This window comes from Ranitomeya variabilis, chromosome 1 (assembly GCF_051348905.1).
Source record: "Ranitomeya variabilis isolate aRanVar5 chromosome 1, aRanVar5.hap1, whole genome shotgun sequence".
NCBI lineage: Eukaryota > Metazoa > Chordata > Amphibia > Anura > Dendrobatidae > Ranitomeya > Ranitomeya variabilis.
The window spans coordinates 659493238-659637416 of record NC_135232.1 but is presented as its reverse complement, the minus strand read 5'-3'; the positions used below and the strand labels follow the sequence as shown (position 1 = coordinate 659637416).

The window sequence follows — 144179 nt, the reverse complement described above, 5'->3', positions numbered from 1 at the left end:
GCCACAGGGACAGCTGGCATGGTAAATGACTCCCTTGGACGTGCATGTGATGAATCTTCTGATTTCAAATTTCTTGGACCCATCATGATTCAAAAAGAACTTAGCTTTGACAAAATTAGCGCACGCCTTGCATCTCCCACAAGGGTAAAATCCAACCATTTCTTGGTGCGGAGTGCTGACTGTCTTCTTGGGCTCATAATGGCTATGCATCAGGATATCTCGAAGATTTCTAGATCTTTTGGCCACTATGGACGGAGTTGGTGGTAAAATTTGTTTCAGAATCGGATCGGCAAACAAGATTGGCCAATGTTTCTTCATGATCCGTTTCATTTGGAACCATTTATTGTGAAACCCAGTTATGAATCTCACTTCATTGTTGTTTTTATCCTTGGTGCTCTTTCTAGAGCTGTTATCATACAAGAGCCTGTTCCTTGGTACATCTCTTGCCCGTAAATAGCTTCTCTGTATAATTGTTGGATTGTATCCACGTTCTAGAAATCTCCCGGCCAGTTCTTTTGATTGGACTTCAAAATCTTGTATGTCAGAGCATATACGCCTGACTCTTAAAAACTGACCCACAGGGATGCCATTGATCGTTGTTTTAGGATGTGCTGATTCTGCATGGAGGACAGAGTTGGTTGCCGTCTTTTTTCGAAATACTTTTGTAGAAATGTTCCCCCCGGGAAGGACACGCACCCGCAGATCCAGAAAGTCAACAGACCTGCCATGGGAGAAAGTGAGCTTGATGTTAAGATTGTTTTGATTCAACATATTCATCATTTGATGTAATTCATCAAGTCCCCCTTCCCACACAAACCAGATGTCGTCAATGTATCTCATCCATTCTTGGATGAGATGGCACTGTCGGGTGGGATTGCAGATGAAAATTTCCCTTTCCCATGCCCCCAAAAACAGGTTTGCGTAGGAGGGGGCGCAACAAGCCCCCATGGCAGTCCCCTGCAACTGCAGGTACGTGTCCCGCCCAAAGAGGAACACATTGTGTGTAAGTATGAATTTCAATAACTCCAACAGTAGGGCACATAAGTCTTTGTCAAGACTACTAGAATCTAGGAAACCTGATACAGCCCTGATACCGTCAGCATGTCTGATTGACGTATACAGCGATTCTACGTCGGCTGTAACCATAACACTGTTGGGCCCTAGTACCAAATTATCCAGCCTTCGTAAGGCATCTGTAGTGTCTTTGATATAGGATGGCAATTCCTTGACCAATGGCTTTGCTTAAAATGCGCGCTTTTCCTTCCTTCCGTGACGTCACGGCTTCTGATTGGTCGCGTGCCGCCCATGTGGACGCGACGCGACCAATCACAGCAAGCCGTGACGTAATTTTCAGGTCCTTCTAGGCATTCAGTATTTTAAAATTACCTTCCGGCTTTGTGATTGGTCGCGTCGCGGTCACATGGGCGACGCGACCAATCACAAGCCGTGACGTCACGGGAGGCAGGAGACGCACGCATTGTTGAGGTGAGTATAGCAATATTTTTTATTTTAATTCTTTATTTTACACATTAATATGGTTCCCAGGGCTTGAAGGAGAGTTTCCTCTCCTTCAGACCCTGGGAACCATCAGGAATACCGTCCGATACTTGAGTCCCATTGACTTGTATTGGTATCGGGTATCGGTATCGGATTAGATCCGATACTTTGCCGGTATCGGCCGATACTTTCCGATACCGATACTTTCAAGTATCGGACGGTATCGCTCAACACTAATCGTGACAGCTTGGTGCTGAGGTGACTGTAATCGAGTTTTTCAAAGAGTGAACGGAGCTTCACAGGGAGAAACATTATAGAGCGATGAAACAGAGTCCTTGTAATTTACAACACTGGATCGTAGTGGATTTTTTGAGGACCTCCTTTTAGCAACTCCATTGTAGCTGATTTACTAATTATTTATTACTAGATGGTGGCCCAATTCTAACTCATCGGGTATTCTGGAATAAGTATGTAGTTTATTTATGAAGATTTTAGAATAATACAATGAATACACAGGATTCGGCTGGCCGGGCGCGACCAATTAGCGAACCGTGGTTCAAATCCCACGCCAATTTGCGGCCGGACTGCACGTGTCGCTGATTGTTCGTGGCCGACAACATAGTATATAGCACAGCCACGTAGTATATAACAGCCCACGTAGCATATAACAGCTCACGTAGCATATAACACAGCCCACATAGTATATAGCACAGCCACGTATATAGCACAGCCCACATAGTATATAACAGCCCACGGAGTATATAACAGCCCACATAGCATATGACACAGCCATGTAGTATAAAACAGCCCACGTAGCATATAACACAGCTCACGTAGTATATAACAGCCCACGCAGTATATAATACAGCCCACGTAGTGTATAACACAGCCCACGTAGTATATAGCGCAGCCACATAGTGTATTGCACAGCCACGTAGTATATAAGTCCACACAGTATATAATGCAGCCCACGTAGTGTATAACACAGCCCACGTAGTGTATAACAGCCCAAGTAGTATATAGGGCAGCCACGTAGTATATTGCACAGCCACATAGTATATAACATCCCACGCAGTATATAATACAGCCCATGTAGTGTATAACACAGCCCACGTAGTGTATAACACAGCCCACGTAGTATATAGCGCAGCCACGTAGTATATAGCAATGTGGGCACCATATCACTGTTAAAAAAAAAGAATTAAAATAAAAAATCATTATATACTCACCCTCCAACGGCCCCCGAATACAGCCCAGGCATTCAGCAATGCTCCTCACGACACTCCGGTCCCAAGAATGCATTGCGGTCTCACGAGATGATGGCCTAACGGTCTCGCGAGACCGCTACTTCATCATCTCGCAAAACCGCAATGCATGGACTGGAGCGTCGCGAGGAGCGTGAAAGGCGCTGGAAGGTGAGAATATAATGATTCTTTATTTTTTTTATTATTTTTAACATTAGATCTTTTTACTATTGATGCTGCATAAGCAGCATCAATAGTAAAAAGTTGGTCACACAGGGTTAATAGCAGCGTTAACTGAGTGCGTTACACCGTGGTCCGTTAACACTGCCAATAACCCAGTGTGAGCGCTAACTGGAGGGGAGTATGGAGGGGGCACTGACTGCAGGGGCGTAAGGAGCGGCCATTTCACTGCCGGACTGTGCCAGTCGCTGATTGGTCGTGGCCGTTTGGCCACGACCAATCAGCGACTTGGGATTTCCATGACAGACAGACAGAAAGACGGAAGTGACCCTTAGACAGTTATATAGTAGATTATAATACATTTTTATACCGCCATTTATTCCACGGTGATTTACATGTGAAAGGGGCAGATATAGGCAAGCACAATAAGCATTAGCAAAACAAGGCACACACAAGTACAGAAGGAGGACCCTGCCCGCGAGGGCTCACAGTCCACAGGGGATGAGTGAGGATACAGTAGGAGAGGATAGAGCTGGTCATGCAGCGGTTCAGCAGACTAAGGATCATTGCAGCTTGTAGGCTTGTCAGAAGAGGTGGATCTTCAGGTTCTTTTTGAAGGTTTCCGTGGTAGGCGAGAGTCTGATGTGTTGGGGTAGAGAGTTCCAGAGTATGGGGAGGCATAGGAGAAGTCTTGTATGCAGTTGTGGGAAGAAGAGATAATAGGGGAGTAGAGATCTTGAGAGCTTCGAAGGTTGTGTGTGAGTAAGTACCGGGAGACCATGTCACAGATGTATGGAGGAGACAGGTTGTGGATTGCTTTGTATGTCAGTTAGGGTTTTGAACTGGAGCCTCTGGACAATAGGAAGCCAGTGAAGGGCTTGGCAGACAGGAGAGGCTGGGGAATAATGGGGAGACAGGTGGATTAGTCGGGCAGCAGAGTGTAGGATGGATTGGAAAGGTGCCAGAGTCCTAGAGGGGAGGCCAGAGAGTAGGAGGTTGCAGTAATCAAGGCGGTAGATGATAAGGGCGTGCACTAGCGTTTTTGTGGTTTCATGGTCATTGAATGCACGGATCCGGGAAATATTACTGAGTTTAAGTCAAAAGGAGGAGGCAAGGGCTATGAGGCTTGAAAGAGAGGGCAGAGTCGAGGATCACCCCGAGGCATCGAGCATGCGGGACTGGGGAAAGTGAGCAGCCATTGACATTGATGGATAGGTCTCATGGAGGGGCAGATTGAGATCGGGAAAGATGATGAATTCTGTTTTGTCCATGTTCAGTTTTTGAAAGCAAGCAGAAAAGAAACCTGAAATAGCAGACATTGTGGGATTTTGGTAAGGATATGAGGTCGGGTCCAGATTGGTAGATCTGCGTGTCATCGGCGTAGAGATGATACTGTGGGATTCTATGAGCTGTCCTAGGATGAAGGTGTAGATGGAGAAGAGCAGGGGCCCTAGGACTGAGCCTTGGGAACACTGACAGACAGGGGGCGAGGTGAGGAGGTGGTGTGGGAGAGGGAGACATTGAATGTTCGGTCTGTTAGATATGACGAGATCCAGGATAGAGCCAAGTCTGTGATGCCAAGAGATGAAAGAATCTGTAGCAGGATGGAATGGTCGACAGTATTGAAGGCAGAACATAGGTCCAGGAGAAGGAGGACAGAGTAGTGTCGCTTGCTCTTGGCAGTTAGTAAGTCGTTGGTGACTTTAGTTAGGGCAGTATCAGATGAGTGATGCAGTCAAAAGCCATATTGTAACCGGACAAAGAGGGAGCATGAGAGGAAGGAGGACAGTTCAAGATGGACATGCAGTTCAAGTAGTTTTTAGGCATAAGGGAGAAGAGATATTGGGTGATAGCTAAACACAGAGGATGGGTCAAGGGAGGGCTTTTTGAGGATGGATGTGATCGAGGCATGCTTGAAGGATGAGGGGAATTTGAGTGAGAGATTGAAGGTGTGTTAGGATTGGGATGAAGACTGTGGCGAGGTTAGGGATGAGGTGGGACGGGAGCGGGTCAAGCGTGCAAGTGGTGAGATGCGATCTTGACAGGAGGGTGGAGAGCACGTCTGTGGAGATACGGGGTCAGTGGGTGCTCTCGTCCACTGGCCCGGCTGTCTTTAGCAAGACTGCATGGACCACGGCTCATACCACTGAACGCCCGCTCTATCTCCCAGTGGGCAATACACTACAAAGACAACACAGGGTTACGGTAAAACAGTGTGGCAATACTTTATTGAACCACAACACACAATAGCCAACAGAACACTCCCACCAATTACCCCAAGATGGTGCACATTACAGGGCCTCACCCTTCCGCTGACTCGCCAAGACAATGGTAGATGTTACGTCAGAGCTCCCAGGGTCGCTACTCTATCTGTGGATGCACGCACAGAGAAGGGATAATTACAAGCATAGGGAGATGACCAAGAACTGTCTATAGAGTCCATACAAGGTCCAAAGCCAGTTTACATGATGTCAGAGCTCCCAGGGTCACTACTCCATCTGTGGATGCACGCACAGAGAAGGGGTAACGACAAGCATAGGGAGATGACCAAGAACTGTCTATAGAGTCCATACAAGGTCCAAAGCCAGTTGACACGAGTCACCATCTGGCTTATCTGACCATCTCCATGAAACCAGGTGACCAGCGGGTCCCAAACCTGGCTTTCTCCAAACATATCCATGGTTCAGAGATGGTCACTGGATCAGATCTGTGTCCTTCCAACTGGAGCCGAAAACCCCTAGGTTGTTTCCCATAGAATCCTAGATCAGTGTCCCTCGTGATGGTGCCATGATGAATTGGCTGCAGTCCTTTCTCTTGTCTGTTGGGTGGTTTGCAGAATATCTGGCTGGTAGCTCTGTGTTACTTCCGTCCCCCAGGATGTGTTCTCTGAGTCTTTTTATACCCAAGGCATGCAAGCTATTTTTAGAATTACCCAGGGTCTTTCAGTCCAACATCAAGATAAGGTAAACAATGGTGATGGGATTAAGTAGCAATATTAGCATATAAGCACACATCAATAAACAAAGCTTAACACTCTCAATGTACAGTCACTATTACAGACTAATTTAAGGTACCTTCACACTGAACAACTTAACAACGATAACGATAGCGATCCGTGACGTTGCAGCGTCCTGGATAGCGATATCGTTGTGTTTGACACGCAGCAGCGATCAGGATCCTGCTGTGACATCGTTGGTCGGAGCTAGAAGGCCAGCACCTTATTTCATCGCTGGATCTCCCACAGACATCGCTGAATCGGCATGTGTGACGTGGATTCAGCAATGTCTTCACTGGTAACCAGGGTAAACATCGGGTTACTAAGCACAGGGCTGCGCTTAGTAACCCGATATTTACCCTGGTTACCATTGTAAATGTAAAAAAACCCAAACACTACATACTTAAGGCCCCGTCACACTTAGCGACGCTGAAGCGATACAGACGATGCCGATCGCTGCAGCGTCGCTGTTTAGTCGCTGGGGAGCTGTCACACAGACAGCTCTCCAGCGACCAACGATGCCGAGGTACCCGGGTAACCAGGGTAAACATCGGGTTGCTAAGCGCAGGGCCGTGCTTAGTAACCCGATGTTTACCCTGGTTACCAGTGTAAAATGTAAAAAACAAACAGTACATACTCACCTTCACGTCCCCCGGCGTCCGCTTCCTGCACTGACTGAGCACCGGCCCTATCAGCAGAGCGGTGACGTCACCGCTGTGCTGTGCTTTCACTTTACGGGCGGCAGTCAGTCAGTGCGGGAAGCGGACGGCAAGGGACCTGACGGACACCGGAATGTGAGTATGTAGTGTTTGTTTTTTTTTACATTTACGATGGTAACCAGGGTAAACATTGGGTTACTAAGCGCAGCCCTGCGCTTAGTAACCCGATGTTTACCCTGGTTACCAGTGAAGACATCGCTGAATCCGTGTCACACACACCGATTCAGCGATGTCAGCGGGACCTCAACGACCAAAAAAAGGTCCAGGCCATTCCGACACGACCAGCGATCTCACAGCAGGGGCCTGGTCGCTGGTACGTGTCAAACATAGCGAGATCGCTACTGAGGTCGCTGTTGCGTCACAAAACTTGTGACTCAGCAGCGATCTCGCTAGCGACCTCGCTTAGTGTGACGGGGGCTTTACATTCCGGTGTCTCTCGCGTCCCCCGGCGTCCGCTTCCTGCACTGTGTCAGCACCGGCCGTAAAGCACAGCACTGCGGTGACGTCACCGCTCTGCTTTAGGGCCGGCGCTTACACAGTGCAGGGAAGCGGATGCGACAGACACCGGAATGTAAGTATGTAGTGTTTGTTTTTTTTACATTTACACTGGTAACCAGGGTAAACATCGGGTTACTAAGCGTGGCCCTGCGCTTAGTAACCCGATGTTTACCCTGGTTACCCGGGGACTTTGGAATCGTTGGTCGCTGGAGAGCTGTCTGTGTGACAGCTCTCCAGCGACCACACAACGACGAAACAGCGACACTGCAGCGATCGGCATCGTTGTCTATATCGCTGCAGCGTCGCTTAATGTGACGGTACCTTTACACAGTATGTTAGATAGTATATCATTTGGCAAGTCTGTCTTCTTGACCCACCAGACATAAACACTTAAATTCACAAGCCAATATACAGATAAAAAGCCAGTTCTTTTGGTTTTGCAAAAACATGGTTGTCTGGGAAATTAAGATACAATCTGGTTTCTTCACAACATCTTCTGTCATGGAGAAGCTGGTTTGGGGGGAACAGTGTTAAGCAGCTAAGAGGAGTATTGGGGGCTGCGGGCCAAAGCTTTCTCTGATCATAACAATCTTCTGCTTAAAGAGGCAAAGTCTTCAGCAGAAATGAGAGGAGAGGGGGAGGTGCTGGGGGACGTAGTAGAGAATTGAAAGTGTTGAAAAGCTGTTTAGGGTTGTGGGACAGGGAGAATATGAGATGAGAAGTTTGCGTGAGCGTTGACTTAAAGCTGGCAAGGGACTGCTTGTATGCGATGTTCTCCGGAGAGGGGGATCGCTTCCATCTCTGCTCAGTGACCCTGGAAGCCCGCCTCAGTTCTGTGGTCAGGCTGGTCAGCCAGGGCTGCCTGTTGATTGTACGAGTTTTGCTATGAGTGTGGGGGCAGCGGAGTCAAGTGTTGCTGTCATTGTGCTGTGATATAAAAAGTGGCAGTAGTATCTGTGTCATGAAGGGAAGCTATGTCTGTTAGAGGGAGAAGGGACTCAGAGTGATTGTAAATTGAGGTGTTAGATTTCTGCGAGGGCGAGTTTGTGGAGTAGGGGTTGCACACTAGGAGAGGAGAGAGAAGAGAATGTCAGTAGGTTGTGGACAGACAGGGGGAGGGGTTAGTGAGATAAGTAAGGGAACAGAGGCGGGTGGAGATAAGGTCCAGCATCTTTGTGAGTGGCCACGGAGGACCATTGAGTGAGGACAAAGGAGGCAGTGAGTGATAGAAGTTTAGAGGCAGCTGGGGTGGAAGCATCAATGGGGATGAAGTAGACCATGATGATAGTGAGGATGTCAGCAGAAAGGAAATTAAATAGCCAGGTGGTGAAGTGGTCGAGAAAGGTGGAGATGGCTAGTTCTGGGGGGTGGCAGATGAAGGCCAGCTGGAGGTTGGAGGGGGAGTCGATGCGGACGGAGTGCACCTCAAACGAGGGAAGAGTAGCTGAGTGTGGTAGTGGAATTGGGGTAAAGGAGCAGGTATCGGACAAAAGCAAGCCAACTCCTCCACCGTGTTTGTTGCTGGGACGAGGGGTGTGAGAGGTGGAATCCGCCATAGGAAAGTGCAGCTGGAGAGGCTGAGTCAGAGGTAGTAAGCCAGGTTTCAGTGATGGCAAGGGAGGAGAGTTTGTTGGTGATAGAGGTCATGGATAAACGGCAGTTTGTTGCAGACAGAGCGTGCGTTCCATAGAGCGCCAGCTAAGGGGACCGGATGAGTGGGTATGAGGTTACCATCATTGAGAAAACATGTAGAGGATCGTGGTAGGGTGTTCGAAATGAGTGTGGGGATGTGTTGAGGGCCAGGATTTGGGGATACGTCGCCAGCAACGAGGAGTAGCAGAAAGAGCATTAGAAGGTGGGAGCAGGATAGGACATGATGAACTGTCTAGACTGGCCTCTATTCTGTAGTTTGGTGCTGAGGTGACTGGAATTGAGTTTTTCAAACAGTAAGCAGAGTTTTTCCTTGTAGCCTCTATTCTGTATAGTTCATTGCTTGACATGACTAGAATGGAGTTGCTGGAGTGATGTCCTCATAGGATCAAATCTAATCTAGACGGCTCATGACTGAAACTTCCAGAATGGAGTTAATTCCAGGAGCTCCTCCTAGATTCCAATCTAGTGGCATACGAATTATAAATGTATGCATGTATGTATTGTCAGTTTTTGTAAAAAGAATAATTACACACAGCATTTATTGTTCAGTTTTGGCCGAATTTAACTTTTACTGTATTCCAACCAGTCCCAGCTCCGACATTCCTGGAGTGGGTGGATCTAGACCGGCTGACAACCTCTGAAGGAGCATGCGACTTGCCATTTGTTGTGTGCCTGATTTTGCCTATCGGGACTTTGTGACGCGTCGGAGCCTTCTGATGAAGATGTGGAGAGGCATCCAGAGGCCGAGATCTGCGGCGGCTCGTATGTGGTGGTATAGGGAGGAATGACTTTTAGAGGGATAGGAGAAATGTTGGCGGGAATTATTGAATGATTGGGAAGGCGTGTGGCATCTACGCTTGCGTCCGCTGTGGCTATGGGGTATGTTGGGGGTAATTGAATCGGCAGCCAGGGGTGGGTTACTGGCCATTATAGGTAACGTTGTGCTGTTTAGCATTGGGGGTGTTATAGTGCTACTGTAATCAACATTGTTGGGATATGAAAGAGCGGGGGTTAATAGAAATTCTTTATTAGCTATTTGGGCTATAGGGAATGATGTAGGATGCCCCAAAATTGCCATAGAAACACAGCTGTGACCTAATAAAATAGTCTGTAGGAGGAAAAAGATCTACATTATTGCAGACCTATTATTGTGGCTATTTGTGTAAATACTTCTGGATTTTTTTTTATAAAGATTTTGCAAGAAAACACGTTTACATACCTTGATAGAGATCAAACAGCCAGTAACCTGTCATTAATGCCCCAACAAGCTTTTCTCAAACTGTTTAATTAACCCCTTAGTGACAGAGCCAATTTGGTACTTAATGACCGAGCCAATTTTTACAATTCTGACCACTGTCCCTTTATGAGGTTATAACTCTGGAACGCTTTAACGGATCCCGCTGATTCTGAGATTGTTTTTTGGTGACATATTGTACTTCATGTTAGTGGTAACATTTATTCAATATTACTTGCCATTATTAATTAAAAAAAACGGAAAAATGGCTAAAAGTTTTAAAATTTTCAAACTTTGAATTTTTATGCCCTTAAATCAGAAAGATATGTCACACAAAAAAGTTAATAAATACATTTTTAGGGACCATCTCACATTTAAAGTCACTTTGAGGTGTGTACATGACAGAAAATACCCAAACTTAACACCCTTCTAAAAACTACACCCCTCAAGGTGCTCAAAACCACATTCAAGACGTTTATTAACCCTTTACGTGCTTGACAGGAACTGAAACAATGTGGAAGGAAAAAAATGAACATTTACCTTTTTTTTTTGCAAATATTTTACTTCAGAACCATTTTTTTTATTTTGACAAGTATAAAAAGAGAAAATGAACCACAAAATGTGTTGTGCAATTTCTCCTGAATACGCCGATACCCCATATGTGGGGGTAAACAACTGTTTGGGCGCACGGCAGGGCTTAGAAGAGAAGGAGCACCATTTGACTTTTTCAATGCAGAATTGCAGAGCTCCTGATGTTCCTAAACAGTAAAAACCCCTCACAAGTGACCCCATTTTGGAAACTAGACCCCCCAAAGAGCTTATCTAGATGTGTGGAGAGCACTAAGAAGCCCAAAGTGTTTCACTACAGTTTATAACGCAGAGCCGTGAAAATACAAAATCATTTTTTTCCCTACAAAAATTTTAGTCCACATTTTTTTATTTTCCCAAGGGTAACAGGAGAAATTAGACCCCCAAAGTGGTTGTGCAATTGTTCCTGAGTACACTTATGCCCCATGTTTGGGTAAACCACTGTTTGGGCGCACGTCGGGACTCGGAAGGAGGGAACACCATTTGACTTTTTGAATGCAAGATTGGCTGGAATCAATGGTGGTGCCATGTCGCGTTTGGAGAGCCCCTGATGTGCCTTAACAGTAGAGACCCCTCAATTCTAACTCCTACACTAACCCCATCACACTCGTAACCCTAATCCCAAACCTAACACACCCCTAACCCTAATACCAACCATAACCCCAACCACAAGCCTAACCCTAACCCCAACACACCCCTAACCACAAGCCTAACCCTAACCTTAACCCTAACTCTAGTTCCAACCCTAACCCTAAGTGCCCACGTTGCGGATTTTTCCGCAGTTTTTGAAAAATCCGCAGGCAAAACGCACTGCATTTTACTTGCAGATTTACAATGTTTTCTGTGCGGATTTCACCTGCGGATTCCTATTGAGGAACAGGTGTAAAACGCTGCGGAATCCACACAAAGAATTGACATGCTGCGGAAAATGCGCGGTATTTTCCGCACCATGGACACAGCGGATTTGGTTTTCCATAGGTTTACATGGTACTGTAAACGTGATGGAAAACTGCTATGAATCCGCAGCGGCCAATCCACACCGTGTGCACAGAGCCTAATTTTAACCCCAACCCTAATTCTAACCCTAATTGCAACCCTAACTGTTGTGAATTCCGTTCTTGGGCTCCATCCTGTGGTCATGAATGGTATTTTTGGGAGTTCTGCTCTTGGGCTCCCTCTGGTGGTTTCGAGTGGAACTTAGCAGCTGCTTTCACTAATCGGTGCCCTGGCCTTGTTATTTAACTGGGCTTTAGCCTGTAGTTGATGCCAGCTGTCAATGTTTCTTCCTGTGGATTCAGTCCTTTCCTGGAAGCTCTCTGTTGGCCAGTCCATTTCAGCTTAAGATAAGTTCAGCTAGTTTTTGGGTGTTTCCCTGCTTATGACCTTCTGTTCAGTTTAAGTTATGTCTCTTTTGTCCAGCTTGTCATTATGAATTATTCCGGCTAGTTGGAAGCTCTGGGGTTGCAGATTTGCTCCTCCACACCGTGAGTCGGTGTGGAGGTTATTTTTGTAAACTCTGCGTGGACATTGTTTTTTATACTGACCGCACAGTAGCCTTTTGTATCTCTGTCTATTTAGATAGTATTGGCCTCCTTTGCTAAATCTAGTTTCATTTCTGAGTTTGTCATTTCCCTCTCCACTCACCGTCAATATTTGTGGGGGGGGCTATCTTTCCTTTGGGGGTTTCTCTGAGGCGAGATAGTTTTCCGTTTCCATCTTCAGGGGTAGCTAGTTCTTAGGCTGTGAAGAGGTGTCTAGGCAGAGATAGGAACGCTCCACGGCTATCTCTAGTGTTGGTGTTAGTAGGGATTGCGGTCAGTAAAGCAACCACCTCCTCAGAGCTAGTACATTATTTGTTTTACCCACCAGGTCATTTCAGTGTTGCTCCGTAATCACTAGGTCATAACAGTGATTACTGTCGGTGGAGCTGCCACCTCCTCTGAGCTTGTCCATGATTGGTTTTACCCACCAGGTCATCTCAGTACTGCTCCGTAATCACCAGGTCATAACACCTAACCCTAATTGCAACCCTACCCCTAGTGGAAAAAAAATATTTTCTTTATTTTATTATTTTGCCTACCTATGGGGGTGATAAAGGGGAGGGGGGTATTTACTATTTTTTTTTTGATCACTGTGATACAACCTATCACGGTGATCAAAATGTACCTTTAATGAATCTGCGGGCCGATTCGGCGGGCGCACTGTGCATGTGCCCGCCATTTTGGAAGATGACGGCACCCATGGAGAAGACGGACGGACACCCGGACTTGGTAAGTATGGGGGGGGTGGGATCGGAAAGCGGGGGGGCGCGGGTGGAGAGAAGACTGATGGCGGCGGATCGCCGCTGTCAGTCAGTGGAGGGGGCAGATCGTGGTCTCCAACCATGGCTGATGATATTGCAGCATCGGCTGGATTGTAATATTTCACCAATTCTCAGTTAACCCTTTCACCCGATCTACAGGAATGCGATCCTGCCATGACGCCACATAGGCGTCACAGGTTGGATTAACTCTCTATGTACCATTTTATTATGTTCATTACTAGGGTTGAGCGAAACGGATCGGACAAATTCAAAAATCACCGACTTTCGTCAAAGTCAGGTTTCATGAAACCCGACCCTAGTGTGGGATCGGCCATGAGGTCGGCAATCTTCGCGCCAAAGTCGCGTTTCATATGACGCGTTCAGCGCCATTTTTTAGCCAATGAAGATGGACGCAGAGTGTGGGCAGTGTGATGACATAGGTCTCGGTCCCCACCATCTTAGAAAAGGGCATGACCGTGATTGGCTTGCTTTCTGCGGCGTCACAGGGGCTATAAAGGGGCATGCACGCCGACCGCCATCTTACTTCTGCTGATCTTAGCATAGGGAGAGGTTGCTGCAGCTTCATCAGAAGGGGTATAGTTAGGGAGGGAAGATTAACCCCCAAACCGCTTGTGCTGTAGCGATTTCCACTGTCCAACACCACCTTTTGTTTGGTGACAGTGGAGGCTATATTTTTGTGCATCAGCTCTGTAGCTTATTAGTCTGCCTTATAAGGCTCCCTGATAGCTGCATTGCTGTTTGCACGCTGTTGTGCAAACCAACTGCTTTTTTAAAAGCAAAAATCCTGTTGCTCCTTTCTGCAGTTATCTTGTTTATTTGTCCACACTTTTGTGTGCAGCAGTCCTTTTTATTGCTGCCATAATTGTCCTGAGATCATTGTAGGGAAATTGAAATTGTACTACAGTCCTTGTATTTTTTCATATATCTTCCAGCCACTTACATTGTGTTGTTATACACTGGGCCTGAGTTTTGGTGCAGTCTCCCCCCAAAAAAAGTGAGATTCAAATTGTCATAAAGTGGATGTACTTCAGTCCTGTTAGTTTGTCGTATATCAGTCAGCCACTTTCAGCCACTTACACAGTGTTGTGTTATACACTGGGCCTGAGTTTTGGTGTAGTCTCCCCCCCAAAAAAAAGGGAGATTTAAATTCTCAACAAGTTTATATACACCTTCTACCTTGTTTTACAGTACCATGTAACGGTTGTTATTTTGGTTAGATTTTCCCAAAAATGAGGAAGTCCGGTGGAAGAGGCCGTGGGCGGTCATTGCCAACTGGTACTGATGGTGGTGGTGGCGGCGCATCTGGTGGTAGTGGGAAAAGCAAAATAGCGCCTAAGGCTGGAGGTGTTGAGCCAGCGTCATCGTCTGGCTACACAAGGCCTCGAAGGCTCATTTATCTGGGAGTAGGAAAATAGGTATTAAGCTTACCGTTAATGATGTTTCCAGGAGTCCATCCTGACAGCACGGGTAATTCCCTCCCTGTTAATTTAGTTATGCTAATGTAATATGAACCTGACATGTCTGTACTAACAGGGAGGGAATTACCCGTGCTGTCAGGATGGACTCCTGGAAACATCATTAACGGTAAGCTTAATACCTATTTTCCATGACATCATCCTGACAGCACTATGGAGAGTACCAAAGCACCTCCTCAGGGTGGGATTACCGCTTGGAGAACTTTTCTCCAGAATGCAGTATGCTGACCAGACAACACATCAAGCTTATAATGTTTGCAAAAGGTATTCGCACTAGCCCGTGTAGCAGCCTTACAAATTTGCTCTAGAGAGGCACCTGCCCTCTCGGCCCAAGAAGTAGCCATCCCTCTAGTAGAGTGTGCATGGAGACCCCTTGGAGGAGGGATGCCCTCCGACTGGTAGGCCTCAGAGATCACGGAAGTGATCCATCGAGCAATGGAGGCCTTTTTTCCCCTATTTTTACCGCCGAACAAAATAAACAGATTTGGGTCGATTCGCCATGGGTTGGTGGCTGACAGGTAGTCGATGACCGCCTGTCTGACATCCAGGGAATGCAGAGCTTCCTCTTTAGAATTGGAAGGGTTACAGCAAAAGGATGGTAACACTATCTCCTGATTCCTATTTTTTAGAGTACCCACTTTTGGAACGAACGAAGGATCTAGTTTAAGGACCACACTATCATCTCTAATCTGGAGGTACGGGTCCTGTGTGCACAGGGCTTGAATTTCCCCCACCCTCTTAGCCGTGGTGATCGCCACTAGGAATGCCGTCTTACGTGTCAGGGCCGAAATGGACATGTTATCTGCCGAAGCGTAATTATTTTTGCAGAGGAATCTCAGGACGAGGTTAAGGTCCCAAGGAGGAGATAATTGTCTGATGGTGGGGCGCAACCTTTGGGTGGCTCTGATAAATCTAACTATCCAAGGGTGTGTTGCCAGGGGATAGTCTAGAAAGGAGCTAAGTGCCGAGATCTGCACCTTCAAGGTACTCGGCCTAAGCCCCTTATCAAACCCAGCTTGCAGAAAATCCAGAATTCTGGGTAAGTTGGGAGTGCCTGCCGCAACCTCGGACCTGCCACCCTCCAGACAGAAACGCCTCCAGATCTTCAGGTAGATTGCTGACGTGACCGGCTTCCTGCTAGCCTTGATAGTGGATATGACCTGGTCAGACAAGCCTCTTGCCTTCAGGATGTTCCTTTCAGGATCCAGGCTGAGAGATGTAGCTTCTCTGGGTCCGGATGGTACACTGGGCCCTGGTGGATTACATCTGGTCTGTGAGGGAGCTCCACTGGACTCTCTATCGCCAGGTCTACCAGCAGGGAGAACCAACTCCTCCTTGGCCAGTATGGAACTATCAAAATCACTCGAGCCTGTTCTTCCTTGATCTTCCTGAGAACAGCCGGGATTAGAGCTAGAGGAGGGAAAGCATATGAGAGGGGCTCCGTCCAACTGTGACTTAGACCATCTATTCCTTCCGGCAGATCTCGAGGGTTCAGCGAGAAGAACCTTGAGACCTTCGAGTTTCTCCTGTTTGCGAAGAGGTCTTTACTGGGAGTGCCCCAACGCCGGCACAGCTCCTGGAAGATGTCCTGGTTGAGTTCCCACTCTGTTGCAAACACTCTTCTTCTGCTCAGGTAATCCGCTATGACATTCTGGGAGCCTTCTAGGTGGATTGCAGAGATGGAAAGGATCGACCTTTCTGCCCAGCGAAATATTCTCCCTGCCAGCTCCTGGAGAAGATGGTGTCTTGGGCCTCCTTGGTGTTTTAGGAAGGAAACAGTTGTCACATTGTCGGACAATACTCTGACGTGACGATTCTCCAGAGTGCGCCGATTCCTTCTCAGGGCTTCCCAGACAGCATACAGCTCTCTGAAGTTGGATGAGTTGCGAGCGACGTCTGGAGGCCACCTTCCCTGGAGGATCCTTCCTTCTAAGTGAGCTCCCCAGCCACAGGCGTCTGTAGTAACTACTACGTAGGGATCGGTAGTCCATAGTACTCCTGTTCTTAGCTTCTCCGGGTCTGTCCACCACAGGAGAGATCTTCGTACTGGATCTGGTAGATGTAAAGTACTGTCTAGAGAAGACTGACGACGGTCCCACTTGGAGAGGATTAGGCTCTGTAGTGGTCTTGAATGGAACTGTGCCCATCTTACGCATGGTATGCATGCCGTCATTAGGCCTAGCACTCTCATGGCCATCCTTATCGAGACTCTGCGTTCTAGTAGGAGTCTGATCTGAATCTGAATTGCCTCCAGCTTGGATTCGGGTAGTAGGGATATTCTGTTTGCAGAATCTAGACAGACACCCAGGAAGACCTTCTTGTGCTCCGGAATTAGATCTGATTTCTGCCAGTTTATGATCCATCCCAAGTGCTCCATTACCGCGATGGTTCGGTTCCTGTGATCCAATAGGATCTCTGGTGTTCTTGCTATCAGGAGAAAGTCGTCGAGATACGGGACTATTATAATCCCCTGGTTTCTTAGAAACGCTACTATCTCCGACACCAGTTTTGTAAATACACGAGGTGCTGAGGCAAGTCCAAACGGCAGGCACTGAAATTGGTAGTGACAGGTCCCGGACGGCAGAACTACCGCGAACCTCAGAAGCCTCTGAGATAGATGGTGGACAGGGACCTGATAATAGGCACTCTTCAAATCGAGAGTGCACATTACCGCGTTCTGATCTATGAGGAGGATTGCAGAACGGATGGACTCCATACGAAACCTCTTGTACCTGACCCAGGCATTCAGAGGTTTCAAATTTACAATTGTGCGTGAGTCGCCGGACGGTTTTGTTATGGAGAACAGGGAAGAGTAGTGTCCCTGGCCTAGCTCTAGCTGTGGTACTGGTATTATGACTCTTGAGGAAAGCATGTCCATTAAGTCTTTTAACATGGGAGAGTCTTGCATAACCACCGTAGGTACGATGTACCTGTCTGGTGGAGGGGAGTAGAACTCTATACTGTAGCCTTCTGACACAGTGCGAAGGACCCATTGATTTTGAGTGACTCTGCTCCAGTTTACCGCAAAATGGCGAAGCCTTCCCCCTATAAGAGTGGCGTGATTTAGATTTAGAGGAGGGGCTGAAGAAGAAACTCCTGTTCTTGCTACCGTGGCCACGGGCGCCCCTATTAAAACCTCTATTGGACCTTCCCCCTCTGAAGTCGGACCTGTAGTCGGACTGTCTTCTAAAGGGAAACCCTCTCCGAAAGGACTGAGGCCTCTTAGGCTTGTCCTCTGGGAACCCTTTTTTCTTGTCTGAAGCCGACTCTAAGATAGTATCGAGGGAAGGACCAAACACCCTTGCACCTGAGAAGGGGATTGAACACAATTTTGTCTTGGACGCATTATCCCCCGACCAAGACCTTAGCCAGACCGCTCTTCTAGCCGCATTAGACAATGATCCGTTTCTGGCTGAAAAGCTGACTGACTCAGCCGTCATGTCAGATAGAAAAGCGGTAGCCGATTTCATTATGGGGAGAGAGCTTAGTATCTCTGACCTTGGGGTCTTATTAGAGAGGTGCTCCTCTAATTGCCCCATCCAAAGGTGCATAGACCGAGCTACCGAGGTGGCAGCAATGTTGGTCTTAATTAGAGCCGCAGAAGACTCCCAAGCTCTCTTTAGTAATATGTCCGCCTTACGATCCATCGGATCGCGCAAGGTCGATGAGTCCTCAAATGGGATAGCTGTCTTTTTGGCGACCTTCGCCACTGGGACGTCCACCTTGGGTATCTCGTCCCATAGCTTAACATCGTCCGGCTCAAAGGGTAGACGCGCCTTAAAGTCTTTAGACAAAGACAGCCGACGTTCCGCCTCTTTCCATTCTTCGAGCACCATGGCCTTGATATGCTCACTAACCGGGAAGACTCTGCCGACGTGACATAAGTCCCCCAAACATCAGGTCCTGCCTGGATTGCGGCTTAGATGTCTCTTCTACCTGCATGGTGCATCGCACCGCTTGCACCAGCTCGTTCGTGTCCTCTGCCTGGAAAAGGTACTTCCTCTGATGGTCCTGGCTTCCAGAAGGAAGCTCACCCTCTTCCTCAGAGACTAGGTCCTCAGAGTCGGACCTGTCATCAGAAGTATATTCCGGCTCCCGCCTGGCCCTTTTGCGACTGGGCATAGGGCTGGGCTTTTCCACCATGGTAGCTAAGGAAGCCTGGACCTCTTCTCTGATTAAGGACCTCATCTCAGATAATAAGGTGGGCTGCTCCTCTCTCATGACCTTAGATGTGCAATCCGCACATAAGGTTTTGCCATGGGTGTCCGGGAGTTTTGCGTTACATAATGGACATCTACTGGACTTCCCCGAGGCCTTTCCGGATCTCTTAACTTGACCAGGGGGGGACGGCTGGGGTTCCCTTATCCTTAAACGACATAAGATAGGGAACGTAACAGGGTGGCTGTCTTTTACCAGGGTGCTTAGGGGAGTTTGCGCACTGCGCACTTACCCCATCCTCAGGTGGCATGCTCTCCATGTTCCACGGTGTCAGGCTCCTTGCCGCTGCAGCGTCTGCAAAGCGCTACGATACCTGAGCTCCACGCTGGAACGCACGCCTCCCCTGTACATCCAGCGTTACCGGAACGGACGGTAACGGATGCCGCAAACCGGAAGTGACGCGGTCCCCGGAACTTCCGCTGGAAGAGTCGGAGCCCAGCGTTCACGCTGATGGATGCTGCTGACCTCGGGAACCGCGTCCGCAGCCGAGAGCCCCCACACCGGTAGGAGCGGCTGCTGGTCTTTGGAGCAGAGGAACCCCCCTCTGGAGGGTTTCTGCCCTGAGCCTCTTGACAGGGGGAAGGATCTGGCAAGCCACACGATCCCGAGCTCCGGTAAGCTGCGCAGCTTCTTCTCGTGCGTCCCTTGCAGGGACAGGAAAAACACTGAGGATTGGGGGTGGGACCAGACCTTTTGAACTCTCGTGTGTTTCCTGTCCCAGCAAGGGGGAGGACGTCCTCCATAGTGCTGTCAGAATGACGTCCTGGAAAACAGCTTTTAAAGCCGGAGCAGCAGGAAAAAGTTTTGGCTTTCCTTGCTGACTCAGCCTCTAGCTCTTTCGCCTCCTCTTCAGAAAGTTCCAACTATAAAAGCAGCGAGTCGTCAGTGGATGCTCCGGGTCAGGAACAAGTCGCTTCCTTGTGTCCTTCACCCAAACCAAAAGTGAAGGATGAGTCAGGCAACACTACAGTTTACTCCATGGAGCTCATTACACATACCGTGCCTGGGTTAGAAAGGGAAATTGTTAACTGCCCATTACAAGACGAATCGGACATGGAGTGCACTGATACATAGCCACAGCTAGATTATTATGCTACTTTTCCTCCCTTATCGATGTTCTCCCTCACAGGTCATTCGCCTTTGATTAATGGACATCTAAAATAGACACCTGGCGTGAATTGGCAGACTATGCATTACAGGAGCTCGCTTGCCCTGCTGCTAGTGTGCTATCCGAAAGTCTTCAGTGCTGCTGGTTCAATACTGACCGAAAAAAAGGACACGTCTGGCTACCCGAAATGTCGATGATCTAACCTTCATTAAAATGAACCAATCATGGATTTAAAATTATTTGGCCCCACCTTCCCCTGCTGACACGTAGCTTGCCTGAAAAATGTCTTGCTTTTGGCCTCCTCTTACTGACTGCTCCAATTCCTCCATTTGCAGCTGCTGAATGTCCACCATAGGCCATTTTTATACCTCTCTAAATGGGCTAACTACCCCCACAGGGCCGTGGTCACCACCTGGCGCAAGCACCCATGCGAGTGCCGTTTGCCTGGACAGGTGGGTGTGCCCACTCTTGGGCGATGGCACAGGGTCCCTCGTAGTACAATGAAGTGTCTCTGAAGGTGGTGGTGCACAACCGTCAGGACACCGTCGTAATATGAGGGGCCCTGTGCCAGTACCGCCGCCCACGAGAGTGCTCCCCCCAGCTCGAACAGTGCTCTACCACTTGCAATACTTACCTCTCCCTGCTCCACTGTGTAAGCTGTGCTGATAAATCCTTCAATGGCACTGCCAATACAAATTTGTTGAAATGATAGATGATAGTTAAAATATACAGGGGCCCTGGCCTCCATTTAGACCAGTTAATACTTTGCGCCTACTACCACTGTCTGCTACTCAGCAGAGGAGCCCACCCCTGTACCTAGCTATGCCACCTGTTTATTTATAAACAATTTTTTGGCAGACATTTAGCCTACTTAATTATTTGGGCCTACTAACTGTGTCAGTCACTCATTACAGTTGTCCTCCACTGAACAAAGCAATGCCGCCTATTTAGTCCTGTTACCACATTTGAACTGCATTTAGCCCACTTTATTATTAGGGCCTACTAACTGTGTCAGCCACTCATTACAGTTATCCTCCACTGAACAAAGCAATGCTGCCTGTTTAGTCCTGTTACCACATTTGAACTGCATTTAGCCCACTTTATTATTTGGGCCTACAAACTGTGTCAGCCACTCATTAGTTTTCCTCCACTGAACAAAGCAATGCCGCCTGTTTAGTCCTGTTACCAATTTTGAACTGCATTTAGCCTACATAATTATTTGGGCCTATATGTTTCCTCCTCATCATGCCCATTAGAGGAGTCTGCTGGTACATTGACCCAGACCACTACATTCCCCTTGCACTCTACACAGCCAGAATCTGACCCTGCTGAAAGTCAGGTTCCCCTTCCCGCATACTATACCACCTTACACGGGGACAAAGAGGAAGGTGCAGATGAAAGTGCAGGTTCCTTCATCAGGTGTGTGTGTGGGGGGGGGCATACTCGTTGGCAACGTCACTGGCACAGGGCCCCTCATAGTATGCAAAAGTGTCTGTCGGTGGGAGGCGCCACCCGTCAAACACACCGCCGTACTATGAGGGGCCCTGTGCCAATGAGTGGGCCCCCACTGCTTGCTCAGGATCAGAGCACTTGCAAAGTTGAAATACTTACCTCTCCCTGCTCCACTGCCATGACGTATTCCGCTTTCCTGGACCCACGAAAATCTTGAGCCAGCCCTACCCCCCAACTTTAGCCAAACGACCACCAGTTTTCAATGCCTATTATAAAGTAAATTAAGATTGACAAGCTTCAGTAATAAGAATTAAAAGTTTTTGGCATTAAAATGGGTACTGTTGGTGTTTTCCTGTCCTCCACTTACTGCCTACTTTGATTCCCCATTGACTTGCATTGGGTTTCGTGTTTCAGTCGGACCCCGACTTTTCGCAATAATCGGCCTATTTCACCCGACCTGACTTTTGACAAAGTCGGGTTTCGCGAAAACCGACTCGATCCAAAAAAAAGTAAAAGTCGCTCAACTCTATTCAATACTAAACATCGGGCTTGGTATTATCTATCTATAGATTCATCTATTATCTATCTATGTGTGTGTAAACATTATTCTTCAATGGAGTATATAAAGGAAAAGGTTGAACAAAAAATTACATCACTTTTTTGGGGGGTTAAATAATAGATCTTTATTTAGCTTACAAAAACGCACACAAAGCCGCATGAAAATCAGCATCAGATCTGCACGGATTTTTCTGCCAAGAGATGCCAAATCTGCACAGAAAATTCCACAGGCAGAACTGCAACGTGTGCACATACCCTAACACACATCCCCCCCCCCCCAAATTGGTGCGAAAACAGGGTGCATCTTATAATCTGAACCTTTAAAAAAAAAAAAAAATTACTGAGGGGGGTTGCGGTGATGCAGCAGTGATGCATGCCCCCTCACACCAGCCCCCTGGATGCCCCTCTACATAACCCATGCCCCCCTCACACTATGCAACACAGCCCCCTGGATGCCCATCTACATACCCCCCCTCACACCAGCCCCCTCTACATACCCCATGCCCCCTCACACCAGCCCCTTGGAAGCCCCTCTACATGCCCCCTCACACCAGCCCCCTGGATGCCCCTCTACATACCCCATGCCCCCTCACAGTCACCAGCCCACTGGATGCCCCTCTACATACCCCCTCACACCGGCCCCTCACACTATGCAACAGAGCCCCCCCCGGATGCCCCTCTACATACCCCATGCCCCCTCACAGCAGCCACAAGGCCCCTTGGATGCCCCCCCATACACCAGCCCCTGGATGCCCCATCACCTACAAACCCCATGCCCCCTCACACCATCCACACAGCACTCTGGATTCCCCATGCCCCCTCTACATACCCCATGCCCACCCCTCACAACAGCCCCCTGGATGCCCCTCTACATACCCCATGCCCCCTCATAACAGCCACAAGGCACCCTGGATGCCCCTCTACATACCCCATGCCCCCTCACAACAGCCACAAGGCACCCTGGATGCCCCTCTATATACCCCATGCCCCCTCACAACAGCCACAAGGCACCCTGGATGCCCCTCTACATACCCCATGCCCCCTCACAACAGCCACAAGCCACCCTGGATGCCCCCTCACAACAGCCACAAGGCACCCTGGATGCCCCTCTACATACCCCATGCCCCCTCACAACAGCCACAAGGCACCCTGGATGCCCCTCTACATACCCCATGCCCCCTCCACAACAGCCACAAGCCACCCTGGATGCCCCTCTACATACCCCATGCCTCCTCAACAGCCACAAGGAACCCGGGATGCCCCCCTCTACATACCCCATGCCTCCTCACAACAGCCACAAGGAACCCTGGATGCCCCCCTCTACATACCCCATGCCCCCTCACAACAGCCACAAGGCACCCTGGATGCCCCTCTACATACCCCATGCCTCCTCAACAGCCACAAGGAACCCTGGATGCCCCCCTCTACATACCCCATGCCTCCTCACAACAGCCACAAGGAACCCTGGATGCCCCCCTCTACATACCCCATGCCTCCTCACAACAGCCACAAGGCACCCTGGATGCCCCTCTACATACCCCATGCACCCTCACAACAGCCACAAGGCACCCTGGATACCCTATGCCCCCTCACAACAGCCACAAGCCACCCTGGATGCCCCTCTACATACCCCATGCCCCCTCACAACAGCCACAAGCCACCCTGGATGCCCCTCTACATACCCCATGCCCCCTCACAACAGCCACAAGCCACCCTGGATGCCCCCTCACAACAGCCACAAGGCACCCTGGATGCCCCTCTACATACCCCATGCCCCCTCACAACAGCCACAAGCCACCCCGGATGCCCCCTCACAACAGCCACAAGGCACCCTGGATGCCCCTCTACATACCCCCATGCCCCCTCACAACAGTCACAAGGCACCCTGGATGCCCCTCTACATACCCCATGCCTCCTCAACAGCCACAAGGAACCCTGGATGCCCCCCTCTACATACCCCATGCCTCATCACAACAGCCACAAGGAACCCTGGATGCCCCCCTCTACATACCCCATGCCTCATCACAACAGCCACAAGGCACCCTGGATGCCCCTCTACATACCCCATGCACCCTCACAACAGCCACAAGGCACCCTGGATACCCCATGCCCCCTTACAACAGCCACAAGCCACCCTGGATGCCCCTCTACATACCCCATGCCCCCTCACAACAGCCACAAGGCACCCTGGATGCCCCTCTACATACCCCATGCCCCCTCACAACAGCCACAAGCCACCCTGGATGCCCCTCTACATACCCCATGCCCCCTCACAACAGCCACAAGCCACCCTGGATGCCCCCTCACAACAGCCACAAGGCACCCTGGATGCCCCTCTACATACCCCATGCACCCTCACAACAGCCACAAGGCACCCTGGATACCCCATGCCCCCTTACAACAGCCACAAGCCACCCTGGATGCCCCTCTACATACCCCATGCCCCCTCACAACAGCCACAAGGCACCCTGGATGCCCCTCTACATACCCCATGCACCCTCACAACAGCCACAAGGCACCCTGGATACCCTATGCCCCCTCACAACAGCCACAAGCCACCCTGGATGCCCCTCTACATACCCCATGCCCCCTCACAACAGCCACAAGCCACCCTGGATGCCCCTCTACATACCCCATGCCCCCTCACAACAGCCACAAGGCACCCTGGATGCCCCTCTACATACCCCATGCCCCCTCACAACAGCCACAAGCTACCCTGGATGCCCCCTCACAACAGCCACAAGGCACCCTGGATGCCCCTCAACATACCCCATGCCCCCTCACAACAGCCACAAGGCACCCTGGATGCCCCTCTACATACCCCATGCCTCATCACAACAGCCACAAGGAACCCTGGATGCCCCCCTCTACATACCCCATGCCTCCTCACAACAGCCACAAGGCACCCTGGATGCCCCTCTACATACCCCATGCACCCTCACAACAGCCACAAGGCACCCTGGATACCCCATGCCCCCTTACAACAGCCACAAGCCACCCTGGATGCCCCTCTACATACCCCATGCCCCCTCACAACAGCCACAAGGCACCCTGGATGCCCCTCTACATACCCCATGCCCCCTCACAACAGCCACAAGCCACCCTGGATGCCCCTCTACATACCCCATGCCCCCTCACAACAGCCACAAGCCACCCTGGATGCCCCCTCACAACAGCCACAAGGCACCCTGGATGCCCCTCTACATACCCCATGCACCCTCACAACAGCCACAAGGCACCCTGGATACCCCATGCCCCCTTACAACAGCCACAAGCCACCCTGGATGCCCCTCTACATACCCCATGCACCCTCACAACAGCCACAAGGCACCCTGGATACCCCATGCCCCCTTACAACAGCCACAAGCCACCCTGGATGCCCCCTCACAACAGCCACAAGGCACCCTGGATGCCCCTCTACATACCCCATGCACCCTCACAACAGCCACAAGGCACCCTGGATACCCCATGCCCCCTCACAACAGCCACAAGGCACCCTGGATGCCCCTCTACATACCCCATGCACCCTCACAACAGCCACAAGGCACCCTGGATACCCTATGCCCCCTCACAACAGCCACAAGCCACCCTGGATGCCCCTCTACATACCCCATGCCCCCTCACAACAGCCACAAGCCACCCTGGATGCCCCTCTACATACCCCATGCCCCCTCACAACAGCCACAAGCCACCCTGGATGCCCCCTCACAACAGCCACAAGGCACCCTGGATGCCCCTCTACATACCCCATGCCCCCTCACAACAGCCACAAGCCACCCTGGATGCCCCCTCACAACAGCCACAAGGCACCCTGGATGCCCCTCTACATACCCCATGCCCCCTCACAACAGCCACAAGGCACCCTGGATGCCCCTCTACATACCCCATGCCTCCTCAACAGCCACAAGGAACCCTGGATGCCCCCCTCTACATACCCCATGCCTCATCACAACAGCCACAAGGAACCCTGGATGCCCCCCTCTACATACCCCATGCCTCCTCACAACAGCCACAAGGCACCCTGGATGCCCCTCTACATACCCCATGCACCCTCACAACAGCCACAAGGCACCCTGGATACCCCATGCCCCCTTACAAAAGCCACAAGCCACCCTGGATGCCCCTCTACATACCCCATGCCCCCTCACAACAGCCACAAGGCACCCTGGATGCCCCTCTACATACCCCATGCCCCCTCACAACAGCCACAAGCCACCCTGGATGCCCCTCTACATACCCCATGCCCCCTCACAACAGCCACAAGCCACCCTGGATGCCCCCTCACAACAGCCACAAGGCACCCTGGATGCCCCTCTACATACCCCATGCACCCTCACAACAGCCACAAGGCACCCTGGATACCCCATGCCCCCTTACAACAGCCACAAGCCACCCTGGATGCCCCTCTACATACCCCATGCACCCTCACAACAGCCACAAGGCACCCTGGATACCCCATGCCCCCTTACAACAGCCACAAGCCACCCTGGATGCCCCCTCACAACAGCCACAAGGCACCCTGGATGCCCCTCTACATACCCCATGCACCATCACAACAGCCACAAGGCACCCTGGATACCCCATGCCCCCTCACAACAGCCACAAGGCACCCTGGATGCCCCTCTACATACCCCATGCACCCTCACAACAGCCACAAGGCACCCTGGATACCCTATGCCCCCTCACAACAGCCACAAGCCACCCTGGATGCCCCTCTACATACCCCATGCCCCCTCACAACAGCCACAAGCCACCCTGGATGCCCCTCTACATACCCCATGCCCCCTCACAACAGCCACAAGCCACCCTGGATGCCCCCTCACAACAGCCACAAGGCACCCTGGATGCCCCTCTACATACCCCATGCCCCCTCACAACAGCCACAAGCCACCCTGGATGCCTCCTCACAACAGCCACAAGGCACCCTGGATGCCCCTCTACATACCCCATGCCCCCTCACAACAGCCACAAGGCACCCTGGATGCCCCTCTACATACCCCATGCCTCCTCAACAGCCACAAGGAACCCTGGATGCCCCCCTCTACATACCCCATGCCTCATCACAACAGCCACAAGGAACCCTGGATGCCCCCCTCTACATACCCCATGCCTCCTCACAACAGCCACAAGGCACCCTGGATGCCCCTCTACATACCCCATGCACCCTCACAACAGCCACAAGGCACCCTGGATACCCCATGCCCCCTTACAACAGCCACAAGCCACCCTGGATGCCCCTCTACATACCCCATGCCCCCTCACAACAGCCACAAGGCACCCTGGATGCCCCTCTACATACCCCATGCCCCCTCACAACAGCCACAAGCCACCCTGGATGCCCCTCTACATACCCCATGCCCCCTCACAACAGCCACAAGCCACCCTGGATGCCCCCTCACAACAGCCACAAGGCACCCTGGATGCCCCTCTACATACCCCATGCACCCTCACAACAGCCACAAGGCACCCTGGATACCCCATGCCCCCTTACAACAGCCACAAGCCACCCTGGATGCCCCTCTACATACCCCATGCACCCTCACAACAGCCACAAGGCACCCTGGATACCCTATGCCCCCTCACAACAGCCACAAGCCACCCTGGATGCCCCTCTACATACCCCATGCCCCCTCACAACAGCCACAAGCCACCCTGGATGCCCCTCTACATACCCCATGCCCCCTCACAACAGCCACAAGCCACCCTGGATGCCCCCTCACAACAGCCACAAGGCACCCTGGATGCCCCTCTACATACCCCATGCCCCCTCACAACAGCCACAAGCCACCCTGGATGCCTCCTCACAACAGCCACAAGGCACCCTGGATGCCCCTCTACATACCCCATGCCCCCTCACAACAGCCACAAGGCACCCTGGATGCCCCTCTACATACCCCATGCCTCCTCAACAGCCACAAGGAACCCTGGATGCCCCCCTCTACATACCCCATGCCTCATCACAACAGCCACAAGGAACCCTGGATGCCCCCCTCTACATACCCCATGCCTCCTCACAACAGCCACAAGGCACCCTGGATGCCCCTCTACATACCCCATGCACCCTCACAACAGCCACAAGGCACCCTGGATACCCCATGCCCCCTTACAACAGCCACAAGCCACCCTGGATGCCCCTCTACATACCCCATGCCCCCTCACAACAGCCACAAGGCACCCTGGATGCCCCTCTACATACCCCATGCCACCTCACAACAGCCACAAGCCACCCTGGATGCCCCTCTACATACCCCATGCCCCCTCACAACAGCCACAAGCCACCCTGGATGCCCCCTCACAACAGCCACAAGGCACCCTGGATGCCCCTCTACATACCCCATGCACCCTCACAACAGCCACAAGGCACCCTGGATACCCCATGCCCCCTTACAACAGCCACAAGCCACCCTGGATGCCCCTCTACATACCCCATGCACCCTCACAACAGCCACAAGGCACCCTGGATACCCCATGCCCCCTTACAACAGCCACAAGCCACCCTGGATGCCCCCTCACAACAGCCACAAGGCACCCTGGATGCCCCTCTACATACCCCATGCACCCTCACAACAGCCACAAGGCACCCTGGATACCCCATCCCCCTCACAACAGCCACAAGGCACCCTGGATGCCCCTCTACATACCCCATGCACCCTCACAACAGCCACAAGGCACCCTGGATACCCTATGCCCCCTCACAACAGCCACAAGCCACCCTGGATGCCCCTCTACATACCCCATGCCCCCTCACAACAGCCACAAGCCACCCTGGATGCCCCTCTACATACCCCATGCCCCCTCACAACAGCCACCAGCCACAAGCGACTCTGGATGCCCCCTCACAACAGCCACAAGGCACCCTGGATGCCCCTCTACATACCCCATGCACCCTCACAACAGCCACAAGCCACCCTGGATGCCCCCTCACAACAGCCACAAGGCACCCTGGATGCCCCTCTACATACCCCATGCCCCCTCACAACAGCCACAAGGCACCCTGGATGCCCCTCTACATACCCCATGCCTCCTCAACAGCCACAAGGAACCCTGGATGCCCCCCTCTACATACCCCATGCCTCATCACAACAGCCACAAGGAACCCTGGATGCCCCCCTCTACATACCCCATGCCTCCTCACAACAGCCACAAGGCACCCTGGATGCCCCTCTACATACCCCATGCACCCTCACAACAGCCACAAGGCACCCTGGATACCCCATGCCCCCTTACAACAGCCACAAGCCACCCTGGATGCCCCTCTACATACCCCATGCCCCCTCACAACAGCCACAAGGCACCCTGGATGCCCCTCTACATACCCCATGCCCCCTCACAACAGCCACAAGCCACCCTGGATGCCCCTCTACATACCCCATGCCCCCTCACAACAGCCACAAGCCACCCTGGATGCCCCCTCACAACAGCCACAAGGCACCCTGGATGCCCCTCTACATACCCCATGCCCCCTCACAACAGCCACAAGGCACCCTGGATGCCCCTCTACATACCCCATGCCTCCTCAACAGCCACAAGGAACCCTGGATGCCCCCCTCTACATACCCCATGCCCCTTCACAACAGACACAAGGCACCCTGTATGCCCCTCTACATACCCCATGCCCCCTCACAACAGCCACAAAGCACCCTGTATGCCCCTCTACATACCCCATGCCCCCTCACAACAGCCACAAGGCACCCTGGATGCCCCCCTCTACATACCCCATGCCTCATCACAACAGCCACAAGGAACCCTGGATGCCCCCCTCTACATACCCCATGCCTCCTCACAACAGCCACAAGGCACCCTGGATGCCCCTCTACATACCCCATGCCCCCTCACAACAGCCACAAGGCACCCTGGATGCCCCTCTACATACCCCATGCCCCCTCACAACAGCCACAAGCCACCCTGGATGCCCCTCTACATACCCCATGCCCCCTCACAACAGCCACAAGCCACCCTGGATGCCCCCTCACAACAGCCACAAGGCACCCTGGATGCCCCTCTACATACCCCATGCCCCCTCACAACAGCCACAAGGCACCCTGGATGCCCCTCTACATACCCCATGCCCCCTCACAACAGCCACAAGCCACCCTGGATGCCCCTCTACATACCCCATGCCCCCTCACAACAGCCACAAGCCACCCTGGATGCCCCTCTACATACCCCATGCCCCCTCACAACAGCCACAAGGCACCCTGGATGCCCCTCTACATACCCCATGCCCCTTCACAACAGACACAAGGCACCCTGTATGCCCCTCTACATACCCCATGCCCCCTCACAACAGCCACAAAGCACCCTGTATGCCCCTCTACATACCCCATGCCCCCTCACAACAGCCACAAGGCACCCTGGATGCCCCTCTACATACCCCATGCCTCCTCACAACAGCCACAAGGCACCCTGGATGCCCCTCTACATACCCCATGCCTCCTCACAACAGCCACAAAGCACCCTGTATGCCCCTCTACATACCCCATGCCCCCTCACAACAGCCACAAGGCACCCTGGATGCCCCTCTACATACCCCATGCACCATCACAACAGCCACAAGGCACCCTGGATACCCCATGCCCCCTCACAACAGCCACAAAGCACCCTGTATGCCCCTCTACATACCCCATGCCCCCTCACAACAGCCACAAGGCACCCTGGATGCCCCTCTACATACCCCATGCCTCCTCACAACAGCCACAAGGCACCCTGGATGCTCCTCTCCTCACATGGCTCCATGCTGCAGCCCCTCGGTCCTCTCCTCACATGGCTCCATGCTGCAGCCCCTCGTTCCTCTTCTCACACGGCTCCATGCTGCAGCCCCTCGGTCCTCTCCTCACACGGCTCCATGCTGCAGCTCCTCGGTCCTCTCCTCACACGGCTCCATGGTGCAGCTCCTCGGTCCTCTCCTCACACGGCTCCATGCTGCAGCTCCTCGGTCCTCTCCTCACACGGCTCCATGCTGCAGCTCCTCGGTCCTCTCCTCACACGGCTCCATGCTGCAGCTCCTCGGTCCTCTCCTCACACGGCTCCATGCTGCAGCTCCTCGGTCCTCTCCTCACACGGCTCCATGCTGCAGCCAGCCTCTCATTTCCCGCGTCTCTTCTCCAGCAGTAACTTCCTTGCTCTCGGCTCGTCATAAAGGAGGCCCCGCCCCTTCCGGTGACATCATGATTTCAAGGAATCACTCCTCCCCCTCAAGAAATCAACTCCAATCTAGCCTCTACCGGCGTGCAGGTACTGCTCCTCCGTGTATGGCGCTGGTTATGGCTGCTGCTGCGGCGGCTCTCTGCGGACGGCTGTGTGTGGGGTTTATCTTTGTGGCCGCCATTACCGGAGACCATTGGATTGTGAGGGATTTCTTTCAGTGTTTAGTGCTGCTTAATCCCCCCTGCTGTGTGTTTGCTCCTTGCATACAAACCATCGGTATGAAATCCAGCTCTGTGACCTGGCCTCCTTATGTAGGCCTGAAAGCTGCCTATGGTCTGCCAAATACAAAGCTACTTCTACTACTACTACTAGCGAGTGCTGGTCTCCTGGGTTGTAATGGTGGAGATGGAGTGATGAGCACATCCAGACTTCCTATCTAGCCCTTTATAATGCTTCAGGTATCGGTGGGAATAAGTAACATGATGGTTTTAGGAGCAATGTTAATGGATTCCAGGTTGCTGTACAGTTCTGTAATAGTGTGGATATAAACTACCTTCTCAGATCCAGATACCCTGTCTTTGACAAACCAAACAAACCCCTTGTCAAGTGTACAGGTTTTGTCCAGTGCTATGGATCCTGCTTAGGAGGGTGGTTGGGAATAGCACAAGGAAGCCATTCATTTACTAGTGTCTCACGGAGTCATGGTTTTTGCACAAGACCTTAGATATATGCATCAAAATCTCTTTTTACCACTCTGTGGGGTTATAAAGAGTCGGCTTATAAATAAGTCTTGTATGAGAGGATTTAACCCCAACTGAAACACGGGGGGGGGGGGGGGGGGGAGAATCCTAGTCAAAAATACATCATGTTAAATGTGCTATCATATGCTGAAGCTCTTTACAGATAATTACAGTCCCCATTGGAGATCCTGGAGGAAACACACTCAAGCACGGGGAGAACATACAAACTCCTTGCAGATGTTGTCCTTGGTGGGATTTGAAACCTGTGCTGCAGAGCTAACCACTGTCACCATGCTGTGATTTTTCAAATATCACAGTTCACCGACTGTGAACATACCTTAAGCCTCAACTTCCTTTCTCTCACCTGTTATTCCTATATGAAGTTTGAAGCACAGGAGAGCAGTAGCTGAGACGAAGGGCAGGTGCAGATGACTATGCTCTCATCTCAGAGAATTGGGTGACACTGATCAGACTGTGATTAGAGTGTGATCTGATTCTTTTGGAGGGCAGCAGGACACCTGCTAGAGTCTGTATATTCTCCTTGTGCTTGTGTGGGTTTTCTCCCACACTCAAAGGACACACTGATAAGGAATGTAAAGAGCTGTGTAGTTAATGGAGCTAAATAAATTATATAAATGAGAAAAACCCTTTCATTCTATGGTTTCCACGGGCCCATTGATTTGCATGGATGAATATGATCCAAATACCGGATCAAATGTTTTGTTTTTTTTCCTTTACACCGCCCCCCATCCCCCGGTTGGACTGGATTTAGATACAACTTTTCAAAAATTGTGATTGGTCTGTACTTAAAAGCAAAATGAGACACTGTTTTCATAATTCTGTCTTGACTCTTTACCAGGTCTTGCAGCAGAATGCCCAGACATGCAGGTATAACCCTTGGTGTCGCCTCTCTGGTGGGTACTACAGTTGGATGTCTTGTTCTGTGGAAGCTTATCAATCGCCGGAGGCAGCAGCTGTGTACTAATGTTGACCACAAAGACTTGTGTACTGCGTTGGCCGCAGAGATCCATGGATCGGATCAGAAAGTGCATCAATCTTTAGAAAGAGAACGATCTGTGTTTTCTGTGGAAAAACTTCTGCAGGCTCCAATAAAAATAGTCTCTAAGGCTGAAGAATGGGAGGCGGTGTGGCCTTCATTACAGCGAGACCTTGACGAATACCCAGTACTTGGGGTGGACTGCGAGTGGGTACGTTTTCAGATGTTTGGGCTCTCCTAGCCATTGTTGCTACCGTACATCTAAAAGTTTTGAAACTTTCGAGTATAAAATATTTATCTTCAATTCCCCAGCACGTGAACTTTGACTTGCTTACAAGTTAATTTCTAATAGTGCCTGCTTTGCCCACTTTATATTAGTCATGCAGTTTTCCCCCACCCCTCTGTAGTAATCTGGCTGCATTTACTGGGCACATGTTATCTAGACAAATTAGGCCAACTTCGTAGTCGGCGTTGTCATCAGCGATGTCCCTTTTCTTGGCATGTCAGTATGCAGTTGGAAAGGTGCATGCGTAGACAAGGCACATTATTCCAGAAAACTGGAAAAACTGATTTGTGGCCAGATCACAACTGAGGGGATACGTGACTGCTGTAAAGTGAGCAGAGAAGGCATGTCTGCAAATGTAAGTTAAGTTAATTGATGTGATGAATGCTGCCCATTTCAAGATGTTACTTTATCCTTTACTATACCTCCTTTTAAAGGTAATCTGTCAGTTTGACAAACCCTCCTAAGCCGTGTGTGTTCTGTTCTTCCCTCCCCAACACTGCCTATGAGATCAGCTGAAGGTATTGGTTGTAATGGTGCCATCAGCTGTGCCTGGAGAACAAAAGTGCTGCTGGAGATGAGACTAAGCTAATTTCTGCTTTACTATGCAGTGAGAGTAGACTGTCAGTCATTACATGTCTCACCCTGGTAACATCGCTTTCATATAAAATGAGCTCTGGAGGCAGATTTTCTGGCGATCTGTGTTCAGTCCATGGATCCCGAACAACTCATCTAAATACTAGGAAGATGTCCTTTTATTCATCTTCTATGACAATATAGACACCTTAACTCTTTCGACCATAGGTATTTTCATTTTTGCATATTCCTCTTCTGCTCCCCTTCCCAGAGCCATAACAATTTTGTATTTTAAATCTTGGTTAGTATGGTCATTTCAGGGCTTTTTTTTTTTTTTTTTACCTTTTGCATGCTTCAATAGCCTCTATGGGAGACTAGAAGCTGCACTACTTCAATTGCCTCTACACACAGGTGATGATCACATCGCCTGTGTAGCAGAAATGCTCACTTGCTATGAGCGCCACCCGGTTCTCATAGCAATCCAGCTATGACAAACCATCGGTGACCCACGATCATGTGACGGGGTCACCCATGGGCAGGATTAGTGATGTGCTTCTGGTAAGCACGTTAAATGACGCTGTCAGAAATTGACAGCAGCATTTAACTAGTTATCAGCCGCAAGTGGAACACTATTCCACCTGAGGCTGTTGCAGGCACATGTCAGCTGACATGAGCCCGGAAAGGTGCAGACTCGGCGCCAGAGCCCACAACAAACAGGGGGAGTCCAACATCGGCATACTGTTACACCCGATGTCGGGTTGATCCTACTGACACTCCCTTTTAAAGGATTATTCCAATCTTCGTAAATGAGTACTGCAAGTGCTTGTAAATGCAAGCAATTTTCTGCTTATTAAAACTTTCAGCCGTTATTGAGATATTGAATGCCGTTCATGCCCAGAAATACTACCTACTTGCAGATATAGGCTTAATTTGATGGTAAAATGCATAAAAGCGAACCTGTCTGCAGGATTTTGACTGTCAGGTTGGCAGTGTTATACTGATTAAAATGATACCTGGCGTGAAGAAATCAGTCTTGTGGTTTTTGTGTTCCTGGGCGGGACTGTAGGCAGTCTGATCTTCCTACTCTAAGCCAGAGAAACCAAGAAGAGACTGCCCACAGGCTGCCCCAAAGCACAGTCTGTGTCTATGATGAGGAACATGTTTGTGCTTCAGGGCGGCCTGTGGGCAGGTCTCTCCATGGTTTCTCTTGTTTAGAGCAGGAAGATCACTCTGCCTACAGTCCTGCCCAGAAGCACAGGCATCTCATTAGCTGAAAACTTCTAACGCTGATTACACAAGAACCACAAGAAGGATTTCTTCACCTCAGTAGTGGCTACAGCGATAAAATTAACCAGTATCCTCCCTGCAGCGGTTCTTTCCCAGTCATATCTGGGTACAGGGAGTTATGGTGACCGTGGCTGTACTCCCTGCACACTACTAGGCAGCCTGTATGTGGAGGGCAGGCTCTCAGTGCTGGCAGTGATTGCAGCGCACTCAGTCTCACAGTATAGAGACTGGAAGAGAGTTTATTTTCTCTGCAGGTAGTGAAATTGGTCATGCCCTAAAACACCCTTAACATTGTTTATGGCTTGGTGCCTTGGATACCGACCTCCCCTGCTAGGCAGCAGAACACGTGCACTATTTACGATCCCTATTGCTTCTGGAGAGTGATAGCAGTAGTGGTCTGTCATATTAATGGCAGTAAATTGCAATAGTGCTTGTTAAAGCGCTCTGACAATATCCATCTATGAAGATGAAACTAAACTTATTTTTAAAGGGGGTTATCCAACTTGGCGATGACTCTTCTGCAGGATTGTATAGCAAAAAAGTCTTAAATGATTCTAGTCTGAAAATTCACATGTAAACTGTGGCAGCTCTCTCAGGGCAGTGTGACCTTCAGCTGGACCTCAAATTCTGGTATTCTTGGTGCCTCTTCTGATTACTAGGCCCCTACGTGTGTGTGTGGTTGTGTTTTTTTGTTAAAGACCTAAATGTGGACACTGCCTCTAGAGATGATTTGCTCAGCTGTAGTAACTGGCTTTGTATGGAAACTCTGTACTACATGAATACGTGGTATGCTTCTTAGAATGAATCTCAAATATTAACTTATGCTAACGGCCCATTGTGACCCTTCATCTTATCTATTTATTTTTCAGGTGTCTGTAGATGGGAGAGCAAACCCGATTTCCCTGCTACAGATGGCCTCCCACAGTGGCTTCTGTGTACTGGTCCGTCTGCCTCGCTTGGTCAGCACTAGCTGCAACATTCCCAACACCTTAGTGGCTCTTCTGGCGTCCAGTAATGTTCTGAAAGTCGGTGTAGGTTGTTGGGAAGATGCCTCCAAATTGATGAATGAGTATGGGCTCTCTGTGAAGGGCATTGTTGACATACGCTATCTTGCAATGAGACATAGGTAGGTGTCTTTGACAGATTTGTATTCACTATTGATCCAAGCAATTGTGTAAATTGGGATTAGCCAGTTACATAACTGGTTATTTACTGTACATGGTATTAGAATAAAACTATATTTCTCATACAGTTCATGATGCCACAGTAATATAAGGGTAACTTAAGTCAAACTGGAGTTAGTATATAACTTTATCAATTTAAATGTGGCAAGTATCTTTTGTTCAGACACAAACTACCAGATTTTTCAGATTGAGACACACTGGACCATAAGACACACTTGGGTTTTAGAGGAGGAAACTACAGGAGAAAAAAAAATGAAATCAAAATGTGGTCAGTTCTGTACTAATATCCCCAATCCTGGTAGGCATGGTCTCCCTCATCCCCATCCTGGCATACATGGCCCCTTTCAGAAAAAAACATAAAAAAACCCACAAACCATTCTGCTTGCCTTCCCTACGCTCCCTCGCAGCGTCCTGTTCTGATGGCAACAGCTGATTTATGCTTCTAAGCATCACATGGCAGTGATGTCATACCCTGCCTACAAGCCAAGGACAGCTGCTGGAATACTTGCTGCTCCCCACGCCTGGAGTGTGTATGGAGAGCAGTGAATATTCACTGAGCTTCAATAGTGGGCACAGTGTTGGCTGCAGCTTCCTGGCATATGTGTGCCAGCTACCAAAGGGGATTAATATAATGAGTATTCATTTCTCTTCAGCAGCAGGTACAGGAGTTGCACCCCCCCCCCCCTCCATTTTCCTCCACTTTTTGTAGGAAGAGTGCCTCTTAGTCTGCAAAATACAGTATATAATGTAACACTGAAAGATCTTAAAGGGGTTTCCAGACTTGCTATGAGTATGTAGTCTGACTGCAGACTTCTGAAGCCTTACAGTTGCCACAGCCTGTCAGGATTTTCTGGTGATAAGCAAGCATGTGATTTTCAGACTTTATGGCCACATTCCTACTAGATGGTCTAGTTGGTATTAGCCTGTATGTACCGTATTCTTCGGACTATGAGACGCACCGGACCATAAGGCGCACCCCAAATTTGGGGTGAAAATTGCAGATTTTTTTTTTTTTTTTATAAGATGGGGTCAGTCTTAGTGTCCGAATTTACAGTATCTTACCTGAGGGCTGGCGGTGGCAGAGCAGGGTCACAGGAGGCATGGTGTCGGCAGAGGTGGGGTGATGCGGTGTGGCGTGCACCTGAGCAGGGTCCCTTCCTGCTTAGGTGGGTGACGCCACGGCCTGGTGTCCATGGGGGGGTTCCAGCAGTGGTGTGGCGGCGGCAGAGGTGCGGTATGGCGTGCGCAGGGTCCCTTACACCGGTGAGGTGACGCAGCTGCCCGGAATGCAATGTGAGCAGCAGAGCCGGGCTGAATATCGGTGGCGGCGGCCATCTTCCCGAGGCCGTGCGTGTGCAGATGGAGATCTCGGCGGCCATTTTCCTGAAGCCGAGATCTAAATCTGCAAACTCAGCTTCAGGAAAATGGCCGCCACGATCTCCATCTGCACACGCACGGCGTCCCGCGGCCATTTTCCTGAAGCCCCGTGAAGCAGAGCACTCCATCTGCGCACGCGTGGCCTCGGGAAGATGGCCGCCACCACCAATAAACCGGTGATCAACCCGGCTCTGCTGCTCACATTGCATTCCGGGCCGCTGCGTCACCTGACCGGTGGAAGGGACCCTGTGCACGCCATACCGCACCTCTGCCGCCGCCACCACACCACTGCTGGTAAGCATGCATTGCGACTATTAGACGCACCCCCCAATTTTCCCCTTTTTTTGGGGGGAAAAAGTGCGTCTTGTAGTCCGAAAAATACGGTAAATCATACTTAGTCAAATGACTGCCCTTCGTCGCCGGAATCCGAGAATGCTGACAGCTTGTGGGTACAGTCACATAGTAACTGGACACTCAAACCAAGCCTGATCCATGCCTCTTAAAAGGGCTCACTCTGTGAGAATAGGTTTTTAAGTAACAGGTGTCACTGGCAATCTTTCTACACTGTGACAAAACAAAGTTCTGTTTGTTTTACCCCTTAAAAAAAAAAATATATATATATATATATATATATATATAATTATTTTATATTTTACCTTTTTATTTTCAGGAGGGACATTTTTCAAAACAGCCTGAGTCTTAAATCGCTTTCTGAAACTATCCTGTGCTATCCTCTGGCCAAATCTTTTCAGCTTCGTTGCAGTAACTGGGACGCCAAGGAATTCACACAGGACCAGGTATGTGTTTATATACCCCTTGCATAATACATCTATCAATTTTATTTATTTATTTTTTTTGTCATCTTGCCTTTGATGTGACTGTCACCAGAATTGCCATCTAATCTTAGAGCTGCATAATGTAGAGGCAGAGACTGATTCATGTCCCTTACTGGGCTGCATAGGGTAATTTTGATTTCCTGCTGGTAAAACTGATGTTTGTCACTAGAGGACTAGTTAACTTGCCGCTGTATAGTTCTCCATATTCATGAGCTCGGTATAACCCCACCACAGATTAGCAGTCTTTTGCCTTTGCACAGTGGCATTCAGAGCACTGCTAGATCTGCAGCAAATAGACCAGTGATTTATTTATTTTTTTTTATGAAAATGACAGCAAGCAGCTCAATGACATTGCTGTTATCGGGGTCTGTACCTCTTACATTATGTTGCTCTAATGGGGTAGCAAAAACCTGGTGACAGATTCCCTTTAAGCTTTTCAACAGTGTGGGTGAGAAACTTTAAGCATCTTAAAACTGCAGCCGAGTTGGTCAACTAGGATCCTCTAACATTTTTTTTTGTTTTGTTTTTCAGGTGTTTTATGCTGCCAGAGATGCCCAGGTTTCTGTAGCACTTTTCCTACAGCTACTTGGCTTCTTCTCCTCTGATAATTCGACCCCATGGGATTTCATTCTGAGCAAATGCCAAGGGCTGATTGATGTTCCGTTTAAAGGAAAAGGTGTAAATGGAGATATAAACATCATTCCCAGACAGAAGAAGGAAGGTCTTCTAGAACAGTCCAGCACAAATTCTCAGGGCGATCCCCGCAAAAATAAGAAGAAACGAGTGGGATATTCTGTGAGGTATTTCAGTTTGACTATCACAGAAGAATTTGATGGTTGATAAGTCCTATACTAACCCTTGTATAAGTTTATGTACATAAAGAAAATCTTGCTTGTCCAGATTTGGTGACCCCTCTCCAATGACAATGTCCATTCCTAGATGCAGACAAGCTCAGTACACCTCTGTTCCTTACTCTGTAACAAGGGGTACTGCTACTGCCATATGACTACTTGTGCATGCACTATTTTGCTGTATGAGAGGCCTCAACACATGGAGTAAGGGCTCATTTCCACTTGCGAGAGAAAAAACGGTCCGTAATCTGGACCGAAAAAAACGGATGTAATGTATGCGATTGTTATGCGAGTGCAAAATATATATAATTTATTTATTTTTTTTAATCAGATTGCACTCGTCCGTTTTCCTCGCAAGTGGAAATGAGCCCTAAAGCTTGAAAACTGTTGCTCACAAACATCCAGATTTTTGCTATAGGCATGTTTTGGAACACTAAAGCCCAGCTACGTATCCATATGTTGGTTTGGTGTCTAGAATCCCTAAAGACATCACAATCCCATGTGGCTGATTATTTCCCCAATCTCACTTGTTTTGTTTTTTCTTTTTCTTTGGCTTCTTTCCTGCCAAGAGATCATCAGGTTTTGCTGCAGAAAAAAATGCTGAGAACACCTGGTGTGAAATTGCCCTAAATGCAGCTCTTTAGGTCAATTCTCCTAGATCTGCACACATTTAACAAAGCGTAAAGTGATGGCCTGTCCTAAAGTTATAATCCCTTTAAAACCAACCAATCTTATTCTTTTAAACAGGTTTTTCCAAAATTGAAAGTGATTTTAAATTAATATATGTATAGGTGCTTCTCACAGAATTAAAATATTATCAAACAATTTATTTCAGTTCTTCAATACAAAAAGTGAAACTCATAGTCATTACAAACAGTGATGTATTTCAAGGGTTTTTCTGTTAATGTTGATTATTATGGCTTACAGCCAATGAAATCCCAAGTCATTATCTCAGTAAATTGGAATAATTACCAAACATCTGCAAAGGTTTCCTAAGCATTTAAAAAGGTTCCTTAATCTGTTTCAGAACCCTCCCCAATCATGGGGAAGACTTCTGACTTGACAGATGTCCAGAAGGCAGTCATTGTCACACTCCACAAGGAGCGTAAGCCATAAGAGTTCATTGTTAAAGAAGCTGGCTGTTCAGAGTGCTGTATCCAAGCATATTAATGGAAAGTTGAGTGGAAGGAAAATATGTGGTAGAAAAAGGCACACAAGCAATTGGGATTACCACTTTCTGGAAAAGGTTAAGAAAAAGCCATTCAAAAATTTGAGGGAGTTTCAAAAGGAGTGGACTGCTGCAAGAGTCATAGCTTCAAGAGCCACCACACACAGACGAATCCAGTACATGGGCTACAAGTGTCGTATTCCTTGTGTCAAGCAACTCATGACCAATAGACAACGCCAGATGTCTTACCTGGGCCAAGGAGAAGAACTGTACTGTTGCTTAGTGGTCTAAGGTGGTTTTTTTCAGATGAAAGTAAACTTTGGGACCTAGATTACCAAATGAAAAGCAGAGTCTGGAGGAAGAGTGGAGAGGCCACAATCCAAGCTGCTTGAGGTCTAGTGTGAAGTTTCCACAATCGGTGATGGTTTGGGGAGCCATGCCATCTGCTGGTGTAGGGCCACTGTGTCTTATCAAGACCAAAGTCAGCACAGCCGTCTACCAGGAAATTTTAGAGCACTTCGTACTTCCCTCTGCCGACAAACTTTTTGGAGATAGAAATTTCTTTCTCCAGCAGGACTTGGCACCTGTCCACACTGCCAAAAGTGCCAATACTTGGTTTAAAAACCGTATCACTGTGCTTAATTGGCCAGCAAACTTGCCTGACCTTAACCTCATAGAGAATCTATGGGGTGTTGTCAAGAGGGAGATGAGACACCAGACCCAATAATGCAGACAAGCTGAAGGCTGCGTTCAAAGCAACCTTGGGCTTCCATAACGCCTCAGCAGTGCCACAGGCTGATCGCCTCCATGCCACACCACATTGATGCAGTAATTGATGCAGAAGGAGCCCTGACTAAGTATTGAGTGCATTTACTGAACATACATTTATTCGGACTCCCATGACAGCACCACGAGAGAGGGGATCCGCCCTTCAGGAACAGGAAACCTACAGATACAAAAGGGCGGCACCTCTCCCACGTATCAGTTATATTCCAGAGATTGAGAGGACTACCGCGGTTAGAAGCACATGATATATATAGATAGATATAAAGTGGGGCAAAAAAGTATTTAGTCAGTCAGCAATAGTGCAAGTTCCACCACTTAAAAAGATGAGGAGGCGTCTGTAATTTACATCATAGGTAGACCTCAACTATGGGAGACAAACTGAGAAACAAAAATCCAGAAAATCACAGTCTGTTTTTTTATCATTTTATTTGCATATTATGGTGGAAAATAAGTATTTGGTCAGAAACAAAATTTCATCTCAATACTTTGTAATACATCCTTTGTTGGCAATGACAGAGGTCAAACGTTTTCTGTAAGTCTTCACAAGGTTGCCACACACTGTTGTTGGTATGTTGGCCCATTCCTCCATGCAGATCTCAACCCTATAGAAAACCTTTGGAGGGAGTTGAAAGTCCGTGTTGCCAAGCGAAAAGCCAAAAACATCACTGCTCTAGAGGAGATCTGCATGGAGGAATGGGCCAACATACCAACAACAGTGGTTGGCAACCTTGTGAAGACTTACACAAAACGTTTGACCTCTGTAATACATCCTTTGTTGGCAATGACAAAGTATTGAGATGAAATTTTGTTTCTGACCAAATACTTATTTTCCACCATAATATGCAAATAAAATGATAAAAAAAACAGACAATGTGATTTTCTGGATTTTTGTTTCTCAGTTTGTCTCCCATAGTTGAGGTCTACCTATGATGTAAATTACAGACGCCTCCTCATCTTTTTAAGTGGTGGAACTTGCACTATTGCTGACTGACTAAATACTTTTTTCTCTTCGCCACGACAGCACCCACTTGAGAGAGGGGATCCGCCCCTAGGAACAGGAAACCCTATGGAGAGATAAAAGGGGCGGTCCCCCTCGCTCCCACAGTTGGTTTCCTGTTCCTACGGGAGACGCGTGGAGAGAAGAGGATACCCAGCCTGGATGCCGCTTGCGCGGTTTACCTTTATGGGACGGCAAGGGCTCCAGAAGCTGGAAGCAGCGTCGGGGGTCCTATGGTAGCTTCCCCCCTCTGCTGGCAGGTACCGTGAGGCCAGGTCCGGGGAGTCGCCTGGCTCACGAAAATTCACCCAGCCGACCAGCAGGGACCGAAACGCTGGGGTAAGGTGATCCTGCGGCGCCATCTCGGATGGTGCGCAGGCAGCGTGGGTCCGGTGTATTATCCCCCGGAAGCAGTACCGCAAACTTCCGGGGTGACTCAGGAGAGACGGCGCCTGCGCTGATGCTGGTGGCTGCGCAGGCGCATACAGAATGGCCGCAACCCGGATGTAGCAGTCACTTCCGGGTACGGCAGGAAGCAAGATGGCGGCCCCCATTAGAAAAGGACGCCGGCACTGATCCTCCGGCGTCCATCATGGCATCTCCACAGGACCCAGCGATGGCTTCATCCGAAGTCACCGCTATTACACCTGTCAGCCGCACAAGCAGCAGCCGCAGGTCTTCTTCTAAAAGCGCCAGAGAAAAGAAGTCGGGCCGGTCAGTTCCATCTGTGCCTCCGTCTCCTCCTCATCAGCCGGTATTGTAAAAAACAACCTCACTGGGTGAGTGTGTGTCTGTGCCCTTTTACGCTGATTACACTTCCCCTCTTTGTCTATATTTCCTAGGCAAAAAGAACGGGGAAAACAAAACACATACAATGTGCATTATGCTCTCAGCCGCTCCCTGATAATTATTTAAAGAAACTGTGCCAACCTTGCATCGAATCCACCTTACGTGAGGAATCTTCAGTAAGGTCGGAAGATATTAGGAGTATGATTAGAGAAGAATTGCGGGCCTTCCAAAGCTCGGATAAAATTCCCGAGAGTAGGAGAAAATATAATTCCCCTAGGTCTGAACAGTCCTCTGATATTGAAGATTCGGATGGTTCCCAAAAGATCATTTCCTCAGATGATGAGAGAGATACATGCTTTCCCACAGATAGTATTGATAATTTAGTAAGATCAGTTTGTAACACCATGGGTATTGAGGAAACAAAAACCCCTAAAACTCCACAGGACGTGATGTTTGCAGGCCTGTCAGAGAAGAAAAAAACCTTCTTTTCCTGTGATTCCAGCAATAAAGAATGTAGTCAAAAAGGAGTGGGAAAGCCAGGGACAAAGAGGATTACCGTCTTCATCAAAAAGACGCTATCCCTTTAACGATGAAGATTTCTCCATATGGTTAAAAGCCCCGAAGGTGGATGCAGCAGTGGCCTCCACTTCTAGAAAATCTTTATTGCCCGTGGAAGATTCCGGTTCCTTGCAAGACCCGCTTGACCGGAAGGCCGATACCCTCCTAAAGAGGGCATGGGAATCCTGTACTGGAGCCTTCAGGCCGGCTATATCAGCCACATGCACTGCCAGGTCCATGTTGGTCTGGTTGAACGATTTAGAAGAAGGATTAAAAAGCGGCCTTTCCCGAGATAGATTAATCTCTTCCTTGCCGTTAATTAGAGGAGCTACAGCCTTTTTAGCGGATTCCTCAGCTGATTCCATACGGCTAGCGGCCAAATCGGCAGGTCTGACTAACGCGGCTCGTCGAGCCTTATGGCTAAAGGGGTGGAAAGGAGATCCCCAAACAAAGTCTAAGTTATGCGGTCTTCCCTGCCAGGGTGAGTACCTTTTTGGTACTAAGTTAGACGAAATATTAACTAAAGCAGGTGAGAGGAAGAAGGGGTTCCCCAATAACACTTATCTTCCATCCTACAGGAGAGCGTTCCGAAAGCCCATGTTTAATAGGAAAAAGGACTATAAAAACCAAGACCGCTGGGCTAATAAAGACTTTAAACAGAAAGGAGCGTTCTTCGGAAAGCGTCCATTTAAGCCTGAGGATAAACCCCGTTAGGACAGATCTACCCGTTGGTGGTAGGTTGTCTTTCTTTTCGTCACAATGGCTGACAATAACTTCTAATCCGTGGGCAACTAGCCTCATTTCTACGGGTCTAAAATTGAAATTTGCCCGAGTCCCTCCGGACTCATTTCTATTGACTTCCTTAAGGTCTCAATCACAACAAGAGGCCTTGGAACAAGAAATAATAAATCTCCTGTCCAAAGGGGTACTAGTGGAAGTCCCTTTTCATCAAAGAGGAAGAGGTTTTTATTCCCCTTTATTTTTGATTCCGAAACCAGACGGATCGTTTAGAACAATAATTAACCTGAAAAGACTAAACGTCTTTCTAGAAAACCAAACCTTTAAAATGGAATCTATACGATCAACTATTAAGCTTCTGTTTCCCCATTGCTTTATGGCAGTGCTTGACCTTAAAGATGCGTATTATCATCTACCAATCTTCATTGAGCATCAGCAATATCTTCGGGTGGCAGTTATGATGGGAGGTCAAGTAAGGCATTATCAATATACAGCAATGCCCTTTGGACTGTCGATAGCCCCGAGAGTCTTCACAAAATTAATGTCGGAAGTAATGTCATACTTGAGATTAAAAGACACACTTGTAATACCATATTTAGATGACCTTTTGATAGTGGGTAACTCCTTTTCCCAATGCCATCAGCGAGTACTTGATACAATTTCATCCCTGCAGGAATTAGGGTGGTTAGTAAACTGGGAAAAATCCAGATTATCCCCCACAACTCGACAAACATTCCTAGGCCTTATTCTAGACTCTACAAGTCAGAGGTGCTTTCTTCCTGACTCTAAACAAATAGCAATCATAAACAAAGTACAATCGGTGATTAATAACCCCCTAATTTCCCTAAGAGAAGGGATGTCCCTTCTGGGTTCTTTCACATCGTGTATCCCAGCTGTCCCATGGGCTCAATACCATAGTAGAAAATTACAGTACAACATTCTGCAACAAGAAGAGAGGTTACAAGGCCAATTAGATAGCAGATTATCTTTACCAACAGACGTGTTAAATTCCCTTACCTGGTGGTTAGATCACAATCATTTTACCAGTGGGGTTCCCTGGGTGATTAAACCTTCAAAAACAATCTTTACCGATGCCAGTCCTAGTGGTTGGGGAGCACACTTAGGAGATCAAATAGCTCAAGGTCTGTGGTCTCTTGAAGAATCGAACGATTCTTCTAATAAAAAAGAACTGAAGGCTATCTATTATGCCATATGTAAATTTCTTCCACAGCTACACGGAAAGCATACAAGAATCCTTTCAGACAACATGACAGCGGTGGCATACTTAAATCACCAAGGGGGAACGAGATCAGAAGCTCTCATGTTTATAACTGGCAACATTCTATCCATAGCAGAGGAGCACCTTCTATCCTTGTCAGCACTGCACGTAAGAGGAGTCGACAATCCAAGAGCGGATTTCCTCAGCCGCCACACTCTTCGCCAAGGAGAGTGGGTTCTCAGCCGACGTATCTTTTTAATGAGTCAAAAAATGGGGCACTCCCGAGATAGACCTTTTTGCGACGAGACGCAACAGACAAGTCAAAAGGTTCGCTTCATTGTTCCGATCCGACAATCCAGATATCTTCGATGCTCTGCAAGTCCCATGGACATTCCAGAAAGCATATGCCTTTCCCCCTCTAATACTTCTTCCAACGGTAATCAGGAAGATAAGGGAAGACAGAGCTCATGTGATCTTAATAGCTCCATTTTGGCCCAAGAGGCCATGGTTTTCCTGGCTGAGAGCCATGTCAATCTCAGACCCATGGATCCTTCCGGAGGATCAGGATCTTCTCTCTCAAGGCCCCTTCAACCACCCTCAGGTGAAGGGTCTGCGGTTGACAGCCTGGCATTTGAGAGGCAGCTGCTAAAAATGAGAGGGTTCTCTAACAAAGTAATTGACACTCTGCTACTGAGTAGGAAGAAATCCACCACATCCATTTATGTGAGAGTGTGGAAAAAAAATTTTAAACCTCTACCCAACAGCACTATCAAACAAAATTCATATCCCTATGATTCTAGAATTTCTTCAAAAAGGACGCGATTTAGGTCTGGCAGTCAGTACCTTAAAAGTACACATTTCTGCGCTTGGTGCTTTATATGGTCACGATATTGCAGGTGACAGGTGGGTAGCTAGATTTATCGCAGCTTGCCAAAGATCAGAAACAGTCCAAATTCCCCATGTACCACCTTGGGATGTTAATTTGGTCCTCGAAGCTCTAACAGACCACCCCTTTGAGCCACTACATTCAGCTCACATAAAACATGTCTCCATCAAGACAGCTCTCCTTGTTGCTTTGGTGTCAGCTAGAAGAGTAAGTGACATACAGGCATTATCGATAGATCCACCATTTATGTCTGTATATCCAGATAGAATTGTCCTGAAAACAGACCCTTCCTACTTGCCCAAAGTATGTACTAAATTCCATAGATCACAGGAAATTTTTCTTCCCTCCTTCTATGATAACCCTACGAATCAGGAAGAACAAAAATACCACACATTAGATGTGAGGAGAGCCATATTAGCCTATTTAGACAGAACTAGCACCTGGAGGAAGAGCAGGGCTCTCTTTATTTCCTTCCAGGGCCATAGGAAAGGAGATGGAATCACGAAGGGTACTTTATCTCGGTGGATTCGGGATGCAATATGTCTGGCCTATTCATCCAAAGGGGAGAACCCGCCTGAGACTGTAAAAGCACATTCCACTCGGGCGATAGCATCATCCTGGGCCGAGCGTGCGGAAGTTCCAATAGAACTGATATGTAAGGCCGCAACCTGGGCTTCTCCTACTACATTCTATAATCACTATAGATTGGATTTGTCTTCCTCATCTGACCTGTCCTTTGGTAGATCAGTTCTTAACACTGTGATCCCTCCCAAATGACTATCTCTGAAAGTCTCTCAAGTGGGTGCTGTCGTGGCGAAGAGAAAACACCGGATTACGTACCGGTAATGCTCTTTTATAGAGCCACGACAGCACCCCTTCACTTCCCACCCTATTAAGTTATTTTTATAAAAGCACGATTAAGGGTGTTTTTGGTTCTTATAGTTAGCCATACTAAATTAACTAATGATAATTGATGAAATCATATTGCCTACTAAATCTGGTGGGCGGTTCCTCGCAATCTCTGTAACCCAACTGTGGGAGCGAGGGGGACCGCCCCTTTTATCTCTCCATAGGGTTTCCTGTTCCTAGGGGCGGATCCCCTCTCTCAAGTGGGTGCTGTCGTGGCTCTATAAAAGAGCATTACCGGTACGTAATCCGGTGTTTTGCCCCACTTTATATCTATCTATATCTATCATGCGCTACTAACCGTGGTAGTCCTCTCAATCTCTGGAATATAACTGATACGTGGGAGAGGTGCCGCCCTTTTGTATCTGTAGGTTTCCTGTTCCTGAAGGGCAGACCCCCTCTCTCGTAGTGCTGTCATGGGCCTCCGAAAAACGCTGCTACCAGTAAGTAGCTTAATGCTTTATTCGGACTCCCATGACAGCACCACGAGAGATTTACAGAGATGTAAGCTACCTTTGGGAGGGACTATAGCCTGCAGCACCCTTAACCGGAAGGTGAGATCTGAGGAGCACCCCAAGTCCAACCAATAGTGTTTGAAAAGGGTGGAAGGGGATGACCATGTGGCTGCCTTACATATCTGTTCGATTGATACTCCACATCTCTCTGCCCAGGATGATGCCATGGCCCGGGTGGAATGCACCCTCAGATTCTGCGGAGCCGGACCCCCACCTGCTGTATAAGCCAGAGAAAGCCTCCCTAATCCATCTAGCTAGTGTGCATTTCGATACCCTATACCCTTTCCTAGGACCCTGAAAGGATAAGAATAGTGCATTCTCTTTTTTCCAAGTATCAGTGACTGAGATATAATGCAGAAGACATCTTCTGACATCTAAGTTATGGAGACTCTTCTTTAGAGTTAGAAGGATTAGGGAGAAATAATGGTAGAACCATTTCCTGAGCCCTGTGGAAATGTGATACTTTTGGCAAGTAAGCTGGGTCCGGCCTGAGGATTACCCTATCCTGCAAGAATTCAGTGTAAGGGGGAAGCCTGGGAAGTGCTTGAATAGAATATCTCCTACCCTACATGCAGATGTTATCGCTACCAGAAAAGCTGTTTTGAGGGATAGTAGTTTTATTGAGGCTGATTTGTAGGGGTTCGAAGGGCTCATTTGTCAAAGATGAAAGGACTAGATTAAGATCCCACATACTCTTATGTATGGGCCTAGCTCTACCCACGTCCTTAATAAACCTCGAAACCCAATAATTGTTGGCAATATTACAAGAAAATAGGGCTCCCAGGGCTGAGATTTGTACTTTTAGTGTACTCGTGGAAAGATTTAATTCCAATCCCTTCTGCAAAAATTCTAGAATTTGGCAAGCCATTTTTTATATCGAAGTCTGATATGGCTAGGAACTTGTTCCAAGTTCTAGAGTAGATCTTAGTTGTAACCTGCTTCCTACTCTTCTTGAGAGTATCTACTAAATTCAGGGAGAAGCCTCTGTCCTTTAACAACGACCGCTCAAACTCCATGCCGTTAAATGGAGTCCCTTCACTTGTGGATGGCTGATCGGACCTTGGCAAAGCAAGTCCAGAATGTCTGGAAGCACCCAAGGATCGTCCACCGACATTGTCCTGAGCCATACGAACCAGGTCCTAATGGGCCAGAACGGGGCAATCAGTGTAACTTTTGCCCCATCCTCCCTGATTTTCCTCACCACTAGAGGCAACAGGTTCAGTGTCGGGAAAGCGTAGGCCAACTGAAAATCCCATTTTATCAGAAGGCATCCACTGCCAGAGGATTCTCCCTGGGATTCAAGGAACAAAATTCTCACTTTTCTGTTGCATTTGGTGGCAAAGAGGTCTACCTCTGATTGTCTGCAAATGGGGTCAATCAGATTGAAGATGTCCCTGTTTAAAGACCATTCGCCTTGCCTTAGGGTATTGCGGCTGAGAGTCTGCCTTTATATTTTCTTTTCCCCTGATGTGGAGCGAAGTTGAAGATAGAAAATGTGTCTCTGCTGTCTGGAAAAGGCGATCTGCCACCTGCATCAGAGCCTCGGAACGTGTCCCACCTTGATGGTTTATATAGGCCACCGCCAACTGGCTGTCCGAAAGGATCCTGAAGTGGTGACCCTGTAGGTATATGAGGAGTTTAACCGATAATTCAATGGCCATTAACTCCTTTTGGTTGGATGAAGTCGTTGTAAGGGAGTCCCATTGTCCCTGAACCACGATGTCACCCATGTGAGCCCCCCCCCCACCCTGAGGGGCTAGCATCTGTGGTTATCACTCGAGTTATATCTACTACCCAAGGAACACCTACGGCTAATTTATCCCTGTCTAGCCACCATCTAAGCAACCTAAGGGTTAATGGGTTCAATGTTATTTTTTCATCTAAGGACCCTCCTATGGCCCTATCATTCCTCAAAACATCTTTTTGAAGAGGTCTAGTGTGAAGCTGAGACCACATGACAGCCGGAATACATGTCAGGGACCCTAAAAAGGGACATGGCCTGTCTAAGGGTCATGGTGGGTTTATCAATTGCTTTTAACACCAGATGCTGAATTTGAATTGACTTATCCGGGGGAAGACAGCACTGCTGGGTATCTGAATCCAACAGCAGACCTAGGAACTTTTGAACTTTTTAGGGGCTGTAACCGGAATTTAGCATAATTTATTATCCAGCCTATAATGTTCTAGTTTTCTCCTAGCCACCTCCCATTGCGATAGGCAATGATCCGCTGAATTCCCCACTATGAGAAAGTCATCAAGTATGGGACAATGAGAATATTGGATTCTCGCAAATGTGCCATAACCTCCGCAACTATTTTTGTAAATACTCTGGGGGCAGCCGATAACCCAAAGGGAAGTGCCTTATATTGAAAGTGGCAAACTATTCCCCCCATAAAAACCGCCACCCTTAAGAGTTGTTGGAAATCCGTATGAATAGGTACATGATAGTAAGCATGTTATAAAGCCACTACTACCATGAAACAGTCTTTAAACAGCATCTTTATTGTTGAACTAATAGATTCCATTTTAAAGGTATGTTTGACCAAAAAACTATTGAGGGACCTAAGATTTATAATGGTCCTAAAAGTTTTATCGGGTTTCTGGATAAGAAACAGAGGAGAGTAAAATCCTCTACCTCTTTCAGAATCTGGGATTTTTATCAGTACATTTTTCAGACAAAGATTTGACTTCCGATTCTAACGCCGACTGTTCAATGGGAGAAGCACACAGGGGAGCAAGTTTAAAGCTATAACCTGGGATACAATTAAACTCAAGTTTGAGTCCCTGAGAACGCATCGCACCCAGTTACTATTTGTGATTTCTGACCATACAGCAGAAAAGGCCAACAACCTCTCCCCTACCGGCAACTCTAGTCATTGTTCTGGCTTCTTCCTTTCCCTTGAGGAACGACGGAACATAAATCCCGTACCTCTTCTACGCCTTTCTTCCCCTCTAAATCGGTCCCTAGTGGGTGAAAATGTACGTTTTCTTCCCCGACCAAATCTTTTCTTGAAGAGACGACGATAAGACGTGTATAGATTGGGGAACTTCTTATCGCCATCATTCTCTAGTAATTCATCCAATGCTGGACCGAATAAATACTCTTCTTTGCATGGAATGGCGCAGAGCTTTGATCTCGCCTGAATGTCCCCTGACCAGCATTTCAACCATAGGGCTCTTCTCGCAGCATTAGATAGACCTGCCGCTCTAGCCGCCATCTTCACTGAGTCGACAGAAGCATCTGATAAGAAGGCAGCGGCCTCCTGGATGACTGGTAGAGCATTTAACGTAACGTCTCTAGAAGCACCTTCCTTTAACTGGGATTCCAACTGGTCCAGCCAGACCATCATTGATCTTGCTGTACAGGTAGATGCTACTGCTGGCCTTGAGGAACCAGCCGCCATTTCCCAGGCTCCCTTCAGGAAGGAATCTGCCTTCCTGTCAAGTGGATCCTTAAGAGATCCCAAATCTTCAAAAGGCAGCGAAGCTCGTTTTGGAGACTTTGGCCACAGCTGCATCTAGTTTAGGGGCCTTGTCCCAAGTATTGACTGCTGGATCGTCAAAAGGATACCTACACTTTAGAGCTAGTGGCAGGGAACCTTTGTTCTCAGGCTTCTTCCATTCTTTAAAGAATAAGTTCCTGAATTTTCTCATTTAATGGAAATGATGTACATCTTTTCTGATCCAGTCCACTGAACATCATCTCTTCCTTGGATAACTGCGGCTTGGGATCTGCAATGCCCATTGTTCCCCTGACTGACTTGACCAATTTGTCAACTATCAAGAGGTAAACAAAAGCGGCCCGAATCTTCTCCCGACGAGGAGGTCGAGGAACATGAATCGTAGGAGCCCTCATCTCCATCATCATTCCCTGAAGAATCAGAGACCCGGGAACCTTTGGATTTTGAGGGTCCGGCTTGAGATAGGGACTTAAGACTCTGCTTAACTTCTGCCCTAATCATTTCCTTCAGGCTTGTCGCCATATTGGAAGATTCTTCCGCTACCTGAGGGAGTATAGCAAGGCAATGTAGTCTTCCTAGACTTAGTGCCACTCCACCCTTCCCCTGAGACCTCACCGTCTGCTGGATACAGGGGCCACATAATTTTTTCGGGCATGAATCTGGTAAGGGGACTCCACAGAGGGCGCATTCCTTTTGTTTAGCCTTACCGATACACTTTTTCCCCTAAAATAAATGATATGAGGGGGACTGCGTCACTAAGTGCACTTTCTCGTAGATCACGTACCAGTGGCTGCAGAGAAAAAAATTAAACAAAAGATACCGGAATACGAGGGGGGGTCCTTTCTGAATGATGCGTCCGATCCTTGCTTGGAGGAGCTTTTACGACCGGAATTGTCACTTTTCCTGGCATGGTCCTTGGCTTTGGGCTTCTGACGAGTCTCTTCCGGCAGCAGGCCCTGCTGCTCATGGTCACTCTCCATCCTGACGCTTAATGGCAGAAGCAAGGGTCCGACCTGGAGCCTGCTTATATCCCCCTCTTCCGGTTCAGCAGATTTGCCTGGCGCTGCCCCCTGATTCGCCGCCCCCCAGGTGCAGGTGACAGGCAGGACCTGCCTTACAATTACCGGTGGGCGCCGCCATATTGGAGCCACCGCGCATGCGAGGCAACCCCGACAACACACGCCGACTCCGCCCCTAGACGAGACCGCGGCACCCAGCGCTTCCTGTCGGCGCCGAGAGCAGCGTGGGACATCCGGACAGACAGCGGTGTCCCGGACGGCCCCCCGGAATCGCATTCCCACACCCTGGGAACACAGCGAGGGGCACATACTTACCTGGCGCTGGCTGGAGACAGAGACCGCTGGCCCACCGCTCCCTGCATCACTGACGTGCAGCCCTGCCAGGACCACCGTGATGCCTCCAGGAACTCCGCACCGGCCGAGGTAGGAGACCCCCCTCGCTACCGGAGTCGGCCTGGGCCTTCTGTAGGATCCAGTCCCTATAGGAACAGGAAACCAACTGATACGTGGGAGAGGTGCCGCCCTTTTGTATCTGTAGGTTTCCTGTTCCTGAAGGGCGGATCCCCTCTCTCGTGGTGCTGTCATGGGAGTCCGAATAAATGTATGTTCAGTAAATGCACTCAATACTTAGTCAGGGCTCCTTTTGCATCAATTACTGCATCAATGTGGTGTGGCATGGAGGCGATCAGCCTGTGGCACTGCTGAGGCGTTATGGAAGCCCAAGGTTGCTTTGAACGCAGCCTTCAGCTTGTCTGCATTATTGGGTCTGGTGTCTCATCTCCCTCTTGACAAAACCCCATAGATTCTCTATGAGGTTAAGGTCAGGCAAGTTTGCTGGCCAATTAAGCACAGTGATACGGTTTTTAAACCAAGTATTGGCACTTTTGGCAGTGTGGACAGGTGCCAAGTCCTGCTGGAGAAAGAAATTTCTATCTCCAAAAAGTTTGTCGGCAGAGGGAAGTACGAAGTGCTCTAAAATTTCCTGGTAGACGGCTGTGCTGACTTTGGTCTTGATAAGACACAGTGGCCCTACACCAGCAGATGGCATGGCTCCCCAAACCATCACCGATTGTGGAAACTTCACACTAGACCTCAAGCAGCTTGGATTGTGGCCTCTCCACTCTTCCTCCAGACTCTGCTTTTCATTTGGTAATCTAGGTCCCAAAGTTTACTTTCATCTGAAAAAAAACCACCTTAGACCACTAAGCAACAGTACAGTTCTTCTCCTTTGCCCAGGTAAGACATCTGGCGTTTTCTATTGGTCATGAGTTGCTTGACACAAGGAATACGACACTTGTAGCCCATGTCCTGGATTCGTCTGTGTGTGGTGGCTCTTGAAGCTATGACTCTTGCAGCAGTCCACTCCTTGTAAATCTCCCTCAAATTTTTGAATGGCCTTTTCTTAATCTTTTCCAGAAAGTGGTAATCCCAATTGCTTGTGTGCCTTTTTCTACCACATATTTTCCTTCCACTCAACTTTCCATTAATATGCTTGGATACAGCACTCTGAACAGCCAGCTTCTTTAGCAATGAACTCTTATGGCTTACGCTCCTTGTGGAGTGTGACAATGACTGCCTTCTGGACATCTGTCAAGTCAGAAGTCTTCCCCATGATTGGGGAGGGTTCTGAAACAGATTAAGGAACCTTTTTAAATGCTTAGGAAACCTTTGCAGATGTTTGGTAATTATTCCAATTTACTGAGATAATGACTTGGGATTTCATTGGCTGTAAGCCATAATAATCAACATTAACAGAAAAACCCTTGAAATACATCACTGTTTGTAATGACTGAGTTTCACTTTTTGTATTGAAGAACTGAAATAAATTATGTTTGATGATATTCTAATTTTGTGAGAAGCACCTGTGTGTGTATATATATCATATTAATTTAAAAATCACTTTCAATTTTGGAAAAACCTGTTTAAGAGAACAAGATTGGTTTTAAAGTGATTATAACTTTAGGACAGGCCATCACTTTACGCTTTGTTAAATGTGTGCAGATCTAGGAGAATTTACCTAAAGAGCTGCATTTAGGGCAATTTCACACCAGGTGTTCTCAGCATTTTTTTCTGCAGCAAAACCTGATGATCTCTTGGCAGGAAAGAAGCCAAAGAAAAAGAAAAAAAAAAAAACTAAACACGTGAGATTGGGGAAATAATCAGCCACATGGGATTGTGATGTCGAGAGGGATTCTAGACACCAAACCAACATATGGATACGTAGCTGGGCTTTAGTGTTCCAAAACATGCCTATAGCAAAACCGGTTTTACGTACCGGTAATAGGATTTTACAGAGTCCACGACAGCACCCACAACGAGAGAGGGGATCCGCCCACCTTCCGGACAGGAACCTACAGGTTAAAAAGGGGCGGCCCCCCTCGCCCTCCAGTACAAGGGATACCGCCAATGAAACAGTACATGATAATATTATCTTAAACATTACTAAATACCACCACCTCTATAGAGTGATCTCTAAAGCACACCTTCCAACAGAGTGCAGGAATAAGTAACTAAATATGGGGGGGGGGGAATGCATGGGTGCTGTCGTGGACTCTGTAAAATCCTATTACCGGTACGTAAAAACCGGTTTTCTTATCGCCACGACAGCACCCACAACGAGAGACTTTCAAAGACTATTAACTGGGAGGGACCACAGCACTAAGTACTGAACGGCCAAACTGTAAGCTGGAATTAGCAGATAGATCAAGGCGATAGTGTTTATAAAAGGTGGAAGGTGATGACCAAGTTGCCGCCTTACATATCATTTCAATGGGGACATCTGCCTTCTCCGCCCAGGATGATGCCATGGCCCGAGTGGAGTGCGCCCTGATGCCTTCTGGTGGTGTTACTCCCTTGGCAGTGTAGGCAAGACATATCGCTTCTCTAATCCATCTGGCGATAGAGTTTTTCGTGACACTAGAACCCTTTTTCAGATTCTGGAAAGAAATAAACAGAGCCCTACTCTGTCTCCAGCTTCGTGTCCTATCCAGGTACTCTAATATTGCCCTCTTTACATCTAAGGTATGATATTTTTCCTCCTCCTCTGAACCTGGATTTTCATAGAAAGATGGTAAATAAATCTCCTGACTTCTATGAAATTTAGTTGCCACTTTTGGCAAGTATGCAGGATCAGGTTTTAAGACAATCTTATCCTGGATAATTATTAAGTAGGGAGGATCTACTGACAGCGCATGTATATCACTGACCCTCCTGGCAGACGTTAATGCTAAAAGTAGAGCTGTTTTTAAGGTTAAATTTTTAATCGAAATAGATTTTAATGGCTCAAAAGGAGGTTCAGTCAACGCCTCAAGCACCAAATTGAGGTCCCAAGGGGGTATTCTTACAATATGGATTGGGTTAGAACGCTGACATGCCTTAATAAACCTAGCAACCCATCTATTACCAGCTATATCACTGTTGTACAGAGCTCCTAAGGCTGAAACATGAACCCTTAGAGTGTTGACCGCTAAACCCAATTCCCAGCCTTTCTGAAGGAATTCTAAAATGGCTGAAATCGGAGCATTATCTCCCAATGGTTTCTGATAAAACATAAGGATTTTTTTCCAAATTTTCAAATAGATTTTTGTAGTAACCTCCTTCCTGCTTTTCAATAAGGTAGTTATTAAAGCATCGGAGAACCCCCTCTCCTTCAGAAGCTCCCTCTCAAGTTCCACGCTGTTAAGTGAAGAGTCTCCAAATTTGGATGACGAAATGGACCTTGAGAGAGGAGATCCGGAACCACTGGCAACACCCAGGGATCGGTGACAGACATTGTTTTGAGGAGAGAAAACCAAGGCCTCCTGGGCAGAAGGGGGCGATTAAAATTACTCTGGCTCCTTCCTCCCGGATCTTCCTGAGAACTATCGGAATTAGACACATAGGAGGGAAGGCATATGCTAGCCGGAAGTCCCAACGGACGCGAAGGGAGTCCACTATGAGAGGTTGGTCTGCTATGTGTAAGGATGCGAACCTCCTGACCTTCCTGTTCTCCCTCGTAGCAAACAGATCTATTGTCGGCAATCCCCACAGATTGACTATCTGATTGAATATGTGTTGGTCTAGGGACCATTCTCCCTGACGAAGGGAATGGCGACTGAGGTAGTCTGCTTCTATATGGAGTTTCCCCTCTATATGAACTGCCGACAGAGATTGTAAGTGATCCTCGGCCAGAGACAATATCTGTGCTGCAGTGGTCATTAGGGATCGTGACCTTGTCCCTCCCTGATGATTGATGTAGGACACCACAGTCATATTGTCTGTCTGTATTTGTACGTGCGAATTCTTCAGGGAAGGTAGTAAGCAAAGAAGAGCCTGGTTGACTGCAGCCAGCTCTCTTAGGTTTGAGGAATTCTGGGACTCTAGAATTGACCAACGCCCCTGGGTTAGAATGTCTCCCATATGGGCTCCCCAACCGAACGGACTGGCATCTGTCGTGACCACGTTGTCCGGAGTGATGGTCCAGAGGACTCCTTTTGATAAATGTACTGGATTGAGCCACCATCTGAGGTCGTGAAGAGTGGCAGGTGATATACTGAACTTCCCGCTCAGAGCACCGTGAAGATCTTTCTCTGCTTGAAGAACCTCGTATTGAAGCATTCGGGTGTGAGATTGAGCCCATCTCACCGCCGATATACACGCAGTCAAAGATCCTAGAAGAGACATTGCGTCTCTTAAACTTAAGTTTGGAGCTTTCCTTACGGCCGTGATCCTCTGAATGATCTTCTGCTTCTTTTCTTCTGGTAGGAAGGATGACTGATTTTCTGAGTCTAGGAGAACTCCTAGGAATGATTGATGTCTTGTGGGTTCTAGTTTTGACTTTTCCCAGTTGATTATCCATCCGAGTCCCTGTAGGTATGATATTATGGCATTTACCCTAGATGTACACTGAGCGATTGAATTTCCAATTATTAAAAAATCGTCTAGATAGGGCACTACCAGGGTTTCTTTTTCCCTGACATGGGCCATTACTTCCGACACAACTTTTGTAAAAATTCTAGGTGCCATGGATAGGCCAAAGGGCATTGCTAAAAATTGGAAATGTTTAATCTGATGGTTTACCCATACTGCCATCCTGAGGAATTGCTGATGATTTCGGTGAACTGGAAGATGGTAATACGCATCTTTTAGATCCAACACTGACATGTAGCACCTAGGAAACAAAAGCTTAGTTGTTGATTTAATGGATTCCATCTTAAAAGCGTGATACTGAAGATATTTATTCAATTTACGTAAATTTATGATAGTCCTAAAGGACCCATCAGGCTTAGAGATCAAGAACAGCGGAGAATAAAAGCCCGTCTTCTCCTGATGTTTTGGTACTTCTTCAATAACTCGCTTTGTAAGCAATTGTTGAATCTCTAATTCTAAGGCCTGTTGTTGGGCCTGAGTATCCAGTGATGTTATAATAAAATGATTTGGGGGAGTTCTCAAAAATTCTAATTTTAATCCTGACTCAACAACCCCCATTATCCAGGTACTAGAAGTTATCTTTTGCCATTCTGCTGAGATGAACTTTAGTCTTCCCCCTACTGGCAGCTCTGTTTTATCTGTAATTACGTCTCCGTCTTGAGAAAGATGAAGGGTTCTTATAGTATCCACCTTTCTTCTTCTGATCCGACGTCTCCCAGTCACGATTATATCCCTGCTGGTCTGACTGGAATTTTCTGAAGGGCAAGCGTCTCCGGAAGGCATTCCTAAAAGTGGGATTAAATGCTTTAGGAAATCCCTTCTTTCTGTCCTCTGCAAGGATGTCATCCAGCACCGGGCCAAATAGGTACTCACCCCTACATGGAATGGAGCATAATTTGGCCTTTGCCTGGGCATCCCCCTTCCAGGTCTTTAGCCAAAGTGCCCGTCGGGCCGCATTTGAGAGCCCCGCCGATCTTGCAGCCAATCTCAGGGAGTCAATTGAGGCATCTGCCAGATATGCCGCTCCTTCTCTGACCTGAGACAGGGAGTTTAGTAATTTATCTCTAGGTGTTTTAGCTTTAAGCTGTTCTTCCAGCTGCGTCACCCAGACCATGATTGATCTCGCCGTACAGGTGCCTGCGATTGCAGGCTTAAAGGCTCCAGATGATGCTTCCCACACTTTCTTAAGGAGCATGTCAGCCTTCCTGTCTGAGGGATCTTTAAGGAGTCCTACATCCTCTAATGGCAGCGAGGCTGTTTTCGGGTACTTTCGGGATTTTCACCCACTGGGATAAGGTGTCATCCTCGAAGGGGTACCTTCTTTTTGCGGCCGAAGGTAAGAATCCCTTATCCAGCTTGTCCCACTCTCGTCTGACCAGATCTTTAATGGTATCTACCACGGGGAAAGCTTTGCGACTTCTCTGGTTCAGTCCTGCAAACATGATCTCCTGGGTTGTTTTTGGCTCTCTACTCTCTGCCACACCCATAGTTGCACGGACTGCTTTAATTAAAGTCTCCATATTGTCGGTGGAAAAGCAAGGCCTTCCTTCCTCATCTGAGGAGGCTGATGATGAACTCTGAGCATTCACCCTCCTGCAATGAGGGGCTGGAATCGGATATTATTTCCATACTACTCTTCTCATGCCGTTTAGTTTTTAGGGACGATTTTATTTCTTCCCTAATTACTTCCCTTAAATCCGATACACGGAGGGGGGCCTCTTCCTCTAACATACGGCATATACATAACTGACAATTTCTTTAAATAGGTGTCAGGTAGTGGCTCCGTGCATAATGCGCACTGTTTATGCTTGGATTTGAAACCTTTTTTCCCTATAAAAAAAGCATAGTATAGGAGACAGTTGTGTTACCCAACGGCTCAGATATCAACTCACCACCGCTGATGAAGAATAGAGTACCGGTTTCTGAGGGGGTGAGGTGCGACGTGACGTGCTAGGGTCCTGCTGCCCGCGTGCCACATCTCTAGTATGAGATCTGCTGCTGCTCCTCTGCTCTCCTTGTCGGTGTTCGGCGTCTCCTGTGGAAGACATGTTGCCGCACACCACTCACCAAGCGCTGCCTCCTTTTCAAAGGTCCCGCGCTCTTCCTCCCGGCCTCCTCCGGAAGTCGTTAATTCACTTCCGGGTCATAAGCGCCGACCTGCTCCTGCAGCGTCGCGCGCGTGTGGACGACCCTGGGCGGCGCGCCTTCCCCCGGGAACGCCACTACGACCGCCATCATCACTCGGTCCCTGCCAGACGAGGGGGGAAGCTGGACACAGAACTTCCCCCGACGCTGCCGTTCTCACCTGGACACCGCACAGAGGCTTGGCGGACCCGGGTAAGCGAAAACTGTAGGCTCCCGCCGTCCGGACAGGAACCCAAAACTGGAGGGCGAGGGGGGCCGCCCCTTTTTAACCTGTAGGTTCCTGTCTGGAAGGTGGGCGGATCCCCTCTCTCGTTGTGGGTGCTGTCGTGGCGATAGGAAAAATCTGGATGTTTGTGAGCAACAGTTTTCAAGCTTTAGGGCTCATTTTCACTTGCGAGGAAAACGGACGAGTGCAATCTGATTAAAAAAATATTATATATATATATATATATATATATATATATATATATATATATATATATATATATATATATATATTTTGCACTCGCATAACAATCGCATACATTACATCCGTTTTTTTTCGGTCCAGATTACGGACCGTTTTTTCTCTAGCAAGTGGAAATGAGCCCTTACTCCATGTGTTGAGGCCTCTCATACAGCAAAATAGTGCATGCACAAGTAGTCATATGGCAGTAGCAGTACCCCTTGTTACAGAGTAAGGAACAGAGGTGTACTGAGCTTGTCTGCATCTAGGAATAGACATTGTCATTGGAGAGGGGTCACCAAATCTGGACAAGCAAGATTTTCTTTATGTACATAAACTTATACAAGGGTTAGTATAGGACTTATCAACCATCAAATTCTTCTGTGATAGTCAAACTGAAATACCTCACAGAATATCCCACTCCCAGAGGTTTCTTCTTATTTTTGCGGGGATCGCCCTGAGAATTTGTGCTGGACTGTTCTAGAAGACCTTCCTTCTTCTGTCTGGGAATGATGTTTATATCTCCATTTACACCTTTTCCTTTAAACGGAACATCAATCAGCCCTTGGCATTTGCTCAGAATGAAATCCCATGGGGTCGAATCATCAGAGGAGAAGAAGCCAAGTAGCTGTAGGAAAAGTGCTACAGAAACCTGGGCATCTCTGGCAGCATAAAACACCTGAAAAACAAAACAAAAAAAAAAATGTTAGAGGATCCTAGTTGACCAACTCAGCTGCAGTTTTAAGATGCTTAAAGTTTCTCACCCACACTGTTGAAAAGCTTAAAGGGAATCTGTCACCAGGTTTTTGCTACCCCATTAGAGCAACATAATGTAAGAGGTACAGACCCCGATAACAGCAATGTCATTGAGCTGCTTGCTGTCATTTTCATTAAAAAAAAAAAATAAATCACTGGTCTATTTGCTGCATATCTAGCAGTGCTCTGAATGCCACTGTGCAAAGGCAAAAGACTGCTAATCTGTGGTGGGGTTATACCGAGCTCATGAATATGGAGAACTATACAGCGGCAAGTTTACTAGTCCTCTAGTGACATCAGTTTTACCAGCAGGAAATCAAAATTACCCTATGCAGCCCAGTAAGGGACATGAATCAGTCTCTGCCTCTACATTATGCTGCTCTAAGATTAGATGGCAATTCTGGTGACAGTCACATCAAAGGCAAGATGACAAAAAAAATAAATAAATAAAATAATTGATAGATGTATTATGCAAGGGGTATATAAACACATACCTGGTCCTGTGTGAATTCCTCGGCGTCCCAGTTACTGCAACGAAGCTGAAAAGATTTGGCCAGAGGATAGCACAGGATAGTTTCAGACAGCGATTTAAGACTCAGGCTGTTTTGAAAAATGTCCCTCCTGAAAATAAAAAGGTAAAATATAAAATAATTTATATTTTTAAGGGGTAAAACAAACAGAACTTCGTTTTGTCACAGTGTAGAAAGATTGCCAGTGACACCTGTTACTTAAAAACCTATTCTCACAGAGTGAGCCCTTTTAAGAGGCATGGATCAGGCTTGGTTTGAGTGTCCAGTTACTATGTGACTGTACCCACAAGCTGTCAGCATTCTCGGATTCCGGCGACGAAGGGCAGTCATTTGACTATAAGTATGATTTACCGTATTTTTCGGACTACAAGACGCACTTTTTCCCCCCCAAAAAAGGGGAAAATTGGGGGGTGCGTCTAATACTCGCAATGCATGCTTACCGGCAGTGGTGTGGTGGCGGCGGCAGAGGTGCGGTATGGCGTGCACAGGGTCCCTTCCACCGGTCAGGTGACGCAGCGGCCCGGAATGCAATGTGAGCAGCAGAGCCGGGTTGATCACCGGTTTATCGGTGGTGGCGGCCATCTTCCCGAGGCCACGCGTGCGCAGATGGAGTGCTCTGCTTCACGGGGCTTCAGGAAAATGGCCGCGGGAGGCCGTGCGTGTGCAGATGGAGATTGTGGCGGCCATTTTCCTGAAGCTGAGTTTGCAGATTTAGATCTCGGCTTCAGGAAAATGGCCGCCGCGATTTCCATCTGCACACGCACGGCCATTTTCCTGAATCAGAGCACTCCATCTGCGCACGCACGGCCTCGGGAAGATGGCCACCGCCACCGATATTCAGCCCGGCTCTGCTGCTCACATTGCATTCCGGGCAGCTGCGTCACCTCACCGGTGGAAGGGACCCTGCGAACGCCATACCGCACCTCTGCCGCCGCCACACCACTGCTGGAACCCCCCCATGGACACCAGGCCGTGGCGTCACCCACCTAAGCAGGAAGGGACCCTGCTCAGGTGCACGCCACACCGCATCACCCCACCTCTGCCGACACCATGCCTCCTGTGACCCTGCTCTGCCACCGCCAGCCCTCAGGTAAGATACTGTAAATTCGGACACTAAGACTGACCCCATCTTATAAAAAAAAAAAAAAATCTGCAATTTTCACCCCAAATTTGGGGTGCGCCTTATGGTCCGGTGCGTCTCATAGTCCGAAGAATACGGTACATACAGGCTCATACCAACTAGACCATCTAGTAGGAATGTGGCCATAAAGTCTGAAAATCACATGCTTGCTTATCACCAGAAAATCCTGACAGGCCGTGGCAACTGTAAGGCTTCAGAAGTCTGCAGTCAGACTACATACTCATAGCAAGTCTGGAAACCCCTTTAAGATCTTTCAGTGTTACATTATATACTGTATTTTGCAGACTAAGAGGCACTCTTCCTACAAAAAGTGGAGGAAAATGGAGGGGGGGGGGGGGGGGGGGTGCAACTCCTGTACCTGCTGCTGAAGAGAAATGAATACTCATTATATTAATCCCCTTTGGTAGCTGGCACACATATGTCAGGAAGCTGCAGCCAACACTGTGCCCACTATTGAAGCTCAGTGAATATTCACTGCTCTCCATACACACTCCAGGCGTGGGGAGCAGCAAGTATTCCAGCAGCTGTCCTTGGCTTGTAGGCAGGGTATGACATCACTGCCATGTGATGCTTAGAAGCATAAATCAGCTGTTGCCATCAGAACAGGACGCTGCGAGGGAGCGTAGGGAAGGCAAGCAGAATGGTTTGTGGGTTTTTTTATGTTTTTTTCTGAAAGGGGCCATGTATGCCAGGATGGGGATGAGGGAGACCATGCCTACCAGGATTGGGGATATTAGTACAGAACTGACCACATTTTGATTTCATTTTTTTTTCTCCTGTAGTTTCCTCCTCTAAAACCCAAGTGTGTCTTATGGTCCAGTGTGTCTCAATCTGAAAAATCTGGTAGTTTGTGTCTGAACAAAAGATACTTGCCACATTTAAATTGATAAAGTTATATACTAACTCCAGTTTGACTTAAGTTACCCTTATATTACTGTGGCATCATGAACTGTATGAGAAATATAGTTTTATTCTAATACCATGTACAGTAAATAACCAGTTATGTAACTGGCTAATCCCAATTTACACAATTGCTTGGATCAATAGTGAATACAAATCTGTAAAAGACACCTACCTATGTCTCATTGCAAGATAGCGTATGTCAACAATGCCCTTCACAGAGAGCCCATACTCATTCATCAATTTGGAGGCATCTTCCCAACAACCTACACCGACTTTCAGAACATTACTGGACGCCAGAAGAGCCACTAAGGTGTTGGGAATGTTGCAGCTAGTGCTGACCAAGCGAGGCAGACGGACCAGTACACAGAAGCCACTGTGGGAGGCCATCTGTAGCAGGGAAATCGGGTTTGCTCTCCCATCTACAGACACCTGAAAAAATAGTAGTTACTCACCGATAACGGTGTTTCTCTGAGCCCATGACGGCACCACGGAGAGAGGGGATCCGCCCACCAAGGACAGGAAACCTACAGATAAAAAGGCGGTACCTCTCTCCTGCATCAGTTGTTTACTAGAGAACGATGGGAGACTATGAACGGAGACTTTATTATTATTATTATTATTTTAACATTACTTAGTTGAGATACCGCGTGATTATTTACACTATTAACATAAGGCACTATATTTCTGTGCACACCCAAGAAGTGAAAGGGAGGGAATGTACGGGTGCCGTCATGGGCTCAGAGAAACACAGTTATCGGTGAGTAACTACTATTTTCTCTGACGCCCATGACGGCACCACGGAGAGAATTGCAGAGATTTGTACATTAGGGAGGGACCACCGCTTCCAGAACCCTTTTACCAAAAGTAAGGTCCGAAGGAGAGGAAAGGTCCAATCTATAGTGCCTATAGAAAGTGGACGGTGAAGACCAGGTAGCAGCTTTACATATCTGCTCGATAGAAGCTCCGGCCTTCTCCGCCCAAGAGGTTGCCACTGCTCTTGTTGAGTGTGCCTTGATATTTCCCGGAACGGGTACGCCACTCGCTGAGTATGACAGGCTGATGGCTTCTGTAATCCATCTTGCCAGGGTGCCCTTAGATGCTTTCTTCCCCTTCCGGGGACCCTGGAAACACACAAAGAGAGAGGTATCCTCCCTACTCTCCCTAGTGGCTTCTATGTAATGCATCAGGCATCTCCTCACATCTAATGTATGTAATGCCTCTTCCTCTTTGTTTTTGGGATTAGGACAGAAGGAGGGCAGAGATATTTCTTGCGTCCTATGGAAACGGGATGCCACCTTTGGGAGATATGCTGGGTCAATTTTTAGGATGACCCTATCATCAAGGATTTGTGTGAAAGGGGGGTTAGCGGATAGGGCCTGGATATCACTGACTCTACGTGCGGAAGTGAGCGCCACGAGCAAGGAAGTTTTAAGGGATAAGATTTTGATAGGAGCTTCCGCTAAGGGTTCAAAGGGAGGTTTAGATAATGCTTTAAGCACTAAATTTAGATCCCACTTAGGGGTAACCTTCACAGGTAGAGGTCTTGATCTACCGGCTGCTCTGATGAATCTGGCAACCCACCGATTCCCTGCTAAATCATAGTTGAATAAGGCTCCTAGAGCCGCTACATGTACTTTTAGGGTATTTGTGGCCAGACCCAGTTCTAACCCTTTCTGCAGAAACTCAAGTATGGCTTTAAGGGGGACACCCTCCCCCATTTTGACACCTGAAGATGAAAGAAATTTTTTCCATACTTTCCCGTACTGCTTGGTTGTAACAGGCTTCCTACTTTTGAGCAGTGTAGATACCAGCCCCGGAGAAAACCCCCTGTTTTCTAGTAACTCCCTTTCAAATGCCAAGCTGTCAAGTGCAAATTCTCCACCCGTGGATGATGAACTGGGCCTTGGGAGAGGAGGTTCGGGAGATCCGGCAGTACCCATGGATCGGAGATGGACATTCTCATCATCCAGGAAAACCAAGGCCTCTTCGGCCAGAACGGGGCTATTAAGATTATGTGGGCCCCGTCCTCCCGAATCTTCCTCAGCACTGCTGGAATCAGAGCAACAGGGGGAAAGGCATACGCTAGTGGCTGGTTCCAGGAACGCATCTAGAGATACCGGGTTCCCCCAAGGTGTTATTGAGCAAAAGGAGTTCACTTTTTTGTTTAGATGGTTTGCGAAAAGGTCTATATTTGGTTTGCCCCATTTTTTTGAGATCTGAGAGAACACTGACTGATTCAGTTCCCATTCTCCCTGTTTCAAGCGAGAGCGACTTAGATAATCTGCCTTGTAGTTGTCCCCCCCTTTTATATGAAGGCCTGATAGTGATTGGAGGTTGGTTTCGGCTATGTGGAAGATCGATTTGGTTATCTCCATCAGACTCAGAGTGGGTACCTCCCTGGTGATTTAGGTACGCTATCACCACCTTGTTGTCTGACATTACTCTGACATGGTGAGACCGAAGGGGACCCAGGAACTCTAATAGTGCATACTTGACTGCCAGCAGTTCCTTCATATTGGAGGACACCCTCATCAGATGAGGTGGCCAGGCTCCCTGGGCTAACAGGTCGTTCAGGTGTGCACCCCACCCGCTGGGACTCGCATCCGTTGTCACTATCTGTGAGACTGGGGTTACCCATGGGATTCCTTGAGAGATTGTCTAGCGATGTCCACCAATTCAGAGACTGAATTGTGCTTGGAGACAAGTTGAGCCGACCTTCTAAATTTCCTTTTAGAGACTTCTTCTGACAAGATTTGCCATTGAAGCTCCCTTGAGTGTAGCTGAGCCCATTGGACTGCCGGGATGCAGGCCGTCATGGACCCCAGGAGGGACATAGCTTGACGGAGAGTTATGTAGGGGGTGTCTCGCCTTTTGGATACTAGATTTATGATGTTCCGAATTTTCCCCTCTGGGAGACGGCATTCTTGTTTTAAAGAGTCCAGCGTAAGACCCAGGTACTCCTGGATTTGACATGGTGATAACCTGGATTTTTTTTAAGTTCACTAACCAGCCCAGATTTTCTAGTGAATGTCTGATTGTCTTTAGCTGTTCCTCGCAATGTTGCGGAGAGGAACAGATTATCAAAAAATCGTCGAGGTATGGCACTATCAGGGTATCTTGCTCCCTCAGGTGAGCCATTACCTCCGCCACTAATTTTGTGAAGATTCGTGGCGCTATAGCCAGCCCGAAGGGAAGGGCTAGAAACTGAAAGTGGCATAACACCCCCCCAATGTAGATACCTATCCTGAGGTATTTTTCGTGATCTTTGTGGATGGGACGTGATAATAGGCGTCCTTTAGATCCAGGACTACCATGAAACACGATGGGAACAACATTTTTATTGAGGTTTTTATTGTTTCCATTTTGAAGGACTGAATCTCCAGAAATTTGTTCAGATTTCTCAGATTTATAATTGTCCTGAAAGAACCGTCCGGTTTCTTTCTCAAGAACAGAGGAGAGTAATATCCTTGTCCTCTTTCTTGAAGGGGAACTTCCGTAAGAACCCCTTTGTTTACTAGTCCCATGACTTCTCTTTCCAACGCTAGCTGTTCTTCCTCCGAAGACCTTAGCGATGTTGTCATAAAGAAGGGGCGAGGGGTTTTTTGGAACCTCAGCTTCAGTCCTGACTTTATTATACTCAACACCCAAGGACTGCTGGTAATTTTCTCCCAGGCCGAGAGGAAGAGGGACAACCTTCCCCCCACCTGGGACAAGCCTTCATTGGGCAGGCTTTTTGTTGTCGTTGGGGTTCCTATTGAATATGAACCCCTTGGTCTTGTTTCGCTTATCTTCCCATTTATCTTGATTTTTCCCCGGTTTCCTTCGGAAGAACCTCTTGCTCCGAAAGGGCCTCCTGTATGAAGGGAAACTCAGGGCGGGAAAGGATTTCTTTTTATCCCCAGCTTTCTCCAAGATATTATCTAGAGTGGGCCCGAATAGGAATTCCCCTTCACAGGGGATGGTGCATAATCTAGACTTTGTTTGGAGATCTCCCGGCCAACATTTAAGCCAAAGGGCTCGTCTAGCGGCAATAGAAAAAACCACCGCTCTTGCTGACAATTTGATTGAGTCGGCTGAAGCATCCGCTAAGAAGGCAGCCGCTCCACGCATAACTGGTAAGGTATTTAGAATAGAGTCACGAGATGATTTGTTTTTGAGTTGGCTTTCTAACTGGTCTAACCATATCATCAGGGAGCGGGATGTACATGCTGCCGCGACTGCTGGTTTAAGGCCTCCACCAGCTGCCTCACATGAGCCTCGGAGGAAGGCATCTGCCTTTTTGTCCATAGGGTCTTTCAAGACCCCCATGTCTTCGAATGGGAGGGCATATTTCTTGGATGCCTTAGCGATGGCCACATCTAGCTTAGGTGCTTTATCCCAAAAGGAGCAAGATTGATCATCGAATGGGTATTTCCTTTTTGGTGTGAGTAGTGTCTTTCTTACGGGTTTTTTCCATTCTTTCTTAATTAAAGCCTGGATTTTTTCATTAAGGGGGAAGGCCCTTCTCTTTTTTTGGTCGAGCCCCCCAAACATTATGTCCTGGACAGATTTTTTGGGGTGAGAGTCTGCCAACCCCATAGTGCTTCTGACAGCCTTAACCAGACTGTCTGTTTCCTCTAAGGGAAAGCAACTACGCCTCCCAGAGGAGGTCGAGGATGAGGATGATGATGCCGAGGAGGAAGAAGAGGTGGAGGAGTCTGAATCCATATCCTCCCCTGAATCACCGGACTCAGGAGACGGGAATCTGTGCTTGGTCTTCCTCCGCTTTTTTCCTCCTTTAAGGGACTTGAAGGTCTCTTCTACCTGAACTTTGATCAGGTTTTTAAGGTCCGCTGCGAACCCGGGGAGGCCCTCTGACACTGTCTGTTGGATTCATACACTGCAAAGCCTCTTTTCCCACGAAGATGGAAGATCTTCCCTACACAGAGCACAAAACTTATGCTTAGACTTGCCTGTGCATTTCTTCCCCTATAGTAAGGAAGCACAAAAAATAGGCCCTCACTATCACCAACATTCACGTAGATCACTTACCACCTTATGGACCCATAAATACCGGTTGGGAGTGATCCAATGTCGGTCTATCCTTAGGGCCGGATGCTGTGCTGGAGTCCTTGCTGCGCAGTGATCCAGAACGTCCTTTACCGGTATCCTGGTGCCCTTTCTGGGGATGCTGCCTCTGCTGCTGCTGTTGCGGCGCCGGTGGAGATGCCCTGGACAGGGGAGATGCCTGCTCGACGTCGCTCATTGCTGGTGAACGCTGGTCGGATTCCATAGGAAGCGCTTGCCCCCATGTGTGTGCTCATTAAGTAGTAGTGGAAGGCGCCATTTTTTTATTTTTTTTCTTTTCCCGCGCATGCGCAGTTCCGGCGAGATCGCGCAGAATCTCGCGCCTGCACCGATCGCCGCGTGTAGCGTGCCACCGCTAGCGCGGCAGCACAGCGCTGTATTCCACGCGCCTGCGCGCCGACGGGAATCCCGGCGCGAGCGGTGCCGCGGCCAGCCGCGCGTGCGCAGAGACCCCTTCTGTCATAATCCCGGGGAATCTCGCGCATGCGCAGCGGAATCCAAGATGGCGCCGCGCATCACCGTACCTTGTTGCTGGCTTCCCGGAACCCCCGGGAGCTACAGCCCGCAGTCTTACGCCGGAGGAGCAGGATGTAGGCTCCTTATCCACAGAGGGACTCCCCTTGGATTATGCTGCTGCCGGTGAGTCTTACCTAGAGAGGTGGCCATGGTCCAGCCATCTCTCTCCGCGCACCCTAAAGGCCTGCCAGCCCCAGCGGTGGCGCTTCGGGTCACCACACCAGCCGAGGCAGGGGGGCCCCCGCTGCCTGAATCGAGCTGATTGGCCCCGGCATTGACCACGAAGAATCTCTCTTGACGACACCACGGAGGTGAATCTGTAGGTCTCCCATCAAGGACAGGAAACCAACTGATGCAGGAGAGAGGTACCGCCTTTTTATCTGTAGGTTTCCTGTCCTTGGTGGGCGGATCCCCTCTCTCCGTGGTGCAGTCATGGGCGTCAGAGAAATAAATAGATAAGATGAAGGGTCACAATGGGCCGTTAGCATAAGTTACTATTTGAGATTCATTCTAAAGGTACCGTCACACTAAACGATATCGCTAGCGATCCGTGACGTTGCAGCGTCCTGGATAGCGATATCGTTGTGTTTGACATGCAGCAGCGATCAGGATCCTGCTGAGATATCGCTGGTCGTTGACTAAAGTTCAGAACTTTATTTGGTCGTCAGATCGCCGTGTATCGTTGTGTTTGACAGCAAAAGCAACGATACCAGCGATGTTTTACAATGGTAACCAGGGTAAATATCGGGTTACTAAGCGCAGGGCCACGCTTAGTAACCCGATGTTTACCCTGGTTACCAGTGTAAAAAGTAAAAAAACAAACAGTACATACTCACCTTCGCGTCCCCCGGCGTCCGCTTCCTGCACTGACTGAGCGCCGGCCCTAAAGTGAAAGCACAGCACAGCGGTGACGTCACCGCTCTGCTGTTAGGGCCGGCACTCAGTCAGTGCAGGAAGCGGACGCCGGGGAACGCGAAGGCGAGTATGTACTGTTTGTTTTTTTACATTTTACACTGGTAACCAGGGTAAACATCGGGTTACTAAGCGCGGCCCTGCGCTTAGCAACCCGATGTTTACCCTGGTTACCCAGGGACCTCGGCATCGTTGGTCGCTGGAGAGCGGTCTGTGTGACAGCTCTCCAGCGACCAAACAGCGACGCTGCAGCGATCAGCATCGTTGTCTGTATCGCTGCAGCGTCGCTTAGTGTGAAGGTACCTTAAGAAGCATACCACGTATTCATGTAGTACAGAGTTTCCATACAAAGCCAGTTACTACAGCTGAGCAAATCATCTCTAGAGGCAGTGTCCACATTTAGGTCTTTAACAAAAAACAAAAACAAACAAACACAACCACACACACGTAGGGGCCTAGTAATCAGAAGAGGCACCAAGAATACCAGAATTTGAGGTCCAGCTGAAGTTCACACTGCCCTGAGAGCTGCCACAGTTTACATGTGAATTTTCAGACTAGAATCATTTAAGACTTTTTTGCTATACAATCCTGCAGAAGAGTCATCGCCAAGTTGGATAACCCCCTTTAAAAATAAGTTTAGTTTCATCTTCATAGATGGATATTGTCAGAGCGCTTTAACAAGCACTATTGCAATTTACTGCCATTAATATGACAGACCACTACTGCTATCACTCTCCTGAAGCAATAGGGATCGTAAATAGTGCACGTGTTCTGCTGCCTAGCAGGGGAGGTCGGTATCCAAGGCACCAAGCCATAAACAATCTTAAGGGTGTTTTAGGGCATGACCAATTTCACTACCTGCAGAGAAAATAAACTCCCTTCCAGTCTCTATACTGTGAAACTGAGTGCGCTGCAATCACTGCCAGCACTGAGAGCCTGCCCTCCACATACAGGCTGCTGTTATGGTTCTCAATGGCAAGAGAACATAGCCCAGCAAACATAAGAACTAGCTCTTGGAAGGATGGAAACTAAAACTGACCATGAACTAAACCTGCCGCACAACTAATAGTGGCCGGGTAGCGTGCCTACGTTTTATCCCTAGACGCCCAGCGCCAGCCGGAGGACTAACTAATCCTGGCAGAGGAAAATACAGTCCTGGCTCACCTCTAGAGAAATTTCCCCGAAAGGCAGACAGAGGCCCCCACATATATTGGCGGTGATTTTAGATGAAAATGACAAACGTAGTATGAAAATAGGTTTAGCAAAATCGAGGTCCGCTTACTTGATAGCAGGAAGACAGAAAGGGCACTTTCATGGTCAGCTGAAAACCCTATTAAAACACCATCCTGAAATTACTTTAAGACTCTAATATTAACTCATAACATCAGAGTGGCAATTTCAGATCACAAGAGCTTTCCAGACACAGAAACGAAACTACAGCTGTGAACTGGAACAAAATGCAAAAACAAACAAGGACAAGAGTCCGACTTAGCTGGGAGTTGTCTAGAAGCAGGAACATGCACAGAAACGCTTCTGATTACAATGATGACCGGCATGGAAGTGACAGAGGAGCAAGGCTAAATAGCGACTCCCACATCCTGATGGGAACAGGTGAACAGAGGGGATGATGCACACAAGTTCAATTCCACCAGTGGCCACCGGGGGAGCCTAAAATCCAATTTCACAACAGGCTGCCTAGTAGTGTGCAGGGTGTACAGCCACGCTCACCATAACTCCCTGTACCCAGATATGACTGGGAAAGAACCGCTGCAGGGAGGATACTGGTTAATTTTATCGCTGTAGCCACTACTGGGGTGAAGAAATCCTTCTTGTGGTTCTTGTGTAATCAGCGTTAGAAGTTTTCAGCTAATGAGATGCCTGTGCTTCTGGGCAGGACTGTAGGCAGAGTGATCTTCCTGCTCCAAGCAAGAGAAACCATGGAGAGACCTGCCCACAGGCCGCCCTGAAGCACAAACATGTTCCTCATCATAGACACAGACTGTGCTTTGGGGCAGCCTGTGGGCAGTCTCTTCTTGGTTTCTCTGGCTTAGAGTAGGAAGATCAGACTGCCTACAGTCCCGCCCAGGAGCACGAAAACTTCTAACACAAAAACCACAAGACTGATTTCTTCACGCCAGGTATCATTTTAATCAGTATAACACTGCCAACCTGACAGTCAAAATCCTGCAGACAGGTTCGCTTTTATGCATTTTACCATCAAATTAAGCCTATATCTGCAAGTAGGTAGTATTTCTGGGCATGAACGGCATTCAATATCTCAATAACGGCTGAAAGTTTTAATAAGCAGAAAATTGCTTGCATTTACAAGCACTTGCAGTACTCATTTATGAAGATTGGAATAATCCTTTAAAAGGGAGTGTCAGTAGGATCAACCCGACATCGGGTGTAACAGTATGCCGATGTTGGACTCCCCCTGTTTGTTGTGGGCTCTGGCGCCGAGTCTGCACCTTTCCGGGCTCATGTCAGCTGAATAGAATAGTGTTCCACTTGCGGCTGATAACTAGTTAAATGCTGCTGTCAATTTCTGACAGCGTCATTTAACGTGCTTACCAGAAGCACATCACTAATCCTGCCCATGGGTGACCCCGTCACATGATCGTGGGTCACCGATGGTTTGTCATAGCTGGATTGCTATGAGAACCGGGTGGCGCTCATAGCAAGTGAGCATTTCTGCTACACAGGCGATGTGATCATCACCTGTGTGTAGAGGCAATTGAAGTAGTGCAGATTCTAGTCTCCCATAGAGGCTATTGAAGCATGCAAAAGGTAAAAAAAAAAAAAAAAAAAGCCCTGAAATGACCATACTAACCAAGATTTAAAATACAAAATTGTTATGGCTCTGGGAAGGGGAGCAGAAGAGGAATATGCAAAAATGAAAATACCTATGGTCGAAAGAGTTAAGGTGTCTATATTGTCATAGAAGATGAATAAAAGGACATCTTCCTAGTATTTAGATGAGTTGTTCGGGATCCATGGACTGAACACAGATCGCCAGAAAATCTGCCTCCAGAGCTCATTTTATATGAAAGCGATGTTACCAGGGTGAGACATGTAATGACTGACAGTCTACTCTCACTGCATAGTAAAGCAGAAATTAGCTTAGTCTCATCTCCAGCAGCACTTTTGTTCTCCAGGCACAGCTGATGGCACCATTACAACCAATACCTTCAGCTGATCTCATAGGCAGTGTTGGGGAGGGAAGAACAGAACACACACGGCTTAGGAGGGTTTGTCAAACTGACAGATTACCTTTAAAAGGAGGTATAGTAAAGGATAAAGTAACATCTTGAAATGGGCAGCATTCATCACATCAATTAACTTAACTTACATTTGCAGACATGCCTTCTCTGCTCACTTTACAGCAGTCACGTATCCCCTCAGTTGTGATCTGGCCACAAATCAGTTTTTCCAGTTTTCTGGAATAATGTGCCTTGTCTACGCATGGACCTTTCCAACTGCATACTGACATGCCAAGAAAAGGGACATCGCTGATGACAACGCCGACTACGAAGTTGGCCTAATTTGTCTAGATAACATGTGCCCAGTAAATGCAGCCAGATTACTACAGAGGGGTGGGGGAAAACTGCATGACTAATATAAAGTGGGCAAAGCAGGCACTATTAGAAATGAACTTGTAAGCAAGTCAAAGTTCACGTGCTGGGGAATTGAAGATAAATATTTTATACTCGAAAGTTTCAAAACTTTTAGATGTACGGTAGCAACAATGGCTAGGAGAGCCCAAACATCTGAAAACATACCCACTCGCAGTCCACCCCAAGTACTGGGTATTCGTCAAGGTCTCGCTGTAATGAAGGCCACACCGCCTCCCATTCTTCAGCCTTAGAGACTATTTTTATTGGAGCCTGCAGAAGTTTTTCCACAGAAAACACAGATCGTTCTCTTTCTAAAGATTGATGCACTTTCTGATCCGATCCATGGATCTCTGCGGCCAACGCAGTACACAAGTCTTTGTGGTCAACATTAGTACACAGCTGCTGCCTCCGGCGATTGATAAGCTTCCACAGAACAAGACATCCAACTGTAGTACCCACCAGAGAGGCGACACCAAGGGTTATACCTGCATGTCTGGGCATTCTGCTGCAAGACCTGGTAAAGAGTCAAGACAGAATTATGAAAACAGTGTCTCATTTTGCTTTTAAGTACAGACCAATCACAATTTTTGAAAAGTTGTATCTAAATCCAGTCCAACCGGGGGATGGGGGGCGGTGTAAAGGAAAAAAAACAAAACATTTGATCCGGTATTTGGATCATATTCATCCATGCAAATCAATGGGCCCGTGGAAACCATAGAATGAAAGGGTTTTTCTCATTTATATAATTTATTTAGCTCCATTAACTACACAGCTCTTTACATTCCTTATCAGTGTGTCCTTTGAGTGTGGGAGAAAACCCACACAAGCACAAGGAGAATATACAGACTCTAGCAGGTGTCCTGCTGCCCTCCAAAAGAATCAGATCACACTCTAATCACAGTCTGATCAGTGTCACCCAATTCTCTGAGATGAGAGCATAGTCATCTGCACCTGCCCTTCGTCTCAGCTACTGCTCTCCTGTGCTTCAAACTTCATATAGGAATAACAGGTGAGAGAAAGGAAGTTGAGGCTTAAGGTATGTTCACAGTCGGTGAACTGTGATATTTGAAAAATCACAGCATGGTGACAGTGGTTAGCTCTGCAGCACAGGTTTCAAATCCCACCAAGGACAACATCTGCAAGGAGTTTGTATGTTCTCCCCGTGCTTGAGTGTGTTTCCTCCAGGATCTCCAATGGGGACTGTAATTATCTGTAAAGAGCTTCAGCATATGATAGCACATTTAACATGATGTATTTTTGACTAGGATTCTCCCCCCCCCCCCCCCCGTGTTTCAGTTGGGGTTAAATCCTCTCATACAAGACTTATTTATAAGCCGACTCTTTATAACCCCACAGAGTGGTAAAAAGAGATTTTGATGCATATATCTAAGGTCTTGTGCAAAAACCATGACTCCGTGAGACACTAGTAAATGAATGGCTTCCTTGTGCTATTCCCAACCACCCTCCTAAGCAGGATCCATAGCACTGGACAAAACCTGTACACTTGACAAGGGGTTTGTTTGGTTTGTCAAAGACAGGGTATCTGGATCTGAGAAGGTAGTTTATATCCACACTATTACAGAACTGTACAGCAACCTGGAATCCATTAACATTGCTCCTAAAACCATCATGTTACTTATTCCCACCGATACCTGAAGCATTATAAAGGGCTAGATAGGAAGTCTGGATGTGCTCATCACTCCATCTCCACCATTACAACCCAGGAGACCAGCACTCGCTAGTAGTAGTAGTAGAAGTAGCTTTGTATTTGGCAGACCATAGGCAGCTTTCAGGCCTACATAAGGAGGCCAGGTCACAGAGCTGGATTTCATACCGATGGTTTGTATGCAAGGAGCAAACACACAGCAGGGGGGATTAAGCAGCACTAAACACTGAAAGAAATCCCTCACAATCCAATGGTCTCCGGTAATGGCGGCCACAAAGATAAACCCCACACACAGCCGTCCGCAGAGAGCCGCCGCAGCAGCAGCCATAACCAGCGCCATACACGGAGGAGCAGTACCTGCACGCCGCCTGCGTTCCACCACTTCATACACTTCCTCTTCCGGGGTGACGTCAGCACGCACCCTAGTGATCCTCTTATACAGACCGGCGTTCTTCAATATATCAATGTCCAAAAGTGATGTGACTGGCACTTCACAATATCATATAAACACCGATAGTCACCCTAGAGAGTGACTATCATGAAGAGTTCCAGAAAAACATTACTTAAAGCTTTTATTGGAAAAATTAGTAAAACGCATAAAAATGCCCAAGCACCATAACATAAGGTGGAGGGTAGGTGCAGTACATCATTACATTATATCCATTGCAAAGCAGTGATATCCTCACATTATATAGTTTTCCATGCACATCGATTACATATAGGTTGCCTAAGCATACCAACACCTTATAAACAATATCACTATATGAGCAATATAAATGTGCACAGATCAAATTGGACAATCCCAATGATATCTACCTGCAAGCTGCACCCCTCTCCACCTCACCCCAACGCGCGTTTCGCACCGAGCTTCTTCCGGGGGCGTGAAGGGGGCAGCAGCAGGTCCCCCCAAAATCCCACCACAGGGGTCCCCCACAATAGCCAGCAGCAGCGGAGCCTCCCAAAATCCCACTGCAGGGGTCCCCCACAATAGCCAGCAGCAGTGGAGCCCACCAAAACCCCACCACAGGGGTCCCCCACAATAGCCAGCAGCAGCAGAGCCCCCCAAAACACACCGCAGCGGTCCCCCACAATAGCCAGCAGCAGCGGAGCCCCCCCCAAATCCCACCACAGCGGTCCCCCACAATAGCCAGCAGCAGTGGAGCCCCCCCAAAATCCCACAGCAGGGGTCCCCCACAATAGCCAGCAGCAGCAGAGCCCCCCAAAACCGCAGGGATCCCCCACAATAGCCAGCAGCAGCAGAGCCCCCCAAAATCCCACCACGGGTCACTCCCCACACAGACAAGTAGGTCGACCACCACAGGGCCTCCCTCCAATAGCGAATAGCGATCGGCAAGTAGCATTTTTCACCCTGAAACCACTGACCTCCATGGCGTCCACAAGCTGTCATGCTGCTTTCCTTTGCCGCCTTGGAGAACACGCCCCCTCCCGATAGGACACGCCCCCGGAAATGACGTCACACCTGGAAGGAGCCCATACACTCTAGCATTTACCGCAGCAGCAGCCATAACCAGCGCCATACACGGAGGAGCAGTACCTGCACGCCGCCTGCGTTCCACCACTTCATACACTTCCTCTTCCGGGGTGACGTCAGCACGCACCCTAGTGATCCTCTTATACAGACCGGCGTTCTTGTTTAACCCCTTCCTGTCACGCAGGGCCGGAACCGAACCTGCTCCATAGAGCAGAGCACTGTCTTCTCTGGAGATAAGACCCGAGCGCTGCCATAGAAGAAACTCACCGCCTGAACACATTAAACTATATGGATTTTCACATTTGTTTCTCAGAAAGCTGGGTGACGACTAATATGCCCACCATTACTGTCACTAAGTGGGTAGAGATCTGTTACAGATGCCACTCAGGAAGTTGGGAGAGCTGAGTAGCAATCTGTGCAGAAGCCATAATGTGGGCTCTATGTGGCCTGGTAGCAGCGGATCCTGACAACTGTCGGTCATGGTGCTGGGCGGGATGGGGTGGGAGAGTTATCTGTATCGGTTAAGGGGGCTTCCAGGGACGAGATCACAGGTTACGTCATCGATATATGAGATGAGTTGGGGTCACAGCCACCGATCAGCTGAAATTCACATGAATGGGTGTCTGCCCCCACCAATCTCACACTCAGTGACGGTGTATACATGCTAACAGGTATAAACTAACACATGCAGCTCTACACTTATGTTACTGACTTTATGGCAGTTTCATCCTGCAGACACTAGATGGCGCTGTGGCTCCCGATGACGTCACGGCTCCTTGCAGCCTCTAGGCAGTAATAGCAGCATGTGACGTCGCCGAGCGCAGTGGCGTGCGCCTGTAATCCCGGCCACCAAGGGAGGCTGAGTGTTGGATCGCTTTGAGTCTAGGGGTTCTAGACTGCTCTGTGCCAATCCGTTCGGGGCGCTGCACTAGGTTCCGGTATTTGTGACACTGGGGGAACTAGAGCGAATCAGTGTCCTAAAGTGGGAGGAGGCCGGCCCGGGACGGCCCAAGAGACCCCATGCCGACCGACGTGTGTAGCCGCGCCTGTGATAGCACCACGTTGTAGACTAGTCTACAATGCAGGGCAGGACTGGACAATACAGCGTGACATCCACTTTTTATACACACAGAAAATATTCATTTTACATCGGGAAATCATTATTAATGTAGAAAAAGATCCAATTTCTTAAAATTGTGATGTTTATTAGAAAATTCAATGCAAACATTCAAGACTGTCTATGCATTGAACTTTGTACTTCGTTTTCTAATAAACATCGACATTTTAAGACGCTGAATGTTTTCTACATTTGATCCCTTGGCTTCCGTGCTACAATGCCCCTAGAGTCGGAGCTGTTTTTTCTTTTTTCAACAGATCATTATTAACCCTCAGTCACATCTGCAATAATTATTATTCGGTTGATGCTTTGAAGGTAACAATAATGAACTATGCAAAACATGAAAATGTAAATAAATATATATATATATATATATATATATATATATATATATATATATATATATATATATATATATATATATATTCCTCCTGTATTTGTACTTTCTCACTATCTCCCCAGATTCTGATATTACGTCTCCTTATCTCTCTGTGATGCCGTTACACTGAGCGCTACTGACACCTACTGGCGAAACCAATAAAATGCTTCCATCTGATGTGCAGTACTAGGTGTTACCAGCAGAGGCCACTCCAGCTCTAAACCTTCAGGACGGAACATGAATCACCTGCAAAATTCACATTATAATGAGGTTACGCTGAAGGCCTCATGACAAAATTACCTATTGTTTATATCAGGTTTTTTTTCTTCAATGTATTTTTTTCCATATAACAATCTGTATTAAAAATAAAGTAGTAATATAATATATCAAAAATTATTAACACAAATAAATATATTTAAAAAATTACCAATAATAAGTATAAAATAAACAGACCACAAATCAATCCCCTAAAAACACAAGAAGATCCTAAGGGTGCGTGTCCACGTTCAGGATGGCCGGCGCTTTGGACGGAGCGGAAAACTCGCTCTGCCCTAAGCCCCGCCCCCTTCTGGAGACGCGATGATGCCGGATGTGTTCATTGCACACATCCGGCATCATCGCACCCCACACATAGGGCCCTGTGATTTACCTTGCAGCGGCGCAGCGAGGTAAACGGACATGCTGCGATCTAAAAAGACGCGCCGCATGTCCGGAATCGCAGGGCCGCCGGCTGCGTGTTAGCACGCATAGTGGAGACGGGATTTCATAAAATCCCCTCCACTATGCTGTAACATCTGGATGCGGCAGATTGAATGCTGCGGCTCCACGCAGCGCTCAATCCGCTGCTATTCCGGATGTAAAACGGCCCATGGACACATACCCTAAGGCCGGCGTTACACTGGCGAGTTTTACAGACGTATGAGCGCAGAAAATACACCCGTAAAATACGCATAACACACGGCCCAATGATTCTCTATGGCCCAGCTCCTATCAGCCGTATTTTACTGATCCGTATTATACGGTCTTCTACGGCCGTAGAAAATCACAGCATGCTGCGTTTGTCACCGTAATGCGCAAAAAAATCGCCAATGAAAGTCTATGGGGGCGAGAAAAATACGGATTCCACACGGACCAGCAGTGTGACTTGCGAGAAATACGCAGCGGTGTTCTATAGAAAAGCCGGTAATTCAAGTGCCGGCTTTTTCTTTCTCCTTCACAAACCCGACAGGATATGAGACATGAGTTGAGAAAATACTTGGCACTCAGGAGAATTTTTGTTGCAAGGTTCAAAAGTAGATTTTTATTTTGGTGCATCCAGTTCAACATATAAACGTTTTCGGTCTCGACAAATGAGACCTTCATCAGATATAGTTGTCAACGCTGCAGTGTATATACAAAAAAGGAGATGCTGTAAGCAATGAGAATACTGTTGCACAATAATACAAAAATAAATAAATAAATAAACATGAAATCCATATTATATGACAAAACAGTCTGCATACGATTGCGGGAAATGGCGTGCAGTACAGGTGGCAGAATGGGTGAATCCGTTCTAGACCTGCGTGAGACGTGAATCCTGTTCAGGAATTGCTGGAGAGTGTACACGTTTTAAGGTTATACTGAGGTGAAAAATGACAAAGTAAGCAAATACAATGGAAAGTAAACCATAGAACACTGGAGATGTGACCTCGTAGTGGGTCTAACATTGCATAAGAAGCACTATCTTAGGTGAAGGATACAGGAAGTGAAATATCCTCCACAGGTGAGTATGGGGATATATGACTAAGGTGCACGGTGGGCTACCTGAAAGAGAGAAAGTTATGCATCAGAGATGACAGAGTACAGAGCTATAATGTGAGAGGGCACAGCTGCCCCATAGGCCACATGGAACACATGCCAGACAGACTAACGGGGTGACCACCAGAAAAAAACAGACAGGATATATGGGGCTAGATGCCGCCCAACGAAGGCGTACCTGGAGACCATGGGTAGTGTGTGTGTAGGTCACACACTGAGTATGGAGGCAGGGAGTGGGAGCGCAGGGCGCCTGTGGAAGGGAATAGAATACACACAGCATGTAACCGCTGCAGAGCTGAAAAAAACGAAAAAACGAAAAATCCCCCACTAGCAGGACATACCTGAGGTGCTGGAGGGCAGTATATGGCGCGTGTAGCAAGGCGAGAACACTCGCAATATGAGAAGCGCTGTGGAGACATGCATAAATGCTGTTGTTGAAATCAGGCTGGAGCCAGGGAGAGAACAGTCTAAAGCCAGCACAGGGCTGGGACTGTCCGTGATGTTACCTGAGCGGTGCCGCTGCCAGGGGCGATGTGTGCGCTGTGCTGCTGAGCAAGGGGACGCTCCCGGGGCTGCTGAGAAGAGCGCAGCACTTCCGGGTATATGAGCGCTGTGGGACGCGTCACCTGACGTCTGACGTCACCGGGTCATGTGATCGGGGGAGCCGGCGCATGCGCAGAAGAGCCGAATAGGATGTCAATAGGAATGAAAGCCGGGGGAACCGGCGCTTGCGCAGTGAGCCCCTGGAGGCAAGGAAATGGATATGGGAGTGCACTGCAGTGCAGGAAGCTGTGTGAATAAAAAGGAGAAATTGTAAATAAATAGAGTAGGGTGGAAAACCCCAAAGGTGTCTGGCAAGGGGTCACCCCGGATGTATATAGAGAACAATTTACCCTCTATATATAAGGCATGTAGTGCATACTGTACCGTGTGCAGTGCTCAGTGCGAAGGGTGCAATTAACGATTCTGTGGAGAAAAAGGAAAGGGCACAGATAAACCATTAGTAAAACAATAGTTATGTTACATTACATGGTGCACCTGAAAGGTGCTACAGAATAAAACCAATAGACATGTACATAGTTACAAAAAAGCCGAGACATCGTAGTCTCTGTTGAGACCCTTCGGTTCTAAGGTTTGCAAGGAATAAATCCAATAGGCCTCCCTTCTGAGGAGTAAGCTGACACGGCTTTGGCCCCTTCTTGGAGTGTCTACTTGTTCCAGGACCTGATAGCGGAGCTGAGAAATGTTGTGGTTTTGTTTGGAGAAATGATACGGAAGTGGTAGATGTGTTTTATTGCAGCGAATTGTGGATTTGTGTTGGGCCACTCTGTCTCTTATTGGTTGTGTAGTTTCACCCACATATGCCAGCCCGCAAGGGCACTTGATGACATACACGACATGTGTGGATTCGCAAGTGAAAAACCCTTTTATGGGGATGGCCTTGCCTGTTTGCGGGTGAGAGACTGTGGGACCCTTCTGAACATTGCTACATTGTAGGCAATTTAGACAGGGAAATGTACCCTGTCTTTGGGTTTGAAGAAAGGACTGTTTGGGGACCCTATTGATTGAGCCAATGTCAGCTTTGACTAGTTTGTCTTTTAGATTTCTGGGTCGTTTAAAACAGGACATAAAGGGCACCCTAAACTCTGGAATGCTGGGATAGCTTTTTGTAAGGATGCCCCAGTGTCTCCTGATGGTAGACTGGACCATGTTGGAGAAGGGATGGAATGTTGAGACAAACGGAATTCTCTTGCGGTCATCCTTGGATCTAATCACTGAAATGCTGCGTTTGGCCTCTGTGAGGATATGCTGCGGATATCCCCGGTTTGAAAATTTTTGTTCCATCTCACTCAATCTTGTTTCTTTGATTTTATCATTTGAGACAATTCTTTCAACCCTGTGAAATTGGGACTTGGGAATAGAGTTTTTGATGGATGGTGGATGGCAACTGGTGAAATGCAGTAGGCCGTTGCGGTCTGTTGGCTTTGTGTACAGATCAATGGATAAGGAGCCGTCCCTCTCCTTATAAATGAGGGTGTCAAGGAAGCTGATTTTAAGTTTGTCGTATTGTAAAGAGAAACCAAGTTCGGGCCAAATGCTGTTAATATGTTGGTCAAAGGCTATCAATGATTCCAGGGGACCGTCCCACACGCAGAAAATATCATCAATATATCTGCGCCATACCCTACAGTGGGCAATGAATAGAGGGTGGTCGTACACAAAGTCATTTTCAAAGGCCGCCATATATGCAATAGCATATGGGGGCGCTACGTTCGCGCCCATTGCGGTGCCTTGTAGCTGGGCGTAAAAGGAATCCTGGAACATGAAGTAGTTTTCTTTTAAAACCAAATTCAAAAGGTCGGCGCAGAAGTGGCGGATTTTTTTATCGACTCTATTATCTGACAGAAGTCTGTCAGTAGCGGCCAAGCCCTTGTCATGAATAATGGATGTATAGAGGCTATTTACATCCCATGTGATCAAAAAAGCAGAAGGAGATATGGGGCCCAGAGTTTTTATGACCTGAATGAATTCACCAGTGTCCAGAATAAATGACCGAGTTGTTTTAACAAGTGGCGTGAGGATCTTCTCTAATACTATGGATAATGGTGAGAGGACTGAATCAGTCAGGGAGACAATTGGTCGGCCAGGGGGTTTAACTAATCTTTTATGTATTTTAGGTAGGATGTACAGAATAGGAGTTATGGGCTCTTTTTTGATGAGAAAGTCCCTCATCTTGCTATCTATAGTGCCTACTCTCATGTGGTATTCAATAACTGGTGCAATTTTCTTCACCAATTCATTGAGGGGGTTACATGGTATTAATTTGTATACTGTGGTGTCCCCTAGCTGTCTGTGTACCTCCTCTAGGTAGTCAGTTCTGTCCATCACTACCGTTGCTCCCCCCTTATCCGCCGGTTTGATGATTAGAGTTTTGTCAGACGCCAATTCTTGCAACGACAGTCTTTCTGTGGATGAAAGGTTGGCCTGAAAATGGAACTTCCCTTGTTCCATTTTGCGGGTCAGTGAGTGGATGTCCCTTTCAACAAGGGATACAAAGGTCTCCACTGGGGGATCCCCTCGAGGTGGCATGTAGGAGCTGTGGTTCCTGAGACCCAAGCTCTGAAGTTCCAAGAGAGTCTTTTCCCCCCTGGCTGGATTTAACACCGGGGGTTGTGCTGCAAAATGGACCCGGAGTCTGAGGTTCCGATAGAACCTTTGAAGGTCCATGCTTAGTTCAAATGAATTGAACTTGTATGCCGGACAGAAGGATAAACCCTTCTGAAGCACAGCTAATTGGTGTGTATCCAAGTTTTTAGATGAAATATTAACTACTAGGGGGAGGTCCATACCTGTGAGCGTGTTGTTATCTGGTTTCTGGATTCCCCGCCGGCACTGGCCGCCCCGCCTCGTCTTCCTCTTCTGCGGCCGCGGTTGTTCCCTAAAAAAGAAGCAGAACTTGAGGTGCCGGGTCTGCTGTCGGTGGATCCAGAAGAGCTTATCGAGCTGTGCCGTCTGGTGGAAGGCCGAGTATCTCGCCACTGGTAAACCCTGTTCTGTAGGTAATCTTCGGTATCTCGTAGGAACTTTGACCTCTTCCTTTTTTCCACTTCCAATCTGTGCTGCCGTAGATGTTCTAGATTCTTTGTCTGTAATTCCTGGAACTCTTCCTGGGGCATCGTGCTGGTTAGTTGAGACTCGATGGCCTGTATTTGGGTGTTGACTGAGTCCAAATTCTTTTGGAGATAGGAGAGGGTGAGAGTCATCAGGTCTGTTGAGCATTTGTTTAGAATGTGTTCGAATTTTTCGCAATATTCCTTGTCTTCCCTGAAGAAGGTTGGTTGTAACGGGACCCGCAAGCCACGTGGGATCCTCTGGACTCGAAGGTACTCGGCAATAGTAACAATATGTAGTTCTAGATTAACCGCTCTTCTGGATTCACGTTCCAGGTCACGGTTTTTTAGTTCTTTGGTTGGAATTTGGAGAAAGTCGCTGGGTGCGGTCACTTTAGAGAGAATTTCTGCCGCCTCTGCTGCATTGAAGGAAAAAGTTTCAGACATCGTCCAAGGTGCTCGTGTACGGATATAACATATGGAACGAGATGACTACGGCACTCAGGGATGCTTGGGAGGTGCTCAAGTTGGGGATCCAACCCGTAATTATAAGTTGAGAAAATACTTGGCACTCAGGAGAATTTTTGTTGCAAGGTTCAAAAGTAGATTTTTATTTTGGTGCATCCAGTTCAACATATAAACGTTTTCGGTCTCGACAAATGAGACCTTCATCAGATATAGTTGTCAACGCTGCAGTGTATATACAAAAAACAAAAAAGGAGATGCTGTAAGCAATGAGAATACTGTTGCACAATAATACAAAAATAAATAAATAAATAAACATGAAATCCATATTATATGACAAAACAGTCTGCATACGATTGCGGGAAATGGCGTGCAGTACAGGTGGCAGAATGGGTGAATCCGTTCTAGACCTGCGTGAGACGTGAATCCTGTTCAGGAATTGCTGGAGAGTGTACACGTGTTAAGGTTATTACTGAGGTGAAAAATGACAAAGTAAGCAAATACAATGGAAAGTAAACCATAGAACACTGGAGATGTGACCTCGTAGTGGGTCTAACATTGCATAAGAAGCACTATCTTAGGTGAAGGATACAGGAAGTGAAATATCCTCCACAGGTGAGTATGGGGATATATGACTAAGGTGCACGGTGGGCTACCTGAAAGAGAGAAAGTTATGCATCAGAGATGACAGAGTACAGAGCTATAATGTGAGAGGGCACAGCTGCCCCATAGGCCACATGGAACACATGCCAGACAGACTAACGGGGTGACCACCAGAAAAAACAGACAGGATATATGGGGCTAGATGCCGCCCAACGAAGGCGTACCTGGACACCATGGGTAGTGTGTGTGTAGGTCACACACTGAGTATGGAGGCAGGGAGTGGGAGCGCAGGGCGCCTGTGGAAGGGAATAGAATACACACAGCATGTAACCGCTGCAGAGCTGAAAAAAACGAAAAAACGAAAAATCCCCCACTAGCAGGACATACCTGAGGTGCTGGAGGGCAGTATATGGCGCGTGTAGCAAGGCGAGAACACTCTCAATATGAGAAGCGCTGTGGAGACATGCATAAATGCTGTTGTTGAAATCAGGCTGGAGCCAGGGAGAGAACAGTCTAAAGCCAGCACAGGGCTGGGACTGTCCGTGATGTTACCTGAGCGGTGCCGCTGCCAGGGGCGATGTGTGCGCTGTGCTGCTGAGCAAGGGGACGCTCCCGGGGCTGCTGAGAAGAGCGCAGCACTTCCGGGTATATGAGCGCTCTGGGACGCGTCACCTGACGTCTGACGTCACCGGGTCATGTGATCGGGGGAGCCGGCGCATGCGCAGAAGAGCCGAATAGGATGTCAATAGGAATGAAAGCCGGGGGAACCGGCGCTTGCGCAGTGAGCCCCTGGAGGCAAGGAAATGCCTTTTTATTCACACAGCTTCCTTCACTGCAGTGCACTCCCATATCCATTTCCTTGCCTCCAGGGGCTCACTGCGCAAGCGCCGGTTCCCCCGGCTTTCATTCCTATTGACATCCTATTCGGCTCTTCTGCGCATGCGCCGGCTCCCCCGATCACATGACCCGGTGACGTCAGACGTCAGGTGACGCGTCCCAGAGCGCTCATATACCCGGAAGTGCTGCGCTCTTCTCAGCAGCCCCGGGAGCGTCCCCTTGCTCAGCAGCACAGCGCACACATCGCCCCTGGCAGCGGCACCGCTCAGGTAACATCACGGACAGTCCCAGCCCTGTGCTGGCTTTAGACTGTTCTCTCCCTGGCTCCAGCCTGATTTCAACAACAGCATTTATGCATGTCTCCACAGCGCTTCTCATATTGCGAGTGTTCTCGCCTTGCTACACGCGCCATATACTGCCCTCCAGCACCTCAGGTATGTCCTGCTAGTGGGGGATTTTTCGTTTTTTCGTTTTTTCGTTTTTTTCAGCTCTGCAGCGGTTACATGCTGTGTGTATTCTATTCCCTTCCACAGGCGCCCTGCGCTCCCACTCCCTGCCTCCATACTCAGTGTGTGACCTACACACACACTACCCATGGTCTCCAGGTACGCCTTCGTTGGGCGGCATCTAGCCCCATATATCCTGTCTGTTTTTTCTGGTGGTCACCCCGTTAGTCTGTCTGGCATGTGTTCCATGTGGCCTATGGGGCAGCTGTGCCCTCTCACATTATAGCTCTGTACTCTGTCATCTCTGATGCATAACTTTCTCTCTTTCAGGTAGCCCACCGTGCACCTTAGTCATATATCCCCATACTCACCTGTGGAGGATATTTCACTTCCTGTATCCTTCACCTAAGATAGTGCTTCTTATGCAATGTTAGACCCACTACGAGGTCACATCTCCAGTGTTCTATGGTTTACTTTCCATTGTATTTGCTTACTTTGTCATTTTTCACCTCAGTATAACCTTAACACGTGTACACTCTCCAGCAATTCCTGAACAGGATTCACGTCTCACGCAGGTCTAGAACGGATTCACCCATTCTGCCACCTGTACTGCACGCCATTTCCCGCAATCGTATGCAGACTGTTTTGTCATATAATATGGATTTCATGTTTATTTATTTATTTATTTTTGTATTATTGTGCAACAGTATTCTCATTGCTTACAGCATCTCCTTTTTTGTTTTTTGTATATACACTGCAGCGTTGACAACTATATCTGATGAAGGTCTCATTTGTCGAGACCGAAAACGTTTATATGTTGAACTGGATGCACCAAAATAAAAATCTACTTTTGAACCTTGCAACAAAAATTCTCCTGAGTGCCAAGTATTTTCTCAACTTATAATTACGGGTTGGATCCCCAACTTGAGCACCTCCCAAGCATCCCTGAGTGCCGTAGTCATCTCGTTCCATATGTTATATCCGTACACGAGCACCTTGGACGATGTCTGAAACTTTTTCCTTCAATGCAGCAGAGGCGGCAGAAATTCTCTCTAAAGTGACCGCACCCAGCGACTTTCTCCAAATTCCAACCAAAGAACTAAAAAAACGTGACCTGGAACGTGAATCCAGAAGAGCGGTTAATCTAGAACTACATATTGTTACTATTGCCGAGTACCTTCGAGTCCAGAGGATCCCACGTGGCTTGCGGGTCCCGTTACAACCAACCTTCTTCAGGGAAGACAAGGAATATTGCGAAAAATTCGAACACATTCTAAACAAATGCTCAGCAGACCTGATGACTCTCACCCTCTCCTATCTCCAAAAGAATTTGGACTCAGTCAACACCCAAATACAGGCCATCGAGTCTCAACTAACCAGCACGATGCCCCAGGAAGAGTTCCAGGAATTACAGACAAAGAATCTAGAACATCTACGGCAGCACAGATTGGAAGTGGAAAAAAGGAAGAGGTCAAAGTTCCTACGAGATACCGAAGATTACCTACAGAACAGGGTTTACCAGTGGCGAGATACTCGGCCTTCCACCAGACGGCACAGCTCGATAAGCTCTTCTGGATCCACCGACAGCAGACCCGGCACCTCAAGTTCTGCTTCTTTTTTAGGGAACAACCGCGGCCGCAGAAGAGGAAGACGAGGCGGGGCGGCCAGTGCCGGCGGGGAATCCAGAAACCAGATAACAACACGCTCACAGGTATGGACCTCCCCCTAGTAGTTAATATTTCATCTAAAAACTTGGATACACACCAATTAGCTGTGCTTCAGAAGGGTTTATCCTTCTGTCCGGCATACAAGTTCAATTCATTTGAACTAAGCATGGACCTTCAAAGGTTCTATCGGAACCTCAGACTCCGGGTCCATTTTTCAGCACAACCCCCGGTGTTAAATCCAGCCAGGGGGGAAAAGACTCTCTTGGAACTTCAGAGCTTGGGTCTCAGGAACCACAGCTCCTACATGCCACCTCGAGGGGATCCCCCAGTGGAGACCTTTGTATCCCTTGTTGAAAGGGACATCCACTCACTGACCCGCAAAATGGAACAAGGGAAGTTCCATTTTCAGGCCAACCTTTCATCCACAGAAAGACTGTCGTTGCAAGAATTGGCGTCTGACAAAACTCTAATCATCAAACCGGCGGATAAGGGGGGAGCAACGGTAGTGATGGACAGAACTGACTACCTAGAGGAGGTACACAGACAGCTAGGGGACACCACAGTATACAAATTAATACCATGTAACCCCCTCAATGAATTGGTGAAGAAAATTGCACCAGTTATTGAATACCACATGAGAGTAGGCACTATAGATAGCAAGATGAGGGACTTTCTCATCAAAAAAGAGCCCATAACTCCTATTCTGTACATCCTACCTAAAATACATAAAAGATTAGTTAAACCCCCTGGCCGACCAATTGTCTCCCTGACTGATTCAGTCCTCTCACCATTATCCATAGTATTAGAGAAGATCCTCACGCCACTTGTTAAAACAACTCGGTCATTTATTCTGGACACTGGTGAATTCATTCAGGTCATAAAAACTCTGGGCCCCATATCTCCTTCTGCTTTTTTGATCACATGGGATGTAAATAGCCTCTATACATCCATTATTCATGACAAGGGCTTGGCCGCTACTGACAGACTTCTGTCAGATAATAGAGTCGATAAAAAAATCTGCCACTTCTGCGCCGACCTTTTGAATTTGGTTTTAAAAGAAAACTACTTCATGTTCCAGGATTCCTTTTACGCCCAGCTACAAGGCACCGCAATGGGCGCGAACGTAGCGCCCCCATATGCTATTGCATATATGGCGGCCTTTGAAAATGACTTTGTGTACGACCACCCTCTATTCATTGCCCACTGTAGGGTATGGCGCAGATATATTGATGATATTTTCTGCGTGTGGGACGGTCCCCTGGAATCATTGATAGCCTTTGACCAACATATTAACAGCATTTGGCCCGAACTTGGTTTCTCTTTACAATACGACAAACTTAAAATCAGCTTCCTTGACACCCTCATTTATAAGGAGAGGGACGGCTCCTTATCCATTGATCTGTACACAAAGCCAACAGACCGCAACGGCCTACTGCATTTCACCAGTTGCCATCCACCATCCATCAAAAACTCTATTCCCAAGTCCCAATTTCACAGGGTTGAAAGAATTGTCTCAAATGATAAAATCAAAGAAACAAGATTGAGTGAGATGGAACAAAAATTTTCAAACCGGGGATATCCGCAGCATATCCTCACAGAGGCCAAACGCAGCATTTCAGTGATTAGATCCAAGGATGACCGCAAGAGAATTCCGTTTGTCTCAACATTCCATCCCTTCTCCAACATGGTCCAGTCTACCATCAGGAGACACTGGGGCATCCTTACAAAAAGCTATCCCAGCATTCCAGAGTTTAGGGTGCCCTTTATGTCCTGTTTTAAACGACCCAGAAATCTAAAAGACAAACTAGTCAAAGCTGACATTGGCTCAATCAATAGGGTCCCCAAACAGTCCTTTCTTCAAACCCAAAGACAGGGTACATTTCCCTGTCTAAATTGCCTACAATGTAGCAATGTTCAGAAGGGTCCCACAGTCTCTCACCCGCAAACAGGCAAGGCCATCCCCATAAAAGGGTTTTTCACTTGCGAATCCACACATGTCGTGTATGTCATCAAGTGCCCTTGCGGGCTGGCATATGTGGGTGAAACTACACAACCAATAAGAGACAGAGTGGCCCAACACAAATCCACAATTCGCTGCAATAAAACACATCTACCACTTCCGTATCATTTCTCCAAACAAAACCACAACATTTCTCAGCTCCGCTATCAGGTCCTGGAACAAGTAGACACTCCAAGAAGGGGCCAAAGCCGTGTCAGCTTACTCCTCAGAAGGGAGGCCTATTGGATTTATTCCTTGCAAACCTTAGAACCGAAGGGTCTCAACAGAGACTACGATGTCTCGGCTTTTTTGTAACTATGTACATGTCTATTGGTTTTATTCTGTAGCACCTTTCAGGTGCACCATGTAATGTAACATAACTATTGTTTTACTAATGGTTTATCTGTGCCCTTTCCTTTTTCTCCACAGAATCGTTAATTGCACCCTTCGCACTGAGCACTGCACACGGTACAGTATGCACTACATGCCTTATATATAGAGGGTAAATTGTTCTCTATATACATCCGGGGTGACCCCTTGCCAGACACCTTTGGGGTTTTCCACCCTACTCTATTTATTTACAATTTCTCCTTTTTATTCACACAGCTTCCTGCACTGCAGTGCACTCCCATATCCATTTCCTTGCCTCCAGGGGCTCACTGCGCAAGCGCCGGTTCCCCCGGCTTTCATTCCTATTGACATCCTATTCGGCTCTTCTGCGCATGCGCCGGCTCCCCCGATCACATGACCCGGTGACGTCAGACGTCAGGTGACGCGTCCCACAGCGCTCATATACCCGGAAGTGCTGCGCTCTTCTCAGCAGCCCCGGGAGCGTCCCCTTGCTCAGCAGCACAGCGCACACATCGCCCCTGGCAGCGGCACCGCTCAGGTAACATCACGGACAGTCCCAGCCCTGTGCTGGCTTTAGACTGTTCTCTCCCTGGCTCCAGCCTGATTTCAACAACAGCATTTATGCATGTCTCCACAGCGCTTCTCATATTGCGAGTGTTCTCGCCTTGCTACACGCGCCATATACTGCCCTCCAGCACCTCAGGTATGTCCTGCTAGTGGGGGATTTTTCGTTTTTTCGTTTTTTTCAGCTCTGCAGCGGTTACATGCTGTGTGTATTCTATTCCCTTCCACAGGCGCCCTGCGCTCCCACTCCCTGCCTCCATACTCAGTGTGTGACCTACACACACACTACCCATGGTCTCCAGGTACGCCTTCGTTGGGCGGCATCTAGCCCCATATATCCTGTCTGTTTTTTTCTGGTGGTCACCCCGTTAGTCTGTCTGGCATGTGTTCCATGTGGCCTATGGGGCAGCTGTGCCCTCTCACATTATAGCTCTGTACTCTGTCATCTCTGATGCATAACTTTCTCTCTTTCAGGTAGCCCACCGTGCACCTTAGTCATATATCCCCATACTCACCTGTGGAGGATATTTCACTTCCTGTATCCTTCACCTAAGATAGTGCTTCTTATGCAATGTTAGACCCACTACGAGGTCACATCTCCAGTGTTCTATGGTTTACTTTCCATTGTATTTGCTTACTTTGTCATTTTTCACCTCAGTATAACCTTAACACGTGTACACTCTCCAGCAATTCCTGAACAGGATTCACGTCTCACGCAGGTCTAGAACGGATTCACCCATTCTGCCACCTGTACTGCACGCCATTTCCCGCAATCGTATGCAGACTGTTTTGTCATATAATATGGATTTCATGTTTATTTATTTATTTATTTTTGTATTATTGTGCAACAGTATTCTCATTGCTTACAGCATCTCCTTTTTTGTTTTTTGTATATACACTGCAGCGTTGACAACTATATCTGATGAAGGTCTCATTTGTCGAGACCGAAAACGTTTATATGTTGAACTGGATGCACCAAAATAAAAATCTACTTTTGAACCTTGCAACAAAAATTCTCCTGAGTGCCAAGTATTTTCTCAACTTATAATTACGGGTTGGATCCCCAACTTGAGCACCTCCCAAGCATCCCTGAGTGCCGCAGTCATCTCGTTCCATAGGATATGAGACATGGTTTACATACAGTAAACCATCTCATATCCCTTTTTTTTTTTGCATATTCCACACTACTAATGTTAGTAGTGTATGTGCAAAATTTGGGCACTGTAGCTTGTAAAATAAAGGGTGAAATGGCGGAAAAAATTGGCGTGGGCTCCCGTGCAATTTTCTCAGCCAGAGTGGTAAAGCCAGTGACTGAGGGCAGATATTAATAGCCTAGAGAGGGTCCATGGTTATTAGCCCCCCCTGGCTACAAACATCTGCCCCCAGCCAACCCAGAAAAGGCACATCTGTAAAGATGCGCCTATTCTGGCACTTGGCCACTATCTTCCCACTCCCGTGTAGTGGTGGGATATGGGGTAATGAAGGGTTAATGTCACCAGGGCCGTATTTGCCACTAGGCACATGAGGGCACGTGCCTAGGGCGGGGACAATGCAGGGGGCGGCACCTGAGCAAGGTTTTTTTTTTTTTCTTTATAAAAGCTGGGTCACCTCCCGACCGACCCCACCCAACCCCCCACCTCCCCGGCCGCCCGCCCGCCTCCCAACCGCTTCCCACCCACCCTCCTTGAAGACGATACTCACCCTGCTCCAACGATGCCTGGTCTCGGCTTCTGCAGTGCTCCTGAATGAGCAGTCACGTGGTGCCCCTCATTAAGGTCACGAATATGCGCATATTCATGACCTTAATGAGCGGTATCACATGACCACTCACGCAGGAAGAAGGTGAGGCGCCGGGAGTCGGGACAGAGACAGAGGGATGTCGGCACGGCCGCGCGGTGAGGATCAGGTGAGTATGAGGGATGGGGGGACAGGGGAGGGGGGATGAAGGAGGACGGTAAGCCGCGCCATTCAAGATGGGAGCAGGGGGTGGGGTGGAGTGGAGAGATGAGCCATGCATACGGGGGGGGGGGGGGAATATGAGCCATGCATACAGGGGGGGAATATGAGCCATGCATACAGGGGGGGAAATGTGAGCCATGCATACGGGGGGGTGAAATACGAGCCATGCATACGGGGGGGTGAAATACGAGCCATGCATACAAGGGGGGAATATGAGCCATGCATACAGGGGGGGAATATGAGCCATGCATACAGGGGGGGAATATGAGCCATGCATACAGGGGGGGAATATGAGCCATGCATACAGGGGGGGAATATGAGCCATGCATACAGGGGGGATATGAGCCATGCATACAGGGGGGAATATGAGCCATGCATACAGGAGGGGGGGAATATGAGCCATGCATACAGGGGGGGAATATGAGCCATGCATACAGGAGGGGGGGTCATTATACAGTATTAAGCATCATGTGGCCATTATACAGTATGGAGCACTGTGTGGCCATTATGCATTATGGAGCATCATGTGTGGCCATTATACACTATGGAGCATCATGTGTGGCCATTATGCAGTATTGAGCATCATGTGTGGCCATTATACAGTATGGAGAACTGTGTGGCCGTTATACAGTATTGAGCATCATCTGTGGCCGTTATACAGTATGGAGCATCATGTGTGGCCAATGGCCATTATACAGTATGGAGCATCATGTGTGGCCGTTATACAGTATGGAGCATCATGTTTGGCCATTATACAGTATTGAGCATCATGTGGGATCATTATACAGTATGGAGAACTGTGTGTGGCCTGTATACAGTATGGAGCACTATGTGTGGCCATTATACAGTATGGAGCACTATGTGTGGCCATTATACAGTATGGAGCATCATGTGTGGCCATTATACACTATGGAGCATCATGTGTGGCCATTATACAGTATTGAGCATCATGTGTGGCCATTATACAGTATGGAGAACTGTGTGTGGCCATTATACAGTATGGAGCATCATGTGTGGTGGCCATTATACAGTATTGAGCATCATGTGGGGCCATTATACAGGATGGAGCAACATGTGTGGCCATTATACAGTATGGAGCATCATGTGCGGTCATTATACAGTATAGAGCACTGTGGCCATATTTTTTTTTTGCTTATATTTATTGTATATAAAACAGTGTGATCAGCAGTGCTAAATGGTTGTGGTTGGGACGTGGATATGGGTGTGACTAGTTGTGAAATGGTTGTGGCCTAAAATTTGCCGCAAACGCACGCCCCAAACTTTATACCTCCTTCCCTTCTTCAAAAGTTGGGAGGTATGGTACCGCATTTGCCAGATCATGGCAAGTGCCGCAAATCCCATAGGGAATGAATGAGGCTGAACGCAGTGTTGCCGTAAGTGATCCGTTACGCGGCAGATGCAGAAAAACTGCCCGATCGGCTGCAAAAGGCGACTTTCACATCAGCGATTCTTGCCAAAGTCACTGCCGATAGTGTCATACTCACCAAAGGGGGAGGCAGCACTAAAAGTGCCTAGGGCAGCAGAAACTCTAAATACGGCCCTGGGCACGGTGGCAACTTGTGGGGGCCGGGGCATGCTAGAGTCCCTGTAAAAAGCCTCAGGCCATCAGCAGGGGCTGACTGGCCCAGGTGGCAAAGAGGCAAATGCCCCCCGGGCCGCTCCCCCAGCAGCTGTTCAGGGCCGGCTGCCTGGTGGTGGCTACAGCCACACAGCAAATTGTGCGCAGCCATGTCTGCTGTACTGTGATGCAGCTGGCAGCAGACACAGCCGCATCACAGTTAGCGCACATGTCTGTGCTGGGGCCAGGAGCTATGCTTGGCTGTCACCTTGACGGCTGCGCAGCTACTGCTCCCTTCATGTTCTCTATACTTCCAGGTTAGGTGTTGGGCATGCGCGATAGCGTCCTCACGCACACGCCGACATGACCCGGATGCTAGAAGCAGAGAGGCACTGCAGGGGAGCGACTGGTGAGGTAAGTATGAAGAACTTTTTTGTTTTCTTTATAAAATAAATTTAATGGTGGGTAACTGCAAGTTATGAAGTGGGGGGTGTAAGGAGGCTGCCCATGATGGAATTTGGGGGTTAAAGGAGACTGCACATGATGGAGTGAGGGGGTAAGTGGGGCTGCACATGATGAAGGGGGAGTGGGGCTGCACATGATAGTTTAGTGGATAAAGGAGACTTCACATGATGAAATGGGGAGAGTGGGGCTGTACATGATGGAATGGGGCAGCACATGATGATGTGGGGGTAAGGGGGATTGCGCATGATGAAGGGGGAGTGGGGCTGCACATGAAGTGGGGGTAAGGGGGACTGCACATGATGAAGTGGGGGGTAAGGGGGACTGCACATGATGAATTGGGGGTTAAAGGGGACTGCACATGATGAAGTGGGGGTAAGGTGATCTGCACATGAAGTGGGGGGTAATGGGGACTGCACATGATGAAGTAGGGGGTAAGGGGACTGCACATGATGAAGTGGAGGGGTAAGGGGACTGCACATGATGAAGTGGGAGAAGGGGACTGCAGGACTGCACATGATGAAGTGTGTCTGATGTGGGACTGCTCATGATGAAATGGAAGGGGGATAGGGGGCTGCAAATGATGAAGGGGCACTGCAGATGAAGTGAGGGGGTGATAGGGGACTGCAATGAATGAAGTAAGGGGACTTCAAATTAAAGTGGGGGGACTGCAAAATTATAAATTCAGTGTGAGGGACAGGGGACAGCAATTTAATTGAAGGTGGGGAGAGCAAATGATCAATTGAAGAGGGGGTGGGGAGAGCAAATGATGATCTAGGGGAAGAACAAATAATGAATTTTAAGGGTGGGGGAGTAAATGATGTATTGAATGTGGGGTAGAGCAGTTGATAATGAATAGAGGGTGAGAGAGAAAGACATGACAATGAATAAGGGCGGGAGGGGCATGCAACTATAATGAATCGGGGTTAGGGTTAGAGTGGTAGGTACATAGTGGGGGGCGTTGAGGATGAAGTGACTGGTAATGAATTGGGGGAAAGAGTAAAGGTGCTAATTAATTTATATATTAAATGGGGAAAGTGGCTATTTATAGTTAGTGGGTGCACAGTGGTGGATTATAATTTATATTTGGAATGGTCGGTTAATAATAATAATTATGATAATTTTATTTCTATAGTGCCAACACTTTACATTTTAGAGGGGACTTGTACAGACAATGGACATTAAGCATAACAATAAACACATAGATCAACAGATACCAAAAGGAATGAGGGCCCTGCTCGCAAGCTTACAATCTATGAGGTTGCATAATAACCAATTATATATTGTTTGTGGGTGCACCTCTGTATTCAGATGTCTAGTGTACACCATGTTCCAAATTATTATGCAAATTGGATTTAAGTGTCATAAAGATGTAATTGTTTTGTTTTTCAAATAAACTCGTGGATGGTATTGTGTGTCATGGCTCAATGGATCACTGAAATCAATCTTAAACACATGTGATCATTAGTTTTCCAGGTGATTCTAATTTAAAAAAAACTACTTAAAAATGATGTTCCACATTATAAAGCAGACCACAGGTTTCAAGCAATATGGGAAATAAAAAGGATCTCTCTGCTGCTGAAAAGCATTAAATAGTGCAATGCCTTGGTCAAAGTATGAAAACATTAGATATTTCATGAAAACTTAAGAGTGATCATCATACTGTGAAGAGATTTGTGACTGAAATAGAGCACAGACAGAGTTCATGCAAATAAAGGCATAATGAGGAAGGTTTTTTGCCAGACAAATTCATTGGATAAAGAGCAGCTGCCAAAATACCATTACAAAGCAGCAAACAGTTATTTGAAGCTGCTGGTGCCTCTGGAGTCCCTCGAACCTCAAGGTGTAGGATTCTTCAAAGGCTTGCTGTGGTGCATAAACCTACTATTCGGCCACCCCTAAACAGTGTTCACAAGCAGAAACGGTTGCAGTGGGCCCAGACACACATGAAGACTGATTTCCAAACAGTCTTGTTTACTGATGAGTGTCGAGCAACCCTGGATGGTCCCGATGGATAGAGTAGTGGATGGTTGGTGGATGGCCACCATGTCCCAACAAGGCTGCAACGTCAGCAAGGAGATGGATGTGTAATGTTTTGGGCTGGAATCATGGGGAAACAGCTGGAAGGGCCCTTTAAGGTTCCTGAAGGTGTGAAAATGATCTCTGCAAAGTATATAGAATTTCTGACTGACAACTGTCTTCCATAGTATAAAAAGCAGAAACGTGCCTTCAGGAGCAAAATCATCTTCATGCATGACAATGCACCATTTCCTGCTGCAAAGAAAACCACTGAGTCATTGGCTGCTATGGGCATAAAAGGAGATAAACTCATGGTGTGGCCACCATCTTCCCCTGACCTCAACCCTATAGAGAACCTTTGGAGGATCATCAAGCAAAAGATCTATGAGGGTGGAGGCCGTTCACATCAAAATAGCAGCTCTGGGAGGCGATTCTGACTTCATGCAAAGAAATACAAGCAGAAACTCTCCAAAAATTCACAAGTTCAATGGAGGCGAGAATTGTGAAGGTGATAACAAAGAAGGGTTCCTATGGTAACATGTGACTTGGCCTGTTAGGATGTTTTGGAGTTAAATATCTTTTTTGTTCAGTGAATGTGACCTCCTAATGCTGTAAATTCCACAAATGAGCATTTTCAGTTCTTTAAAACAGATCAAATATTTAGAAATTCTACTGTGCCTAATAATTTGGAACAGTGCATTTTGAGTTTTTATTCATTTTGGAGATTATACTGTTATCATTGGGAGGTTTCTCCAATAAAATTTGATGTATACTCTATCGGGTGATGACTTTTATTAGACTGACTGTCATTTGCACCGACCATTTAGGAAAATCCGAGAAAAATATAATTTGCATAATAATTTGGAACATGGTGTAGAAGAAAGGGAAAAAGTGGGGAATGTGGTCTGGAAGCCGTGCTCTAGGTAACTGTGTTATTTTATGCAGAGATGAGTCCTGGCTGGAAGAAATGATGGCAGTCTGTGCTGGATGAAAATGAAAAGCAAAGATGAAGGACTTCAGCTAGAGACATCACTAGTGAGTCAGTGTATTGCCTGTACACTGACACTATACACTGTATACTTTATACAAAGCTCCTGTGTATAATGTCACTGGCAGTGGTGATCACTGTATTACCTGTACACTGACACCTTATACAGATCTCTTGTGTATAATGTCACCAGTGATCACTTTAGTATCTTTACACTGACCGTAAATACAGAGTTCCTGTATACAATGGCACTTAGTGCTGTGCTTTTTTAAAATTAATGATCAGTATTGTAGTATACTAGTAGTAAAAGTTGTACGCTCCCTGACAGAAGTAATGTTGCTTATCCATGTTATGTAAATAAAAGCTTATAACCTGATGTTAAATTCATCCATTGGTTGTATAAATTATTCTTTTGAAAGCTGAAACCTTCCAAAATGTGGTTTAGGTTAAGAAAATAAATTGACATCAATGCAGAAATATTGATCAGTTAATGGACACAGAATGGTCAGATTTTAGCAAGACAAAAGTTTTGTCGCCTGGTCATATAATGCACCCAATCCTAGTTTACATCCTTACCTGTGCTCAGTAAATGATCGGTTATTTAGTGTGTGTGTGTATAAAAAGAAAACCAGCACCCCAGACCTTCACTTGAACTGCAACTTGAGCTCTTGACAACATGCCAAAAATCCACCCTGCGACCAAAGCCTGGATTATCAAGAGGCTGAAGACCAGATCCACTGCAGAGGTGGCGGGCACCTTTAATGTCTGAAAAAGAGGTAACTGGCCGACAGCACAGCAGATGAGAGGATGCACGTCCTAGTTCCACTGGACCCCCATGGAAAATGTACATACCACATAAGAAATGAAGGACAGCATCCAATCCAGGTGAAAGTGTTCAAAAACGATTTCCTTTATTTGCCAAAATGCAACGTTTCAACCCACATGGGTCTTTATCAAGCTTGATAAAGACCCATGTGGGTTGAAACGTTGCATTTTGGCAAATAAAGGAAATCGTTTTTGAACACTTTCACCTGGATTGGATGCTGTCCTTAATTTCTTATGGGGCACCTTTAATGTGTCTCAGCATCAAGTACAAAGAATTAAAAAAAAGATTTGAAGAGACTGGAGATGTGTTGACTAGCCCTGGTCCGGCAGACCCCGCAAGACAACTGCTCAGGAGGAATGTTTGTTGGTTAGAAAATCCAAAGCAAGACCCTCTTCCACAGCAGCAGAGCTCCAACATGTCTGGTCACCTCAAGTCCCTGTGTCAATTAGTAAAAGTTAAATTCACCGCACGTGACACGCCGATCGTTAGCAAGGCGCGGGAGCGCCGCTTGTCATAACAGACACTGCAGGTCCACACTACTGGACAGGATCTTCCATAGGTGGACATTTAGATTACAATAGAGCTTATATTGCACCGCTGGGACTTTCCGCCTTCTCTGTATATCACTATCTTAGCTGGAACAAGCGATTACGTGACAAAGGCTCTGGTTGAGCCGAAACGTTGTATATAAAAAATCACAGATGCTGTAATATTCGGTTACGCTCCCAGTTTATGTATAATAAATTTATACCAGACTTTGCATAAGAAACCTAGAGAGAGTGCAGTGAATTTAACTTTTACTGTTATTCTGGGCCATTGGTCCGTTACACCAGCACCTCGCCATATTAAGGCTGAGTGCACACCTAAACTTTTACCTGTGTCAACTAGAACAGTTGTAGGATTCTGTCTCAAAATGGCCTCCATGGTCGAATCAGTACCCAGAAGCCAGCACTAAACAAAAGGCAAATAAAAAACCGTGTGGCATTTGCAAACTCCCACAGCCTGCTAAATAGATGGACACTGGAAAAGTGGCAGAAGATGGATTTCTCTTCAGTAGAATTACACCACAGCTGCCACAAACACTGCAGGAGACCTACTGGAGCCAGTATGGGTCCAAAATACACCCAGAAGACAGTTAAATTTGGTGGTGGAAAGATCATGGTCTGAAGTTACATTCAGTATGGGGGTATGCAAAACATTTGCAAGGTGGAAGGCAATATCAATAGCCTAAAATATCAAGAAGTATTAGCTACCTCTTATATTCTAAATCATAAAAGAGGTCAAATTCTGCAGCAGGATGGTGCTCCGTCTCATACATCAATCTCTACAACAAAGTTCTGCTTTGATAACAATTTATTTTCTTAACCTAAATCACATTTTGGAGGGTTCCAGCTTTCAAAAGAATAACTTATACAACCAATGGATGAATTGAACATCAGGTTATAAGCTTTTATTTACATAACATGGAAAAGAGACATAACTTCTGTCAGGGAGTGTATGGTGGCATCATTGGTCTTTGTATAGAATGTAGTTTCATGTAGAGGTAATGGTGGTATTATAATATTATGTATTCTCTGTGTAGTGGTGATAGTACTAGGCACTGTGTAGCTGTATTGTTGTGTGTATGTTTGTAAGTAAGCTCCGTTATGGCACCATATCTAAGCAGTAAGCTTGGTTCTGGTACTCTATCAATGTAGTAATCCAGATTATGGTACTGTATGTATGTCGTAATCTCAGTTCTGCTCCAGTTTCTATGTAGCAGACTTGGTTCCATGTAGTAGACTTATTAAGCTCGGTTCTGCTCCCTTATCTCTGTAGTAAGCTCGGTTCTGCTCCCATATCTCTGTAGTAAGCTCGGTTCTGCTCCCTTATCTCTGTAGTATGCTAGGTTCTGCTCCCATATCTCTGTAGTAAGTTTGGTTCTGCTCCCATATCTCTGTAGTAAGGTCGATTCTGTTCCCATATCTCTGCAATAAGCTCGGCTCTGCTCCCATATCTCTGTAGTAAGCTCGGTTCTGTTCCCATATCTCTGTAGTAAGCTCATTTCTGCTTCCTTATCTCTGTAGTAAGCTCGTTTCTGCTCCCATATCTCTGTAGTAAGCTCGGTTCTGTTCCCCTATCTCTGTAGCAAGCTTGGTTCTGCTCCCTTATCTCTGTAGTAAGCTCGTTTCTGCTGCCATATCTCTGTAGTAAGCCCCGTTCTGCTCCCATATCTCTGCAGAAAGCTTGGTTCTGCTCCCATATCCTTGCTGTTAGCTCGGTTCTGCTCCCATATCTCTGTAGTAAGCTCGGTTCTGCTCCCATATCTTTGCAGTAAGCTCGGTTTGGCTCCCATATCTCTGAATCTAGTAAGTTCGGTTCTGCTCCCATATCTCTATAATAGGCTCTGTTCTGCTCCCATATCTCTGTAGTAAGCTCCGTTCTGTTCCCATAACTGTGTACCAGCCTGTTTTTAAAGCCTGTTCTCTCTGCTACTTTAATGCAGTGGCCAGATATAAGCAGGGAAAAGGAGGGCCACCGCAACTCGAGGGCCACTGCCTTGTGATTGCCCCCCAGGCTGAAAATTGCCAGCCAGCCCCTGGCCATCAGTCATACGGGTTTGTCCTATCCTTACCATCAGGGGGACAGAGAAAGAGACATAACATCTAGAACATCTACAACAGTTGTGAGGACCTTATGAGAGGCTCAGCAATATGGTACTACAACACCCAGGTGCTAGAGAAAGGCTACTGATTACCACCTGGATAAGGGGACTCTGTATTTGCCTTCGGACCGGCCGGACTCTGCCTGCCCTGTGATCTGGTGCTCTGGACTGTGGATGCTGAATCCTTCAGTAAAAAGGTAAAGAGACTGCAACCTTGTGTCCTCGTTTTTCACTGCGCCTCACACCATCCACCATCTACACACTGGGAAGCCCTGGGGATACACGTCACCTGTGGGAAGGTATACCATCTAGCTGCCATAACATCACCCCAGTGGACCCCTTAATGCAACGTCGGTCACTCTGACCGAATACCACAGGTGGCGTCACGAACATATTCCTTTAAAGACCTTTCCCCCCATTTACAACACACGTCCCTAGGGCCACGGACCGGGTCAGCCACCGTGACATCCCCCTTGAGAACCGATGGGCCAGGTACCGAGTAACCCATAGCCCACGGGGACGCTCCATTAGCAGATTTAACTAGATACGCTGGTGAATTGTCATGCTGTTGTGGTCTTCGGTAAGGAAGGGGGGCCTCACACTAACCCTGGAAATGGGACCCTAAGTATCCCTGTCCTGGGCATTCTTTAAAAGGAAGAAAAGCCCAAGTCTTTGACCTTACTATGCTCCTGTTAGTGTCCTAATCTGCCCCCTCCCCCAGGAGGCCTATGACATATGTTATTATATAAACTTGTAAGACAAACAGGAATAACAAAAAGCTACTTACATACAAAAACTCACCATGGGTATGTAGGAGGGTGCAGCTGTTATGGACAGTAAGGAACACGCTGTTACTTTAAGAGACTGCTTCCCCTTGTCTGGCAGGATGGAATGTTTTGCTTCTCCCCTGCAATAGACTGTGTGAATGAACTGGAATGTGCAGATGGCAGGGGTGGAGCCTGAACAGCCTGTGTGAGCTGAGGCTCCTGCAGAGAAAACTTTGTGCTGATAGCTGCAAGAGAGGAGAACTGTGTCTTGATATAGCTGCAAGAGAAGACCCCCCAGCCTGTAACGAAGTGGACTTGTGAGATTTGACAGACTTTTCCGGGTGCAGCAAGGGTGGCTGTCCTGTGTTAGTTGGAGGAGCCACGAAGATACCGAGAAAGGGATTTACAGTTTCCAGGAGCACCACTATGACCCAGAACCAAGGAGAAGACCACGTTTCACGGAGCTGAGAGAAAGCCAGGCGCACCACCGTATTAGACTGTTGGGGGCCCCGGGGACTGGACCTGAGTCCCCAACATCACTGTGAGTTTGTTCCTGTTTTGTGCATGTCAGGGCCTAGTGTAGGCTTCAACAGTCAGAACACGGCAGCCGTGAGGCCTGCTTAGTAAAGGCCAGGGAGGTTATACGTAGAGTAGCATCATTCTTTGTTTATTGTTTGCATTTACTTGTGTGACATATATTGAGTTTGTAACAGTTGGAGCACCGTGCTATTTTACGGACAAGCTACAGAACATAACTCTTGTAAATTATCTTTTGCCATTGAATACCCCTCTTTGCATCTTCCTTATCCATTTAATTCCTTGCCTTCCAATAAATCTACCCTTTGTTGTTTTTGCACCTCATCTTGTGTACAGTAGTCTTCCTGCACCGTGGTGGTACCCCAGCCATCGCTTCAAGTGGCGCTGCAAGCAGGGTACTGTCACCAAATGGAGGCAGCAGACAGCAACGGCGGGAATGCTAATGTTAATGGAGATGCTGTGGGCATTGGTGAAACCCCTGCAAGAACACTCCCTATGGGCACCATATTTAGTGTGCTACCAAAGTTTGACGGCAATAATATACCACTTTCCGACAGGGTGTCCCGGCTGCAAAGCACCCTGAAGATTTATAACATCAGCCCAGACCTTGAAGCGGACATTGCTTTAACTGCCCTAGAGGGAGAAGCCTGTAGAAATGTCTGCCTACAACCTGAACTCACCTGCAGTACGCTGAAGGAGCTAGTGAAGTTCCTGGAAGAGATCTACGGCGAGACTGCTAGCGCCGGACACCTTTGCGCCAAAGTTTTCTCTAGGCTGCAGCTGGAAAAAGAAGGAATTTCTCAGTATGCAACAGCACTGCAAGAAGTGTTAGCGGAGGTGCAGAGAAAGAAGGGGGATGGATTTGGTGGCATGGGCTCTAAAGACTGGATACTCTAGGAGCAATTCATTCTGGGGCTGCACAGCACGTCCTTGAGGCGAGCACTGTCAGAACAGGTCCGGGCAGATCCGACTCTTATGTTTCATCAAATCCTGGCGGAAACAGTGGCCCGAAGTAAAGAAGAGAGCTACGCGTCTGGGGTGAAGCACCAATACCAGAGGGGACACAAACCATCAGGAGGTGCTTGTCCAGGTGGTGCCAGACTTGCTGCGGTCCCTTGTCAACGTGCAAGAGAAACTGACCCAGTTGGAGCGAAGAGTGGGGGAAAAACAACAGTCTGACCCACCGTACTCATGCAATCCTTCTTCGGCTTGACCGATACGGGATCAGTGGGAGCAATGTTATGATCCTGGTGGTAGGATCTCAAACTGACCTGACACATATACCCTGAATATATAGGACAAGTTCTGGGAATGTGGAAGCTATACTGACCGCAATCCTGATCCTATCCAAACACACTAAAGGCAGCTGTGGAGCGTTACCTGAAAACCTAGACGCCTCGTCACAGCCTGAGAAACTGACTACCCCTAGAGAGAAAGCAAAGACCTCACTTGCCTCAGAGAAATATTCCCAAAGTTTTAGATAGCCCCCCACAAATAATAACGGTGAGTTAAGGGGAAAACACAAACGTAGAGATGAAACAGGTTTAGCAAATGAGGCCCGCTAATACTAGATAGGCAGATAATAGATATGTGTCTGTGCGGTCAGTACAAAAACTATCAAAAGTAAACCACGCAGAGAATACAAGAACCCCCACACCGACTCACGATGTGAGGGGCGCCCTCTGCACCCCAGAACTAACCAGCAAGCAAAAAATCACATAAAAGCAAGCTGGGCTGAACTAATAATATAATGAGAAACGTTTTCAAGGAAATAATGAGAAACTGAACAAGCAAACTTAGCTTCTCATAGCAGGAGACTGGTCACAAGGAATATTCAGGTGAGCACAGGATCAGGACTGAATACACCGACAGCAGGCGACAAGTAGAGGTCCAGGTGAGTTAAATAGGCCCAGCCTAGCAGGAGATGAAACAGCTGAGCCCAGCCAAGACCAGCCATATCGCTAAAGGCCACCAGAGGGAGCCCAAGAACAAACTCACACAGTACAACTCAAGACCACAGGATGGAGCCCGAGAACGGAATTCACAACAGTACCCCCCCCTTGAGGAGGGGTCATCGAACCCTCACCAGACCTCCCAGGCCGATCAGGACGAGCCAAATGAAAGGCACGAACCAAATCGGCCGCATGGACATCGGAGGCGACAACCCAGGAATTATCCTCCTGACCATAACCCTTCCATTTCACTAAGTACTGAAGCCTCCGTCTCGAAATACGAGAATCCAAGATCTTCTCCACCACATATTCCAACTCCCCCTCGACCAAAACTGGAGCAGGAGGATCAACAGAAGGGACCACAGGCACCACATATCTCCGCAACAATGACCTATGGAACACATTATGAATGGCAAACGATGTTGGGAGGTCCAAACGAAAAGACACAGGGTTGAGGATTTCCAAAATCTTATAAGGACCGATGAAACGAGGCTTAAACTTAGGAGAGGAAACCTTCATCGGGACATAACGAGAAGACAACCATACCAAATCCCCCACACGAAGTCGGGGACCCACACAGCGACGGCGATTAGCAAAGCGCTGAGCTTTCTCTTGGGACAAAGTCAAATTGTCCACCACATGGTTCCAAATCTGCTGCAACCTATCCACCACAGAATCCACCCCAGGACAGTCAGAAGACTCAACCTGACCCGAGGAGAAACGAGGATGAAAACCAGAATTGCAAAAGAAAGGTGAAACCAAAGTAGCAGAACTAGCCCGATTATTGAGGGCGAACTCAGCCAATGGCAAAAAGGTCACCCAATCATCCTGGTCAGCAGAAACAAAACATCTCAAATAAGTTTCCAAGGTCTGATTAGTTCGTTCGGTTTGACCATTCGTCTGAGGATGGAAGGCTGACGAAAAAGACAATTCAATGCCCATCTTAGCACAAAAGGATCGCCAAAATCTGGACACAAACTGGGATCCTCTGTCAGACACAATGTTCTCCGGAATACCATGTAAACGAACCACATTCTGAAAAAACAGTGGCACCAAATCGGAGGAGGAAGGCAACTTAGGCAAGGGTACCAAATGGACCATTTTGGAAAAACGATCACAAACCACCCAGATGACAGACATCTTCTGAGAGACAGGAAGATCCGCAATAAAATCCATGGAAATATGCGTCCAAGGGCTCTTCGGGACAGGCAAAGGCAAAAGCAATCCACTGGCACGAGAACACGAAGGCTTGGCCCGAGCACAAATCCCACAGGACTGCACAAAGGAACGCACATCCCGCGACAAGGAAGGCCACCAAAAGGATCTCGCCACCAAATCCCTGGTACCAAAAATCCCAGGATGACCCGCCAACACCGAAGAATGAACCTCGGAAATAACTCTACTGGTCCATCTGTCTGGGACAAACAGTCTCTCCGGTGGACAACGGTCAGGTCTATTGGCCTGAAACTCCTGCAACACCCGTCGCAGATCAGGAGAGATGGCAGACAAAATCACCCCCTCTTTGAGAACACCAGTTGGTTCAGAAACTTCCGGGGAGTCAGGTACAAAACTCCTAGAAAGGGCATGAGCCTTCACGTTTTTCGAACCCGGAAGATATGAAACCACGAAATTGAAACGAGAGAAAAACAGGGACCATCGAGCCTGTCTCGGATTCAACCGTTTGGCAGACTCGAGATAAGTCAAATTCTTGTGATCCGTCAAGACCACCACACAATGCTTGGCTCCCTCAAGCCAATGTCGCCACTCCTCAAATGCCCACTTCATTGCCAACAACTCTCGATTACCAACATCATCATTCCGCTCGGCAGGCGAAAACTTTCTTGAAAAGAAAGCACATGGTCTCATCACAGAGCCATCAGAGCTTCTCTGCGACAAAACAGCCCCTGCTCCAATCTCAGAAGCATCAACCTCGACCTGAAAGGGAAGAGAGACATTGGGCTGGCGCAAGACAGGAGCCGAAGAAAACCGATGTTTCAACTCCTGAAAGGCCTCCACGGCCGCAGGAGACCAATTCGTCACATCAGAACCCTTCTTGGTCAAATCCGTCAAAGGCTTCACCACACTAGAAAAATTAGTGATGAAACGACGGTAAAAATTAGCAAAACCCAAGAACTTCTGAAGACTCTTCACAGATGTAGGTTGAGTCCAGTCATGAATAACCTGGACCTTGACTGGATCCATCTCGATAGTAGAAGGAGAAAAAATAAAGCCCAAAAAGGAAACCTTCTGGACTCCGAAGAGACATTTAGAGCCCTTCACAAACAAGGCATTGGCACGCAGGACCTGAAATACCATCCTGACCTGCTTCACATGAGACTCCCAATCATCAGAAAAGACCAAAATATCATCCAGGTACACAATCATAAATCTATCCAGGCACTCTCGGAAGATGTCGTGCATGAAGGACTGAAACACAGAGGGGGCATTAGAAAGCCCAAAAGGCATCACCAAGTACTCAAAATGGCCTTCGGGCGTATTAAATGCTGTTTTCCATTCATCGCCCTGCTTTATGCGCACAAGATTATACGCTCCACGAAGATCTATCTTGGTGAACCAACTGGCCCCCCCTAATCCGGGCAAACAGATCGGACAACAGTGGCAAGGGATACTGAAATTTGACCGTGATGTTATTTAGAAGGCGATAATCTATATAGGGTCTCAGAGACCATCCTTCTTGGCCACAAAAAAGAACCCCGCACCCAAAGGGGATGAGGACGGGCGAATATGTCCCTTCTCCAAGGACTCCTTTATATAACTCTGCATAGCGGTATGTTCTGGTACAGACAAATTAAAAAGTCGTCCCTTAGGGAACTTACTACCAGGAATCAGATTTATGGCACAATCACAATCCCTATGAGGAGGTAGGGCACTGGATTTGGGCTCATCAAATACATCCTGGTAGTCCGACAAAAATTCAGGGACTTCAGAAGGAGTAGAAGAAGCAATTGACACCAAAGGAGCATCGCCATGAATCCCCTGGCAACCCCAACTTGACACAGACATTGCTTTCCAATCCAGGACTGGATTATGAGCCTGCAGCCATGGCAGACCCAACACGACAACATCATGCAAATTATGTAGCACCAGAAAGCGAATTACCTCCTGTTGTACAGGAGCCATGCACATGGTCAATTGAGTCCAGTACTGAGGTTTATTCTTGGCCAATGGTGTAGCATCAATTCCCTTTAGCGGGATAGGGAATTGTAAAGGCTCCAAGATAAAACCACAGCGCCTGGCAAATGACAAATCCATCAAATTCAGGGCAGCACCTGAATCCACAAAAGCCATAACTGGGTAAGATGACAGAGAGCAAATCAAAGTAACAGACAAAATGAATTTAGGTTGTACAGTACCAATGGTGACAAACTTGACAACCCTTTTTGTGCGCTTAGAGCATGCTGAGATAACATGAGCAGAATCACCACAGTAAAAGCACAACCCATTCTGACGTCTGTGGTTTTGCCGTTCAACTCTGGTCAGAATCCTGTCACATTGCATAGGCTCAGGTTTCTGCTCAGAAAATACCGCCAGAGGGTGCACAGGTTTGCGCTCCCGCAAACGCCGATCAATCTGAATGGCCAAAGACATTGACTCATTCAGACCCGCCGGCGTGGGGAACCCCACCATAACATCTTTAAGGGCTTCAGAAAGACCCTTTCTGAAAATCGCCGCCAGGGCGCACTCATTCCACTGAGTGAGCACTGACCACTTCCTAAACTTCTGACAATAAACCTCTGCTTCATCCCGACCCTGAGAGAGAGCCAGCAAAACCTTCTCTGCTTGGTCTACCAGATTTGGTTCCTCATAAAGCACTCCATGCGCCAGAAAAAACATAAACATTTAGCAGTGTCGGATCTCCTGGCGCCAGAGAGAATGCCCAATCTTGAGGGTCACCCCGCAACAAAGAAATAACAATTCTAACTTGCTGAACAGAGTCGCCAGATGAGCGAGGTCTCAGAGAAAGGAATAACTTACAATTATTCTTAAAGTTCAAAAACCTAGATCTATCTCCGGAGAACAGCTCAGGAATAGGTATTTTAGGCTCTGACATAGGACTGCGGACTACATAATCCTGAATGCCCTGTACCCTTGCAGTGAGATGATCCACACTAGAAGACAGACTCTGAATGTCCATATTAGTAGCTGCATACAGAACCACCCAGAGATTAAGGGGAGGAGAGAGGCTAAACACAGTGCAGAGGAGAAAAAAAAAATGACCTTAAGATTTCTCTTCTCCCTCTTCTGCTGCATTAACACTTTAAGGCCTGCTGTACTGTTATGATCCTGGTGGTAGGATCTCAAACTGACCTGACACATATACCCTGAATATATAGGACAAGTTCTGGGAATGTGGAAGCTATACTGACCGCAATCCTGATCCTATCCAAACACACTAAAGGCAGCTGTGGAGCGTTACCTGAAAACCTAGACGCCTCGTCACAGCCTGAGAAACTGACTACCCCTAGAGAGAAATCAAAGACCTCACTTGCCTCAGAGAAATATTCCCAAAGTTTTAGATAGCCCCCCACAAATAATAACGGTGAGTTAAGGGGAAAACACAAACGTAGAGATGAAACAGGTTTAGCAAATGAGGCCCGCTAATACTAGATAGGCAGATAATAGATAGGTGTCTGTGCGGCCAGTACAAAAACTTTCAAAAGTAAACCACACAGAGAATACAAGAACCCCCACACCGACTCACGATGTGAGGGGCGCCCTCTTCACCCCAGAACTAACCAGCAAGCAAAAAATCACATAAAAGCAAGCTGGGCTGAACTCATAATATAATGAGAAACGTTTTCAAGGAAATAATGAGAAACTGAACAAGCAAACTTAGCTTCTCGTAGCAGGAGACTGGTCACAAGGAATATTCAGGAGCGCACAGGATCAGGACTGAATACACCGACAGCAGGCGACAAGTAGAGGTCCAGGTGAGTTAAATAGGCCCAGCCTAGCAGGAGATGAAACAGCTGAGCCCAGCCAAGACCAGCCATATCGCTAAAGGCCACCAGAGGGAGCCCAAGAACAAACTCACACAGTACCACTCATGACCACAGGAGGGAGCCCGAGAACGGAATTCACAACAGAGCAAGCCCCTCTCCCGTCAGGCATCGGAGGCATGAGGACAGGCTCGAGGTGCCCCCCAGCGAGAAGGAGGCATCCAATGCTGGGAATGTGGAGGACGGGGGCACCTTGCCAGAGACTGTCAGAACTATACCCAAGGCCAGCGGAAGCCGCCGTTAAATTACCAACCCCCGCAGTAGTGCGGCACTCTGCAGGGGAGGCGAGGAGAGAGGCCGCTCCATATCATAACGAACACTTGATTGCTGCCAACCAACAACCGATCCCGGTCACAGGGGTCGTGTGGATGAATAATCGAATCTGTGGGCAAGAAGTGGCGAGAAAAGGGATCCTCCTGCTAGTCCCTGAGCCTATCAAAGAAGATGTGCCTGTAGTACTGAGAATGAATATCTTACATGAATTCGATCATATTATGTTTACCAAACAGGGACCTGGATATTGGAAGAAGGCTACTACACATAAGCCTACTCAAGAAGCCCTTCAATGACTGACCCGCGTCTGTGGGGCGCAGAAGAGTGTGCCATCGTATCAGACAGTAAGCGTCATCAGGGCTCCTGGTAAAGAACCTGTAATCTTGCCTCCCAGGCGAGAAACTATAGTATACCTTCCTGTGGGGACTCATCACAACCTAGACGGGTTGGAAGTGATTTTTCAGCCTGTGGTAGGCGGAGGAGTGGACCAAGAAGTCATAATAGCTCGTACGATAGCTGTGGTCCAGCGAGGACATGTCCCCATAACAGCTTTGAATGTGGGCCCCGGGGTGGTCACCTTGCCACGAGGGACAGATCTGGCCCTGGTGTACCTACATAAGGGTGAAGTGGTGAGTCAGAAGGAGATGTGTTATGAACTGGTGGTTTAGGAGCAACATGGGACGAGCTCTGGAGGAGATGGTACCTGTACTAACCGCAGTTCCTGAGCTTATCACAACACTAGAAGTAGCCGTGGGATGTTCCGGTCACTCCCTAGACACCTCGTCACAGCCGGAGGACTAACTACCCCTAAAGATGGAAACAGGAAAGCTATCTTGCCTCAGAGAAAATCCCCAAAGGAAAGGCAGCCCCCCACAAATATTGACTGTGAGTGGAGACGGAAATGACATACGCAGAATGAAATCAGTATGTAGCAAAGGAGGCCAGTCTAGCTAGTTATATAGAACAGGACAGAATACTGTGCGGTCAGTATAAAAAACTAGAAAAATCCACCACAGAGTTTACAAAAATCTCCACACCTGACTAAAGGTGTGGAGGGTAAATCTGCTTCCCAGAGCTTCCAGCTTAACTGAATAAATCCATATTGACAAGCTGGACAAGAAAAAACATAGAAAGAGCTGAACGAGTAAGTCCATAATATGTGGACAGCAAAAGAACAAGCAAGGACTTATCTTTGCTGAACTGGTCAGAATATCAGGGAAATCCAAGCAGAGATGTGAATCCAACCAGGAACCATTGACAACTGGCCCAGGCTGAAGGATAGAGCCAGGATAAATAGCCGAGCCAGAAAGACAATCAGTGGAAGCAGCTGCTGACTGCTAAATCCAAGGAGCAGCAGTACCACTCAAAACCACCGGAGGGAGCCCAAGAGCGGAATTCACAACAGAGATGTCTTTATATCCAAAAGAAGGTGCGGCGTGGACCCTAGCAGTTGCTGCGGGGGGCGAAGAGACGCCATCCCCGGAGTGGAGTGGACGGGTCATCCTTGATCAAATGGAAGTGGATGTGAAGGCTCTGGGCCCTGAACGTGTGCAAGCAATAGAAACTATGCTGTTGGAAAATCAGGCCGCTTTCGCCCGTCACGCCGAGGATTTCGGCTGTACTGAGGTCATCACGCATGAGATACCGATCAGGGAAGCTCGTCTAATTCGAGAACGATACCTTCAGATCCCACCCAAGATGTCTCAAGAGGTGAAAACACTACTGAAGCAGATGCTGGATTCAGGAGTGGTGCAGAGTAGTCAGAGCCCTTGGGCGGCCCCGGTGGTGCTCGTCAAGAAAAAGGATGGGACCATCCGGTTCTGTGTAGATTACAGGAAACTCAATGCCTGCACTGTTCAAGACTTGCATCCATTGCCCTCATCGAGGAATCCTTGACAACGTTGGGGAAAGCTAAGTACTTCTCCACCCTGGACCTAGCAAGCGGATACTGGCAAGTAGCTGTGGCAGAGAAAGACAAAGAGAAAACCTCCTTCATCCTCCCTATCAGGCTGTTCGAGTTTAACCGGATGCCCTTCGGGCTCTCCAATGCTCCGGGCACGTTTCAACTTCTGATGGAAAAGTGTTTGGGAGACTTAAATTTTGAGGCTACCCTGATCTATCTGGATGACATCATTGTGTTTTCAGCCTCATTCGAGGAACACCTTGCCCAGCTTAGACAGGTACTTGGAAGACTGAGGGCTCATAACCTGAAGGTGAAGCCAAAGAAGTGCCACCTCTTCAAGAGAGAGATCGAGTACCTGGGCCACATAGTGTCACAAAATGGAGTTCTACCCTCGCCCGAAAAAATGGCTGCTATCGAGAAGTGGCCAGTCCCTCGAACAGTGAGAGAACTCCAGGCCTTTCTGGGGCTTGCCGGGTACTACCACCGGTTTGTTAAAGACTTCGAGAAGGTGGCGGGTCCTCTCAATGACCTGCTGAGGGGGACCGCTGGAGTGCCGAAGACCCAGTACATCCCTTGGGCCCAGAGACAAGACGAGGCCATCCAGGCTATAAAGAATGCCCTTACCTCAGCCCCGATTTTGGCCTACGCAGATTTCGATCAACCGTTCCTGTTGTACACAGATGGTAGCCTTCATGGACCTGGTGCAGTACTTTCTCACACACAGGATGGACATGAGAGAGTCATCGGGTATGCCAGCACGTCCCTGCGAGACAGCGAAAGAAACCCTCACAATTACAGCTCCTTTCGGTTAGAGCTCCTGGCCCTGGTGTGGGCCATGACAGAGAAGTTTGCGGGCTTCCTGACAGGTACCAAGATTCAAGTTTGAACAGACAATAATCCCCTTGCCCACCTTGAGAATGCTAAATTGGGGGCCTTAGAACAATGGTGGGTGGCCTGCCTTGCTAAATTTGACATTACCATCCGTTATCGCTCTGCTACCGAAAACGCAATGCTGATGGGCTGTCAAGAGTGACTGTGGAGACTCCAGTGGGGGATCTCGATGAGCAACTTGAAGAGGAGGAAACCCCAACTTTCGTAAGGTTAAGCCCCCAGTGGTTGCGGCCCAGTCAAGAAGGGAGGCCTGAGCATTACCCCGGTCCCTGGGGAGAGCCAATGAGGAATGGGGACATGTTCAGGATGAAGATCAAGGGCTGAGACAGATGTAATGGTGGGTAACTCTGAAGCGGAAGCCTGGCAAACAAGAGAGAGATGATCTGGACTCTGAAATGGAGAGTGTTTTACACCAGTGGGATAGACTGAAAGTGCGAGAGTCAGTGCTATATCGTAAGAGACAACAGCCAAAAGATATGAAAGTAAGGTGGCAGGTGTTGTCACAGGGGTACTGGGTAGACTAAGGCTGATTACCCAGGCCCCTGCGATATCCCTCAGGCTAGGGAAACCCTGTCTGTCCCTTTCCCAGAAGTTACACTAAAGGTGTGCATGTCTGGGCCGCCAGGCCTGACCCTGACTCCAGTTTCAGCCCTAAGCTGAAACCACCACCCGCCACCCAGTGAAGAGACCACACACCAGAAACATACACGACAGTTGTGAGGACTATCCCGTGGTGCTCAGCAGGGAGGTACTACAACACACAAGCGCTAGTAGGAAGGCTACTGATTTCCACCTGCAAAGGGAAACTCTGGATGTGCCTTCGGACCGGCCGGTCTCAGCCAGCCCTGTTAGCAGTGCTCTGGATTGTGGATGCCGAAGCCTTCACTAAAAAGGTAAAGAGGTAAAGAGACTGCAACCCTGTGTCCTCGTCATTTACTGCGACCTACACCATCACCATCTACTCATCAAGGGAAGCCCTGGGGACATACTTCACCTGTGGGAAGTTACACCATCTAGCTTCCATTCCATCACCCTAGCGGACCCCTAGCAGCGTCGGTCACCCTGAGCGAACACCATAGGTGGCGTCACGAACTCTTGACAAACTCTCACCTACACCTTTAATTGGGTGCCCCTTAGCAGGGCCACGGACCGGGTCGGGCCACCGTGACACCCCCAGAACCGAGACCGAGGGACCCGGTACCGAGTACCCCGCTGCCCTGCGTTTGGGGGCCGCTCCACTTAGCATGCGCTGTTTCACTCTCCTCCAAATGGATGACAGTTGTGTTCCTAACTGGTCCTCCTCCGGGATGCCAGTAGAGCCCCCCTGACGCAGAGTACAAAACTGAGGATGGAGCCCGTAAACACAAAAGAACGGGGACTCCCCAGACGATTCCTGACGGTGATTATTTATAGCAAAGTCAGACAAAGGAAGGAACGTCGACCACTCCTCCTGATTGTCAGAAACAAAACAGCGTAAATACTGCTCCAAATTCTGGTTCATACGCTCGGTCTGACCATTTGACTGAGGATGAAACGCAGAAGAATGTGACAACTTGATCCCCAGCCGTGAGCAAAAAGCTTTCCAAAATTTTGCCACAAACTGAGTACCCCTATCAGACACGATGTCAGACGGGACCCCGTGAAGTCTGACCACCTCCTGCACAAATACCTGAGCCTGAGTCCTACTATTAGGCAACGAAGGCAAAGACACAAAGTGCGACATCTTTGAGAACCGATCAACAACCACCAGAATGACCGTGTTCCCAGCAGGGGAGGGCAAATCTGTGATAAAATCCATGGAAATCTCCTTCCATGGCCTACTGGGTACCCCGAGAGGATGTAGTGTGCCAGCAGGACGAGAGTGGGACGTCTTAGCCCTAGCGCACGTGACACATGCTGACACGTACGAGACCACGTCCTGTCGGATTTTGGGCCACCAGAACCGACGCGACACCAACTCCAAGGTACCCCTAACCCCTGGATGGCCAGCCAGGACAGCATCATGATGCTCACCCAACACCTTTAGGCGAAGATGGAGCGGTACAAACGAATTGTTAATGAGAAGCTCTGGTGGTACCTCCTCCTGAGCCTCGGCAATCTAAGCCTCAACCTCGGTCGTGAGAGCTGAGACCACAACACCCAATCCCCACAGAAAGCACTGACAGGGAAAACTGAAAAATGCACCACGCCGCAGACACACAGGAATACACTATAATGTGCACAGGGCAAAACAAATACAAATATAGGAAGGAGGAATACGACAAAGGATAATACACCACCAGATACGATATTCTTACAACAAGACCACCACTCCAGACCGGAATCACTAGGCACAAAGAACAAGCTATAATCGGCGATGCCCAAAGTCCAGCACGACTATTTAAAGGCCGTGGGCGTGACCCAGCCTCCAACCTGATTACCAGCTAGATTAACCCCAAGCAAGCTGGATAAAGTCTAGCCGACATCACTGAGTGTGTAGTGGACGTATGTGGAATTACCGCTGTCTGTCGGACGCCCTAGTATGAACAGCGTACGACATGACAGGTGGTCATCCCAGGAAGAATTGCTCAAGAAGTAGCTAAAGAAGCCCATGAATTTGGAGCTCACTTCGGCCCTACCAATGGTTACAGCGGTATGTGTATTGCCCCCGGTTGGAGTCTGTGGTGGAAGAGATTTGCCGGCAATGTCGAGTATGTGACCTCATTAACAGTACCAAAAAGAGGGCACCCATCCAGACCATACAAACTAAGGATCCGCTAGAAGTCTTGATGATCGACTATCTCCTCGTGGGACACTCGGCCCAGGGGCTACAGTACTGTTTGGTGATGACTTATGTGATGCAGTGACCCCTGTGGCAGCTAGGTGGCGCTGTGTGTGCTCCTCGGGATATGCATGGAGGTGTATCTGTTGTTATTATGGTGGTGAAACAGTGACTGGCAGAATTGTAAGTGGCCGATATGTGTCGCAGAGGGAATCTGCGTGGTAAGTCTGACGTAATGTTGTTGTTCTTGGACCTGTAGTCCCACAAGTGTTTGTATAGTTGTCAAGGGAGATTTACTAGGCTAGTTACGAGAGATGGGTGGGTCAAACTAGCCACACACACACTCCCATCTAGGGGTTACAGGTGTATAATGTGACCAGGGTGTGGGTCACGGGGGTCCTGTATGGTCGCTGAGTGTGGACCTGAATGGTCGGTGCTGGAAGGTCCTGGAAAGCCTTTGGGTTGGGAGTGTTGTCTCCCTGAAGAGCACATGGTGGGGCTTTGGACCTGGTTGCCTGGGGTGTTGGACAGATGTCCTGAATAGCACCCGGACAGGTCACATTCCTGTGTGTTGGACGGTCCTGAATAGCGCACTGAGTAACCTGTGTTGGAAGACCTGGGAGTAGGCTTCCTGAAGAGCACAACTTGTGTTGGATGTCCTGGGAGTAGGAGTCCTGAAGAGCACATGCCAGCGTGTTGGACAGTCCCAGGTGGGATGGACATCCTGAATAGCGCACAGTGAAACTGGGGTCCTGGACGGTCTGTGTTGGAAGCTCCTGTGAGTGGAGTCTTCCTGGAGCACATGAGAGACTGTGGACCTGGATGGTCTGTGTTGGGGAAGCTACTGTCCTTCAGTGGCTCTGGACTGACTGATGCGTGCCAGCCAGGCAAGTTGGTAAGCGCAATCTTATGTATGGTGCTATACTGCGGGCAACGGTCCAGGAAGCACGTGTGGAGTTACAGTAATTGCTGTTGCTCGGCAGGGCCACGAAGGTGACAAGCTTCTTGCTGTGGATCAGCGGGTCCACGAAGGAGACAAGCGTCTTGCTGTGAATCGGCGGGTCCACGAAGTCTGCGGTGGAGCTGTACAGAGCATTATAAAGTGTAGCTGCAGGTGCAGCAAGAGGTGCCGTTTTTTTTCTTCTTTGTACTGTGTGAACTGGGGCCTGAGTATACCGTGGGGGAGTCCACGGGGTGTACCCCAGGGAAGGGGTGGTGTTCCTAAAGGTGGGCAGTGACCCAAACAGGGATAGAGGACAAAAAAAAGGGTGGAATCCCAAAAGGGGGCGGTGATCCGAACAGGGATGTTTGCCCAAAAAGGGGTGGAATCCCAGAAGGGGGCTGTAACCCAAACAGGGGTGGTGTCAAAAAACGGAGCACTTGCCCAAAAGGGAGCGGAGACAAAAAGGGGCGGCAATCAATGAGGAGTCACGACTGTGTCCTTTTTGGCTGGATGGAGAGCTTGTGTGGGGGTTGATAGACCCAGGGAGGGAAGCGTCTTTTCTGAGGACCTTTCCTGAAAGTTCTGTGTCACCTGGGACAAAGGCGAAAGTAAGTGGCATAGGTGGGGACACTAAAGGTCTTCAGGTAGCCACTCTCTACATTGTCGCAGCTGATATTTCCACGGACCATGAGGTGGCTGTAGTCCCGAATTTGCCGTGTCCCATGGTAATAGGACAAGATTTGGAAGCACTGTGGGACTGGTGGAAAAAGGGTGAAGTATTTGTGGAAATAATGTGTATGGGAGGTAGTAATGTTGAGAATGCGCCCCATAGAGCTGACCTTCCTAAGGTGGGCATAACCAAGGAAAATGGTGAGCGGGCCCAACTTAGTGACATGACGTTGTCAGTAACACCTCCCAAAACTGACGGGTCAGATATACGGGTGACCAGAGGAAAAGGTGCGTCTGCCCAACTTACTAACCTGACATCACCTGAAGTGTGCCACAATATGACTGGTAATGATCTGGTAGATAAGGATGTGGTGGTTAAACAGAGTGGAGCTGACACCCAGATAGAGTGTATTTGAAAAAACTGACCGTCACATCCATACATAGACTAAGTGTGAACAGGTGCTGAACCTAGAGTAACCAACTAATATACAGTCAAGCAAAAAAGGCAGCACACTGCAGCGCTAAGACATGCAAACATGAAACATGAAAACTGAACTGCAATACTGCACTAGAAATATGAAAAATGAGAGCGTTTAGCGCATAAAAATGGCCAATTTTATGTGTACCTGATAGCCCCTTTACGGCATCTCTCTTATATCAGGTCCTACGCTTGCCTACCTCGCTGAGAATAAACGTCTCCATGTGAATGGGTACCTGTGAAAAACCTCTTCCTAGACTCATATTCTCTCTCTCTGTGGAGGGGTACTGGACCTGCTGTAATTAAAACACCTGAGGCTAGGAGGCGGAGTGCTCAGTCAGAAGGCTAAATAATATATTTGAAAAAACTGACCGTCACATCCATACATAGACTAAGTGTGAACAGGTGCTGAACCTAGAGTAACCAACTCATATACAGTCAAGCAAAAAAGGCAGCACACTGCAGCGCTAAGACATGCAAACATGAAACATGAAAACTGAACTGCAATACTGCACTAGAAATATGAAAAATGAGAGCGTTTAGCGCATAAAAATGTCCAATTTTATGTGTACCTGATAGCCCCTTTACGGCATCTCTCTTATATCAGGTCCTACGCTTGCCTACCTCGCTGAGAATAAACGTCTCCATGTGAATGGGTACCTGTGAAAAACCTCTTCCTAGACTCATTCTCTCTCTCTGTGGAGGGGTACTGGACCTGCTGTAATTAAAACACCTGAGGCTAGGAGGCGGAGTGCTCAGTCAGAAGGCTAAATAATATATAAGAGAGATGCTGTAAAGGGGCTATCGGGTACACATAAAATTGGCCATTTTTATGCGCTAAACGCTCTCATTTTTCATATTTCTAGTGCAGTATTGCAGTTCAGTTTTCATGTTTCATGTTTGCATGTCTTAGCGCTGCAGTGTGCTGCCTTTTTTGCTTGACCCAGATAGACTGTGACTTGGGGGTTCGCCACACTGTGGGGTATGACACAGACTGCAAGGGTGACTGACTCTGAGGAAGTAAGGGAGTACAGTAAAGAGCCCCACAAGAAGGGCAAGTCCTTTGGTCGCCGGAGACGTAAAGGGTGCAAAGAAGTTGTACCAGTTGCACCTTGTGAAGAAGAGGAGGAGGCCACCGAAGGAGTGGGGCCTGAAGTGGATACCTGGTTGAAGCAAGAGGAGCTTCAGAGACAGGCTGCTGAGTGCCGTGTGGGTGCCTTAGAGAAAGAGATGGCGGAGCTCAGAGATTACCTGGCAGAAAGCCAGTCAATGAATAAAGCAGCCTGGGAGAAGATGGAGCGGCAGGTGTCTATTCTGGCCAAACATCTGGAAGCTGGTGACATTCAGAGGAAGTTAGCTCTGGAAGCGGAACAAGATGGGTGTCTAATGACAGCAGAAGAGCAGGAGACTTCCTTGTTCAAGTGCATGATAGACGTACCTGAAGTCCTGAGAGAGGCATGTGCCACGGAGTCTATGCATGAAGGGTTCAAGAAGGCTGTGGGGGCATGTAAGGTGAATTGGACCCTGAAAACAAGTCAGTTAGTGATAGTGTCTACAACTGATGTCACAGCGGAGAGAGTAGCCACCCTGAGTGACATGCTCTTGAGATATGTGCGCACAAAGTGGATGGCCCAATTGAGGAATGAAGACGCTGCTAGGTGGCTGGAGCATATGAGGAAAGCTCGGAGTCTTCAGGAAGGTGTAATACAGGTACCCGTCTCTATGGTGAAGAAAGTCATTGGAAGGAATGGTCAAGCCATGCAAGGGATGGTGGATAAATCTGAAGTGGTGAGGTTGAGAATACCTGGTGTCCACGAAGTACAGTTGCCCCGGAAAAATGGTATGGTTCCCTTCTTTATTGTGGGAACAGAGGAGAGTCTTAGCTATATACGGACTCTGCTGGAGTACCGTATGGTATATCTAAGAGAGATGGAGCAGTTAAGGCTTGAAAGACGGCGCCTTACAGGACTGCTGCGCCCAATTGGTGGAAATGTTAACAGCCAAAGACGTTCAGAGGGGCAAGGAAGTCGAATATCTGAAAGTGGCAGTTCTACTCCCAGTACAAAGCTAAGGGACATGGACAGTAGTAGACATAGTAATGAAAGGTCATACTCAGATCAGTCGCTAGGCTCTACTGGACGGTGGACTCATGACCGCAATAACCGTGGGTGGCAGCCATGGAGAGAAAGGTTGGGTAATGGGGCGCACTTGGAAAGTGTGGTGACTAAGGGTTTGGTGCCACAGACAGACTGTGACTTGAGGGCCAAAGCTCAAGGCCTACATGTTGACCGCTGGGGGCGGGGTAAACCTAACAAGGGTGTGATGATGTATGATGCTCAAAGCCGACTGAGACAGTTCTCTCGACTGGTAGGGCAAGGTAACGTGTGTGACAGGTCTCGAGACCCGGGGTGTATGACAGGTGTTCAACTCCACAAGTTTGAACAGAGGGGGGGTATGTGATGCAGTGACCCTTGTGGCTGCTAGGGGGTGCGGTGTGTGCTCCTCGGGATATGCATGGAGGCGTATCTGTTGTTATAATGGTGGTGAAACAGTGACTGGCAGAATTGTAAATGGCCAATATGTGTCGCAGAGGGAGTCTGCGTGGTAAGTCTGATATAATGTTGTTGAAACAATGAGCCCCTGCGACCCACCCCCCTAACCTGTGAATGAGGAGAGGGACTTGTAAATATCAGGGAGGTGAGACACAGATCAGTTTTGTGTGGAATGATGTGAACACAGCAGGTCAGAGAGAAGGGGAAGCATATGGACCATTTTTTATCCTCTGTCTGCTGGATTATTGAACTCTCATCTCCTTGGACATTTATCCGGTTACTGAACTGCATTCGGCTTCTGGACTATCTTGTCCTTGGTGTGGTGGATCGTATATGGACCTTTTGTGTTTTTGCCTAAATAAAGCTTTTGGAATTGTTCCCTATTCTCTTGCTCTGTTGATTGTGTGGTATCGGAGAAGGACCCCATGACACACCCTGACTAGAGATCAAACTGCGGATTCAGCGGCGCGAGCCATTTGTCAAGACTTCATCCGGGTGCATGGGTGCCCAAAGCGCATCCACTCCGACCAAGGCGCATATTTCCAAGGCAAGTTGATGGAAGAACTGTATCGTATGTATGGCATCGAGTGGTCCCGGACCACCCCTTACCAACCTCAAGGTAACGGAGCATGTGAACTCTTCAACCGAACATTACTTCAAATGCTGAGAACGTTGGAGGAGGATAAGAAGGTTTGTTGGCCAGACTACCTGCCAGAGTTGGTCTGGACCTACAACAATCGGGTCCACTCCACCGTGGGTTATACCCCCTATCTACTGCTGTTTGGAAGAGCTGGACGAGAGATCATTGAACTGAATTTGGAACAGCCAGAGGAGCTGATGGAGCGAACTGTCACTTCATGGGTAAAAGAGCATCGGCAACGATTACAAACGATACGGCAGTTGACGGGTCAGCAGCTGCAAGAAAAAGAACATACGGGCCGCAAACCAACTCAAGAGTTACTGCTCCAACCTGGAGACTGAGTATTAGTCAGAGAGAAACACCCCAAGGGAAAAATAAGTGAGAGATGGGAAGTACAGCCTTACAGAGTAATCGAGTGAGTGTATGCTAACGGCCCTGTCTACAAGGTGCAGATTGAGAGTGGGGTGTCCACCCCTAGAGTACTTCACAGAAATTTGCTGCGGGTCTGAGGTCTGTTCTACGCCATTGTGACCTGAAGGCGCTACTCCACTTCCTGAATCTGTCATGCCTGATGGTGAAATCGATGACGAGTGGTGGACCATCCCTGACACAGTAGGGGGTCCTCAGCCACACAGAGACGGTAATCCCATGGATGTACCTGTATCGGCACATGAGGACGAGACCACACAAGTGCCCATGATGACTCCTGCAGCAAGTGTTCCTCTGGAAGACAGTCAAGCCTTGCCTGACAGCCAAGAGCTTTGGAGGTCCCAGAGTTGCCTCCTCTATAGGTGCTTTTTCCGCATTGCAGGTTCCTTCATTACACTTTGACCTTGATGGTGTGATGGCCGAGGACAACCATCATTAAGAAGGGAGGCATGTAGGAGGGTGGTGCTGTTATGGACAGTAAGGAACACTTTAAGAGACTGCACCCCCTTGTCAGGCAGGATGGAATGTTCTGCTTCTCCGCTGCAATAGACTGTGTGAATGAACTGGGCTGTGTAGAGGGCAGGGGTGGAGCCTGAACAGCGTGTGTGAGCTGAGGCTCCTGCAGAGAGAACTTTGTGCTGATATCTGCAAGAGAGGAGAACTGTGTCCTGATATAGCTGCAAGAGAGGGTCCCCAGCCTGTAATGGAGTGGACTTGTGAGATTTGACAGACTTTTCCAGGTGCAGCGAGGGTGGCTGTCCTGTGTTAGTTCGAGGATCAACGAAGATACTGAGAAAGGGATTTACAGTTTCCAGGAGCACCTCCAGGACCCAAAAGGAAGGAGAAGACCACGTTTCACGGAGCTGACAGAAAGCTGTGCGCACCACCGTATTAGACTGTTGGGGACCCCCCGGGACTGGATCTGAGTCCCCAACATGACCGTGAGTTTGTTCCTGCTTTGTGCACATGTCAGGGCCTACTGTAGGTTCCAATAGTCAGAACAAGGCAGATGTGAGGCATGCTTAGTAGCGGCCAGGGAGGTTATACGTAGAGTAGCATCATTCTTTGTTTATTGTTTGCATTTACTTGTGTGACATATATTGAGTCTGTAACAGTTGGAGCGCCATGCTATTTTACAGACAAGCTAAAGAATATAACTCTTGTAAATTATCTTTTGCCATTGCATACCCCTGTTTGCATCTTCCTCACCCACTTCATTCCTTGCCTTCCAATAAATCTACCCTTTGTTGTTTTTGCACCTCATCTTGTGTACAGTAGTCTTCCTGCACCATGGTGGTCCCCCGGCCGTCGCTTCAGGTAGAGAGGAATTAAGGGAAGGATAGGAATGTACAAACCAACTGGGAATTTGGTAAAAGAGAAAACATACACCCAAAAACAGCAAACAACAATCTGCAGCAGCAACTACGAACTCCAACTTCAGCACACCAACTCCAGCAAGCCAGGAAGTAAACTTTCACAGGCAGGTATGATAATGTCTGGCCAGGTTTTATAGAGAGAGAAAATGAGCAGGTCAGGAGCATCTGTGAGAGGGAGGTGCATGTCTCCAACCAGCATACAAAGACTTGGTAAACTCTTCAGCGCCAATGGAAACGAAGTCCATTTAATATGAGGAACAAAACACACAGGCTAAATGGAAGACATGTGGTTCAAAACACGAAGATCGCCTAACCCCAATTCTGCTGGTGTCTGATGGTGAGGCTACGTGTGAGAGGGTGTATTCAAATCCTGATTGATTTAAGCACCCCTCCAAATAACCCCTATGAGGTGTTTGAATTTCTTGAGAGAAGGCAGCTTTCACAAGCTAATCTCTTGCGCCTTCAAATAACTCAACAGGTGCATGGTCAATCAGGATTTGAAGCACCTCCTCCACGTATGTCTACACCTCAACCCCTCCCAACCCAAAATCAACAAAGGCCAGCACCGTACCAAATGGCAGCCTACAACCCACCTTCCCAATATGGCCACTTTTCCAGACGCAGTGCTGTAGGCTGGTCCCAACCTGGGTTTGGACAACATGGCCATTTTGGGGTTGGGTATGAATCCAGCCAAAATGTCCGTCAGCATGAGGGCCAGAGACAATTCCCTTATGGCCAACACCAAACTGGCCAATATGGACAAGGCCTGTATTTGGCTCAGCAACCCACAGCATCTTCACAGGGTGAAGGACAATTGGTCCAACAAAGGCCCCCTGAACAGGACCCTGAGCTGCCGCCATCTCCACCGCCAACTTACAGGGATCGGTAAGGCCATTATTTTTGTTTTTTATTCTTTTTGTTTGTTATGCAAAACCATGTTTTTGGTTCTTTTGTGCAGTATTTGCACTTTGTTGTGTTTTGGTGTTGGTAAAAAATACCAAAAAGAGAAAAAAACAAACCATATGCCAAAATTATGGTTAAAAGTTAACAACAAAAGGCTTTTGCTCATAGTAAAAAATGTTGTCAAAAGCCAAATGATGTTTGTGGACCAATCATTATTACATCACACACATATGCTCTGTTCATAATCATATGGTAATTAAGTATGCAAATTGCCTCTTCTGAGAAAAAGAGCACTTAAACTCTATAGCGCCACCTGTTGGAAGTAGCGATCCTACAAGTCACAATCAACCCTTTAACGAGTCGTACAATATGACTTAGGATAAAAGCCAAATCAGTATCTCAATTCGCAGACACGGTGTTTCGGGCTGTTGGCCCTCATCAGTGCGAAGCATGAGAACTGATTTGGCTAGGTGAGAGGCTCTGGACTGGGGTCTAAAGGGTAACGTTTCTCCTTAAGTAATTCAACACACAGAGTACTGTTTCTTTGGCAACAAAAATTATATTTTGAAAATATATTTATAAAAGAAGGAAATCACAACTGAGAAACAACATAATCTTGCCAGGGAGTAGCACCCTGCGGATAAACAAAATAATTTGTGAAAACATCCCTAACTTTTATGCCAGAAAGGGGATGGCGTGGAGGAGGGCTGTTATGATCTGGTGGCCTAAGAGCAGCATGGGACGTACTCTGGAGAAGGTGGTACCTGTACTGACCGCAGACCCTGAACTTAACACCGCAACTAGAAGTAGTCGTAGAATGTACCTTTCACTCCCTAGACATCTCGACACAGCCGGAGGACTAATTACCCCTAGAGATAGAAACGGGAAAACTATCTTGCCTCAGAGAAAATCCCCAAAGGATAGACAGCCCCCCACAAATATTGACTGTGAGAGGCGAGGGAAAAAACATACACAGACTGAAATCAGAATTTAGCAAAGGAGGCCACTTCTAGCTAGATAGAAAGGATAGGACAGAGTACTATGCGGTCAGTATTAAAACACTAGAAAATATCCACCACAGAAAATACAGAATCTCCACATCTAACTAAAGATATGGAGGGTATATCTGCATCTCCAGAGATACCGGCTTGGCTAAACAAATCCTTATACAGACCAAGCTGGACTAGACAAAAACAAGGGAAAGAACTGAACAATAAGGCCCACAGAATGTGGACAGCAAAAATCAAGGCCAGAACTTATCTTTGTTGAAATGAACAGCAAAGCAGAAGAGACCAGGGATGTGAATCCTCCAAGAACAATGGACAACTGGCACTGACTAAAGGGTCAAGCAAGACTAAATAGCCCAGTCAGAATTACAAAAAGTGAACACACCTGATGAATGCTGCGATCCAGAGACAGCAGCACTACCACTTATAACCACCGGAGGGAGCCCAAGAGCAGAATTCACAACAGAGGGCCATGTGGTGTAGGCCTAATCACATTGCTCAACATGTGTTCAGCAATATCAGCTGAGGAGCAATCATGTGTGTGGGTATAATTGTGCAAAATTACAGAGGCTTTTATGTCTTCATTCACCGTATCCTCACTGAGCTGAATGGCAGACTGGAGGACAAGCCATTTGGCCACTAGAATACCAAATGCGCACTCCACCAGTCTCCGCATCCTAGAAAGATGCAAATTAAAGATCCTCCCCCGGTGGTCGAGGTTGCGCCGGGGATAAGGCCTCATGACGTGTCTCATCAGTTGGAACGCCTCATCTCCAACAAGAACAAAAGGCACTGCTTCCGCATTGGAGCCTGGGAATTGTTGTGGTGGTGGGAGGTCTAACTGGTTGTTACGTAGCCGCCGACCCATAATGGACGAATTGAAGACCCTAGAGTCTCCAGTTCGGCCTTAGGCTACTTTCACACTAGCGTCGGGCCGAGGTTCCCGACGCTAGCGTTGTCTCCGCCGCACAACGGGGGCAGCGGATGCATTTTTCCAGCGCATCCGCTGCCCCATTGTGAGGTGCGGGGAAGTGCGGGGAGGTGGGGGGGAGTTCCGGCAGCGCATGCACGGTCGGAAAAAGCGGACCGTCGTGAGCAAAAAACGTTACATGTAGCGTTTTTTGGTCCCGACGGTCCGCCACAACACAGCGCAACCGTCGCACGATGGTTGCGACGTGTGTCAATCCGTCGCAATACGTCGCTTAATGTTAGTCTATGGGGAAAAAACGCATCCTGCAAGCACTTTTGCAGGATGCGTTTTTTCGGCAAAACTACGCATTGTGGCGGATTGCAGTTAACGCTAGTGTGAAAGTAGCCATAGGCCCCAATGTCTACAATTATAAACCTGTAGTTACTGTCAACTACAGCTAACAGAACTACAGAGAAAAACTGCTTATAATTGTAGAATTGGGAGCCAGAGTTTGGCGGCTTACGTACCCTGATATGTTTCCCATCCACGGCTCCAATGCAGTTTGGGAAGTCACAATTGTCCTGGAACCCAAGGGCTATTTTGAGCCAATCTGCCTGTTTTGGCTCAGGCATCACAAGTTCCTTGAGTTTATCCCATATTTGAATACAGGTTGCCCGCACAATGCCCGAAATTGTCGACCGGCCAATCAGAAACTCAAGGTGTAGTCCCGCATACGACAAGCCAGTGGACAGGAAGCTGAAAATGTAAAAAAATGAATATTAGGTATGTTACAAGAGTTCACACAAAACATGAAGAACCACAAGTAGATTGTATATTTTAAAATACATGCTTTACGCTGTAAAAGGAAAAATTTTCCAAGGGTACTTAACTATAACATTAAACCAACTTTTTAAGATCTGCTTGTGACCTAATGTACACTTATACATGAATAAACCTGCTAGAACACAACACATTAAAAAAAATCATCAAAATACAGTATGTGAGGATGTTGAATACATACCGTAAGATAAGGAGAAGACGCTCCTCTGCGGATATGGCTTTGCGCATCCTTATGTCCTGATAGGTGATACCTGGACGTAATATCTCCAACAATATATCAAAGGTTCTGATGGTCATGCGACAGTACAGATAGAACTTGTCAGGATGTTCCCGCAGAGCTGTATAGAGCCTCTGAAAATGGCCTTTAGTGAGGCGTTTAGACAGAAGAGGATGCATCCACATTCTCATACACTTTATGCAGTCAATAGCCTCTGTGTCTGTACTGCTACATACTTAGGCTGTTAACTGGTTCATGCAGCTTTACATGAACACCCGAGCCTTACACTATGGCTGGTCCAAATAACTAAAGCAATTGTTACCATCCACCTCTCGTGTCTCCCCTTTTCCTCATAGATTGTAAGCTTGCGAGCAGGGCCCTCATTCCTCCTGGTATCTATTTTGAACTGATTTCTGTTATGCTGTAATGTCTATTGTCTGTACAAGTCCCCTCTATAAGTTGTAAAGCGCTGCGGAATATGTTGGCGCTATATAAATAAAAATTATTATTATTATTATTCTCCTCCTCCTTCGCGGATCTACAATCACAGGGTATGGCTGGCCAAACCAATGCGACAAGACCCAGTTAAACAAAACCCACTGAGTTGGGGTGAAGTGCAGTAGGTCAGACATGGTGCAAACGTTACCACAACACAACAGATGCACAACCACAAAATGGCCATATGGGAGGGTGCCACCTGTTGTAGAGGCCTTAAATAGGGTTGATGATGGTGATTTAAATCAATTTCAGCCTCAAAATCCGTTAATGTCCTTTTTGTCAGATGGCGTGAAAAATACGCATTACGGATGTCATACGGATTACATACACAACATTACATGCGCAAAATACGCGACCACACCTTGCCAACGGATTACATACGGATCACCATTTCTGGAATTTTGTGTCGTATTACGGACATATAATACGGACCGTATTTCCATACGCTGAGTGTGACGCCGGCCTGAGAGGGAGGTGCATGTCTCCAACCAGCATACAAAGACTTGGTAACCTCTTCAGCGCCAATGGAAACGAAGTCCATTTAATATGAGGAACAAACACACAGGATAAATGGAAGACCTGTGGTTCAAAACACAAAGATCGCCTATCCCCAATTCTGCTGGTGTCTGATGGTCCCGGCACTCATCCTGGTCTCAGATTTCACCAGAACTCATGCCACAGATGTGACCCAGGCCTCAGATAACAGAACAAAGCAGACGCCTATGCCGAGTCTGAACAGAGAGTTTGTGCTTTAGAAATGACAAACTGCCCTCATACAGAAGTGTAAGCTACACCAAGTACAACGGGAGGCCGCCCAGTAGCTGAGCCATGTCCATCAGACAGCGAGCACAGTACGCAGCCCACAGCTTACTCCGTAGTTATATACACACATGTAACAGGTATAAACTAACACATACATGCAGCTCTATACTGACTTATGTTACTGACTTTATAGCACTTTCATCCTGCAGACACTAGATCGCGCTGTGGTTCCTGATGACGTCACGGCTCCTGCAGCCTCTAGTCAGTAATAGCAGCAATAGACATCGCCGGGTGCGGTGGCGTGCGCCTGTAATCCCAGCTACCAGGGAGGCTGAGGCTGGTGGATCGCTTGAGTCCAGGAGTTCTGGGCAGCCCTGTGCTATGTCGATCGGGTGTCCGCACTAAGTTCGGCATCAATATGGTGAACTCTGGGGGAGCTCGGAGCTACCAGGTTGTCCTAATGAGGCGTGAACCGGCCCAGGTCGGAAACGGAGCAGGTCAAAACCCCCGTGCCGATCAGTAGTGGGACCGCGCCTGTGAATAGCCAGTGTAGAGCAGCCTGGACAACACAGCGTGACACAGACTTTTATACATGCAGAAAATATTCAATTTATAGCACAAAATCATCATATCATTACCCTCAGTCACATCTGGAACAATTATTATTGATTGGAAGCTCGAGATAATAAACTGTACAAAACTTTTACATTTTTCATAAAATACGTATCTATCCATGTATTTGTACTTTTTCACTATTTCTCCATATTCTGCTTTTCTGCCTCCTGATCTCTATGTGATGCAGTTACCCTGAGTGCTACTGACACCTACTAGTAGAACTTAGAACATGCTTCTATCTTTGTGCAGTACTGGTTATTTCCAGTAGAGACCGCTCCGCTCCAAACCTTCAGAACAGAACAGTAATCATTGACACTGAGCAATTCCCGTTGTAATAAGGTTGCAGTGCCGCCATCATCAGGGAATAATGTATTGTCTAAATCAGGATTTTCTTGGTCAATCTTTCTCCCCATATAACAATCTGTGTTAAAAATAAAAAGTAGTAATATAATATTATTATTATTATTATTATTTATGCTTAGAGCACTATTGAGTCCATGTAAGGGGTTACATACAGTGTACAAATAAAAAAAACACGGTGAGCAAACTAATAATGACAGACTGGTACAAAAAAGAGAGGGCCCTACCCTTGCAGGCCTACAGTCTCGAGGATAATGGGATGGAGACAGTAGGGTAGGGGTTCACGGCAGCTTAGGTGGTAGTGAGGTGGTAGTAGGGTCATGTCAGGCTGTAGGCCTTCCTGGAGAGGTAGGTTTTCAAGTTCCGTCTGAAGATTCCGACTGTGGCAGATAATCAAACGAGTCGAGGCACAGAGTTCCAGAGGATGGGGGACACTTATGAGTAGTCTTGGAGGCAATTGGGGGTGAAATTTAGGAGTGTGGAGAATAGAAGGAGGTCTTGGGAAGACCGGAGATTGCGTCTTGGAAGATATCAGGAGATTAGTTCAGAGATATATGGAGGAGACAGATTATGGATGGCTTTGAGGGTCAGTGTTAGCAGATTTAACTAGATACGCTGGTGAATTGTCATGCTGTGGTGGTCTTCGGTAAGGAACGGGGGCCTCACACTATCCCTGGAAATGGGACCCTAACTATCCCTGTCCTGGGCATACTCTAAAAGGCAGAAAAGCCCAAGTCTCTGACCTTACGATGCTCCTGTTAGTGTCCTAATCTGTCCCCTCCCCCAGGAGGCCTGGGACAGATATGTTAAGTCTATAAACTTGTAAGACAAACAGGAATAACAAAAAGCAACTTACATAAATAACTGTCACCATGGGTAGAGAGGATTAAAGGAAAGGATAGGAATGTACAAACCAACTGGGAATTGGATTAAGGAGAAAGCATACACCCAAAAACAGCAAACCACAATCTCCAGCAGCAACTACGAACTCCAACTTCAGCACACCAACTCCAGCAAGCCAGGAAGTAAACTTTCACCGGCAGGTATGATAATGTCTGGCCAGGTTTTATAGAGAGAAAATGAGCAGGTCAGGAGCATCTGTGAGAGGGAGGTGCATGTCTCCAACCAGCAAACAAAGACTTGGTAACCTCTTCAGCGCCAATGGAAACGAAGTCCATTTAATATGAGGAACAAACACACAGGATAAATGGAAGACCTGTGGTTCAAAACACAAAGATCGCCTAACCCCAATTCTGCTGGTGTCTGATGGTCCCGGCACTCATCCTGGTCTCAGGTTAAACCAGAACCCATGCCACAGATGTGACCCAGGCCTCAGATAACAGAACAAAGCAGACGCCTATGCCGAGTCTGAACAGAGAGTTGGTGCTTTAGAAATGACAAACCACCCTCATACAGAAGAGTAAGCTACACCATGTACAACGGGAGGCCGCCCAGTAGCTGAGCCATGTCCATCAGACAGCGAGCACAGTACGCTGCCTAAAGCTTACTCCGTAGTTATATACACACACATAGTTTATACCTGTTAGCATGTATACACCTAACACATACATGCAGCTCTATACTGACTTAAATTACTGACTTTATAGCAGTTTCATCCTGCAGACACTAGATGGAGCTGTGGTTCCCGATGACGTCATGGCTCCTTCAGCCTCTAGTCAGTAATAGCAGCAATAGACATTGGCATGCGCCTGTAATCCCAGCTACCAGGGAGGCTGAGGGTGGTGGATTGCTTGAATCCAGGAGTTCTGGGCTACCCTTTGCTATGTCATCTATCTATCATGTAGAGCTCACTTGCATGTATACTGCTCTATAATTATATATACTCACAGCTAATATATACATTATAATCAATGGCTTAAAATGGCTGACATAAACTGATATAAGCCAGACAGATTGTATGGGGTTTTCCATCTCAAAAGCGGAACAACGCCAGATGTATTAAGCGCTGATCAGATGTCTCAACTTTGTCCTAGATGCAGAGCTACATTTTAGTTGCTTAATCAGCAGTCATATGTGCATTAATCACAATATCCCATATATGTTTAGATACCATATTGTCTAGCTCCTCTGTCATTGGTTAATTAACTAACCACCCCTAACAACCCCTAACCACTCTTTTCTATATGAAAATATAAAACTATGTATGTACAATAAAGTTTCAGTATTGATGGAATGTTATTGATACAACAATGGTGTGCAGTCTCATTCCTTGAGCGCTCAAAATACTCAGTCTTATTGGGAGCGGCCGCAGCACACACAGGGATAAATTTATCCAATCCAAATTTCCATATCAAATGGCCCCCCAACAGCGAGGCAAGGGACAAAACGCACATGGGACCCTGCTGACCGGAGAGACGGAGGTGTTGGCCACGGCCTTGGTTCACGGGACGGAGACTGCGCAGCTCCATAAGTAAGGTATGAAAATGTTATGATCTTACCTGAAAGTCCCCTGTGCCCAGTCCGGGTCTATACCTCTTGCCGGTCAGGTGTGGTCACCACCGCATTCCCAGTCCCAGGTAGTGTAAAAAGTCCAAAGCCTGAATCCAAAACCCTGGGATTTTAGTCAAGGTGTCTGCTGTGTGCCGTGTATGTGTTCTGTGTTTGTGTAAGATCCGGGAGAAGGAAGGAACAGTGACTTTTGTTTGTGGTGGCTGGGTAACAGACCGCAGGAGGTCAAATCGCTCGATAAGTTATTGCAGGATTCCCGTGCATAGGAAGGACAGGTAGTCCTGGGGCAGGTAGTCCCATGTTCCAGGCACGGGTAGTGATAACTTAGAGGGCTACTGCAGATTCCCGTAGGGCCGGCGATCCAGTCAGGACAACCGGACCGGGGTGGTAGATTTCCCGCTTGTTGTGCTTCTCACTCAGGCGGCCCGGGCACAGGTGTGCCCAGTGCGATTGGCAGTAGTCTGTTCCCAGCGCAACCTGCACATGTCACAGAATTAAAGCGGCATCTCCTGGACGTCTATCTGTCTGTTTCTGTTTGTGTCACGTACTAATTGCTGCTTTAAGAGAATACAATTGTAAAAGAAAGTTGTTGTTTTTTCTCTTTTATTTTTACTTCCTCTTTTCCAAGCTGCAAGCAGAGATATATGCATTGTAAATCACACTGTCACATCTGTTTTTTTTTTTTCTTTCTGGCTGTTTCTGCAATGCTGGCTATGTGTAGCTATTTGTGAAGAAGTGAAACAAATTGTATCTATCATTTTTGATGTGACATATGTGTTTTCAGATACGTGATTTTAGTGACATTGGATACAATAGCATAAGAAAAGGGGAAGTGTGTGTCTGACTGCGTTGAGCGCAGAGCGAGGGGAGAAGAAAAAAAATAATATATATATATATATATATATATATATACACTCACCGGCCACTTTATTAGGTACACCATGCTAGTAACGGGTTGGACCCCCTTTTGCCTTCAGAATTGCCTCAATTCTTCGTGGCATAGATTCAACAAGGTGCTGGAAGCATTCCTCAGAGATTTTGGTCCATATTGACATGATGGCATCACACAGTTGCCGCAGATTTGTCGGCTGCACATCCCAAAGATGCTCCATACAAGGCAGGATGGATCCATGCTTTCATGTTGTTTACGCCAAATTCTGACCCTACCATCCAAATGTCGCAGCAGAAATCGAGACTCATCAGACCAAGCAACGTTTTTCCAATCTTCTACTGTCCAATTTCGATGAGCTTGTACAAATTGTAGCCTCAGTTTCCTGTTCTTAGCTGAAAGGAGTGGTACCCGGTGTGGTCTTCTGCTGCTGTAGCCCATCTGCCTCAAAGTTCGACGCACTGTGCGTTCAGAGATGCTCTTAGGCCTACCTTGGTTGTAACGGGTGGCGATTTGAGTCACTGTTGCCTTTCTATCAGCTCGAACCAGTCTGCCCATTCTCCTCTGACCTCTGGCATCAACAAGGCATTTCCGCCCACAGAACTGCCGCTCACTGGATTTTTTTTCTTTTTCGGACCATTCTCTGTAAACCCTAGAGATGGTTGTGCGTGAAAATCCCAGTAGATCAGCAGTTTCTGAAATACTCAGACCAGCCCTTCTGGCACCAACAACCATGCCACGTTCAAAGGCACTCAAATCACCTTTCTTCCCCATACTGATACTGGTTTGAACTGCAGGAGATTGTCTTGACCATGTCTACATGCCTAAATGCACTGAGTTGCCGCCATGTGATTGGCTGATTAGAAATTAAGTGTTAACAAGAAGTTGGACAGGTGTACCTAATAAAGTGGCCGGTGAGTGTGTATATATATCTAATATATAAAGCTGAATGTGTGTGTGTGTGTGTATGTATGTATGTATGTATGTATGTCCGGGATTGGCATCTGAACCGTAGCAGCTACAGCCACAAAATTTTGCACAGTCACACGTCTGGACCCCGAGAGCGTCATAGGCTATGTTGTGAGGTGAAATTTTAACCCCGCGCTTTCCAATTCACCAAACAATTTTGCCCCTATCTACATAATGGGGAAAAAGTGAAAGGAAAAGTGTTGGAGGCGTCGCAGCTACAGGCACAAAATTTTGCACAGTCACACGTCTGGACCCTGAGAGCGTCAAAGCTATATTGTGAGGTGAAATTTTAACCCCGCGCTTTCCAAGTCACCAAACAATTTTGCCCCTATCTACATAATGGGGAAAAAATGAAAGGAAAAGTGTTGGAGGCAAATTAACAGCTGCCAGATGTGAACAAGGGGGACTTAAAGAATGACAGCGATGGCACCAAAGAGTATATACTGTACAGTTGCTAAGGTGGGGCCCCAACATGGGATAATCACACCACCACGGGGATATGAACACACACACAAAATGCGCCACACACTACCACGTGCTCGAACACATATACCACCCTCAGTGCACATTTCACCACACATACACCAACCTCGCCACATAAAAGTAGAAACACAAAAGTCGCCGCTCAAAACTCGCCACGCGCAAAACTCTCCACATGCAAAACTCGCCACACGTGCAAAACTCGCCACACGCAAAACTTGCACACGCAGAAAAATTGCCACACGCAGAAAAATTGCCACATGCACAAAAGTTGCAACACATGCAAAAGTTGCCTCACACAAAACTTGCACATACTCAAAAGGCACCACACATAAAACTCGCCACGCGCAAAACTCGCCATGCGCAAAACTTGCTGCACACAACTTGCTACACTAACCTGTCACATGCAACTCGACACACAAAAAGTTGCTACACGCATGTCGCCACACAAAACTCATCTCACAAAAGTCCCTACATGCATGTCGCCACACGCAACTCAACACACACAACTTGACACACGAAACTCGCCCTAAAACACACACAAGTCTGGTATCCTTCAAAAATAAAAATCTGATTAATAAGCAGACAAACTACAAGAGCAACAAATGTACCATATAGGAATCCGGCAGCTGTCAGTCACATGACCAGTCTATTATGTGTATGTGTGAGCTAATATATACTGCCAGGGGGTGGGCTTACTGTTGGCTGGGGATTTATCAGGCTGCCATTTTAGCTTACAAATACTGAGGTAAAAATACTGACCAAATAACGTGTGAACGAGGGCTAATACAGGAGGAGATGGCATACAGCTATATACTATATACAGGAGATGACACACAGGTATATACTATTTACAGGGGAGATGACACACAGGTATATACTATATACAGGAGGAGATGACACACAGATATATACTATATACAGGAGAGATGACACACAGGTATATACTATATAGAGGAGGAGATGACATACAGGTACATACTACATACAGGAGGAGATGACATACAGGTATATACTATATACAGGAGGAGATGACACACAGGTATATACTATATACAGGAGCAGATTACCTACAGGTATATAGTATATACAGGAGGAGATGACACAGGTATATGCTATGTATAGGAGGAGATGACATACAGGTATATACTATATACAGGAGATGACACACAGATATATACTATATATAGGTGAGATGACACACAGGTATATACTATATACAGGAGATTACATACAGGTATATCTAATATATAAAGCTGAATGTGTGTATGTATGTATGTGTGTATGTCCGGGATTGGCATCTGTACCGTCGCAGCTACAGCCACAAAATTTTGCACAGTCACACGTCTGGACCCCGAGAGCGTCATAGGCTATGTTGTGAGGTGAAATTTTAACCCCGCGCGTTCCAATTCACCAAACAATTTTGCTCCTATCTACATAATGGGGAAAAAGTGAAGGGAAAAGTGTTGGAGGAAAATTGACAGCTGCCAGATGTGAACAATGAGGACTTAAAGAATGAGAGCGATGGCGACAAAGAGTATATACCGTACAGTTGCTAAGGTGGGGCCCCGACATGGGATACTCACCACACACGGGGATATGAACACAAACACAAAATGCGCCACACACTACCACGTGCTTGAACACATATACCACCCTCAGCACACATTTCACCACACACACACACCAACCTCGCCACATAAAAGTCGAAACACAAAAGTCACCACTCAAAACTCGCTACATGCAAAACTCGCCATATGCAAAACTAGGCTCACGCAAAACTCGCCACACGTGCAAAACTCACCTCATGGAAAACTCACCTCATGCAAAACTTGCACACACAGAAAAATTGCCACATGTACAAAAGTTGCACCACATGCAAAAGTTGCCTCACACAAAACTTGCACATACTCAAAATGCACCACACATAAAACTCGCCACGCGCAAAACTCGCCATGCACAAATCTTGCTGCACACAACTTGCTACACTAACCTGTCACATGCAACTCAACACACAAAATGTTGCTACACGCATGTCGCCACACAAAACTCATCTCACAAAAGTCGCTACATGCATGTCGCCACACGCAACTCAACACACACAACTTGACACATAAAACTCGCCCTAAAACACACACAAGTCTGGTATTGTCCTTCAAAAATAAAAATCTGATTAATAAGCAAACTACAAGAGCAACAAATGTACCATATAGGAAATACGGCAGCTGTCAGTCACATGACCTGTCTATTATGTGTATGTGTGAGCTAATATATACTGCCAGGGGGGAGGGCTTCCTGTTGGCTGGGGATTTATCAGGCTGCCAATAGCAACCAATCACAGCTCAGCTTCTATTTTGCTACAGTTAATTAACCTGAGCTCTGATTGGTTAATATAGGCAACAAAGACATTCTCAGTATAACAAAGCTAATATATGTTGTGAAATGCTTCTATTTGCTTAGTTTTTGCCTTTTAATAATTACATTTCTATCTATTTGTTTTGTGGTTTTTGTGTGCAGAATAAATTTTTGTTAACACATTCTATTTTGCTAACAGCAGTCATTAACCCGGGCGAAGCCGGGTAGTACAGCTAGTATATATATATATATATGTTTTTTTTACTCTTTTTGAAAGTCTTTATTCTGTTTTTTTTATATATATATTTTAAACTTTTTAAGCTTTTTTTTAAAGTTTTCCAAAGTTTTTTTTTCCCTTTTGTATCAAAATTTTTAGTTTTTGGTTGTGAACGAAGTTTTTGACGGTTTTATCGTTTTGGGGTTTTTCGGAGTTTTTATATACTCATTTTTATAAGTATTTTAGTGTTGTTTTCTTTTTCCTTTTTGTGTGTTTTTCATTTTTTTTTTGTTTTTGCCATGGGGAACAAAGTGGCCAGGCAACAGGAGAGTCTTTTTATTTCCTGGAGAGAAAACAGCCCCCAGATAGTGGCAGAACACGAAGGTGTTAAGTATGTGAAGAATTTTGGAAGGCATAAAGTATGTGAAATTCATAAGAATGGCAGACTTCAAGCTGCGGAATGGCATGACGTAGAAAGGAAAATAAGGGAAGTTAGCTGATGTTAAATTGCTGAATGCTAATACATGGTATAAAGTAGCAGCAGAGCTTACATCGTTTAGGTGGTACAGAAAGTTATGTGAGCAAAACAGGAAGTGATTTTTGTGGGTATGAGACGGGAGAATCTGCGCAGTCTGCTTTTAGCAGAATCCATGGTATAGGTAGTTATTTTTGCACAGTATGTGGCACGCCCGGTCTCTCCCTACAGGGAGAAGGCATCATTGCTCCTCTCTATTATTCTTGTTGTTCTTCTCTATCCTCCTTTTTCTCTGTCACTCTTTCTTTCCTCATTCTTCTCTCCCGCTCTCCTCTTTCTCCACACTTTTCTCTTCTCTCTCTCTCTCTATCTCTCTCCTCCACACCTCCCATCTTCTCCTCACCCTCTCTCTCCTTCTCCACTCCCCCACCACACCTATCCCCTCCTTCTTTTCCTTCTCCACACCCATCTCTCCTCCCTCTTCCACTCACTCTCTCTCTCTACCTCCTTCTACACACCATGATTCTCCCCGTTTCTCTTTACCACACCTTTCTATCTCTCTCTCTATCTCCTCATTCTCCTTCTCCACAACTCTTTCCTCCTTCTTCAATCAACCCCTCCACCTTCATCTTCTTCCTCTTTCTTCCTCTTCGTTGCCGGCTGGGCCAATGCCCAGTTCAAACAATGTGGTGCCTACATCCTACACACAATGCAGTGGGCAGCCCCCTGACATAGCAGACAGCTCAGCCCTGGGTGCAGAGGGGGGAGTACTGATATCATCATCTACATCTGCTGAGAGTGTACAATTTCAGCACCGGTCAGAGCTGCCTACATTCACACCAACATAGAACTATAAACCTAATCCATCACAGCTTCAGCAAGGGGGGAGATATCCTCACACAAAAAGCAACTTCTAAGTCCAATATCAGCCAGTGTATGACCCCAGTACACGCTATCACAACTATTCCTCTGATGAAGATGAAGAGGGAACATCATACATGCTGCCCAGTACTAGGGAAAGAAACCCACAGGCACCACCATTACACTATGTGCACTGCACTTCAAGTCAGATGACAATCTTCCAGACCCAGGGATGCATCCCATACAGTTTTACCGAAGAATGTAGCAGAACCAGCGAACATATGCAGCCACCTGGAATGATCTCTGGGCCATAAATGGAAATAGAAGCAGGTGATGCACTCTGGCCAGTCATGAAGGAACAATTCAAACTTCCAGCAGAATTAGATGTACACGCTTGGGAGTCAGGGCCATAGCTAAGTGAACAGCTCAGAGAGTGGGCCAAAGGCAGATTGGCAGGACAAGCCCTCAGCTTACACATGACATGAGCCAAGACAAGACAGAGTCTGTAAAGAAGTTTCATGGCAGACTAATGCAAGTATTCCAAGACTTGGGCTTCACCATTCAAGACCAGATACACAGGCAAATGTTGGCGCAGGCCTTTGTGCATGGACTGAGACAGCCAATTAGGAAACCCCTGATAGTGGCTAGGCCTGAGAACAGGTCAATAGCAGTGGACTGACCCAGCAAAATGGTTTATGTGCGCCTAGGAGACTGTTTATTGCCGATTGTCACCAAAACTGCCACCATTATAGCACCACAAAGAGTGCGAAGAAGGAAACGGGTGCCGTGCTGCTGAGAACGCCAGAAGGGGAGCCAGAGGTGAAGACGCTGCAAAGTGCTGAGCGACACACCGGAAGAACCGCTGCAGACTCCGGAGAGGAGACACCGACCTCAATAAGGTTAGCAAAGGGGAGAAGCTATGTCAGAACAGTGGGAAGAAGTGACGGCAGATGCAGCCGCAGCCCCTGTAATGCCCCAAGACCTTGGGTTGGGTGCAGCCGCCGGTCTCATGGCACCCCCAGGCCTCGCCACGGATGCACCTGCAGGCCCCATCTTACCACAGCAGCTTCAATCAGCAGGCCGGACCCCGCTGCCGCTACAGTACCCATCATATTGTCCATAGTAGCCAAAGGGACCGAGTCCCAACCAGGGGTGCAGAAGACAGCCCCTCTCATGGTCCTCACTGACCTGGAAGCGCAACCACACTACGAAGATAGAAAAAGATTCAAGTGTTACATCTGTGGCAAGTTTGGCCATTTCCACAACCAGTGCAAAGCACTCACGCTCCCGAAGAGACTGGACCAATGCAACCCAAGAGTTGGTCCAGAGAAACAGGTCAAGGAAGAAGTGCAGAAAGCAGTGAAGTACCCCGTCCATAGGACAGGGGCAAGCAAGCCAGGTCCGCAAGACACTACACTCCTGACATGTAAACCTTCATCTGCAAGACCAATACCTCAAATTACCCTTAAAGTGGATGGCGTGGTCAGATCTTTTCTTCTGCACACCGGTGCAAGTGTGATGAGACCTGTGGAACTCGCTGATCCCACCTGCCTATCAGAATCCTCTGTGCCTCGCATGGGCATTTTTGGTCAAGTCAGACATTCTCAGCTTACAAAGTCACGGAGCATGTGCACTCAGCCAGGTGTTGTGAATTCTGCTCTTGGGCTCCCTCCGGTGGTTATAAGTGGTAGCGCTGCTGTCTTTGGATCGCTGCATTCATCAGGTGTGTCCACTTATTGCAATTCTGACTGAGCTATTTAGTCTTGCTTGACCCTTTAGTCAGTGCCAGTTGTCCATTGTTCCTGGAGGATTCACATCCCTGCCTGGTCTTTCCTGCTTGCTGTTCTTTTCAACAAAGATAAGTTCTGGCTTGGTTTTTTGCAGTCCACATGCTGTGGGCCTTATTGTTCAGTTCTTTTCCATGTTTTGTCTTGTCCAGCTTGGTCTGTATAAGGATTTATTCAGCCAAGCTGGTATCTCTGGAGATGCAGATATACCCTCCATATCTTTAGTTACATGTGGAGGTTTTGTATTTTCTGTGGTGGATATTTTCTAGTGTATTAATACTGACCGCATAGTACTCTGTCCCATCCTTTCTATTTAGCTAGAGTGGCCTCCTTTGCTATATCCTGATTTCAGTCTGCGTATGTTATTTCCCTCTCCTCTCACAGTCAATATTTGTGGGGGGCTGTCTATCCTTTGGGGATTTTCTCTGAGGCAAGATAGAAAAGGGAAAACTATCTCTAGGGGTATTTAGTCCTCCGGTTGTGTCGAGATGTCTAGGGAGTGTTAGGTACATTCCACGGCTACTTCTAGTTGCGGTGTTAAGTTCAGGGTCTGCGGTCAGTACAGGTACCACCTTCTCCAGAGTACGTCTCATGCTGCTCCTAGGCCACCAGATCATAACAGTACAACTGGCCCACAATGAGTTAATCGCATCTCAGAAGAAGGGAAGGAAAGTGCTGAGCCATTTTTTTTCCTGTAGTCTGTTGTGTCTTTTCTTCCCTCTTTACCTCTGGGTGGCTCAGGAGTTTGGCGCTGGCATGGATGTTCAGGGATTGGCTTCTCGTGTGGATCAACTTGCTGCTAGAGTACAGGGTATTTCCGATTATATCGTTCAGACTCCGGTTTTAGAGCCTAGAATTCCAACTCCTGATTTGATTTTTGGGGACAGGTCCAAGTTTTTGAGCTTTAAAAATAACTGTAAACTGTTTTTGCTCTGAAACCCTGTTCTTCTGGTGATCCCATCCAGCAGGTTAAAATAGTCATCTCTCTGCTGCGTGGTGATCCTCAGGATTGAGCATTTTCCCTGGAATCTGGGAATCCGGCTTTGCTTAATGTAGACACCTTTTTTCAAGCGCTAGGGTTATTCAGTGGAACCTAATTCAGTGGATCATGCTGAGAAGACCTTGTTGGCCCTGTGTCAGGGTCAAAAAGCGGCAGAATCATATTGCCAGAAATTTAGAAAAATGGTCTGTGCTGACTAAATGGAATGAGGATGCCTTGGCGGCAATTTTCAGAAAGGGTCTTTCTGAACCCGTTAAAGATGTTATGGTGGGGTTCCCCACGCCTGCTGGTCTGAGTGATTCTATGTCTCTGGCCATTCAGATTGATCGGCGCTTGCGCGAGCGCAGAGTTGTGCACACTATGGCGTTGTCTTCCGAGCGGAGTCTTGAGCCTATGCAGTGTGATAGGATTGTGTCTAGAGCTGAACGACAAGGATTCAGACGTCAGAATAGGTTGTGTTTTTACTGCGGCGATTCTGCTCATGTTATTTCTGATTGCCCTAAGCGTACCAAGAGAATCGCTAGTTCTGTTACCATCAGTACTGTACAACCTAAATTTCTGTTATCTGTGACTCTGATCTGCTCATTATCGTCATTTTCTGTCATGGCATTTGTGGATTCAGGTGCCGCTTTAAACTTAATGGACTTAGAATTTTCCAGACGTTGTGGTTTCCCCTTGCAGCCTTTGCAGAGTCCTATTCCTTTGAGGGGCATTGATGCTACACCGTTGGCTAAAAATAAACCTCAGTTTTGGACACAGCTGACCATGTGCATGGCGCCAGCCCATCAGGAAGATTGTCGTTTTCTGGTGTTGCATAATTTGCATGATGCTATTGTGCTGGGTTTCCCATGGTTACAGATGCATAATCCGGTATTAGATTGGAAATCTGTGTCTGTGACTAGTTGGGGTTGTCAGGGGGTTCATGGTGACGTTCCTTTGATGTCAATTTCCTCCTCCCCCTTTTCTGAAATTCCTGAGTTTTTGTCAGATTTCCAGGATGTATTCGATGAGCCCAAATCCAGTTCCCTTCCATCGCATAGGGACTGTGATTGTGCTATTGACTTGATTCCAGGCTGTAAGTTTCCCAAGGACCGACTTTTCAACCTGTCTGTGCCAGAACATGCCGCCATGCGGAGTTATGTTAAGGAGTCTTTGGAGAAGGGGCATATTCGGCCATCTTCTTCACCATTGGGAGCAGTTTTTTTTTTTGTTGCCAAGAAGGATGGGTCCTTGAGACCCTGTATTGATTATCGCCTCTTGAATAAGATCACGGTCAAATTCCAATACCCTTTGCTTTCTGATTTGTTTTCTAGGATTAAGGGGGCTAGTTGGTTTACTAAGATTGACCTTCGAGGGGCATATAATCTTGTTCGTATTAAGCAGGGTGACGAATGGAAAACTGCGTTTAATGTGATGCCATTCGGACTCTCTAATGCTCCATCTGTGTTTCAGTCCTTCATGCATGATATATTTCGGAATTATCTTGATAAATTCATGATTGTATATTTGGATGATATTTTGATTTTTTCAGATGATTGGGAGTCTCATGTGAAACAAGTCAGGATGGTATTTCAGATCCTGCGTGATAATGCTTTGTTTGCGAAGGGGTCTAAGTGCCTCTTTGGAGTACAGAAGGTTTCTTTTTTGGGCTTCATTTTTTCTCCCTCATCTATAGAAATGGCTCCGGTTAAGGTTCAGGCCATTCATGATTGGATCCAGCCCACATCCGTGAAGAGCCTTCAGACATTTTTGGGCTTTGCTAATTTTTATCGCCGTTTCATTGCCAACTTCTCCAGTGTGGTTAAACCCCTGACCGATTTGACGAAGAAAGGCGCTGATGTGACGAATTGGTCCTCTGCGGCTGTTTCTGCCTTTCAGGAGCTTAAACGCCGATTTACTTCTGCCCCTGTGTTGCGTCAGCCGGATGTTTCTCTTCCATTTCAGGTTGAGGTTGACGCTTCTGAGATTGGGGCAGGGGCCGTTTTGTCTCAGAGGAATTCTGATGGTTCCTTGATAAAACCGTGTGCCTTCTTTTCTTGAAAGTTTTCGCCTGCGGAACGCAATTATGATGTCAGCAATCGTGAGTTGTTGGCTATGAAGTGGGCATTTGAGGAGTGGCGACATTGGCTTGAGGGGGCCAAGCACCGTATTGTGGTCTTGACCGATCATAAGAATCTGATTTACCTCGAGTCTGCCAAACGGCTGAATCCTAGACAGGCCCGATGGTCCCTGTTTTTCTCCCGTTTTGATTTTGTGGTCTCGTATCTTCCGGGTTCTAAGAATGTTAAGGCTGATGCCCTCTCTAGGAGCTTTTTGCCTGATTCTCCTGGGGTCCTTGAGCCGGTCGGCATTCTGAAGGAAGGGGTGATTCTTTCTGCCATCTCCCCTGATTTACGACGCGTTCTTCAGGAATTTCAGGCTGATAAACCTGACCGCTGTCCAGTGGGGAAACTGTTTGTTCCTGACAGATGGACTAGTAAAGTGATTTCTGAGGTTCATTGTTCTGTGTTGGCTGGTCATCCTGGGATCTTTGGGACCAGAGAATTGGTTGGTAGGTCCTTTTGGTGGCCTTCTTTGTCACGGGATGTGCGTTCTTTTGTGCAGTCCTGTGGGACTTGTGCGCGGGCCAAGCCTTGCTGTTCCCGCGCTAGTGGGTTGCTTTTGCCTTTGCCGGTCCCTGAGAGGCCTTGGATGCATATTTCTATGGATTTTATTTCAGATCTTCCGGTTTCCCAGAGGATGTCGGTTATCTGGGTGGTTTGTGACCGGTTTTCTAAGATGGTTCATTTGGTACCTTTGCCTAAATTGCCTTCCTCTTCTGATTTGGTTCCGTTGTTTTTTCAGCATGTGGTTCGTTTGCATGGCATTCCGGAGAATATTGTGTCCGATAGAGGTTCCCAGTTTGTTTCTAGGTTTTGGCGGGCCTTTTGTGCTAGGCTGGGCATTGATTTGTCTTTTTCTTCCGCATTTCATCCTCAGGCAAATGGCCAAACCGAGCGAACTAATCAGACTTTGGAAACTTATTTGAGATGCTTTGTGTCTGCTGATCAGGATGATTGGGTGGCTTTCTTGCCATTGGCCGAGTTTGCCCTTAATAAATCGGGCTAGTTCTGCTACCTTGGTTTCACCCTTCTTTTGTAATTCTGGTTTTCATCCTCGTTTTTCTTCAGGGCAGGTTGAGCCTTCTGATTGTCCTGGGGTGGACTCTGTGGTTGACAGGTTGCAGCAAATTTGGGCTCATGTTGTGGACAATTTGGTGTTGTCTCAGGAGGAGGCTCAGCGTTTTGCTAACCGTCGTCGGTGTGTTGGTTCCCGGCTTCGGGTTGGGGATTTGGTCTGGTTGTCTTCCCGTCATGTTCCTATGAAGGTTTCTTCCCCCAAGTTCAAGCCTCGGTTTATTGGTCCTTATAGGATTTCGGAGATTATCAATCCAGTGTCTTTTCGTTTGGCCCTTCCAGCCTCTTTTTCCATCCATAATGTTTTTCATAGATCTTTGTTGCGGAAATATGTGGTGCCCGTTGTTCCCTCTGTTGATCCTCCTACCCCGGTGTTGATTGATGGGGAGTTGGAGTATGTGGTTGAGAAGATTTTGGATTCTCGTTTTTCGAGGCGGAAGCTTCAGTATCTTGTCAAATGGAAGGGTTATGGCCAGGAGGATAATTCTTGGGTTGTTGCCTCCGATGTTCATGCTGACGATTTGGTTCGTGCCTTTCATTTGGCTCGTCCTGATCGGCCTGGGGGCTCTGGTGAGGGTTCGGTGACCCCTCCTCAAGGGGGGGGTACTGTTGTGAATTCTGCTCTTGGGCTCCCTCCGGTGGTTATAAGTGGTAGCGCTGCTGTCTTTGGATCACTGCATTCATCAGGTGTGTCCACTTATTGCAATTGTGACTGGGCTATTTAGTCTTGCTTGACCCTTTAGTCAGTGCCAGTTGTCCATTGTTCCTGGAGGATTCACATCCCTGCCTGGTCTCTCCTGCTTGCTGTTCTTTTCAACAAAGATAAGTTCTGGCTTGGTTTTTTGCAGTCCACATGCTGTGGGCCTTATTGTTCAGTTCTTTTCCATGTTTTGTCTTGTCCAGCTTGGTCTGTATAAGGATTTGTTCAGCCAAGCTGGTATCTCTGGAGATGCAGATATACCCTCCATATCTTTAGTTACATGTGGAGATTTTGTATGTTCTGTGGTGGATATTTTCTAGTGTTTTAATACTGACTGCATAGTACTCTGTCCTATCCTTTCTATTTAGCTAGAGTGGCCTCCTTTGCTATATCCTGATTTCAGTCTGCGTATGTTATTTCCCTCTCCTCTCACAGTCAATATTTGTGGGGGGCTGTCTATCCTTTGGGGATTTTCTCTGAGGCAAGATAGTTTTCCCTTTTCTATCTCTAGGGGTATTTAGTCCTCCGGTTGTGTCGAGATGTCTAGGGAGTGTTAGGTACATTCCACGGCTACTTCTAGTTGCGGTGTTAAGTTCAGGGTCTGCGGTCAGTACAGGTACCACCTTCTCCAGAGTACGTCTCATGCTGCTCCTAGGCCACCAGATCATAACAGCCAGGACACTCTATCCTGTTCCAGTTTGTGGTGTCAAGAACCTGCCCACTCAACCTACTGGGGACAGACCTACTGCAGAAGCTGAAGGCAACCACAGTGTTCCAGGAAGATGGGACAATGACACTTTCTTCATCCCTGACCCAAGAAGAGTCATGCTGGCAGCCCTACAAGAACGTTAAACAACCGATGAGGCCTACCCAAGGAGGTACTGGATGTAGTACCAGAAAGTCTATGGTCTAAGGGACCTCAGCACGTGAGAAAACCTCAAGTTGCCCCAGTACGGGTGTCACTCAAGCCATGTACCCCGTACCCTCGTAAGGCCCAGGCCAGGCCTAGAGTCAAGCTGCCTCTGAC

The 144179-nt window shown here is 47.6% G+C and overlaps 2 protein-coding genes and 2 long non-coding RNA genes across 9 annotated transcripts; 3 read left to right on the top strand and 1 right to left on the bottom strand.

Moving 5' to 3' along the window:
* Positions 1-30978: 30978 nt before the first annotated feature.
* Positions 30979-39842, top strand: LOC143775199 (exonuclease 3'-5' domain-containing protein 2-like). 3 transcript variants are annotated; one of them, XM_077263059.1, is made up of 5 exons: positions 30979-31089; positions 32489-32837; positions 35642-35898; positions 38004-38130; positions 38701-39842. In XM_077263059.1, the coding sequence occupies exons 2-5, from the start codon at positions 32502-32504 to the stop codon at positions 39007-39009; spliced, it is 1029 nt and encodes a 342-aa protein (XP_077119174.1). In that variant the 5' UTR covers positions 30979-31089; positions 32489-32501; the 3' UTR covers positions 39010-39842. The 3 variants fall into 3 exon arrangements, with proteins under 3 accessions (XP_077119174.1, XP_077119185.1, XP_077119164.1); XM_077263070.1 differs by having other exon boundaries at positions 30985-31165; XM_077263049.1 differs by having other exon boundaries at positions 30985-31347.
* Positions 39843-59863: 20021 nt separating this feature from the next.
* Positions 59864-75128, bottom strand: LOC143775122 (exonuclease 3'-5' domain-containing protein 2-like). 3 transcript variants are annotated; one of them, XM_077262965.1, is made up of 5 exons: positions 75023-75128; positions 73165-73513; positions 63063-63319; positions 60811-60937; positions 59864-60239 (listed from the first exon to the last, which is right to left on the bottom strand). In XM_077262965.1, the coding sequence occupies exons 2-5, from the start codon at positions 73498-73500 to the stop codon at positions 59925-59927; spliced, it is 1035 nt and encodes a 344-aa protein (XP_077119080.1). In that variant the 5' UTR covers positions 73501-73513; positions 75023-75128; the 3' UTR covers positions 59864-59924. The 3 variants fall into 3 exon arrangements, with proteins under 3 accessions (XP_077119080.1, XP_077119083.1, XP_077119088.1); XM_077262968.1 differs by lacking the exon at positions 75023-75128 and adding an exon at positions 74910-75020; XM_077262973.1 differs by lacking the exon at positions 75023-75128 and adding an exon at positions 74652-74887.
* A 10168-nt stretch (positions 75129-85296) lies between these two features.
* LOC143815902 (uncharacterized) lies at positions 85297-86771 on the top strand. Of its 2 annotated transcripts, XR_013223850.1 has the most exons (4): positions 85297-85400; positions 85500-85571; positions 85743-85806; positions 85956-86771. It is a non-coding gene; the product is annotated as an uncharacterized LOC143815902 (long non-coding RNA). The 2 variants fall into 2 exon arrangements; XR_013223847.1 differs by lacking the exon at positions 85956-86771 and having other exon boundaries at positions 85743-85814.
* A 240-nt stretch (positions 86772-87011) lies between these two features.
* On the top strand, positions 87012-91067 carry LOC143815870 (uncharacterized). Its single transcript, XR_013223837.1, has 4 exons — positions 87012-87123; positions 89508-89546; positions 90468-90531; positions 90681-91067. It is a non-coding gene; the product is annotated as an uncharacterized LOC143815870 (long non-coding RNA).
* Positions 91068-144179: the final 53112 nt, after the last annotated feature.

Bases quoted from the DNA above. Each gene is read 5' to 3' on its own strand.
- LOC143775199 (XM_077263059.1), top strand. From the start codon at position 32,502: ATGCCCAGACATGCAGGTATAACCCTTGGTGTCGCCTCTCTGGTGGGT. The intron at 32,838-35,641 runs GTACGTTTTCAG...TTTATTTTTCAG, and splicing joins TTGGGGTGGACTGCGAGTGG to GTGTCTGTAGATGGGAGAGC. The intron at 38,131-38,700 runs GTATGTGTTTAT...TTTGTTTTTCAG, and splicing joins AGGAATTCACACAGGACCAG to GTGTTTTATGCTGCCAGAGA.
- LOC143775122 (XM_077262965.1), bottom strand. From the start codon at position 73,500: ATGCCCAGACATGCAGGTATAACCCTTGGTGTCGCCTCTCTGGTGGGT. The intron at 63,320-73,164 runs GTATGTTTTCAG...CTATTTTTTCAG, and splicing joins TTGGGGTGGACTGCGAGTGG to GTGTCTGTAGATGGGAGAGC. The intron at 60,240-60,810 runs GTATGTGTTTAT...TTTGTTTTTCAG, and splicing joins AGGAATTCACACAGGACCAG to GTGTTTTATGCTGCCAGAGA.